The sequence below is a fragment of the Ruditapes philippinarum genome, unplaced genomic scaffold, assembly GCF_026571515.1.
Source record: "Ruditapes philippinarum isolate M1 unplaced genomic scaffold, ASM2657151v2 ctg612_1_1_1_1, whole genome shotgun sequence".
Classification (NCBI taxonomy): domain Eukaryota; kingdom Metazoa; phylum Mollusca; class Bivalvia; order Venerida; family Veneridae; genus Ruditapes; species Ruditapes philippinarum.
The window spans coordinates 167760-295412 of record NW_026856417.1 but is presented as its reverse complement, the minus strand read 5'-3'; the positions used below and the strand labels follow the sequence as shown (position 1 = coordinate 295412).

The window sequence follows — 127653 nt, the reverse complement described above, 5'->3', positions numbered from 1 at the left end:
AATGTTATACTTGTATATACTAGTAGCATAATTTCAAATTAACGATGGTGCAATTTTAGTATTTTTTTAGGACCGGACTTCATGAAACTGTCTGTGAATACGAGTGTTGTCACATGATAAGGTTTTTGTATGTGCGTTTTTTTTTCGATATGCCATTGAAGAAAATGGCATACTTTTAATACACGTGAAATGTCCCCTTATTTCAACCGGCGAAACTAAGGGCAAGGGAATTACTTTCGAAACCTTGTATTTTTGTACTTAAATGGTCGCAGAGTTTATATCGAAGTTAAACTATTTTCACTGACCATTCTAAGTATGATCGACTAGAAATTTTGACAAGTAGATTTTAGATGTACAATTAAACAGCACAAATTGGCGTGTGAAAGAACAAGGCTCTCTTCTAAACAGACCACAGGTTGTTGTTGCTAGGCAACAGATTGTAGCGATGTTATACCTGTTCAGAATGTGTTTCTACGTGTTATATCCGTTCCATATTACCATGTGATCATTTGATGGTGTACATACACATATTCATAAATGCCATAGTGTCCCGAATGTCCGGGAATATCCCAGAAATAAGGTGTCTGTCCCGGAGGATCCATGCCCCACCTCGAAATGAAGCGTCCCGGGAATTAGCTTTAAAATTATGACATGTATGGCATACATGTTCATGAAGTACTAATTCTTTCCTATTACACAACCAGTACATAAATAAGACACTAGGAGTTTTATTCAGGATTTTTGCCCAAGTAGCTTACATTATTTGAAATTTCATAGTGTAGATCTGCAAACCAGTCATTGCTTTTCTATAGAAAAGCAGCTTACATCAAGAAAATGAAAATAATAGTTTTGTAAACCAGTCTTGGTAAGCAGCTTACATCATAAAAAAATGAAAATAATGATTCTGTAAACCAGTCCTGAAAAGCTGCTTACTACTTTGAAATTTAAGTTGAATTTTTTTTAACCAGTCCGACTAAATTTCTCACAAAATAGAAGTGTGAACCAGTCCATTGTAGCAGCTTATATCATAGAAATTAATTTTAACACTACAAACTAAGACAATGTAGTATCAATGCAGCAATGTTGCCAGTAAAAAAACAAAAACAAAAAAGTTTTCTTTTGATACAACACATATATGTCTTCTGTTAACACCCTGTTTATCACAGTTTTGTCACATATATATACACATATATAAAATAAAATATAAAAGTAGACAGCTCTGAACACGACACAGCTTTATTTTGGGCTTCTTATTTAGATAAACTTGTCTATTTTAATAGAACATTCTAAAAAAGGAAAGCGAAATGAAGACGAAAGTAACAGCATGTCAGAATTGCATATAAAGTGTAAAAATAGAACTTTGTTGTGAAGTCTTCCCGTTTTAAAGACGTCTGAATAGATTTTCAGTTTTATTGAGAAGTCATTCCCTGTAATTGAGGATAGCCAGCAGTTGACAGATTGGTCTAGCAGTCTTGTTCTTTGTTTACAGAATGTTTATTGAAATCTGACGACTCATATTTTATGAGCAAGGTGGGAATGCTTAAATTCACAGACTGGTTCAGGAGTTGTAGAAATTTTTTTTTATTAGACTGGTTTTCAAATTGTAGAAAATTTTATTCTTAGTAGAATGTAGACTGTGACATGAGACTTTTTTTACTACTTTTTACGATATTTCTTTGCTCTGGATGTTTTAATGTTAGAGTAGATATTACTTTAGTCACAACCTTAGAATTTTAATGATCAACTTGCACCACAGTGAAGATGAATTTTAGCAATATAGACATAATTGTTACAGGTTTTATGAACTTACTGGTATAAAAGATTATACTAAAGTTTTCTATTTTAGTCACAAAACGTCAGTAGATCTGTTTAAATGGCGATTTACAAGTTTAGACTTGATTTACAACACATGCACTTTGTATATTTGTTCGTATTTCATTTGATTATGATCGGAAAATATTGTTGATATGAATTTATGAATAGGTGACATAACTGGCCAGTAGTTTAGGAAAAAAAAGAGGGTATCTTTTGATAAATTAAAGTCCCTCTTTTTGTTATTCTCACAGTGGTTTATTCTCACATAATCAGATTTGAACTCTCTCCTGTTGTCTCGGCATGTGGCGACTGTATTTCCTGTTATTACAGGAATAGTCTCCGTGCCGAGGCAATGATTTTTGTAAATAAAGGAATCTACTGGAAAATAGTTTTTGTGTGGAGTAAAGTGTTTGATTGTACATAATCATGCTATATATACAAATTCCGTTTGCTTTTGATTGTATCACGTACATAATAGTATTTAAACAGCATTTCGTCTTTCATGTTTGTTGACCTGTTATTTAACTGTTGTTTTTATCTCTCTCTGCATTTTGTTTGACTGGAGGTGACCGTTTGATTTCTGTGCGAGATTGTGCTTTGCTGTAGTAGTAAGGTAGATAAATTATGTATCGTATTTGGCCTATATGATAGTTTTAAATCAGATGACTCTTCTAAATGACAAAAGTGCTGATAACTCTTATGGGTTGATATAAAAATGAGTTCAATTTAGAGTTACTACTTTTGGCATGTGCAAAGTTCTTAAGTAAAGAAACTAGATTATGTGAACTGTTAAAAAAAAATTGTGGTCCTTTGTTTACCCCTGTGGAGAATATTTAAAGTTATTTTTGATATATAAAATAGGTAAATAGGCATAAAAATCTTATTTCTAGAATTTTTTGTGCAAATTTGAGCTGAATTTGTTCAAGGCATTAATATATTTTTGCAATGATTATTACTTCTAGAGAATAGGCTGAATTTTTTTCTTATTCGAGACCGAAAGTAGTACTTGATTAGAATATTGTAGGTCCAAGAGGTACGGGAATGTTTACTTCATACATTATTAGGGTTATTGGTTGCATTTGAGTCATTGCTGTTTCAAGGTATACTTTGCGAAATATTCCAAAGGTCATTTTATCATAGGGCTGTTGAACTGGTTTTTGTAAAGGAATGAAGTTTTTTTTTTGCTTTGTTTATAGGGATTTTAAATAATCTGTCTCTCTTTGTATTAACATTATTAACTAAATCAACTCCATGTATATTCTCAGTTGTTACTCATCTGCCATTGAATATTTACACGCCGACGACGGCCGACGTGATTTCGGAAGTCGACGGTTTTAGTGTCATTTATGATTGTATATATAAACACTACACCCACTATCGGCAGCATATTCAAGTGCATAGGTTATAAATTCCATGTGTGTTCATTTTTAATGCCGTAATATATATTTAGTCGGGCCCCTTAGTGGCCTTCCCCCCTTTATCTCAGTATTGTACAGCCCCGTTATTTCATATATATTCATACGAAAAAGGTAACATTTTTTGTCACGTATTTAACATAGTCATTATATAGCTTTTTTTTTCGTTATTCGTGAACTTATTAATATTGCCACAGTATCTCTTTGTGTCATTTTTGAATCATAGATGTTAATATTTAATCAACTAACCTTACTTTTAATGCATTAATTATATACATATAATCATATATATTTACATATACATTACTTAGAATACATAGTGTTTATGATATAATCATCAAAGTTTGTTTTTTCCCCTCTTTTCTCTTTGTGTCCATTTTCATTATTTAGGTTCATTATTTTTCTTTCTCCCACTTATTCATTATTATTCGTGTATAGAGTAGCTATTTTTAGTCACATTGATCTAATCAGTGATTGGTTTGTGCGTGTAAGTGCAGATTTTGGTGCTAACCTTCATGTTTCACGATGCTTAGATGTCATTATTTCCCTCTATCTAGAATGTAGTGTGTGAATGTTGGTGAAAACTAGTAATTTAACGGTACCTCAATATTGTGTATGTAAATTAACTATCGGTACCTCAGAACGAAGCCAGTTCGTAAGTTTAATTATTGGTACCTCAGAGTTGAATGAGTTTGTAGTGTAAATTTAAAGGAACCTTAGAATTGAGTGCATTCGTAATGTAAATTTAACGGAACCTCAGAAAATTGAGTCAATTAGTAATGTAAACTAATGGTACCTGAAAATTGAGCAAGTTTGTAACGTAAGCAATTCTTTATTCGTAAATTTTCAATAATTGTCATCGAAACTGACTGTGAAAAGTTACTAGATCTGTTTTTGTGAACCCTTCAAGGTGGCCTTTTTAGCGAATGAAAATAGAAAATGTGTCAATCGATAGGACTATCTCCGACATAAGTGAAATTGCACATACATAGGTTTCGATGTGTAAAAGTTGTATTTCCATGCTTTTAGAATTCACTTATGAACATGAAAACTTAAAACGTTGAAGTTATATAAAATTTAAAATGTTACAGAGTTGAAGGTCACATGATTATTCCATATAGGTGTTTATATGAAACACTAGGTAGCAGACATGGAAATGAAAATAAGGATGAAAAGTGAAATATTAAATCTCCGTGAAAATTTCATTTTTGTACTGAAGACACTCCTGTTGCTATGGTGAGATCTATTAACGAGTTTAAGGAGAAAAACAAATTTGTCTGTTGCTATAAATGTCATTAGAAAATTGAAGCAGTTGCCAATTAGTTTGTGACAAGTGTTTTTGGAACATTGCCAATTAAATGATGCAGACGTCACTATGAGTACTTGTGGTTTTAAGGTGAAGGTTGCAAGGTGAATGCCTACTTATTAAATGTAAAAATTAAGTTTGTTTTCTTGCGAATGATCATTCCAATTTAGGAAAGAATGTATTTATCTCGTCATTAATAAAAAGATTTTACACAGTAATTTTAATATTAATCCCATTTTGCCTTGTTATTTTAATATTGAAAATTTGAAAAGCATAAACAATAAGGAAAAAGTAAGAAAATTTTTACATGCAAGTTTTCAACACTATGTAGCTCTGATCAAAATTAAAATGAAATTTGAATGAGATTTGAACTCTGGAACCGGAATCGATCAGCACAGCACAGTCCAGGCACATTTGCACATTAGTGCTGTGTGCAGTCTAACCAGGCTCTATACTGTTGACTGACTTAGTTGAATGTTTTATTCTGAAAATTCTAAGATATTGGTTAGTTCTAAAAATAGAAACTGGACCAGTCCATGTAACCAATGCAGAGGTCAAAGGTTAAATGAATTTTGAAAACCATTTAAATTAATGGGCTATTGTAAAAGTTCAATCTTAGTAAAGTCATATCCTAACTGTAGCTAGGTAGCGAAGACCTTAGGAGATAAAAGGTCCTCTGATTTTAATGAGATTGGTAAAAAGTTAAAACAATCATGTTTCATAGATTGAAAAAAATCTTCATATTTTTACAAGTTAATTATGAAACTATTGAAATGATTATGTGTTAATAATAACTTAATTAGGTTTTTGAAAAAGTCAAATTACAAAAAAAGCCATAGAACATTACAAATTGATTTAATTTTAAAAAGGAGAGGCCAAGTTTTCTTTTGATGAATGTTTCTGGGATGTTAGTGCAAGGTTTTGGTGTTTTAATCTGTGTAGAAGTTGGTATATTAAGTCCCTGATAAATATATAATTATATATATATATATAAATGTAGTTTTGATGCATGTGATAGATTTAACTTTCCCTTCCAGGTCGTGTGTAGCCAAAAAAACAAACAAAAACATAGTAATCACATAATCGATACCAAAGTCACATGATCAGAAAAGTACATGTCAGTAAGAAAGTCATGTGATCAGTAAAAAAAGTCATGTGATCAGTTAAAAAAGGTCATCTGATCATAAAAAAAATCGTGATTAGCAAAAATAGTCATTGCGATCAGTATAAAATATGATCTAAAAAAGTCATGTGATCACTTCAAAGTCATGTGATCAGTAAAAAAGGTCATGTGATCATTTGAAAACAATCATGTGGTCATTTAAAAATATGTTAAATTCTAGGAAAAAAGGTTTGTTTATTCGACATTACTTCAGACATGAAACAAATGGAGTTTGTGATGGTATGATGAAGAATTGTTATTGAAATTAATGCCAAGAATAATGGTTTTATAGATTGCAAATAAATGATGTTTCGGAAATTGTGAAGAAAGAAGTAATGTGTTTAGGAAATTGCAAAGAAATGGGAACTAAATAGACTTGTAAAATTGCAAAGAAAAAGTTAATTTTTTCAAAACTACAAAGAAATAAGAAGGTAACAAAATGTTGCAAAATAAAAAAAATGTAGTTAATTATTCAAATTTTTATGAAGTCAAATGAATTTCAAAAATAATCTAAATTTCAATAGCATTTTTGCCAAATAACTGCTGTTAGGTAACTTTAAAATTAGAAGACTTACTAAGATTTCTGAAAATTGTCGTTTTTTTGTTTTTTTTGGTTACATATTGACCATGGAAGGTGATTGTTGCATAATGAAATGCTGTTTATATCGTTGTATTTTCTAGTAGCTTGAGATTAAATCCGGTTTTCCCACTTTTCGTTTTGCATTTAGTTTCAAACATTAACGTGTACATGTGAATGGTAAAGTGGTATTGTAACATTTATAGCGTTGAAATCGTTCATCTTTTCCCATGAAATTGTACAATTTTCAATTCCATCACAGTTGTTATTATTGTTCACAAATTCATCAATAGAGATTTTCGACTCATTCACAAAATGCTCTATTTATTCGTATTTTTAGCACAAATTCTAAAATATAAATAATCACTTATATTACCATAGTTATCCTAATATCAGATGCTATTCAATCGTATTTGGAAATATAGTTAGTTTTTATTCACTTCTTTTTTTCTGACGGTATATATATATTTATTTTAGACTTTCTTTTTCTTGTTCCCAGGTGTTTTTTTTTTCCTTGTGTTTATTACTCAGTGTAATTCTATAATTATGATATATAGTTATTCGTTAGTTATATTGTTCCTATTCTAGAATTTGTAGCTATTTTTAGACGTGAAATGGAGTGCCGATATTTCATGTATGGTGATGTAATTTTGTTTGTATATTTTTGTATTTTCTAGTATTTTAAGCAGATCGATTTGTGAGATTATTTCCCTTATTAGTATATCGTCTACTTGTGACCCCATCTATAAGTGAGCAAAGGGACATTACTCTTCTTAGCAAGAATTTAATCCAGCACAAGGAAGGTAACTTGAAATGAAATTTTAGATATTGCAAAGGGAGGTAAATATACAATGCAAAATGTATAAACTGTGCATATCACTTCAGTGGCTTGGATATACGTTTAATAAAGATTAATTAGAGTAGATTTAAAGTCTGCAAGTCTATAAAAGTATTTATGGTTGTACTGGAAAATGACTTAACTTTTTTTCATGTTCTATGAGCAAATTGTTTCTAAATGTCAGAATTTGTTGATGGACTTAGACATTATTCCAGGCATAGGAAGTTCTTTTTTTATCCAGTATATCCAAGAATTCTCCCATTCATAAGAGTCCAAAAATGATATAAGTATAATAGTACATAGCATCTGATTGGTTTAATTGTTTTGGGCATTATTTTGATTTTAACCAATGGCTATGCTTGTTCCTTTTTGTGTAGGAAGATGGGGAGATAATGTTATAAGACGTCTGATTAGCTGATTATTTGTATTTGACCAATGGAAGCATTTGTTACACAAGGTAATGAGAATAAAGCTAGAATTGACCATGTTCACTCATAGATGGGGGGTGAGGAAGTAGGTTTAGAGTTTTAATTTCTTTTTATGGTGTGTGGGCTTTATAGTGCCATTTTTGCCAACATAGTGTGTATTGGATATTATGTTATTATATTTTTCCTTGTTCATATCCCTGGGTATTTATCATGAATTTTATTGTGTTAATATTGTACTTTGCTGGTAACCATCACAGAACTGTTTTTATCATACCATATATTTGTTATATAGAACGTGCCTATAATCATTGAAATTTCATCATTTCACCATACCCCACCCATCATTTTGTATATGTATTTCATTGTTGAAAGAAAAGAGCATTTTTTCACGTATTGTCATATATTTTCACATATTATATCAGCCATTTTTCGACACTTAATCCTTAAGTCATCCACTCTCGGTTTTCATTTTCTCTATACGAGAATTGGAACTTTTACTGCAGCTAAGAAAAAAAAAATAGGTGAAAAAAAAAATTGTGTGAAAATTTTGCTTTGTTAGCCGATATTTCTATAAATCCTTCCCATCCAGTTGTTATGAAAACTAATCATTAGCTGGCAAATAAAATATAGCATTTCCTTTCTGCTTAGATTATAAAAGAAAAAAAAGGTCTCTCCAAATTTTGCATTTTCCAATTTTCCTGGACATTTATAAAAGAAGATTTTTTTTAATGTTCTGCATTGTATCAACAGATCTAGCAAAATTTTATCTATAGCTTCTGATCTTTAAGTATATTTTGCACGCCTGATTTTAATTAAAATTTACTCTCTTATTATTATTATGTTGTTTTTTTTCGGTAATGTATACAATTAAAAAAAAAATTTCTGCACAAAATGTTCAGTACTCTGTCTCTTTACATATCACAGCATTCAATTTTGTTCTTCGGGTGTCTTTTGGTTTTGTTTTTTTTAATCACAGAGAAATAGACCATTTTAATCTTGCTTAAAAATTCTATATTTTTCATTAGACTTGTACCAATGTTGTCAGGTGCTACTGTTAAAAGTCTCTCCCCCACCCACATATTTCATCAAGAAATAAAAAATCAGGTAGAAAAAAGCACCCTTTTTTTTCACACATACATTTCACACTTTTTGCATTGCGAAAGTTCTCAGCATTTTAAATGGATATTGATTCTGCAAACAAAATATGGTGATTTGACTCGGAAAATATTTGTCAGTGGTTTAATTTTCTTGTCTTCCTTCCTTAACGCCTGGCATTGATATGAAAATGGTGTTGAAAAAAAATAATCTTTAGTCCTTTTTATTTTTCCGTGCTGGTTTATATAAATCATGTGGAACAATGGAAGAGTTAATTTGAACATAACTATGACATTATTTTCTTCCATACTGCATTCTTTTCGGATGATTATTCTTTACTAAATTTCCTACAAGATTTCTAAATTCCCATCTAGAGGGCCTAGATTTAAACGAGTTGCCAATGTGTCCCATTAATTCAACAACAATTTCACTTGGGCATTGTTTGGTTATTGCTACATTAGGGTAAAATCATTGAAGATATGTTAAAAATATATTTTTTCCTGCAACTGAACTTTGAAAATTTTTTGGTTACAGAAACACGATTGTTGCTGAATACATTAATACCTAGTAATTTTAATGTTTATTAAATTATTTTATTATACAGTTTAAAGTTTAATAAACTTTAATGAAAATGTAATTTGTAAAAGAGCAATATTTTGAGAAAAGTAGACTATTTGTCAAATGTATATTATATAAATTGATGAAAATATTTGTTATTGAAAATTATGTGTAAATTGAAAGTACTTACGGCTTATCACCATAAATAGGGCTAAAATGAATCTTCTGATATCATTATTTGGGCATTATACTTATGCATTCATTTTCTCCTTTGTTTGGATAACAGATTTTTAAACTGTGTGTTTTATTCTTAGACCTTTCTTCTTTTTCACTGTATAACTGAAAAACTGCCATGTAAATTTTTAGCCATGTATTTTGATTAACGTAAAAATGTGTGATTCTTGTTGTCCAAAATTTAAAGTTCCATGGTTTATAATATAGTTATGATTCTACAAGGCGCACAAGTAATTTATTCTCTCAAGTGAAGCTTTTAACTTCAATGAAACTTGATACGAACCCACTGTCTGATATATCAGACATTGGAATTTACTGTTTTTGTAGATTTTAATAACTTTCCTTTAAAATGAAAATACAACTTTCATTCCATACCCAGGTATAAATTATTTCTTTTTCCCCCCCATGTTGATTATGATGATCTCATATAGATGTGATTAAAATAAATAGAATATTACAGTAGTTGAAATCTTAAATGTTAGAAATTTTCTGATTTATAAATATAATGGTTTTCTTGGAAAATATTGTGTTTTCCGAAAAATGGACATGTATGTAAACAATTATTTCCGCTATTGCTCTGATATTGTTTAGAATAAGAAGACTGTTGTTATAAATTTTTTCAATTTTCCATCGTGTATATTTCTTACACTAACCAAAACTGGTATTTTTAACTCAAACGACACACGTGTAAATATTTTGCATAATGTTACATCGTGGTGGACTTGTGTATAGTTCTTGTGTTTATCTCATTTACATTTTACTGACCGCATGCAGTTTATATTATTATTATTCTGTCATTTTTGTGTATGATTTTTAGTTTTTAAAATAGCGTATACGAGTTATAACAATTTCTCACGAATAAAAAAAAAGTTTTAATCGCTTAATTACTTTTTGTCCACATTTTATTCATTATACTAGTATTCAAGTGTTTATTTTTTTGCTCTTGTGAATACGAAAAACTTGTTTTTAGCGATAAAAATATTACTAGAAAATAACCCTTTATTGCGCCGTTTGTATATTTTGCCAGGCACTTATTTGAAAATATTGATGCAATAATGCTTTATCTATCGTCCACATTTGGAAACATTGTTAATCATGCATGATAGGTAGAGGGTTGTGGCGTCAAGATAAACACCCCACACAAAAAGCTTTGTTCCCACATATTTTTTATCAAGTATTTATCAAAAAAACAAATATGGAGCATCATTTTTTTTAATCAGTTTTCCATTTTGTAATTGTTGTGTTTTTAAAAGAAGGGCAGTGTAGTGTTCTTTTATGTTACATCAGTGATAAAAGTTGTCCAATTTGATATTTGAAGCGTGTGTCTCTGTAGAAATTCTCAAGATTTTTAATTAAAAAATTACTGATAGAAATCCTTGTGGTATTTTGATTTAGAGATAGATTTCCATGAAAAACATAAAATAAATAAACCCCCCTTCACCCTCAAATAAAAAAAAAAAAAACCCACTAAATTTGCATAATATCTTGAGAATTGTTAAAACATAGAATAACTGAAAATAAATCTGTATCAAAAAACTGAAAGAATGAAATTTATATATGAAAAAATTAACCCATAAACTTTGAACCTAAAGTAATTAATTAGCCACCTTTGCCGCCATTATAGAGCCAGTCCAGCCTGGTCATTTATGCAGTATGATGTGGCTCTATACAAGTGGCTGAATAAATTTGTTATCCCTAAAATTGATAATGGATAGTTCCCAAGAAAAAAAGAGTTGGACAAGTCTTTTGGATAAGGGTTAATATCTGCAAAAAAAATAAGAGTAAGAAATGTTGATGACGTGATTTCTATACGAGGTACATGCTTGAAATATCAAGAAGGTAATTTATGTGTAATTTGGACTGTTAGTTTCTATTTCAACACTTTACGCTCAAGCTTACAGTGTGCTGCACATATTGACAATCCGTACTCTTCGTAAACGAATAAATTATACTGACCTATATCATGTTTATAAATATCTATTTTTAGAACATGCAAGATCACGTTGACACACAAGTGTAATGAAATTCATCAGAAATTTAACATGTTTGAAATATTGTCATTGGTACATTTTGATTTTTATTTTTCAATTCTTAATAGGAAAAAAGTAATGAAATTTTTTTAGGTTAAATTATCAAGTTAAATGAAAACAAATCATGATTCACATGAAATCAAATACATGTAGATAAATAAAAAAAAATCATGAAAAAATAAATAAAAAAAGATCATGAAAAAATAAATAAAAAAAGATCATGAAAAAAAACTGTCAGTTAGCATTACTTTTCCCGAAAAAAATTGTTGAAGAAATTTTTTGGTTTCATGTTTTACTTAGTATCTTGCAATGTTTGACGACAGCTTATTGTCTCCCCATTTTATTGCCATAATTTTCTAAGGATTGATTTCTTGAATATGTTACATGTTTGCTAAGAAAGTATTGTTATAAATGCCAAGATCAAAGTAGTGTCCCAAGATATGAAAATCTCGTATTGGAAACCCGTCTCTAATCTGAACTGCCATTGGTCGATTTCAAATTTGAAACCAGCCAATGAAATGTAAGCTTTGGCCAGTGGTTGAAAATGGAGTTTTCATAACTGTGATCCAGTATTTTTTCTTTGTAAGGCAAATTTAGATATGTATTGTTAATGTGTGCAATACCCATTTGTTTGTAAAGACATCTCATTTCTCCAGTTAACCATGTGAAAAAATATAGCCAGTCATCAAGTCAATCCTTTTAAAATTTTGTAAAGGTTTTAATTGGTCTGATTTTTCACAGATTTTTAATCTAGGTTGAAATTTAAAAAAATTAGAGACAGATTGAGGATGTATAGATTTTAGTAAGTGTATAAAAAATAAAATATCTTGATAATTTTAGTTAATGGTCATGCTGGAGGAATGATTTGTCTCCCTTTATATAAGACATGGGCAACAACTCTTGCCCCCAAAAGAGCTGAGTGTTGAAACAAGGGATGTAACTGTAGTTTATATTTTAATTGCCTGGGATCAATAGACAATAAAATGGATTATATTCAGTCTAAATTGTGTTTGTTTCTTGTATTTACTCCAATAAATAACACTTGGTTTAAAATTATTTGAACCACTGTTTGAGTTTGCTCCCCTGGAACTTATACCAGAATTTATTGTGCGATACCACGAAACATGGTTGTGACTGCAGTATGTGACACTGCTGTTGTTCTCCAAGGAAATATCATCTTTGCCGATTAGATGAAAATGACCGGTCTTTTATTGTTTATCCTTGCTTTACGATGAGTTTGTTTATAATAGCTAAGTTGGCACCTTGCTGAGCTGACCGTGTAAAATGGTGCAGGAAAACATTGCGATGGACGACATGTTTTCAGTTTTGCTCTGTTGTTCTCAGTGTCTGAAAGTGAATGGATGCACGGACTCACTTCAGTTCAAGGTGGCCTACGTAATACAAACAAACATGTTCATTGACAGAAGGTAAATTAGGTCTGCCTCCACCAGTAAAACTTACAAGTTGCTGTATTGTCATTGTAATGTTGCAACTTAAAGTATATGTACGAAGATATCAAATATAATCTAGAAATCAGACTTGTTCATAATCAGGTAACAAGGTACCCAAGGATAAGGTTATTCTGTTACAGAAAATGTGACCTTTAGCTTGAATGTCAAGGCTATCTTTCAATATGTCCAAATATTACATCTCTTCCAGATGTATTTCTGAAATCCTTTGTGCATTATTCCAGGCACTTTTGTAGGACCTCAGACTTTATGCTTTTTCCCATGGAAGAATCCAATGTCCCTGGTGGTATTTGAGCCCACTGGGTTGAGGGCCAATGAAGTCAGTGACCTTAACCACTCACTCACAGATCCAATATGTAAAATAAACGTGTTATCCAGATGTATATTTGTTTTGGGGCACTAACACAATTTTGGTCATGGCAAACCCATTTAGTCGCCTCTAACAATCATGCAGGGATAAATGGTGGCTGTCATTCCTTAAAGGCCACACTTCAGCCACTAGAGGAGGATGTATGTTAAGTCCATATTTAAGGGCTGTAGCTTAAATGGAAAAGGTTAAAGTTACAAAAACAACATGGAGTGAAAGTGTAGTCTTCAAAAAGTACATAATTATACAAGAAATATGCTCAAGACTCTAAATTTATTACACAGACATAATGTACAATTAAATAAAGAATGAAATACTTGAATATAATCACAAGTTTAGAAAACACAAAACAATGACTATAATTCAATCAAATTATACAATTACACCACTTTTTTTTTAATTGGTTAAAATATGGCTTCAAAACATATTACATAATTAACAAAATGTCCAAATTCATTTGAAAACCAATGATAAAAGAAAACAGTTTTTCTACTGACACTCTTCATAATTTATTTTCTCAATATAAACAAACAAATGCCATCATTTTTTATAGATAGATGAATATTAATGAATAATTCAATCAATATTCATTCACCATTCATGTTAATAAAAAAAATCTATGAATATTGAAGAATAATTTCATAAATATTCATGACTTATTCTATCTCAATATTCATAAATCCATTAATATTCATAAATAATTATCAATATCATAAGCAATATCATAGCCATTTCTATCATTATTCATGAATCTTGAAGAAAAAATCTGAATATTGAGAACAAATATTCATAAATATTCATGACTTATCCTATAAATATTCATAATTCCTCAACATTCATGAATAACTATCAACATAGTATGAAATTTTCTATCAATATTCATGAATCTTGCACATGCACTACAACAAAACTGAGATTATGAAATTAATGGTACATGTACATAAAGTAACAAAATGAGATTCTACGCCATTTAAATTTTGACAAGGGTTTTCTTGTTCTTTTTGACTGGTTTTATTTGGCCCATATAATTTATTCTCAACTGGTTTTGACTGGTTAAAGCATAATAAAATCTGAAAAATTGCTACAGAAACAATGAACTTCAAAAGAATAAACAACAAGCAAAAATTTAACCAGAATCAAGTTGTATTTATCCAAACAAAGCCAACAGACAAAACACATAAAATACTAATAATGCTCTGAAACCTCGGCAAATGTGGGTTTTTCCACCCATCTAATCCCTCGGAACAAACTTTTACAGTTAACAATTCATCCAATATACAGATAATTAGTAGACTTTAACCATCTAATTGTAAATGGTAATGCATTGTGAAGTTACAACAGTGACAATTTGTTTGTCCCCTAAGATAATATGAGAAAAACCAACATTGACCGTGACCCAGATAACATCTTTTCATTTTTGGGTAAAGATAAACTGCAAAAATTTCATATCTGTGAAGAAGCTGATACCTTAGAGTAAAAGCCAATCAGAAACTAGTATTCTTAATAACTAGCCAATCAGAAGTGTTCCTAATTGCGGACCAATCAGTAACTGGCATTACAAAAAACTTGCCAATCAGATGCTAGATTATCATTGATTGTAGCCAATCACAAGTTCTGGTTTATAAACTGTTTCCATCCAAACAAATGTCTGAAACTAAACTAATTTAAACAAGATCAAGACAAATCATTATTCATTAAATAATCATGCAACAAATATGAAAATATACAATAAATACTTCCCACACTGCATTTATGCAATGAAAATTTTAATAAAGTAAAAGAAATCAAATTTAAAACCTTACCAGAGGCAAATATCATGAAATTATAGTTTTTTTAATAAAAAATCTTATCTCAAAATCACATTTATTTAAAAGAATATACTTATAATCATATCCAAAAAATAGTTTAAAGTGCTGAAATTTAAATTCTGCAGTTTTTACAAAGTCCTGGATTTTGAATTTTTGACAAGAATGAAATTTCAATAATGTCTATGAAAATAGTTTTGGAAACAAAAACTCCCACTATGCATGCTCATAATTTACAAGCAGGGTGGCGTACCCACGCGACTTTAGCCTGTAGTGCACTGCAGAAAATAACCCTCTTTCAAGCAGGTTTTTTGTAAATATTTCTTTAACAGCAAAGTGATTTTCTTTAATACATAAATTGCAAAAACTTTTCTTTCTTTGGTTGTTACCAACTTTGTTTCAGGTATTTATGATTTTCCATAATTTTTTTCGAAGAGAATCAGTCCACATGGCAATTTTATGGATTATCAGTTGGGAAAAGACAGTGAAAAATCAGCAAGACTTCATGTAAAGCCAGTAACAAATGTAGGGCTTTGTGTGTTTTTTACTGTCTTACTTGAAGAAAATCACAAAATCTTAACAAGAAACGAGGCCTTTTTTGAAACTTTTTGTCATGCACTTTGTCCAATAGTCATGTGGGTTCGCTACACTGACAATGTCCATGTATATTTAACTATCATTAAAAAAAAACATACAAAATTACATACACGTACTTAACAAATCAGACATGCCCACCCTATTTAACACTTATGAATGATGATTAATTGTACAAAAAAAAGTCATGTAATGCCCTTTTCAAGCTCAGTGTGTATTGTTATGCACCTTTTCAAGCAGTTTGAATTGTTCTGCCCCTTTTCAAGGATAGTTTGTATTGTTGTGCACCTTTTCAAGCAGTTTGAATTGTTCTGCCCCTTTTCAAGCATTGTTTGTATTGTTCTGCCCCTTTTCAAGTGCAGTTTGTATTGTTCTGCCCCTTTTCAAGCACAGGTTGAATTGTCCTACTCCTTTCAAGCACAGTTTGAATTGTTCTGCCCCTTTTCAAGTGTAGTTTGTATTGTTCTGCTCCTTTTTTAAAACACAGCCTGTATTGTTCATAAATTGTTCATCTTCCATCAAATCTTTGTGTTCTCTAACACAAGTTGCTCCGCTCTGGCCCACATTTTCCTCCTTCAATTCTAATGACAGATCCTGTATGGAATAAGCATAAGTAAAACATCATAAACTGGAAGAAGCATTAATAAAACATTTCAAATGGAGTAAGCATAAGTAAAATATCTTTAAGTATGGTAGTATAATCACATGTATGGAGCATAGCTAAAGTAAAGTAAACATGCCTTTATGGACTATTATAGACTATCCTGTCCACAAAGTATTTATAGAATGACAATTATATGTATGGAGTAAGCATAAGTAAAACATTGTCAAACAGAATGGAAAATGCGTATATAAATGTAATATTCTACATGGAGTAAGCATTACCAAAACACCAGTTTTAAAAAAACTCCCGAGGGAGCAAATTGTTAACATACATGTAAGTTTGTTTTTAAAATAATGTTGAGATGAAACAAGTTAAGCAATATGTAAGACTTTACATTAAGACACAAAAGCATGAGAAAAATCAGAAAAAAAACTGTTTGTATGAAATCGTAGAACAAGTTCTGGTTAAATCAGAGTTTTCTATAAATGCTGCAGGTATAAATGTGGGACTGGGTAAAAGATGATGATAACATTGACAACCTAGCTTCTTGTTTAAGCAGGCTTTGTGATTATAGAGGTCTTTATGCTGGACTACCAACTTCTTGCCTGAAGTATCTGCTTCAACAAACTCATGCATTTTGTATTTCCAGTTTTTTTTTGCTTTTTTTTTTAATTTTTTTTTTTTTGTTTTTTTTTTTTATCATTTTTTTTTTGTTATTCCTTTTACTTTGCTTCATCAAACTCATGCATTTTGAATTTCTATTTTTTTGTTTTTTTGTTTTTTGTTTTTTTTTCTTTTCTTTTTTTTTATTTAACATCGAAGAAAAGGTAAGCATTTTTTAGCATTTAAGAGCAACACATGAAAAGCAGCAGTTTATATGAGAAGGTTGTTCCAAGAAATTGGCAAGGATATAAAGGTTATTAAAATTTACTGAGAATTCAGCACACACAGCTCAAATATTAACTGTGATTCTGTGATTCATCTGTTGTTTTTTATTTAACAAAATTGTTCAAGTTGATACTTACTGTAAATATTGAGTATTGTTACAACTGGTTCTCTTCTGTCTCAGTCAATGAGAGGCTTGCATTCTGACTGGTGTCCATCATTTCTACATCAGTCCCAGTCACATAGGAGCTTGTCTGTAAATTTGACTGGTTTACAGAACTGAGATAATCACTCAAATTAGTTGTGCTGTCCAGTCCACTAAAATCATTACACAGTCCATTATCTTCACTAACCAGTCCGGAAGTAGTTATTCCAACATTGCCTGTAGAGTAACCACCACTGACATCCACATTTTGACTTTGTAAAGTACTTGATGCCTGCATTAAATTGATAGATTGTATTTCTTGTGGTAAATTGTTTGAAGGGTTCACAGGTTTAAGATTCATGACAACAGCATTTTGTGAACCAGTCGGGATACATTGTGGGCGATTACTGATCAAAGAGTTCAACTGTTGAAGTAAAGCATTCTGGGTGCTGGGATTAATGGTAAGTCCTGTACTGCCTTGTTTTAAAGCCTGTAACAGAGCACTTGGAACCTGCACTGGTGGTTGTGTTAATGTGCCCTGTAATGTAGGAACATTTGGTAAATTCCCAGTTCCTTGTTCTAACATAGTTTGTAACTGCACTGGTTGAACAGGGTTACCTTGCGAGACTTGAACAGTGGTTGGTATCAAATTTGACTGAACACTTTCTTGCATCATGTTTGTAGAAAAAATTACATTTCCTTGCGATATAACCATAGGTGTCGATATAACAACAGGTGTTGTGTTTACCACATTCTGTGTAAAGTTCCCGGAAGGTGGTATAACGGAAACCGAAGTCAATATGTTCCCACCATCTACGGATACCATCTGTTGGTATCCGGTAGGAACCACATTAGTATTACTGACATTACTTGAACTAAGAGCAATGTTCAATGCTTGTGGATGATCATTAGGACTTAAACCACTGATCAAAGATGAGTTCATTGTATTTTCTGAAGTCGTTTCCGGATATAAAGCGGGATCACCCTGCGTTGTAGATACCGTAGTTGCTGGTGCTAAATATTCATCCTGCAATTCAAAAATGTCTTTTTCAATTTTTTCGAGGTCAAAATCATTTTTAGAACCATCACCACAACATGAAGAGTTAGAGGAATAAATGGGTGTAAAAAGTTCAGTCGAGAAAAAATCCTCATAATTTACAGAAGCTACTACTTCTTTATCATTTAAAAGCATACTAGGTATATTTGAAAGCTGGGCTTGTGAAATTTGTGGTTTATCATTAGATCCTAAAGTAAAGGAACCAACCCAACTAAGAGTTCTCTTTTTAAACATGTTATCTTTGTTAGTATCAACATTTTTACAAAGTTTTTTCATATGACTATCTGATCCGATGCCTGCCGATGAATCTACAGTTTTTCTCACATTGCTCCCCACTATTTTACAAATTTTCACAGGAGACCTGGATAGCCGATATATTTTTCTTTTAATTTTCAAAAGATTCAAGTCACTTTCACACTTCTCAGCATATTCATTCATATTCTTAAATATTTCATCACCTTTACCAACGGTATCAGAATTTGGATAAATTTCTCTTGGCTTTTCACAATTGTCTTGCTCAGGCTTGAAATTTGTATCTAAAATTCTACTGAAAACCCTTGAAGGACAATTTTTTTCAGGCACAGGTCTGGGGATGACAATAACTTTCTTGTCTCCTTTTAATAACTGTTGTTTTCTTTGTGCTTTTGAGTTACCATTCTCTTTAACATCAGTTTTCTTTCCTTTCCTTCCACTAGAATATTTACGTTTTGTTCCAACTTCTGCTCCTTCATGTTCTTTAACAACAGGGCCTGGTGGAGAAAGGTCCATTGGCACCAAAGTCAGCTTCTCAAATTCTTTAGCAGGGAGGTCTGTACTTCCAGTGTTAGACTGCACTCTTTTAACAACAAATTCTAAAGGTTTTTCTACAGGAGCATCTTCAATATTAGCAACATCTGAACTAAGAATATTTCCTTCTCTTACATTTATATTCCCATTTCCAACATTAGCTCCATTAAATCTGACCATTTCCTCTTCTCTTCCATTATTAAATTCAACTTCAGAATGAATAACTTTATCTAATTTTGCATTCATCTTTTCAGCAACTTTTAAAGGTCTTTCACATACATTGACAATATTATCTGTATTTCCCTTTCCCATTTCTTCCACTCTAGTTAAGTTCCTACTATCATCAGCATTAACAATATTATCCACATTTGAATTAACATTGGCTTCATCTCCAATCAGATTTTCATCAGCATTTGTTTCAGTCATATTGTCTGAATCTTCACCTAACACTTCTTTTACATTTCCATTCACTTCATTTCTATTTCCATTATCTGATATTTTAGAACATGTATTCTGATCATTATTCAAATTATCAAGTTGTTCCTTTACTTTCAGAACTGTTTCAAGGTGTTCTTCATCCTTCTCAATATGATAATCTTCTTCAATTTCATTCTCTACATTATCAATTTTACCCATAATACCTGCTTCTAAACTTTTCATTTCTTCAGGGTAGTTTTGAAGGACATTTTCTGACTGAACTGTGACTTGTGACATTTTACTACAATTAGGTGTATCTAAACTACAGTTAGGCAACTTGAAACCACAGTTAGGCACATCTAGACAAGAACTACATCTAAATGCACATGCAGGGTTAGAATCAGATGAAGATCTAGTATCTACAGATGAGCATAAACAAGTGTAAAGTAAAGAAGGTCCACAGATTACACCACTAGCAGGAACATGGACGGGTAATGTAGACGTGTAAGAGGAAATCTCACTGTGAATACACTGCAAAGATATAGTACACTCAAAGCAGGAGAAGACTGACAGATATAAAATATATTTAAATCTCTACTAGCAAATAACCTACAATGGCTTGATGTACTTTAAGACAATCAGCAAAAACTACAGAAATATGTGCACTGAAAGCTGCAATGAAACACTGGCAGCCCCACCTATTTTTTCATGAAGAATGATTTCTCAACAGATTTTTAAACGAGAGCTGTCCATAAGAGAGCGTGCTTGACTATTGTCAGTGCTTGACAGTAAGGAAAGGAGCATAACTCTGTCAAAAGGTAAATTGAGTTATGGAATCTATACCCATCTATTTAACAATTAAAGAAGACAAGTGTTTCAATCTATATTCTTCAGTAGTTTTGGTGATACCAACTTTCAGACAAAAACTTAACCAAAGTTTAAGATCTTACTTGAAAATAGGCATGAAAATGTTTTCTTTCAAATCTTACAATGAAAAGCATCTGTTTCAAAGCCATGAATAAGTGCAAAAATAAAAATATTAAACCAAAATCAAACAAACATCTAGGTTTTTGATACTACAGCAATTTCTGTGTTAAGATTGGGAAATTAAAATTACAGCAACATTTCAATTGTGCAGACAACAACAATAAGCAAAGTTTCCGGTTACATGTTGTAACTAACTATACTCGCATTTGTGAAAAGCAAACATGAAAATTTCGTCAATGAAAATTGTGGGAAAGATTTCTGTTAATGACCCTTCTCAACAATCTTTGAATTTTATTAATAAATATGAATAAATAAAATATTTATGACCATAATACCACATCTATACTGGTTGAAGAGACAACTCCGACACTAAATCACATATTGTTTGCAATATCTTAATTATCTTTGTGTATATTTGAAATATTGACCCACTTAAACAAAGTAATGTTCAAAGAAATAACAATATGCTACAAAATTAGTTTATCAAAATGGAAACTGAATGAGGTATATAAAGCATGGTCTGTATTTCAAAAGAATGTTTTTAGACAGTTTTTAAAAGCAAAAAAATTAGTTAACTTGACACAAATTAAAAAAGTTAACTAACTTTAAAAGGACCATCGCAGCTGTCCTGCTCCTACATTACTTAGTCACCTGTTTTTGGAAAGCTAAAGTTTAAACAGAAATACTTATCAAGTGTGGCGTTATCTATACGTCGGAGTTATCTCTCCAAAAAGTATAGCACTATTCATACATGTGAGCACATAATAAAATATCTAATTAGAATCTACCATGGTTTATCTATGGTGAGCACTTACCCTATTATCAGGATTACTATCACCAGATATTGGCACCTCACTGCTCTTCAACCCACTAACCTGAAATAGTATTTCTCAAATTCTTATCTTTGAATCAAATACTTAATAAACAAGCAATTATCATAGTATTGCAAGCAATCCCTAAGTCCCCTACCGGTTAGAACCCCATCAACATTCTGAAGGGCCATTGGCCATTCACTAATGTTTCAATTTTTCTATATTTTAAGTAAATTTGTTGGAAAAGTTCTTTAAAAGTGATCACAGGAAACAGTTTTTATGAACAGACAGACAGACGGACTGAAGGACACTCTAAAGTTAATATTTGAAACATCCCTGTTACCAAAATATAACATTTTTAAAAGCAAAATTCTTAAAGAGGAGATAACTCTTGAATTAAAGATGCAATTTCATAAAAAAATTTCAGCTCTTTTTGACTAATCACAAATAATGTTATATTTGCCATGTTTTAAGCCTATTTGTTGCCAACGCAACCAATATTTTTTCAAAATAGGGAGAACAGATAAGACATGCATAATCTCAAGACTGCCCATATGTCAAGTTTCATAAAAGTATTTCCAGTACTTTTTGAGTTATCACTGGATTCAGTGTATGTGTAAAATTTGCCATATTTTCAGTCTATGTGTTGCCATAGCAACCAGAATTTTCAACATATTCAACATAGGAAAAAAAGAAAAAGACGTGCATAATCTCCAGACTGCCATCTACCCATATTACAAGTTTCATAAAAATATTTCTATTACTTTTTGCGTTAACACAGGATCCAGTTTATATGTAAAATTTGCCATATTTTCAGTCTATTTGTTGCCATAGCAACCAGAATTTTCAACATAGGAAGAAAAGAAAAAGACGTGCATAATCTCCAGACTGCCATCTACCCATATTTCAAGTTTCATAAAAATATTTCTATTACTTTTTGCGTTATCACTGGATCCAGTTTACGTGTAAAATTTGCCATATTTTAAGCCTATTTGTTGCCATAGCAACCAGAATTTCAACATAGGAAGAAAAGAAAAAGACGTGCATAATCTCCATACTGCCATCTATTCATATATCAAGTTTCATAAAAATATTTTCAGTACTTTTCAAGTTATCGCGGGATCCAGTTTTGTGGACGGACGGACTGACAGACAGACAGACGGACAGACAGACGGACGGAGGGTAAACCTAAAGTCCCCTCCGGTAAACCGGTAGGGGACTAAAAATGTTGATTATTTGCCTCTATCATATGACCTCTGTTGATATGATGTAGTTTCATTGTATGCATTATTTTAGTCAGATGAAAATTCTTTCTGATTATAAAATAGTATATATTACTTAAATCATTTAAATATGACCTATACAGCTATAATAACATATCTATACAGCTATAATAACAGACCTATACAGTTTATATCACAGACCTATGCTGCTATAATAACAAACTTATGCTGCTATAACAACAGATCTATACTGTTATAATAACAGACCTATGCTGCTTCATTACAGCCCAGAGCTGCTATAATAACAGATCTATACAGCTATAACAGACCTGTGCTGCTATAACAAACTTATGCTGCTTTAATAACAGTCCTATACTGCTATAACAAACTTATGCTGCTTTAATAACAGTCCTATACTGCTATAACAAACTTATACTGCTTTAACAGATCTATGCTGCTATAATAACAGTCCAGAGCTGCTAAAATAATAGATCAACACTGCTATAACAGCAGACATATGCTGCTATAAGACAGACCAGTAGACCTTTACCATTTTTTACAATAAAAGCATAATATATGACATTATATAAACAAGACATGTATATGACATTTTAATAACTGAAAAATACTTGAAAAGTAACCTACCTCAGTCTGAGGTTTCACAGTATGAAGTTTACACTTTAATGCTTCTAACACTGAGGTGGCCTTTAAAGGAGATCCAAAATTCAATGTGCTTGATGCTGGTAAAGATATTCCATCAGCCCGTAATTTTAACTTCACTTCTAATGGGACATTATCTCCGGTCAAGTCTTGTTTTTCCGCTTGACTAGATAAACTCTGATCATTTTCTAGTGGATTAGGTATCACTGCACTTGCGTTCACTTTATTAGCTTCAAATGAATCAAACAGGTTTTTTCTTTCACTTTTTTCTGGTGAAATTTCTGATTTTTTCACATTCAAAGAAACAGGCGATTGACCTTGAAGTGCTTCAACCAATGAAGGATTTGGAATAGTCTTAGAAATATCACCTGGTACAGTTTTTAGTGGTGTACTTTTTGCAAGCAATGCTTCTATAGGACAAACGTCAGAGCTACTTTGAGAAACTTGTTTAAACATGGCTGTCCGAAGCAAATCTGATACAGAACTGCTTGAAGTTAAATTTGACACAGTCTGTGGAATATGATTCCCACTTCGTGGTACTTGATCAACAATTTGCTGAGTTTGATTTATAACATGTGGTATTCTATTAGAAGTTTGTGGTGATTGATTAACTGATTGAGGAACTGTATTCACAACCAGCTGTGCTTGATTAATAATTTGCTGAGTTTGATTAGTAACTTGTGGTGCTTGACTTTTTATCATTTGCTGCACTTGATTCACAATTATTTGATTTGGATTAATTGTCTGAGGGACTTGATTTAAAGCTTGTGGTGCTTGATTAACAATGGTGCTCTGAATCGAAACTGCAGGAACTTGTATCTGCGGACTTATACTCAAAGCTGACCAAGATTGCTGTGCACAAATGTTTGTTTTCATTTTCTGCGCATTTGCCAATGCAGTCACTAACCCACCTGTGCTGGTTTTACTTATCAAATTATAAATCTGCCGCGTCACCTCAGACATGCCATGTGCAGGGGATGCCTTCTGGTTTTGAGAGTTCTGCAAGTCATCATTTACTGTATTCAGATTAGAAACTGTTGTTTGAACATTTGGTATAGACTGAACAATTAGTGTTCCCTGACCACTCCCGCCCTGCACGGAGGAAGTGGGTATAGACGATACCACATTTGCACCACTCTGTGTCACAGTTTGATTCTGATTTAACTGTCGAGTATTTTCAGGCAAGGAACCAGAAGCAGACGGTACATTTTGACTACCTGCTTTTGATTTGGCTTCATTTAATACACTGTAGTACGTATCCAAAATATCACTGGCTATATTAACGTTACTAATCACATTTTGTGAGACAGATCCGAGTTGTTTGTCTATATTAACAATGGGATCTTTCAATCTCTCCTCGATTGCACTAGAGCCACTGGCACCCAAATTCACCTCCAATTTAGGCATCTGAGCAGCTTTTTGTTGCTCTAATAATTTCTTCTTTTGCTCATGCTGAAGAAGAATCCTTTGAGCAATGTCAAGCTTTTTCTTCATTTCTGGTGTTAAGTTAGTTTTATTAGCCATTTGGTTTACTAAACCCTGTAATGCTGGATGTTTGGGATTGATGGCGGTCTGTTTCAAAATTCCTTGCAAATCCAACGGCTGCTGCATTTTAAGCTGGGTACCAGACGGTGAACTATTACCTTGCACTGGTACCTGGTCTTCATTCTGAGCTGAAGCAGTACTGGAACCAGTGATAGCATTATCCTGGATAGCAGCTGTACCAGATGGACTTTGGCTAGTCGTCTGCTGCAAATTAGATCTAGCGGGAATTTGTCTTATTGTCTGCGACTGACCTCCATCTGAAGAGGATGATACTGGTCCAGACGCAGAAGGCGGAGGCTGAATCACGATTTTTGTATTTTCAGTTACTTTAATTCCAGAGTTTTTCCCACTGATTATCAAATACCCGTCCGAGGACACTCTTACATTTTCTGCTGTCTGCTTCACAGATTGTTGTCCTTGAGCATTGGCTGCAACAATTTTGATCACTTTTGGCTGATTTGATCCAGGAGTGGTTTGGTCAATTATACTCAACCCTGTCTCTTTTTTACTCAAGTCTGCATGTAAAACTGTCTGACTGGGATTGTTGGGAGTCCCAGCTGGTTTAAAATTACCGTATCGATGAGAAACCGGTGTTAGGTTTGGTAACTGTGTATTTACTTTACGTTTAATTTCTCGTGTGGCAGCCATTCTGAGAACGCCCGAGGGATTCATTTCACTTTTTGGAATAATCATAACACCACCCTGTGGGTTTTGCACACGTATACGCTCCGGTCCACGAGTGATTATACCGTGATTATGGAGCGCACTAGCAGCTAACTTTCTCTCTCGTTGACGTTTCAACTCAATCATCTTATCGAGAAGCAACTTGTCGTGTGACTGAGTTCTGAACGGGGATGCTGTGGAATCTTTTGGTTTCTTTCTTTGAGGAATGTGGTCCTCCTCATCACTGCTTGACTAAAATTCAAGATAATTCTAATGATATCAGTATCATTTAAAAAAAACAAACATGTTCTCTATTGGAAAAATGTTTCAATATTTTGAGTTTTAAATGCAATATCTATAACTTATAGTAAGTCACTTCTTTACTCACCACGAGAAAATAAAAGTAAACCATGAACATCCAAAAAGGATATTCTTCTTTACATATTATCAATCATAATTTCATTATCCTTGGATCAATTCTTACCTCAGTATCATCATCATTTAAAGCTTTATGTACTGTCTGTAAAGCTCTAGAACTGGCTGCTCTTTGAGGCCGGTACCTCTTTTCTCCAGTACGAGGCCCACCACGCCCTCCTGGAACCATGAACGGTTTATCCTCGTAATACTTGTCTGTAGGCTCCTCGGAAACAAATCTCTTCATGTATTTCTTCAACATATTTTCCATTGATCGTGCACAATCGGAAAATTCTTAGAGAACAAAAAAATATCTCTTAATATCAAGAATATGAAATTTATGACATGTGAAAAGAAGAAAATGTTCCTCAAAAAGAGAGCTTTTATGATCATAATTTTTTTGGCTAGTTTAAAGCAAGACTGACACTGTTCAGTGACCAGAGACCTTAAGTGCATTTTTTCAGGCACAATAAATGTTGTTGTTTTTTGGGTGGGAAGGAATATTTTGTCACAGTGACACTGTTAAGACTACAATTGCCACCTTCCAGCTTTTCCTGGCAGAGTGAGACTTCAAATGCACCTCAAAGCAATTTTTCAGGCACTAAGAGGCACAAAAGCAGTAGCATTTATCTACCATAAGTTTTTAAAAACACATTCCTCACATAAACGAATTCAAAGCCCTGCTATAGATCTCATATATATAGAATGCTCAAGCCAAAGAAAATTCAGGGAGCCTTCTTTTATCTATCATTCCTCAAAATTCATACTATCTAAACTGCTTAACAACAACCAATTTCAATTTTCATATCAAAATTATAAATGTATTTCCAAATTATTCCCCTTCCCATGATTTACATGTATGCAAACATGTTTCTTTTATACACTATAGAGCCTTAAAAATCAATTATCCATATGTTCAAAGTTGTCCCACAGCCTGTGCGGACAAGTTAAATTTTCCAAAAAATTTACTTTATAAATATCATTCAGACAAATACATTAATGCTTCACATAAAATGGACAAACAAGTCAAAATTAGATTCATCCAGCCCTGCACCATTACAGAGATTAAGTATAAAATGCACACAAAAAGATCTGCCTTATTTAAATATTACTAATGACTAACCACTGTCTTGGCCATTGAATCGTTTACAGTTATTGAACATCAGTCTAAAATCAGACAGGAAATGTTGTGTAGACCTGTAATCTCTTTTCTCCACTTTCTCCTCTATTTTAGACAAATCCATCGGCCTCTGAAATGAAAAAATTATTTTTTTGCTGGTTTCTTGTAACTGTTCAGCCACAGAAAATGTTTGTCTTGTTAAACACAGCTTTCTGGAAGGGAGATGTTATTCAGAGTAAAAGTTGTATATTTGTTTGTTTGGGTTTTATGTCACATTGACACAGTATATGCCATATGGCAATGTTCCAGCTTTAATGGTGGAGAAAGACCTTTGGTGCCCTTCATTTCAGGCACAAATAGGCACCTAAGTAGAACCACCTGCATTCCGTAAGCTACCTGGAAAAAGTTTAAGAACATTAGAACAAGAGGGCCATAATGGCCCTGAGGTCGCTCACCTGTATATAGGCCCCCCCCCCCCCAACCCCAACCCCACCCAACGTTGCAGAGCCAATTTACCCTAAGGGCTTTTATTTGCACGAACTTGGTAGACACCCATAAGAAGATGTTTCATGCTAAACATTTAAGCTCTAGCTCATTGGGCTTTTTAAAAGAAGATTTTTTTTAAAGTTTTTACTATACACATATAGTTAAAAACAATGACACCCCTGGGGCCGGGCCAGTTTTGACCCCAGGGCTTTTATTTGAACAAACTTTGTAGACACTTACTAGAAGATGTTTCATGCTTAATATCTAAACTCTAGCTATTTAGGTTTTTTCAAAGAAGATTTAAAGTTTTTGCTAAACACATATAAAGAAAATCAATGACCCCCGGGGCGGGGCCAATTTTGACCCCTGGGCTTGTATTTGAACAAACTTGGTAGACACCTATTAGAACATGTTTGATGCTCAATATCTTAGCCATAGCTCTTTGAGTTCTTTAAAAGAAAGATTTTTTAAGTTTTTACTATATGCATATAGGGAAAATCAATGACCCCCCCTGGGCGGGGCCAATTTTCACCCTAGGGCTTTTATTTGAACAAACTTGGTAGACACCCATTAGAACATGTTTCATGCTAAATATCTTAGCTCTAGCTCTTTGGGTTCTTTAAAAGAAGATTTTTTAAGTTTTTACTATATGAATATAGGGAAAATCAATGACCCCCCGGGGCGGGGCCAATTTTCACCCTAGGGCATTTATTTGAACAAACTTGGTAGACACTCACTAGAACATGTTTCATGCTAAATATCTTAGCTCTAGCTCTTTGGGTTCTTTAAAAGAAGATTTTTTAAGTTTTTACTATATGCATATAGGGAAAATCAATGACCCCCCCGGGCAGGGCCAATTTTGACCCCAGGGCTTTTATTTGAACAAACTTGGTAGACACTCACTAGAAGATCTTTCATGCCAAATATCTAAGCTCTAGCTCTTTGAGTTCTTTAAAAGAAGATTTTTAAGTTTTTACTATATGCATATAGGGAAAATCAATGACCCCCGGGGCGGGGCCAATTTTCACCCCAGGGCTTTTATTTGAACAAACTTGGTAGACACTCATTAGAAGATGTTTCATGCCAAATATCTTAGCTCTAGCTCTTTGGGTTCTTTAAAAGAAGATTTTTTAAGTTTTTACTATATGCATATAGGGAAAATCAATAACCCCCTGGGGCGGGGCCAATTTTGACCCCAGGGCTTTTATTTGAACAAACTTGGTAGACACTCACTAGAAGATGTTTCATGCCAAATATCTAAGCTCTAGCTCTTTGAGTTCTTTAAAAGAAGATTTTTTAAGTTTTTACTATATGCATATAGGGAAAATCAATGACCCCCGGGGCGGGGCCAATTTTCACCCCAGGGCTTTTATTTGAACAAACTTGGTAGACACTCATTAGAAGATGTTTCATGCTAAATATCTTAGCTCTAGCTCTTTGGGTTCTTTAAAAGAAGATTTTTTAAGTTTTTACTATATGCATATAGGGAAAATCAATGACCCCCTGGGGCGGGGCCAATTTTGACCCCAGGGCTTTTATTTGAACAAACTTGGTAGACACTCATTAGGAGATGTTTCATGCCAAATATCTAAGCTCTAGCTCTTATGGTTTTTTAAAAGAAGATATTTAAAGTTTTTTCTTTCGGTTGCCATGGCAACCAGAGTTTTGCATGGAATTAAATTCTTTGAACAATTTTTAAAGGTGACCACCAAAGGAACATTCCTGTGAAGTTTGGATGAAATTGGCTTAGTGGTTTATGAGGAGATGTCATTTAAAGTAAAAGTTTACGGACGGACGGACGGACTGACGCCGGACGAAAAGCGATCACAAAAGCTCACCCTGTCACTTTGTGACAGGTGAGCTAAAAACACAATACACTGTGTTCGGGTGAGTTAAAATTGAGTCAGGATAAAGTCCAAATTGTTTAATTTTAATAATCAATGACTGCAATATGGGAAAAAAATATACACAGAATTTCATCAATTCCTTTTAAATGGAGCCCACTGTTATAGAACAGTGCACATTGTCTATATTGACCAATATAAGAATATATAGAGAGTGGTTTAACATAAACAGGTGGTCTCTCAAAAGAAGGTAATTTTACACTTCAATTAATCAAAATACACTCTATGGTATATCCATAGAAACAGACTTCAAATGTGATTTTTTTTTAAACAAAAACAAATCATTTCAAGGGAGCTCACTCTTCAGGCCATAGTTTTTTTAGTAATTATTTTCAAGGGAGCTAATTAATCTTAAGACCATTATATAATTATTATTATACCTAAGCTTTCAAAAGACTATGATTTAGAGTTCTGTTAAGTTTTCATGTGCCACTTTTCGTTTAAAGTTTCCAATCAAGGCCACAAGTACATAGTACCTACACACATGACCTTCCTTTAAACAGGTCTCATCTGGACAAACTACTATGATAGTTTTTATAGACACAAAGAGCTGGCTCTAAAAATTAGGAAGAAACGGGTAATAATTAAATCACAGTGATTGAATTTCAAACTTCTACTGACCTTGATGATTTCACTGTAGCCAGGAGCTTGTTCATCCGTGACTGGCTGTAAAAACGGCCAACAATCTTTGTGGTATTTCATAGCATTTATTACTGGAAAAAAATTTGAAGCAAGTTTTAGCTCTAAATATCTGCAATATTTTAATAGCAACATATGCAAACTGTTTCTATTTCAGCAACAACAAAAGATATATATCAGAAGTTTGTTTTTATCTTCTTGCGAGACATAAAATAACATTTATTTGAAGAATAAAACGTCTTGAATACTTTACAAGAGTTACCTACCTTTCATCAAAGCTTCATAATCCTCTTCCTCTTTCAGGTCACACCTGCAAAGGTCATTAGCATAATGAATATTCACAAGCTAATTATATATCAATGCATTATGCATAAGCTAATAATAAATCAATTAAGCTAAAAAATTGACCTTAACTTCATTTTTATTTAACTGTCAAATATAGTATAAATTGGTCACTACAGTGTGCAATATATTGGACACTTAATGGTAACGCTGGCAAGAAGTTATTGCATGTAAATAATTGGTTTATATAGCCTAAACATAAAACATACCTGCTATCATCGGAGTCGTCGCCGTCATCCTTGTATTTCTGAGATCCAGTGTATATCATATCAGCCGGAATCTCCTTGCCTTCAGCCAGTAATCTTGCTCTTTCCCCTCTCATAGACAACCTCTTTGCTCGCTCTAACAAATATATTATATAATTAGATATACTAACTTTACACACCTTATCATGCTTAATATCCTTAATGGACATGTCCATCAAAACAATTTGTGTTTAGCCAACATATTAGAATTTGTGTCGACAGAATAGTGAACAGTGCAGACCCGAATGATTCGACGGCATTGATGTGTGCCCTAGATTGCTCACCTCACCCATCACACTCCTCTGAGCAATTACTTAGCAAAAAATTTCATCCGAGATGACCCATGTTTGAACTCATCCAAGCAATTACCTAGACAAGCATCTTGATCAAGTTTGATGGTAAATGAGTCAAAAATGTGACCAAAATGTTCACAAGGTTTTCCCATATATGGGCGGTCTGACATAGTTTTTGACCCAAGGTATTCCAACCTGACCTAGAAATCATCAAACAAACTTTCAGACCAATTTCCAGGATATTTGAATCAAAACAGTAGCCACTAGTGTAAACTAGATTTTTCTATTTTTGGCTCCTGTGACCTAGTTTTTCAAGATGATGTTCGAAGTCATCCAAGCAATAACCTAGACAAGCATCCTGACCAAGTTTGATGATGATTGAGACAAAAATGTGACCACTAGAGTGTTAAAGAACAAATGTGAACGGACGACAGACAATGGACATCCAATGATCCTAAAAGCTCACCCTGAGCTAGCTTAGGTGAGCTTAAAAGTTAAAACCTCCAGGCCTGATTTATAAGTGGTAAAAAAAAACGCCTACACTCACCTTCCCTTGCCTTTCTCCTATCTTCCCTCTGTCTATTCTCATCCTCCAGTCTAAGTTGTTCATCCTTCAGTTTTCTCTCTTCCTCAGCTTTAATTCTCGCCTTCTCCTCCTCGGCTAACGCCTCCGCTAAAATCTTTTCCTAAAAAGTTATAAAATATAGAATATAAAATATCTTCAAATACTACTTCTGTAGCCTTAACATGGTTTAACATATCAATATTTTTTATTCTAGACCATGCAGTAAAGGGTTAAGTCCTATTAGATAATTAAAGGAGCCGCTATTCATACAAATTCTATATTCTTATCTATTTTAGTGCATCTTTTCTTATTATAATAATCATAAATTTAAAGCCATTGTATATAACCTATTAGATAATAGAATTCTACATTACCACAGGATTATCTACCTACTGTAAGTAAATGATGCATCCTAAAACATTCTATAAACCCAATTACCACAGGTTTATCTTTATTCTCTAATATACAAGATCCCACACAGGGCTCTACAAATCCTATAGTCCGACGTCCGGGACAACTCTAAAACCACTTGGGACAACTGACAATAAGCAGAAAGTTAGTCCCGGACAAGTCAAATTTTGACAGATGCTAATCTTGGACAACTGTAAAATTATGTTTATTAATACGACCCTTCACAGCATGGTGCGCCGGTAATCTTCGCCTGAGGCAATCAATCTCAGCAGTTGCTACGCTGATTAATTTTACATTGCCACAGGCAATAAAAATAGATAAGACACTAAATGTTTGATAAAAATCTTAAAGACAAAGTCCAACATTATTATAGACATGTCAAAAACATTATTAAGTCACAGACTTGGTCTTTGAAGTTGATATATTGACACAAGCAGACAGTAATTTGTGCTTTGAATTGAAAATTTCGAATTTTTTGTTTTAGGCTTTTTGATAAATTCCTAAGTGGAAAACAATATTAAAATATCCAAAAAGCATCTATTTTGAATGCATTCGAACATACAATAGTCAAAATAGTATAATTTATGATGAAAACAGAAAAATTTTCATTTGTCACATATTTTCGCGATGCCGATTTTTTTTATAAATCGTGAGACAGTTTTAATAAGTTTAAAGCTCTGCAGCAAGTAGAAATATTAAAAATCTTTTGTTACTTATGAATCAAAAGGACTTTTGACAATGTTAAGATAAATAATGATGAGATTTGTAAGTATTTGAATAGTCTAATTCACTATCATATTTTATATTTCCCTACCGGGTAATATTAATGACTGTCTTTTTCTTATTTACCATGTCCAATGTGAAATTTGGAAACTGAGAGAGGCTATGGCTAACTACATTCATGTTGGAATAATTTTACTTAAATTTTCAAGATCAAGGATAAAAATTCAGGAAAAAAAATAAAACTGAAACAAAACATATATAGGCCTACACAGGCTATTGAACTTGAACAGTGCTGAAAGGTACCTGGGAAGAGTGCTGAACAATCAAAACTATTTCAGTTGAAACAAAATGTTCTATTTTATACTAAATGAAATACAAATTGTAACTTAAAAATATTAAAAAATTAATTGTTTTTACTTCTTCTTTGGATATAGTATACATACTACGCATACTGAACATTTACCGAGACTTGGACACTTGTGGTCAATTTTGGGACAACTCTATTTTGCTAGGTCAGTTGTCCTGGACAACTCTACTCCAAAAAAATTTGTAGAGCCCTGCCACAATTTTATTATATAAATTTCAATTTGTTCCATTCTAAAACATAATAAAACATTTATCAACATTCTACCTTTGATCAATTCTAAAAATCTACAACCTTCAATTACCACTAATTCATCTTAATTCTACATTAAAGCCATTCTAGAAAATTCTACAAATCTCCCATTAACACAGATTTATTTATATTCTACATTTGATCTATTCTAGAATATTCAACTTATCTCGCATCACCACAGATTTATCTATATTCTACATTTGATCCATTCTAGAACATTCTACAAACCTCCCATTACAACAGATTTATCTAAATTCTACTTTAGACCCATTCAAGAACTTCTACAAACCTCACATTAACAAAGATTTTTCCATATTCTACATTTGATCCAATCTAGAACATTCTACAAACCACCCATTAACACAGATTTATCATATTCTACATTAGACCCATTCTAGAACATTTTATAATATTACACGTTTGCAACGTCGCTTTTCATTGGATAATCGTAACGTTTATATAGTCTTAATACAAACACGGCTGCTGCCAATTTATGAAGAAATCTCATTTTTCTCACTAAAAATGATGCTTGCTGTATTATAAATTCTTTAAGGTTACTGGTATATAGATGGTTGTTTGCAATATAACCCTCGCCTAGCGGCTCGGGTTATATTGCCAAACAACCGTTTATATAGGGCCATATAACCTGTCAAAAATCTTTATAACTAATACTATAAACCTCCCATTAACACAGATTTATCTACATTCTACATTTAATCCATTCTAGGACATTCAATGAACCAACCATTGCCATAGATTGTTCTATATTCTAGATTTAATCCATTCTAGAATATTCTACATTACCTGTTCAATCTTCTCCCTCATCTTTACAGTTATTCTGTTCGACCTACGTAACTCCTGCTCTTGTAGAAGTTTCTTCTGTCTCTCCTTTTCCTGTAAAAGAATAATAGTAATAATAATTTAAATCTTGACTTGAAAATTGATAACACAGAAGCCTTAAAGGTGGCTAAACAAATCAAAATTGAAAATGATGCTGGTTGGTTTTGATTGGCAAGCTAACACTTACAAACCCTAAGACGGGGGCATCCGTGGACAAGTGGTTAAGGTTGTTGCTTCAAACCACTTGCCCCTCACCGCAATGGGTTCAAATCTTGAAAGGGACCTTTTCAAGCCACAAACCCTAAGCACTGGGTTATGCTGGACCCATGGTGTTTACATATATATAGGTTTAAAGCAGTAATAATTGAAGAATGGCAGTATAGACCCTGGCCAACAAGCATGTCCAAATATCAAAAAAAAAATAAGTACAAGTGAAGTCCCCCTTCCCTAACAATACACATGATCACCTAAATACTGTGCAGGTTTTAATCAAATAAAAGAGCTATACATAAAATACTTCAATTTCAGTAATGACAATAATTATTAATTTTCTTTTTTACATATTATATGATGAGCATCATAATTATAATTAGAAGTTCATGCAGGGATCTCGCAGACCACACATCATTGTTTGTCATATTTTCTATTATAATGATATGATATTATCATATAGATAATATCTATAGATAATATCATCACTTTCACAATCTACAATCAATACATCATTACCCAAGTCTCTTAATTAATATCATTAGTTCTAGCACATATATTGAAATATTTGTTTAAAACGAGCCGATAAATACATCTCACTTGCCATAATGTATACGCAATAATATAATATATACCCTATAATATAAGAACATAAGAATAAAAGACCTCACAGAGTTGAGAAATAATTAGCGGGGTATTTTAACACTGTAGAAATTTGTTTTTGCTATTCTTATCACCTTGGGTGGCTGAACTCTCGTTAATAACGTTTCTTGGGTACTCTTCAATCAGTAAACAAGGAGATACAAAAGGACTTGTTAAATGTCTCATTTGGTAACTTTTAATACAAAGATATTAACTAGTATAATTATTTAGTCTCTTATGATCGGCCACGCGGGTAATCAGCGAGGCCGATCAAACACTTTTGGTACAATAGAAGCTCTTCTATTCTCCCTCTAAAATAGGGTGTTTTTTTTAAATATGGTCACAAAATTGAAGGCAAGGTTTAAGTACAAAACATTCTTCAATGGTCACTTTACCATCAGCATGATCAAATTACTTCTTTGATTAAAGACGCAAGTCCAAGATTTTTAAGATTACCTCAATTTGAAACTATCGTATGCCGCAATTTGTTTAACGTATGTTTTCAAACAGTGAAACTTTGATAATAACAGCATATCCTACAGATGTCCTAAACGTAATTGACTTTTCCAAAGAGCATCTTAGTACAGATCACTAAGTTGTTGTTGTTGTTGTTGTTTTTTTCTTTAGATTATGCAAAAAAAAATATTTCTACATTTTTTCTCTTTCAGTATTAAACAGCAGATCCCATCTGCGTACATATTTCCATACCTCAATCTATCCTATTATTTATCAATCAACCATTCTGAAAGCCACTATAATTTATCATTCTTTGTACCTACCCTACGTATAATCACAAAGTGATCTGACCTTTACAAACGGCAAGCCTATCATCAAATTTATTTCAGATACCCCTAAAAACCTATTATCGCCAATTCTGAAAATTTCCCAAAGTACGAACTCTTCATAAACATTTTTCTTGCCGAACTAAGTGTCTTTATAACAATAATAATGACAAAACCGTTGACGTTAAAAGGAGTTTCGATTTTTTTCAAAGTTTAGAGAGAGAAAAAGTTCGGACAGATCTATGGGAGAAAACAATAGTTTCAACTACAGCTTCATACATAATGAAGACGTGAGGAGAGTGGATTGTATTTTATGGTCCAATAATTATTATTATTTACATAAACATCACTGTCAGAATGACGTTTTATCACCAGACTAATTTTTTTTATGGCCGCTGAAAAACACAGACGCTTTAAAATAAATGACGAAAATACATACACATTAGGTAAATTAAGAAGAGTAACGTTTTCAATAAGGCCTAAAAAGAGGGAACACTCTCTTTGTATTGTAGCAAGTACTTTATAACTGACTCTGCCGTTAATATCTCATATCTAGATCGGCAGATGTCATTTAAAAAAACAAAACAAAAAAAACACCATCTCATCACTCACAATAACTCAATAATTACATAAGCACTGAATATAGCCTTCAATAAAACGGCTATTTTTAGAAACATTGAAAATTCCGTAAAAGATTGTTGATTACCTGGCCACCTGTTAGCATTAGCAAGAAAGTACGCATCAGAACTATCGATAACTTATGGATTATTGCTTATTATTGTGCAGATCCTGTAAGTCTGTCTGCATTCTTGCGGAATGCCGAAGCGCATTCTCAGACGTTGTTGTTTTTTCTAATAACTAAATGTTGAAATTGCTAGAGTAATGTGCCAACTATTGAAGACACAGACAACAAAAACTCTCCGAACAAAAACCTTCCAACTTGGAAACTAAATAAGCTATACGTATTCCTTGACATTGAAATAAGTCCTTAGAAAATATGTGTACAAAAGACTTAAGATATAAATTGCAAATTTTTACAGCACTTCAGGAAGTTTTACAATGACATAAATATTGTTAGGCACTAATAGGCTAATATATTAAACACAAAGTTTAAGTTGTCCTTAGAGAGATGGACAGACAGACAGACAGATGATCCATCCATGGCAGAACAGGATAAAAACATTAAACACCCAAATTTTTCTACCCAAACAGCATAACATGGTCATTTTTTACATGGATAAATTTTAAAAAGTATCTTTCGCCCCTTACTTGCCCTCCTCCCCCATGGCCCAGCCTTCAATTAAAATAATGTCACAGTCACTAAATATTACAACAGAACGATTACAAGCTATAAATAATCTAACAGAGATATATTTAAAACAGGAGCGTAGTTGAAAATAGTTCCAATATCAATACATTACGATGAATGCAGAGAACTATATTGCAACAGATGTATTTCAAGATAGGAAAAATTACCACCCACACAACCTGCTGGTTTTCTTTATATAAGCTATAGAAAATCCATTATTTGTTTTTCCATTTAAAAAAAGTTTGAATATAATTTATAATGTTTTTCCTCCTTGCTTAAGAAGAGAAAACTGTACTGTCTCAAAATACTTCATGAATATCTTTTGTTTTTTACTCATTGAATATTTATTTTAATTTCCTTTACTATTCACAGTATGAAATACCATGTCTTCTTTTCTCTATATCCACAATGTCTGCATATAGATATCCTACTAATTATATTTGTTCAGTTGTGATTAAAGTGTTTTTAAGTTCAAACAGTATTTATGCTCGGCTGTGAAGAATGCTTGTAGCTAAATTGATCCACAAGCAAGTCTCCCTTCCAGAAACTAACTTACTCAGGTGTCTATATATATATACTGTAAAACACCTGTAGGGTTCAAACACAGGTGCCTTACTCCTCTCCTAAAGTGACAATTTGTTTATTTGATTGGGTTTTACATCAAACCGACACGGTATAGATCATAGTGCGATGTAACAGCTTTACCGATGGAGGACAACCTCAGGTGCCCTTCCGTGACAGTTTAACTTGGTCATACTAGCAGGCTATAAACAAACTTGAATGACCATTATTTCTCTAACAGTAATGGCCTACTTTCTCCCTTCCGTGCATCTAAAGTGACTTGGTCATACTAGCAGGCTATAAACAAACTTGAATGACCATTATTTCTCTAACAGTAATGGCCTACTTTCTCCCTTCCGTGCATCTAAAGGTACAGTTTAAACCATAACTTGATCATACTAGCAGGCTATAAGCAAACTTGAATGACCATGATTTCTTTAACAGTAATGACCTACTTTCTCCACAAATAAGAGATAACTTCTCAACATGCAGTCCTATTGAATCAGTAGTGTTAAAACTCTTTTACATTCTTAATCTAAGTCTGTTTTTATTTAATTTTGGTGAAACTAACTTTTTGTGCTCAAGTTTGTATTGCTTAATACTACAGAACTTTATTTTTTGTTTATTTGACTTAAAGTCTACCTAACATGGTAAAGGTCATATGGCAAATTTCTAGCTTTACTGATGGAGAAACATGTTAGGTGGCCCTTCCTGCATTATTTTTAGCACAGTAAACACTAAAGGTTGAACCACCGACCTTCCACAACCTAGCTGGAAAGCTTCCTCACATGAAAACATTCAAAGTCTCTGACAGGATTCAAACCCACAGCCATGTGGAGCAAGAGGATTAGAAGTTTGCAACCTTAACCACTCTGGCCGCTACTATCAGATGAACTTCAGTCAAACAACAAGTTTGGCCAGACTTAAAAGCTTTCAGCATTTCAAAATTACAAAACTTGGAATTCAGGAATTGGAACTGGCTTCATCTTTATATTTTATCTAGCAGTATCATGCATTATGCATATAAAGGTCTAATCATCACCTTAGTGCAGTAACATGTTAACTCCTATTGAATTATATAAGATGTTGACCTGTTACTGCACTAAGGTGACATAATATTCCTTTTCTTTTCATAAAGCAGACGCAAGAGTTTCTAAAATTTCAATTATTTTATTTTTATTCCTTGTCATAAAAATCCTTGTCATAAAAATTTCTTAATATAAACCTAGCTGCCTTTACAGACACACTCGTTATTTCCTAGTCACCTTGAATTACTGCTCCGACACTAAAAAATTTTCTTGCATAAAAAATCAAGGACATAAACTGCTGCATTCTTGTGATTTTATTACCGAGTATCACACAATGCAAAAATCTGTGGCATCCACATCGGATGTTGACTTCTTACTACATTACAAGTGTTATACATGTCTGACATTGCTAGAACAGTGAAGTTTGAAGGTAAAGGGCCCCTGAGTTGTTGAGATATTGATCAGAAAGCATTTTTACCTATAAGGTCAATGTGATCTTGACTTCTGACCGCTTGACCCCAAAAATCCATTGAGGTCATCTTCTGACCAAAAGCAATGCCTCTGTAAATTGTGAAGGTCATGGGTCCATGGGTTGTCCAATTATTGATCGGAAACTGTTTTAACATACAAAGTCAATGAGACCTTGACCTTTGACCCCCAAAACCAAAAGGGGTCATCTACTTGCCAAGATCAATGTTCCTAGGCTTTAGCATTCTTTAGTTCTTGATTGGAAACTGTTTTAACCTACAAGGTCAATGTGGCCTTGACATCGACTCATTGACCCCTAAATCAATGGGGGTCATCTACTGGTCATGTACATCATCAAACCAAGTTTTCAGTTCCTAGGCCTAAGCGTTCTTAAGTTATAGATCGGAAACCATTTTTACCAACAAGGTCAATGTGGCCTTGACCTTTGACCCCAAAATCGATAGGGGTCATCTACTGGTCATTAACAATCAACATACTAAGTTTGAGGTTCCTACTGATCGATGGACAGAAAAATGCAACGCAATATACCCCCACTTCTTTGAAGGAGGGGGGGGGGGGGATAATTACAAACTGAAAAGTTTATTGGCAATAAGTGACCTTGAACCAAGAAAGTAGGTAAAGATTTCAGTGAATTGGCAATGCATTGGCAAACCTTTTACTAATGAAACAAAATTAGAACCATAAAGTCAACAAAATACCTCGAGACAACTAATTCTAAAGTGAATCGTTAGACCAATAATACATAAAAAAAAATTTGTAGACATAAAAATTATTTGGCAAATAACTGCTTTATAAACAGGAATAAATGTTCTAGCTGGTAGACATTAACTCGGCTATTTTCTGCCTTAAAACAATACTCAAAATCTGATATCCACCACTTGGCATTTCCGTTAATTCCCTTCCATCGTTTTTAACAACATCTCGTCAGGCAATCAGAGGTATGCTTGGAACGCCAGGAATTTTGATGATATTCTAATTTGTGAAAAAAATCAATCCCCAATACTTGAGGAACAAATTATCCTGCCAGATTTCTTACTGCCAGAATAATTGTCATTTCAGCCAATAAAATGAGATAACATTTTGAAATGCAGCTTCTAGAAAGAGTTATGGACCATCTTCCAGCATTCCAGACCAAATAACCACTTTCTATATTCTTTCATCTTGACATTAAACGAAGAAAGCCGTAAAAAAAATCTCCGTGGCAACAAGAGAGCCGGAATGAGCCAAACTCACTTACCTCTTTATGTCTAACAGCTAACATATTTTATAGGAAATCTCATGATTCATGTTAGAATTATTTTGCTACCGTTTTAAAAACAGAAGTGGGGCAGTTAGTCAGAACTTGTGGAGAAGTACAAAACTAGGTTACTATATTAACATTCCAGGATAACTAACAAATGATTACCAATTTCTCCACAAGTGACATACTAATCCCACATGATTTCTGAATGGTCAATGAGACACAAAATAAATTAGAGGGTAGACCGCAAGATTATCACAAGTCCTTTTTTATTTCATTTAAGTTACTGCAGTTTTGCGGTCAACTCTCAAAATGACCATTAGACTCTATGTCTCAGAGATCAATAATCATTGAGAAATTTCGCCTTGCTAAAGGATCAAACCTGCGATCACTGGATCACATATTTAATGCACGCCCTATTGAGCAATTAGAGCAACAACTGTATACATTATATTTCTTAACAATTATTTCTCAAGGTCCATAAAGAAACGCATGGACCAGAAGGTTTGCTACTTTATCTATAAAGTACATTTAACAGTGCACTACCCCAAGACCTATATGTATTTAACCTCCTAACTAAACTGCAATTTTTTTTCTGTCATGAAAATAAAGGTACAATAATGTAAAAGCTAATTTAGAGTGACTTTTTTTATCTAGATATACAATTTGTTTCAAATAAAAGTAATTCAATTACATCATTTTCTCAGTCAGCTGCCAATATTTACACTTTTAACAGGACAAAAAATACAGATTATACGCATAGGAAAAAACATACAGAGAAAATTCCAAAATAAAAGTATATTTTTTGCCAAGAATCAGTACTACTTAAGCCATGTCTGTGAATTAATAAGTCAGCTTGAATTTCTACTCAGACATTTCAATTTCTCTCACTATGTGAGCATAATGCACTGTAAGTTACGAGAGAAAAAAACAAGACCTGTCGGTAGGACAGCAACGCTCGACTATTCTTAGTGCTTGATAGTAAAAAAAATGCTTGATACAGTTACCTCCTCCTGTTTACAGGTTGGGGTCATGATGGTTGACAAGTGTGCAAAGTTTCAAAGCCATATGTCAATGGACTTTGAAAATATTTGAACTATCACAAAAACTTTAACATAAATTCTAAGTCGAAAAAGGGGCATAATTCTGTCAAAATGCTTGATAGAGTTACCTCCTCCTGTTTACAGGTTGGGGTCATGATGTTGAACAAGTGTGCAATGTTTCAAAGCCATATGTCAATGGACTTTGAAAATATTTGAACTATTACAAAAACTTTAACATAAATTTTAAGTCGAAAAAGGGGCATAATTCTGTCAAAATGCTTGATAGAGTTACCTCCTCTTGTCTACAGGTTGGGGTCATGATGGTGAACAAGTGTGCAAAGTTTCAAAGCCATATGTCAATGGACTTTGAAAATATTTGAACTATTACAAAAACTTTAACGTAATTTCTAAGTCGAAAAAGGGGCATAATTCTGTCAAAATGCTTGATAGAGTTACCTCCTCCTGTCTACAGGTTGGGGTCATGATGGTGAACAAGTGTGCAAAGTTTCAAAGCCATATGTCTATGGACTTTGAAAATATTTGAACTATTACAAAAACTTTAACATAAGTGGTTACGCCAACGCTCGGGTGACTGCAATAGCTCTACTTATTCTTATCGAATAGTCGAGCTAAAAATTTACAAAAAGAATATGTAAAAGTTTGGATTTGATTTCTTATAAGGTGGCTGGTTTCTTTTTATTCTTTTTTCCTCTTTGTTTTACATTACAGAGAGCTAAAAATACGGCCCTTGTAGGGGAGGGGACCGAGGGGTTGCCTTTAAGGATTAAGGGCCAACATTTTACCCTGTTTGATCGTTAGAGGCAACTAAATGTGTTTCAAATTACTGGAGTCTATGCATGTCTTAGCTCCAGCAGATGAGAAGCTTTTGAGCTTAAGTGTACCACATGAAGTTAGCCAAAATCATCTTTCCTTTTTCAGCACTATATGACTTTTACTGTGATGGTATGCCGTAAAACCAAACAAACAAAAGGAGTTAAAAATATGCAGCAAGAGTTGCGCAATTTAAGAAACAAAGATTAAACCTTAGCCTGCTTATTGTAGCTCCTACTGTTTGTGTTTTCATTGTGACCAGTTCAGACCAAGATCACCTGGCATGCAGTCTGATCAAGATGTGCAATGTTCACTATTTAGACAGTTCATATCTAAAAGTGATCAATGATAAAGTCTTTATTGAAAGATGGACAAGTTCATTTAAGATAAGTAAAGAATGATTTATAGTTGTATAATATTGGTTTGCCTATAATTTACATTAAAAAATAAGAATTTTTTTTCTTAAGAACAATGGTCTTGTTTTATTCATTAAATTTTTATCTAAGTATCGAAAGCTTGACAGTTTTATATAATTATACCTTTTACCCCCCCCCCCTTTTTTATTATCACTTTTTTATTATCAAGTACTTAACTACTACTGATTGACCTTCATTTCACTTTTATTATCTTACTATGTCATCAAATCAAAGGAAAACCAGACTGGTATCCCTGATGAAGTAATATATATAAAAAAAATTAGCAATCAGCTGTCTCAGCCACTGTAACCAGTCAGCTCTATTTAAAGCATGGCAACTTCACAACAATGAGAATTTCGTCTTGTTTAAATTTAGCGCTGAGCCAATCATGTCCCATCATTATTGGTAGATAAACACACTGGTGGTTTAATGAATGGAAAACAGATCACTGTGGACTCAATGTAAATTGTAGTCGAACAACAGCAGACGACAAAATTTGATTTTTAGCAGACGACAAATTTGATTTTAGCAGACGCAAATTTTCATTTTATTTTTTCATTTCTAAATAGTAGACAATAGTGTGAAACTTCTATATATCAAAAGATCTACATCATTAGAGTAAGAATATTTAATGAAACAAGTGATAAAACATATAAATGTGAAATCTTTTTATCAGGTGCCATTATAACTGGTCATCAATAATGGATTATTTACCGGTATCAAAAATAATAGTCGAATTTTGGAAAATTAAAACGAATAATTGAGAATATATTGAACGATTATTCGCTAATTATGAATCTTGCAACACCATACAGGATTATTAAAACATTTACCATCTATTATATTCTAATTTGGATAAATTTACTCGATGGCAAACCTCTTTCCGCTGGCACAGAAGATCTAAAAAATCGGACAGACTGTGTGCCGGAATTTGAAACAAATCTACAGCAGTGCATTGACAGACTTTATTTTTACAAATGGAAGACGGATGCAATGAAATTTCAAACCAGTCGTAACCTTTTCAAAGAAATTTTGAAAAGATTTTTCTGCAGGTGAGATAATTATAACTTCATTTCTTTTTCTGACTTTTTTTTTGGTAAAATTATGTTTGCAAGGACATTGTTATATATCTTATAATTTACAGCTCTAAACCGCCTGGTACAGATTCTACTCATGCAACCAATGTAGACCAACTTCTTATTTTATTTTTAAATCAAATCAATTAATTTCAAATAACATAAATTTGTGACTGGTATTTCAAGAGTTCACTCTGAAACTATTTTGGTGCTAATTTTGATAAGGAAGTTAAGGTCTTCCTTGGAATTCTATTTTGTTAATTGTCCTCAGACCACAGATTCATTTTTTGTGTCAAATACAGGAAACACTAGCCACTTTAACCTATCAACTACGACCCCCCCACCCCGACCACTCTGCTATCCCCTCCCCCAGACAAGGGTGGAGGATATCAAAAATGATGTTACCATTTGTCTTTGCAGAGCAGATCAGGGGTTTGAAAATTCAATGGTCAAAGGGGGGAGGTGGGGGGTAGCGAAGCTGTTGTGAATTATCCTCTCAAAGTCTGTGCTACTCTCTTTTAATTCATAAAAGATAAAAAAATTATGTCATTAAACATAATCAATAATCCATTCTAACTTCTCATTTTTTTCATTCTTTTTATTTTTCATTTTCATTCATAATTTTTTCATTCATTACATTACAAGCAGATGTTACATTACAACAGACTGCCTGCATGATTCAGTCACATGATAAAACTTGCAGCACACTTTCAATAATACCTTACATGTAGATCTAAATTTTCATTTTTAAATCCATTTTTCCGAAAAAAAAATTTTCTTTATTTTTTTTAAAAATTTTTTATTTTGAAAGCGCAGGAAAAGATCAAAGATTGTTCCATATGTAAAGGTCAAATATGTAGGTCAAACCATTCATCTTGACATGAAAGAATGTAAAACAGCCTGTCAGCAAGACTTGAACCCACTGTAGTTATGGGCAAGCTTTTGGAAGTCAACAACTTTTATTACTTGACCATAGTCAGCCCAATAACTAAACTGAACTTTAACCTAAGTACCAAACTGAAAAATAACTTTAAACTATACAACACATTAGTAAATAAATCTACATAAATGCAGACTTCTAACACAATCGCAAAGGTGGACAGACAAACAGACAAATGGGCTAGACTGATTAACAGCACATTATGCTTCAGAAACAAAAGTTTTTTTCATTCTTCACAAAGGGCAAAGATTTTAAAACATTCAAATAATTTTTAACATTTCAGCTGCATATAACCTGGAATGTGAAATTATTTGTTATAAAAGAAGCAAAATGTAAACAAAGCAGTTAATTTTGACTTCTGTACCAAATTTAACTTATAAAATTTTACTAAATGCAAAATTAGCAACAGAGGCAAGATGTTTCAGGTAATTGGTCAGTAAGTATCATTCTGGAAACTATTTCAGGGCACTGTAATTAAAAGTTGTTGAAAGATGAAAATAAAAGTATTTCTTAGACATAATGGGCCTTTATGACAGATAAAAGAAATATAACATACAGACAAAAAGAGAGGGGCTCTACACCAAAAAAAATTTCCTCTCAGTAAAATTTTAAAGTATTACTAGTGAAAATTTGAGAGTAGTGATTCTGATTAATTAAAAGCATGTTTGTTTGTCATTGTATGGAATAAAAGTAGCTGGTATAGCGAGAAAATTATGCCCGCCATCATGGCTTATAGAGAGAAACGCACAGACCTAGGCTTCCAGGCCATTCTACTCAGGGGGCGTAAAAGTCAATCGTCCACTTTGGCCAGATTGTCCTTCAGCCTATACCGACAATAGAATTTACCAATATACTTCATAAATATCATATGAAGAAGTAACCAAATGCTTTATACAGAAGAAAATGGACAAGTCAATCAAAATCAGATTTTGCCGTCCCTGTTACGTAAAATTATCTCTGTGCTAAGACATAATTTATATCATGTATAATTTAAACAAATATCACAATATTGTGTGCATTACCACTTTAATCATACCAGAGTTTCTTTCTCTCAATACCACACAGTATGAGACCTTTCTGATTCTCATAAAATGCGCATTATTTTAATGACAGTAAAATCTGGCCAGCAAATCAATTTTCAACATGACCTTTTATTACTAACTGGTCTCACTCCATATGACCCCTAAATTCTTTGTTTCGATGCATCCATAAATAGAAATTTAATGCAGTTAAATATTTCCAGGGGAGATAATTAGACATTCATCAATTTAATTAATAATCACCATTTCTAAACCTAATTGCTTCAAAGGAACTATGTCATTATAAATCAGTATAAAGAGTAACGCATTTATAATAACAAAATATTACTACAGCTTTGTAATGTATAATTAATTATACCTTTGATTTAGTAAGTTTTGAACATTTAATTGATTTGTACGTTCTCATACATTTCTTTAAGAATTTTTTTTTCATCTGCAAAGTTAATAAACTCAAGTCGCAAGCAAATGGCATGTTCATTTTTTATGTACAGAATTTTTTTTATTATCAGCTACTATACTATAGTATAAAAAATTCCCCCATACAGATAAACGCAGATGATGAATAAAGAATCAATAACGTATTAGTCGCAAAATTAGTAGCTGACTTCACAGCACATCATCATAATGAAACCATAAGCCATAAAATCGGCTAATTTGTTTTTGGAACAGATTTTTATACTAAATCGAAAACTACGAATAGAAACAAAGGCAATTATACTTGACTACCATATCTAGTACAACTAATACATAAAATAAAAATAAAACTCAAAATCAGATTTGGGGCTTCAAAATACACTGGAAGGGAACCAATATTCCAAAAAAATTTTTTTCCATCAAAAATTCCAAAATTATTTTCTTTTTAGTTGGAAAATTCCTTAAAAAAGGGTTAAAATTTTATTTTTAAATTTACCTTAAATTTAAATTTGTTTGTTTAACTTTATTCTTTTTAAAAAAGTTTTTTTTAAATTTATTAAACCAAAAAATCATTTTAGCGCTTTCAATTTTAGCTTATTTCCACTTTACTTCTTTTGAGTTTTTGTATTGTTAAGTGATTAGTATTTTGTATGGAAGTCAAAATACCACTTTGTTTACATTTTGCTACCTTTATAACTAGTTATTTCACATTCAGTGCTGTATTTTCTTCAGGTGATAAGCATCTTACATAATCTAAATCAATTATTACAACAGTATGAAACATATATTACCCTTTTCTACAGAATTGAAATTTTTTTTCTTCTTTTTCTGAGGCACAAGGTGAGCTAATACAACTTTTGTGTCAAAGATGCCGTCAAAGAAAAAAATTTTAATGGACTAACTCAGGTAAAAGTGACGCAGTCTCAGAATCGTACTGCCTGACACCCTATACATCAAAATCCCCCCCCTCACCCCTCCCCAGTATCAAGTAACTGACACGAGTCAATTAAGCAAATGACAATAATGATATTCCAAAAGTCTTTTTCTGTGACTTCTGATAAATATCAGTTTAATAACAGAAGCCTTCCCCCACAGTAACGGTCAACCACCCTAAATCACACTTAAAATCATATCATATTTCGCAGTAACTTCCAATTTTCCTAATAGCTCCCCTCTTCTAAGGTCAGTCATTGGACATACAATGGATGGGCAATAAAAACATTCTTATCACTGAAGTCAATCCATTAGCTAATTTGCCGTTTTCTCATATTGTTTCGGTGACCAATTTTAATGGCGATTTGCTGTATCAATTACCGGACAAGTGGACACGGAATAAATGGACCCTGGACAACTATCTGGAGTATAAATCTTGCATGATTATTTCTCATAAATCGTGAATACAGTTCTATTAATGAGAGTAAAGAAGATATCAGTTTCTCATATCCATTTTTCGAATCTTACAGAAAGCAATATCCACCTATAGTCATCAAATTGAAAGTATTTTATACAATAATTAATGGCTGCGGAATGGGGGGAAATAAAACCCATAACTCATCATCGATATAATTACCCAGTAAAGTAAGTCATAAATCACGACAAACTGTTTTCATTATATCTTTTTACCAGTCCAGTTATATTTTCATACAGTCCAGTTCTCTTTTGAGTATAACTTAATTGAATTTCCGATCCAGTGACAAAAAGTTCAAATGCTCTTTTTAATTAAAGTAATTGGGTGATCAAAAACCCAATGAAAAGTCAAAACAGGTGAATGACTAATTTTTCTCTCATATAATGCAAAAGCATTTTTATAACATATTAAAAAGTATGAAAATATACATTCATCACAAAATGTTATAAAGAAGGAAATTGATCATAAAAATAAAACCAATCTTCTTTGTAAATAAACTATATTAATTCTTTTCTCAAAAAGTTGTTAATTTTTTTTTTTTGATGATGTTTTTTTTTCCCTGTTTACACTGGCAAAATGATTGATATTACCCAACTGGTAAAAACTAGGATCATTTTTTCATGACATACTAACTTGAAGAAATTGTGTATCAAATGTGGCCTTTGATCATTAGGTGTTAAACCACAAAAATAACAGTCTCTATTTAATAAACAGTATATTAAGCATCTTCTCAGTTTAAAAAGATCATTGAGTAAAATAAACCCTTGTGAATTGTATGCCCCCTAACAAATAAAACAACTTACTAAATGACAAACAAACAAGAATATTAGCCTATCACAGGTGGATGCATCAAAAAGTGAAAACATAGCCAATGAAGAAAATCTATTTTTAACTTCCATGACCTTGACCTAATTGAATTGAGACACCACTCTGAATAGTTACAAGGTCCATGGAATATGCCAAAACACCAAATATCTAAGATATCTGTGACACCAGTCAATAGCTGCTAAGGGATGGAGCGAAGAATGAAGTTGCTATGAGATGGAGCAAGAAATGAAGTTGCTATGGGAGGGTGCTAATGGAGAGAGCAAAATGAAGTTGCTATGTGGAGGGAGAAAAAATGAAGTTGCTATTGGAGGGTGCTAATGGAGGGAGCAAAATGAAAAGCTATGGGATGGAGCAAAAGATGAAGTTGCTTTGGGAGGGAGCAAAATTGAAGTTGCTATGGGTGGGTGCAAAAGATAAAGTTGCTGTGGGAGGGAGAAAAAAATGAAGTTGCTCTGGGAGGGAGCATGAAATGAAGTTGCTGTGGGAGGGAGCAAAAATGAAGTTGCTATGGGTGGGAGCAAAAGATGAAGTTGCTGTGGGAGGGAGCAAAATGAAGTTGCTATGGGAGGGAGCAAAAGATGAAGTTGCTGTGGGAAGGAACAAAATGAAGTTGCTATGGGAGGGAGGGAACAAGAATGCTATATGGATATGGGACACAGAATAAGAAAGTTGTTACTAGTAAATGAAGAGAGGTATGGTACGTAAGAAACATAGTAAGGGAGGCAGGGGGAAAAGGAGACAAAATAGAACTAGAAATATGTCCATAGGACACGGTTGCCCCCACACGCCACTGTTCTGTCAATCTTATGAGTCTCGGTCAAATATTTTTTGGACTACATGTGCCACAAGTTGAAAACTAAAAATCAACAAAGGGCCATAATTCTGTTAAATTTCTTTTAAAAATTCCTTCCTTTACTACCATCTACAAATTTAGGTTGTTAATCCCTGGAAGTTTAAGCAAAATCTGCCATCCGGTTTAAGAGGAGTTGCGTTAACAAAATTTCTACAAAGTATATAGTGAAAAAATCAACAAAGGGCCATAATTCTGTTAAATTTGGTCGCAGCAACAATTCCTTCCTTAACTACCATCTACACATTAGGGTTGTTCATCCCTGTAAGTTTAAGCAAAATCTGCCATCCGGTTTAAGAGGAGTTGCGTTCACAAAATTTCTACATAGTATATAGTGAAAAAATCAACAAAGGGCCATTATTCTGTTAAATTTGGTCGCAGCAAAAATTCCTTCCTTTATTGCCATCTACACATTAAGGTTGTTCATCCCTGGAAGTTTTAGCAAAATCTGCCATCCGGTTTAAGAGGAGTTGCGTTCACAAAATTTCTACATAGTATATAGTGAAAAAATCAACAAAGGGCCATAATTCTGTTAAATTTGGTCGCAGCAAAAATTCCTTCCTTCACTACCATCTTCACATTAAGGTTGTTCATCCCTGAAAGTTTAAGCAAAATCTGCCATCCGGTACAAGAGGAGTTGCGTTCACAAGATTTCGGGACGTACGGACGGACTGACAGACAGACAAGTGCAACGCTATATGCTCCCAGTTTGTGGGGGCATAAAAATAGGTGCTTCACAGAAAATAAAACATATCTATTACAACAAAAGAGACCTTAGATCTATTTGTTTGTTTAATTGGGCTTTACGTCACACCCACACACTGTATAGGTCATATGGAGACGTTCCAGCTTTACGGGTGGAGGAATACCTCAGATGCCCTTCCGTGCAATATTTCAGGCATGAACGGACACCTGAGTAGAACCACCGACTTCCATAAGCTAGCTGGATAGCTTCCTGACATGAAAGAATCCAAAGTCCCTGTCGGGATTCAAGAGACCTAAAAATCCGTAGCCACATATCATATGGCACATGCTTCTGTAATGTACAACTGAATCTAGAAAAATGAAAAAATCGACCTACCATATTGCAAGAAACAATGGGTGGCTTTATCTACTTAATATATCAATGTCAGCATAATGTCACCATTTACATAATGTAATGAAGTAATAGGGAGGGAGTGGGTGTTAATGAAATACCATTTCAAATTGCAGCTGCTATAGGTATTTGTTTTTATGTCAATTTGACATACAACAGCCTTTTATGTCTAGTCTTTCTTGGAAAATAAAACATTCAATTTAATTGATTTCTAGGAAATGCCTTCCTTTAATGATCAGAGTTTTAAAACAAAATGTTCAAATAAATATAAGGTTTATCTCTCTGATCAAGTAATAAGCTGTGATGACTATTTCTGGCATATGTATTATCTATATGATTTATTTCTAGAGTGAATATAATAACAAAAGACTTGGCTAGAAAGTTTTGTTGTAAATAAGCACAAAGAGTCTGCACAAATTGAAATTTGAAAATCAACTAACTGCCAAATATATGCAAAATGAAATTTCTCAAATTTCTTTGAAAGACCAACACAAAAAAATCTTGAAAAGGAACATGGTATTCATCATTTTTGGAATATAGCCACTACTAAATGCTCAATTGTTTGTATGTTTATCTTGTTTTTTAATCAGTCCACCGAACTACCTATCCTGGAGAACTAACCAGTAATTACTAATTTCTCCGAAAGTGACCGACCGTAAATGCATTATGAATAATAAAGTACCATCAAAATTAATGCTAGACAAACTTACTATATTAGTGTAAAATAATTCTTTTCTATTTTTTTTTTAAACTTTTTGAATTAAGATTATAAGCCATCTATTGGCTTGTTAACTTTAAAGATAATTATGAAACATATATTTATCTTAGGGATTTTAATTTCTTGAATAATTTGTTACACAGATTTATAATTTTCTATTTCCAGACAATATACAAACAGTTTACAGTGCATACATGAAATCTTAAATAGCTGTAACCAGAACGATACAACTCAAATTGTACGTAAATACCTCTGTCAACCGTGGGCACGCCAGTACAATACACTCTGTGATATTAACCAACACAACTCGACATTCTTAGTTCGGAACATTTCTTCGGAGACCCTGATCGGTTCAAGTATTCAACAACCAAGGACAAATGTAACGAACTTTGCTTCAACGGAAAGTAGACAACTACATGAAAGTTCTAAATCAAACATTGTAACCTTGACGATCAATTCATTACCAAACTCCACCAGTGATACAAAAAGTGAAACACAATCGCATAAAACAATAGATTCCAATATTAATGACAATCAGTCAAATTCAAGAAAACTTGGCAATCGACAAAAAGCCGAACATACTGAAAATGTCGAAAAGACATTACCCAAGAACACGCTCTTTTTCTCTGAAACTGTGAAGATGGAAATTGGATTTCAAAACAAGAAAGTCAATTCAAAGGAATATAAGGTTTCGTTAAGAAAATTTGAAAAAATGAAAACAAAAATTTTGACACAAAAATCAGCAGCTGAAGATGTTAAAAGTTATAAAGAAAATTTAGACAGCAAGTTTGAAGTACATTTTGAAATTCACTAGTTAAATTTTCAAATAATCATTTTTGGTAACAGATGCCTGTGTGCCCATTAAAGCAATGCAACATGTTGCATGGCATATACACAATGCAAGTCATAATATCTACCAATCTCTATATATTAACAGCTTTTTGATTGGCCAATTCAAAGCTGCAGAATAGAGAGAATGACAAATCAAATCATATTTTCAAATTTTTACTTTTAATAGGAAAGGGTGTGGGTTTGTTTAATTGGTCATTTCTATAGTCATGAAATTATGATTTTTTGCAATCATTCAGTTTTGGGTATATTTAGACTCATGTTTGGGAAAAAACTCGCATTACGGAAAAACAAGCTTTTTCTGCCATGAAGACCAGGGCTCAGTATACCAAACCCATCTTAAGCATTTTAATGCACCCCATCATCTTTAAGAGCCTATATTTAGACACAAGTTTTAAATAGACAGGTCCGAGTCATAAAACAAAAATTTGACTTTAAAATTGACTATTTCAACAATACATGTTAGGCAGACATAACCTTATTAAAGTTAACTTCTGGTCAATTTCAAATTAAAAATGAACCAACCCGGCATCTTGGTTCAGATTAGATCAATCAAGACTCATGTAAAAAATCAGAATCTGAAAAATGGATGATTTTGACTTAGAACTGCCAATTGCTACTCTTCTCTTAGCCAGTATATATTTTGAAAATACAGAATTGCAATTATTTAATTCAACAATTTGTGGATTGTCATTTTGTTAATATCATAATATAAAGATGTATTAACATACACACATATTACAAATTTAGTGTTTTTGTTATAAAAAAGCTATTAAAGGGAGATAAATTTCTATGAGCTAACCAACCAGATATTGACAAATGGCAAAAAGTGTCAATTTTTTTAACTTTAAGGCACATTATACCTGAGATATTCATTTTTTTTAATTGTTTAGAAATGTTGATAATGTGTTTTATATAGTTTTAATAATGTACTAAGAGCATGTTAAATAATTTACAACTGAAGAAAATTGTGCTGAACAAGATGACAATCTGTTGTAAAGCCAAAAGGTAGCAAAATTTAAACAAAATAGTATTTTGACTTCCATACAAAATACTAATACCCTATAATTATACCAATTGCCAAAAAGAGCAGAGAAAGGAAACAAATGATAGTTTGTATATCTATGGCAAATGAGTATTTCTTTTGATACCTTAATAAGACTCAAAAATTAAAAGTTTTTGTGAAACAAGAGGGCCATGATGGCCCTGGGGTCGCTCACCTGAACATAGGCCCCCAGGGCCGGGCCAGTTTAAACCAAAGGGCATTTATTTCAACAAACTTGGAAGACACCCATATGAAGATATTTCATGATGTTAAGTTTTTACTATACACAAATAATGTATAACAATGACTTTTGCCCCCCCCCCCTCTCCCTGGCAGGGCTAATTTTGACCCAAGGGCTTTTATTTGAACAAACTTGGTAAACATCCATTAGAACATGTTTCATGCTAAATATCTTAACTCTAGCTCTTTTGGTTCTTTAATAGAAGATTTTTAACTTTTTACTCTATGTATATAGGGAAAATCAATAACCCCTGGGACAGGGCCAATTTTGACCCCAGGGCTTTTATTTGAACAAATTTGGTAGACACCCATTAGAACATGTTTCATGCTAAATATCTTAGGTCTAGCTCTTTGGGTTCTTTAAGAGAAGATTTTTTTAAGTTTTTACTATATGCATATAGGGAAAATCAATAACCCCTGGGACAGGGCCAAATTTGACCCCAGGGCTTTTATTTGAACAAACTTGGTAGACATCCATTAGAACATGTTTTACGCCAAATATCTAAGCTCTAGCTCTTTGGGTTTTTTAGAAGAAGATTTTTTTAAGTTTTTACTATATGCATATAGGGAAAATCAATGGGGACGGGGCAATTTTGACCCAAGGGCTTTTATTTGAACAATCTTGGTAGACACTTATTAGAAGATGTTTTATGCTTAATATCTTAGGTCTAGCTCTTTGGGTTCTTAAAAAGAAGATTTTTTAAAGTTTTTACTATATGCATATAGGAAAAATCAATGACCCCCTGGGGCGGGGCCCAATTTTGACCCCAGGGCTTTTATTTGAAAATCTTGGTAGACACTTATTAGAAGATGTTTCATGCTTAATATCTTAGGTCTAGCTCTTTTGGTTCTTTAAAAGACGATTTTTTTTAAGTTTTTTACTATATGCATATAGGGAAAATCAATTACCCCCTGGGGCGGGGCCAATTTTGACCCCAGGGCTTTTATTTGAACAAACTTGGTAGACATCCATTAGAACATGTTTAATGCCAAATATCTAAGCTCTAGCTCTTTGGGTTTTTTAGAAGATGATTTTTTAAGTTTTTACTATATGCATATAGGGAAAATCAATGACCCCCTGGGGCAGGGCCAATTTTGACCCCAGGGCTTTTATTTGAACAATCTTGGTAGACACCCATTAGAAGATGTTTCATGCTTAATATCTAAGCTCTAGCTCTTTGGGTTCTTTAAAAGAAGATTTTTTTAAGTTTTTACTATATGCATATAGGGAAAATCAATGACCCCCTGGGGCGGGGCCAATTTTGACCCTAGGGCTTTTATTTGAACAATCTTGGTAGACACTTATTAGAAGATGTTTCATGCTTAATATCTTAGGTCTAGCTCTTTTGGTTCTTTAAAATAAGATTTTTTTAAGTTTTTACTATATGCATATAGGGAAAATCAATGACCCCTGGGGCGGGGTCAATTTTGACCCCAGGGCTTTTATTTGAACAAACTTGGTAGACATCCATTAGAACATGTTTAATGCCAAATATCTAAGCTCTAGCTCTTTGGGTTTTTTAGAAGATGATTTTTTTTAAGTTTTTACTATATGCATATAAGGAAAATCAATGACCCCCTGGGGCGGGGCCAATTTTGACCCCAGGGCTTTTATTTGAACAATCTTGGTAGACACTCATTAGAAGATGTTTCATGCTTAATATCTTAGGTCTAGCTCTTTGGGTTCTTTAAAAGAAGATTTTTAAAGTTTTTACTATATACATGGGACGTGGCCAATTTTGCCTCAGCAATCTTGGTAGACACTCACTAGAAGATGTTTCATACCAAATATCTAAGCTCTAGCTCTTTGGGTTTCTAGAAGAAGATGTTTAAAGTTTTTTCTTTTGGTTGACAACCAAAATTCTGCATGGAATGGAATTCTTTGAACAACTTTGTTAAGGCTTCACACAAGGAACATCCCTGTGAAGTTTCATTATGATCTGCCTTATGGTTTCAGAGGAGATGTCGTTTGAAAAGTGTGAACGGACAACGGACGACGTACGACGGACGACGGACACCGGACGACGGACGAAGAGTGATCCTAATAGCTCACCCTGAGCATATGCTCAGGTGAGCTAATAAAAATGATAGCATATCTGAGGCATAATGAGCCTTTAACATGTAATCTACAAGTTACTTTAATCTTGTACCAGAAACGGTTGTACTTCTACTTATTTGTATTTGTATAGATTTGCATTTTGACATGTGAAAATACCTCATTCTAATCATGCATTCCAATTTATGCTCCAATTAAATGTTTAAATTATGACTTTCTTTGTTGTTTCTTTCACATTATACCATCTATAATTCTATATTAAAATGTCATTTTAGTGACTGAAACATTTCTAAATATACTTAAGAGGTATTCAACTCTGCAATGTCACAAATGGACTCCACTGGGGTTGTTTTTTTTTGTCATGACGGGATTGGAAATATTTTCCAAGTCAGACATTATCTACTATTTGATGAAGATCTGGACCAATAAGGTGCAAAAAATTTCTGGATCATTTCCCCTCTGTCCATTTTTCTGCAATAATCATTTTTAATGTGCAAAATGACCTTACAAGTGTTGCAACACTTTCACTCAAAGCAGTTAAGAATCACCAAAAATAAAATAAATTTTAATTTTTCATCTACTACATACTACATTGCTATATTATCCTTTGCAAGTTTTTCCATCTACCTGAAAATTTCAAATTTTATGTCTTTAGGCTCTTTGACCTTTGACCTCAGGTAGATATCCTATAATAGCTCAAAACACAAAGATCTTTATCCCTTGAAACTTGCAGTAAGGGCAAGTATATGTTATTTATTACTCAAGGCCTCCATAGTTACTTCCCTTTTTTCCCCCATATCATTAACACCTCAACAATTACTTCCCCTTACGGAAGGAATTTCATGGCCAGAATATCTTATTGAATAAAAAATATTTTAATTATTGCAACAACCTTGTATAACTATAGACACTGGATGGTGAAAACACAGCAACTTTTTGAAAACTGAACTTTTCAAGTTTCATCGCAAATAGCTTCCCCTACAAGAAATAATATCAAAGTACCTCATGTTGATTGTTGAATTTAATAATCATAAATACAATTCTTTGAAAGAATGTGAAAGAAAAAAAAACCTTTCAGAACATCTTTGGGCAGATCTTGTCCATTTAATCTCTCTTTATACATTTTACTGTAAGAAATTTACAATAGGGAGCAGCTGTCTTGCAGCGAAAATGTCTCCATCTAATCCAAAGATAGACAGTTCAAGCTTAAATAAACTAGATATGTATCCAAATATATATAGCAAATCAATACCCCCCCCCCCCCCTGCAAATAGCATGGGCATAATAGTATTATACAATTAAATCAGATGTAAACCTCTTATTTTTCATTAACAAGTCAATGAACAGAATCATACCCTGCACCGGCTGAAATATCAAAGCTGCCATTGAAACTGACCAATAGTACCCTTTAGTTTATAATATACAAATTTATTTCAGTTTGTGTTTCAAGCTATAAGCTTATTGAAACACTCTTGAAATTGTTCCTGAAATCAACCAGTGCTAAGCAATGAATGTAATTTCTTGCTCAAGGAAATAATGGCTTGTCCGTGATGACAGGGTTTGAACCCACGCGGTCAGCAATCCTTAGATAACAAGTCTGACGCGTTAATCACTTAGTCACACCGCCACTAACAGCTACTACCCTAAAAGGGTAGAATAAAAAGTTAAGCTTTTTACTTACCCTAGCTTCAATAATCTCTGGTAGAACAGGCAGGAAGTCATCTCTGATAACCTTTGACAACGACTTCTCACATCTGACAGGACTCTCTTTAAACCACTGTGCCAAGTTCATCCAATCCTCCAAAGTCTGGCACACCAGGTGCCAGCGTGTACTTGACTTGGACGGAGTGGGTTCTACTGCAGGTTTAGATAAAGTAAACACATCAGGTTTAACTTCATCTTTCACATTGGCTTCTTCGTCATCCTTTTCTTCAGTCTTTACGTCTTCAGTATTTCTCTTTCTTAAACTTCTCTTAACACCACTGACATTAGAGTCATTAGAATTTCCCTCCGTTTCAATGTCATATTTGGCTTCTACTTCCTTCTTCACATTACAACTGTCCTCATCCTGTTCATCCAATTTTTTGTCACTTAAACCTTCTTCAATTTCCATTTTTTCTTCAGTATCAGCTTCCACTTTTTCAATATCATCAGTTTTAACAGTAGCTTTGTCACTTAAACCTTCTTCCGTTTCCATTTTTTCTTTAGTATCAGCTTCCACTTTTTCAATATCTTCAGTTTTAACAGTAGATTCATCTTCCACAGGATCAGCTTCAGTCTTTATTTTGCCATCAGCAATGTTGTCAGGGTCTCCTTTAGAAATTTCAACCTGTTTATCTTTGACATCCTCTTTACTTTCATCAATCTTGTTATCTTTTACATCAATATCATTTTCCTTCATTTCCACGGCCTCACTTTTAATCCCTTCACCAATGACTGGCTTTGAATCTGTATCATCTTCGACCTAAAGAAAACATAATTGGAATTATTTTGCAAAGCCACAAATTTTAATGTTTTTCTTTATGCCATCTTATCAGTGTTATTGACAACATTCCTAAGAATTCTTAAGAATTTTATCTACCTTGCATGATTCAATACCAAAAGCAATGAGAGGTAAGTTAGTTTTGAAAAATGATCTTGCACAAAACTTTAATCTGAAATTTATTAAGTAAAAGAAGGGCAATAATTCAGTCAAAATCACAGGAAAAGCTAACAGTCTAAGAAAGTAAACTCCATTTATGATCTAAAACACATGTGTGAAGGTTAAATCAAGTGGTTGTTTAAGTATGAAGTTGTTCAAGAACTTGCAATTTTAAACATTCTTTTTTAATTCAGAAAGGGTATTATTTAGTCAAATCAATGCCTGAGTCCTGGGTCTCAGATAATGCCCTCCAATAATAATCTTGAAGACAATGATCATGCATGCAAATCTTAAAAACAGGAATTTATTAAGTTCTCAATGAGCCATAATTCAGTCAAAATCCATGCTCGAGATATTAATCTCCAATTATGACCTATAAATACATGTGTAGATTCGACCAAATATCTTAAGTAATTGATGAAATTTAAAGTTGTTTTAGAAGCTGCATGCAAAACTTTAATCAAAAGATTACATCACTGAATATCACTGATTACAAGGTAAAATAATAAAAGTCAAGATTTTTCTACAAATTATTCTAAATGAAACAATAAAAACAATACCTTCAACTTATTTTCTTCTTCATTACCCTCTCCACTCCCAACATCTTCACAAGTGTTCTTTTCATCTTTGACACCTTCAACATCATCACATACTTCATCATCAATTTCTTTTGCATCCTCTTTACCTTTATCTTCTTCACATACATTTTCTTCCCCTTCTTTTCCCTCTACTTCTCTTTCCTTCTCATACTCCTCACCTTTTGCCTCCCTCTTGCCTCCATTTTCTTTACATTCATCTACTTCCATTTCGATGCTGTCTTTTTCTTTTTCAGTCTCATTTTCAGCAACATCATCATTCTCCTTTTCAACTTCACCATCACCATCTTCATCATCATCATTTCGACTAAGATCCCTTTTCAAGTTTAAAGTAGCAGTTGGTCTTCGCGAGGTTCGCTTTGCAGGACCCGCAGATTTCTTCGATGTACTAGATTTTGCAGATACCTTTGAAGTTTCAGATCTGAGAGAGCCTGCAGATTCATGACCACTGTCAACATCATAATCATGATCTTCTTCCGTATCACTGAAAATAAGGATAGTTTCAAACTTGTTATCAAGAATAAACAGGAATTGTAAATCATAACAATAGGTTTGTACATTTTTTATCAAAAGCCTGTTAACAATGAACTTGTCTTGAATTATTTTGTAAATGTATAAAGAAAGATACCAAACATTAAAGCAAGCAGGATATATTTGGGAGCAGAATCTCTATTTATATCAAGGAAACAGAAACTTTTAAAGACGAATGCAAAGTAAAATAGTTAATATTGAAGAGATCAACAATAAAAAAAGTCTGCTGTTAAAACTATAAATCTATCAAGGGAGACAACTTTGCCACATATCTATTACAATTCTAATTCAAAAATTTTGATTTTCTTCAGTGCAAAAGTTTTTGTTTTTTTTTCCTTTTACATTCAAGTATTATATCTAAACATTAGTTTATTTAAAAAAAACATTAGTTAAGGAGCATGAAATACAATTATAATGCAAAACGTCTTGTATTTGAATTTCCTACAAGCATCTACATGTAAGTATGATAGTTTAGGCTCATGTGGGCATCTTAGCCAACAAATCAAACCCGCATAAGCTTGCTGTATGGTTATTCTATTGTGTTTTTTTTTTATTTTTCCTATTCAGTTTGACTGAATGTCGATGATCAATTGTCACAGAGAAATTTCGCTTTGCCCAATGATCGTACGAGTGGCCCCTGCATTACTTATCTTATGCCTGAAACGACAGCGTCCCTTCTATCTCACATATAAATTCAACATAAAGTATACCTATTATATGGCGAGGGTAAAGGTTCTGGTTGTTTCCTTTTCCTAGCACTTCGTCTGACACCTGTATCAACCGGTGGTTCCGGTGCTTTTTGTTTTTTTGCAGATTTCCTCCCACTAGATCTTGTTCCCTACAAATAACAATATAATCATTATTTTCAATGACTCCAATATATACGCTCTTCTGTTTAGATAAAAGCAGTCAAAACTCCAAAAATATTGCAAGAAAAAAATGCACCTTGTCATGATAAGCAAGTATTCCAAGTTTCACGTTGATAACTTGTAAAAATATTTGAATACTGTTCTACATTAAAGTTATTGTACAACTACAATGACGCAGCAATCCTAATAGTTTGACTTTTTTCTTCTTCAAAACAGATGAGCTAAAAATGACATGCTTTGGTTTTTTCTAATTCAAACATACTTAACCTGGCACAACACATAGATGCTGTCAGATCATGGTCTGCACTGTTCACTATTTTCCCTAAAATTATCAATGGTTTTATTTAGATTGTTTGTTTGATTGGGTTTTACGTCACACCGACACAGTATATAGGTCTCATGGCCACGTTCTAGCTTTACTGGTGGAGGAAGATCTCGGGTGCCCTTCCGTGCATTATTTCAGGCACGAATTGTAACCCTGAGTAGAAGCACCGACGTTCCGTAAGCTAGCTGGATAGCTTCCTCACATGAAAGAATCCAAAGTCCCTGTCGGGATTTGAACCCACAGCGGTGAGGGGCAAGTGGTTTGAAGTCCATTAAGTAAAGACATTTAGCATGGTAAAAATTAAAACACATTGTCTACCTTAACTGGGGTTTCCTTTTTTGGTGTTTTCTGATTGGTTGCTCCCCTCTTGGCTGGTGTTTTTGCAGGGGTTTTTCTAGATTTTCCTCTTCCGGTTTTCTTTTCTACGACTTCTTCTACCTCGGTGTCTTCTTGTGAAGAGTCATCTATTTCTTCCTCCTCCTCTTCTTCATCGTCTTCTTCTGAAGAGCTGCTAGATTCAGAGGATTCACTGAGGAAAAATAAAATTTGTTTGTTTCATTGGGTTTTACGTCACACCGACACAGTATAGGTAATATATCCACATTCCAGCTTTACTGGTGGAGGAAGACCTCAGATGCCTTTCAGTGCATTATTTCAGGCACGAACGGGCACCCGAGTAGAACCACTGACTTTCCGTAAATTAGCTGGATCCTTTAAATTAGATGGATCCTTCCTCACATGAAAGAATCCAAAGTCCCTGTCATGATTCGAACCCACTGCGGTGAGGGGCAAGTGGTTTGAAGTCAACGACCATAAACACTCGGCCACGGATGCCCCAAAAAATTTCATATTGTTTGAATTTATTTTATTTGATAAAGAACTAAAAATGTGTCCATAGGACACAGGTGCCCCCACTGCAACACTGTTCTGTCAATCTTATGACTCTAGGTCAAATATTTTTTGAAAACTAAAAATCTTTTACTAAGTAAAGGGCAAGAACTTTACAAATACTGAATAAATCTACAAGCAAACCACAAGGTGCATAAGTACACATGCTGACCAACATTCTTGTAAACTTTCAGGCCTACAAGTTAAATACTTTTTGAGCTATGCATGAACAAGTTGAAAATTGCAAATTTATACTACTGTAAGTCAAGGGCAATAACTCGATACAAAACTGAAAAAATCCAAATGCAAAGTCCCAGGTTCATAGCTTCACAGTGATGTGAATCATTATTCCTGTAATTTAGTGATGTTGATCATTATTTCTGTAAAGTTGGTTGATTCTAACTCAAGCACTCAAGGAACAAATAACAACATAATGAAACGGTTTTTACTAAGTCAAGGGAAATAACTCTACAAATACTGGATAAATCCACAAGCGAAACCCCAGGTGCAAAACTAAATATGCTGGGCAACCTTCCCATAAGGTTTAATGACTCTATGTCAAATCCTTTTTGAGTTACATGCGACACAAGTTGAAAATTGCAAACATTTTCTAAGTCAAGGGCAATAACTCTAATAATTCTAAATAAATCCACACGAAAATACCCAGGTGCACAACTACACATACTATCAACATTCCTGTAAAGTTTCATGACTCTAGGTCAAATACTTTTTGAGTTACATGCAACACAAGTTGAAAATTGCAAAATTTTACTACGTCAAGGGCAATAACTCTAAAAATACTAAGAATATCCAGACAAAAATACCCAGGTGCACAACAACACATGCTGATCAACATTCCTGTAAAGTTTCATGACTCTGGCTCAAATAATTTTTGACCTACATGCGACACAAGTTGAAAATTGCAAAATTTTACAAAGTCAAGGGCAATAACTCTAAAAATACTAAAAATATCCAGACGAAAATACCCAGGTGCACAACTACACATGCTGATCAACATTCCTGTAAAGTTTCATGACTCTAGGTCAAATACTTTTTGAGCTATGTGCGACACAAAAGAGATCGGACGGACGGACCGACGGACAAGGGTAAATCTAAATGCCGCCACTAAAGTGGGGACACAAAAATGGTCACTTCAGATGTTGTCTCCCCCCCCTTCCCCCAACATGTATGACTGGAAATTTTTAAAAATTGTCTTTTAAAATTTTTTATAAGTTATTTTTGGTTTGGCTGTGAGTCAAACTGAAAATATAAAGGTCATAAAGGTCCAGTTACACTGGTGGAAGATCTCAGGTTTCCCTTCAAGCATTATATCGGACACAAGAGGGCACCTGTGTAAAGCCACCGATGTTCTGTAAGCTAGCTGGATAGATCTTTGTTTGAATATGAAATCCATTAATAAAACTGATCTTTGGGGGACAATCTTTCAGTATTTCAATTTGATAATGAAAATCAGGACATGCTGCTAATAAGCACATCTACTCTTGGTATAAAATTTCAGTAATATTCAGTCAGAAGTTGCCGAGATATAGTTTGGACAAAAACTATACTTGAATGACAGAGAGACAGACAGACACACCTTGCAATCACTATACGCATCCCTTAAGGTGTAGAAAAACCAAACCTTTGACTAACATTTTTCCTTATGCCACTCATCAAATTCCATTCACTTTAAATAAGGGCTTCCGTAAATGGAAGTTTGGGAGTCATTCACCCCTTGATTTTGGCTTGTGACTTCCAAAACAAATACTTTTCTTCTTTACCCTATATAATTTGACTTCCAATATCAGAGATTTTGCAGTCTCTGTCTTCCAAATTTTTAAACTGAATGGAAGCCCTGTTTAATTCAAAATATCAATTTTACCTTTCAGGTACTGCTAATTTTCGTGTTCGTAGCCTTCCACTTCTTCTTGTCTTACTATCCTCAGCCTTCTTAGCTTCTTCAGCTTTTTTCTCCCTTTCCGCCTTCCTTAAAGCTTTCAATTTTATCCGCTCTTCTTTTCTCTGTCTCTTCTCTTCTTGCTTCTTTCTTTTAGATTCGATTCTTTTTTCCCTGTCCTTAGCTCTGCAATTGAAATAAGATCCAAGTAACAAAATTTGTATTTATTTTAAATCTTCTTTGTTCGAGTTATGATTAAGGCTGTCACAATTACACATTAAAACGTATTTTTACATCTCTTTGAAATTTTAGGGGTCCAGTGGATGCACAGCCTAGAAAAGTAGGGGTCCAGGCCTGAATTTTAGGGGTCCAAAATTATATTCACTATAAAAGACTATGAAGACCACTCTATTTTGCTTAAAATCATTTATTTACCCTGTGAGAAATATGCATGTATATTGTACTATTTTCATAAGAAGTATATGATTTCAATATTTTTTATCACTAGGTTTTTTTACAGCCCTTTACAAGAATATCATGTGCTATTTCCAAGGCTTATAAGTCTTTGAGTGGCTGGAATGTCAAGTTTTAGTAGCATATTTTGTTATTGATAAGGTGATTACACCAACAGACTGAAAATTTGTACTGATTTATTTGTAAATATTTTAGCTGAACTAGTAAACACACAATAGATATCTTTACAGACCAGTCAGCTAAATATGTTGCGTTTTTTAAAATATCATATAACAAAAGGCCGACGAAACCGCTTTTGCACCTCCTCATAAGTTACGTCCGCCGAAACCATTATATTTATAACACCAACGATAAAAACATACCCAGTGACTTAATTTCTTTAACACTATGAAAATAGGTTTGCAAAAAGCACTGCTTTTTTTATTATTGCCGTTCATATACAAATTACATTCACCGAACTGGTAGATCGAAATTGGATACGCTAACCAATAGTAATTGCTTGTTATAAATAGTCTGTCTAAATATAGCAACAGAAAAACCAAAAACAGCTACCTAAAATAGATCTTGACGGTAAACTTCATCAGTTACTGTAGCTTGCACAATAAACGTCATCAGTTTCTGCAACGGGCACTTGCAAATAGCATGCACAGTAGATTTCAATTACGTTAACTTCCGAAATAAACAAATGCAAGCATTTTCTGCACGATGTATTAGATTTAAATGGAATTTTGTGAGCTTCGAGAAGAAAGAGATAAAATCATGTCGGTCAGAAACAATAATATCTATTGTCTAGGATTATTTTTGTGTGTACACTTGGACGCAAGTGGATAACTTATATGCGTACATGTCCAAATTTATGCGTATTGGGACGCAGAATTCTGCGTCCCGTAAAACCCTGTTTGTTTCCATTTTCATTCATAAATGTTTATATTTTTTATTGTTTAAACAATATGACAATATCAAAATATCCCACCTGTAATCACAGGGGTTTTTTTTACTAACAAATTGACACCGATAGTCGGCGTCTTCCCCTCGGTAAATAGCCAAGTTTTTTCCCCCAAAAAATTCTATTTTCCTTTAAACTGGATCAGATTTAATAATAACATGGTTTAAAATATTATTTTTCTTCATTTTATGCAGGATAAACCACCAATTGTTGTTCAAAATAACCAAAAACATTGCAGGAAACTGCAAGTACTGTCTCAACATGGAGGCAGCCATTTTTTTTCTTGGCTATATCCCGTACTGAACGGTACTATTTCTGGAAATCAGTTGCTATCAAAATATTGTCATTTTCTTGGTTATTTTTAGTAAAGTAATATATTTTGTACTTCTTATTATGAAAATGACTTATATGGAGCTAAAGTGTGTCACAGATACACTATTATACATATACTGTATTAACTTTCATACAAAAATAGAAGTATAAAAACCATTCACCACCATACATATTAAGAAAATATGTTATACTGCAAAGAATATTTTGCATGATGATAAAGTTTTTAAGGGGAAAAAGATATAGTTGTAACTCTCTACTATGTAGTTAAGTATATAGTATAAATAACGTCATAATAAAGTTTCCCCAAATTGACTTTTTTCGTATATTTTTTCCCCTCCCTACCAGCGTCCAGCGTCTTCCCCTTTTCCTAAAAAAAACCCCTGAATCATAAATAAGGGCGTTTACAACTCTCCAAGTAGCATCACCATGCAAAAATCACTTGTGACTAATTTTTTTTGGTAAAGTTGATTTTCCTTTGAGCAAATGGAGAGAGGCAGAGCGACTATTTTGCCCGACGGTGACAAACATTTTTGACAAATTGGAAACCATGACTAAAATAAAAGTACTTTAAACACTGACTTCCATTTTACATTAAATTACATTAAATTTTACAAAAAGTTAATACACTGGCAATACCTTTTCTCTTCTTTAGTAAGTTCTTTCTTTGGTAATGGATCTTCCATGTAGAGTCTGTTTCCATAGAAATACCAGTACAATGCACCATTTTTGTCTTTTCCGAGGGGCTCAACTCGCATACTGTCTCCCTCAAAACCCTTCAAACATGACCAAAAAAGAACTTATCTATGACAAAACAGAAGCACAATTGTTACACAGTTACAAAAAATATCTGTTTAACCTTTAATTCCCTCTAGACATTTAATTATCTATTTTCTAAATGTGCTTAAATCATTTTTTCTCCCAATCTACGAGTACATTTATCTGGAAATATTATTTTTAGTCCCATCATGTCAAAAAACCTCAGTGGAGTCCCTTTTACATGTAGAGGAAGACATCGGGTGCCCCTCCCTGTAATATTTTGTGCATGAGCATACACTTAAGTAAAACCACTTTATATGTGCATCCTTACACGAAACAGTACAACTTTCTGGCAGGATTCAAAACCAGTGGTTAGAGGCAAGTAATTTGCAATATATATTTAATTGGGAAAAAGTATGAAGCTTGTCAGAATGAATTATATTTCACCATCTCAGTTGTAAATTGAACAGCAGAAAAAAATTTGATTTTCTCTCAGACTTGTTAACTTTCCTCATTGACAGAAAACATTGCTACAAAAGTTACAAGCCAAACTTGCAAGTAAATCTCAATCCCCTTTTTTATGAAAGCAGAGTAAACACCAGACGCAATACTAGCATGAGTGACGTTAAACCAAGATCTTCAAAACAAATACACTCATAGCCTTTAAAGTCTTCAAACACATATTCTTAAAACAAAATTACCTTAAGCAGTTCAATAACATCTTCAGTATCTAGCCTGTATTCACATATAGCATGTATAAATTCAACTTTTTCTCTCATAGAAAGAGCTTTAAACTCGGTCTTCTCTTTGATAGGATCTTGCGAGGTATCCCATTTGTACTTTATAATATCCTTCACATATAGGTCATAATTTGCAATGCTGAAAAAATATAACTTTTACAATAAGAAATATTAATGACATATATCTAGGCAAAAATAATGAGATCAAAATAAAGCCAACTAAAAACCTTACTTTCATTTTTATACAAGAATCTTACTGGAATCTTACTGGAAACAAACATACAAGAAAATGTCTGTCTTATTGCACTGAAATATTGAGTAATTACAAATTTAGGCGTGTGTCACAGTATTGAGCTATTAATTCATTTTGGGAGAAAATGTGTAAGCAGCGGGATAGCTCAGACGGTAAAGCTGGGGTACAGTGTATATTCCTGGTTCAAATCCTCATCAGGCTGCTCATTTTCCTCAACCTAAGACATACGGTAAAATATTGCTATTCAAAATACATACAAAATATCAAAATACATACGTAATATCTTTTCTGCCATAGCATCCATTCAGAAGGCGACACAGAAGATCTAAAAGAAAGGCACTGCCTTCCTCGGTCTCTGATTGAAGAAACCCTTCTTCTAAATCCTGTTAATCATACAGATATGAAGTCAGTAATGTTACAGCAATGTTTTATGGTTCAAATATTTGTTAACGATAAACATGTTGTGGTTGTTGGAAAAATTATTTTTGTCTGCTCAAGTGAAGGTCTATAATGCAAGTGTAAGCAGATTATTAAATCTCTACAGTACAGAAACTTAGATAACACAACACATTAATTCTAAATATTGCCATTTCATTTCTCTTTTCAATTTCCATACACTTAACATATTGGAATGATCTGACATCATTGACTTACTGTAATAGAAATCACGAGTAAAGTTGTACCAACAGGGATTATCCTACATGTTTTATTAGAAATATTCTAAAAAGTTTAAAAATTACCCACAAACTAATGCACATTTTAATACCTTTGGAAACATTTCAAATATCAGCTTTCATTTCAGTAATAGTTTCTCATTAAGTGAATAGCAATGGTTAATAAATGAGAATCATTCAATTATTAAATGCTAATATCAATATAATTTTATGTGAAATTAAGTTAAAAATAAGCCTTAGTTGACTTCATTTTCAACGATGGGTGTGTACCATGTAGCCCTGTATGTATGTGTACGAGTACAGTTCAACATAAACCGACAAAAAATTTTGGCGACGCAAATTTATAGGTTATTTAAATGACTTGGGGGTTGTCAAACTGGCATATACTATATAATAGTTACAAACTTCAATGAGTGAATGTACATGTGGAAGGGCAGATAACCATGTAAAAACTCTTGATTATCTCCCTTTTGTAAACAAATGAATGAAACTGAAAATAGAAAAGAAAAACATGTTCAGTACATTGACAATACCTGATGACAAAAGAATAAGGGAGCATCATAGCTTATAAAGACATGGGATTAAAAAATGGACCAAACCTTGCTTTATACACAGAATAAAACATAATTACCTCTATATCGAAGTCTGTCAAATCAAAGGCACTTCTGAACAAGGAGCAAAAATGAGCTATACTTGGAACTTCCCACCACGAACGAAGATCTGGAACGATATATACATGAAAAACTTATAGCACAAACAATATGTTTATTTGGAAAATGAGACAAATGCCCACAAATATTGCAATAATCATTATTCTATTAAATATCATCAAAAATATCAGAAAGCCTACCGTCCATCTTCCATGCGCATTCAACACAAACGCATGCGCACACAACACGGTCTCTACTTCCGTTCAGGTGTTTCCCTAATTTTCCAAAGTTAATGAAAAATTACGCAGTATATAGTCCTGATTGTATTTGATTTAAAATCAACCAATCATTTTTTGTTGATTAAATCAATAGATTTGGAAAATGCATTTCAAAGAAAAATGAACGTTTTTAGTCGGTATCCGCAAGTTGCATTGTGGGACAGTTTCAAAATGGCTTCCTGTAGAAAGCAGTTCATTCCCAGGTTGTTAAGAAATTTAATTTATTGACTTAATATAATTATAGCAGTACAGTTGGATATGCAAGCGTAACTAGCCTATATATTCATTTTCAATTCTTTAACTTTTGGTATTTTGCTATGTGTTTTGTACTCGTTTATTGACATAATTTAAATGTAAACAAAAATTATTTTCTAAAAATAAACACAGAATTTCTATTTTGAGTGAAGGTAAGATGGTGCTGATCATCCCCTTGATAATAATGGCAAGCCTACTAACGCACAAAGCTGTTTATAATAATTCACATGCTTGAAAGAAGTTTATATGCTTTTGAAGTAAGTGTCTTGTATCTGTTACAAAGATTGTTACAATCAAATCTAATAAATGTCTTTGCTTTCAGATATAATTTCTATGGTGTCTTCAAAGCACCATCGTATCCAAATTGCTTATAAACTCATACCAGGTACCACACATTTGGTGTGGAGAATAATTTTACAGTTAAATAAATGGTCATAGATTATGAAAATAAGAAATGTCATAAGTCAAAGTCATGTGATACCTGCAATTTTTTTGGAATCAGGGTCAGCTCGGGCCTAAAACGTACTCGGCAAAGGTCAACTCTGCCAACTTTTCAATTTTTTATATTAATATATTGGTTTGTTTTATCACTCAATATTGTCGGAATAATTAATATATATGGACTTTTTCACAAACGTGGAAAGATGTTTTCTTAAATTATTATCATCTGCTATTATTACCAATCAATTACCACATGTATGTTCAGGGAAGGGTACCGATTAATCAGTAGGGATGTGCGGTATTACCGGTATACCGCGGTTTCGTTCAGACGCGGTACGTACCGGTACGACTCCTAGGAATACCGGTTTTTTAATATAATATAATTTTACATAATATTTTTGTAAGATTCGGACGTTATTTACCCTGTAATCTGTGTTTCAACTTTCAACCTAAATTAAAGTGGAATTCCAAGTCTATTTTTAGAGCAGCAGTAAATGCACAGTATAATACTCTAACGAATAATTAGTCGCGGAAAGGTCGGATCGTTTCCCGGTTGTTTTTCATATTTATTATGTAGTGTAAATACATTTCATCCGCCGACATTTTTATAATTTCTATATATCATTCTTCATTTAAATGCATTAAAAGGGGACACCCATGTTAGTGCTCAGTCTAAGGCTAGTAAACATGTTGACGTATTGACGAGTGGCGACAATAACAAAACGTAAAGCATTTAGACATAGCCCAACTTGTAAACAGCTCATACCGTCATGGACGAATTCACCACGGTCAAAAATCCAAAGGGGAAATCGGATATTTGGAGGCATTTTGGGCTCCAAAAGTCTAAAATAACACAGAAATTAATTGATAATACAGCCGTATGTATGAAGTGTGATATGGTCATAAAATGTTCAGGAGGTGGGACGTCCAATTTATCAGCTCACATTCGCCGACATCATCCGTCATTATTGTCGTCTGCTAAATCATTAAAATCAAGTTCAAAAACTACCACCGCTGATGTTCATGTGGACCAGAAACAAAGTCAGGTAGACAGATGTTAGTTGAAAGAAATAAAGATATTAATCTGTTTTTCTAAAATGTATTGTGTTTTATCAAAATGTTTAAACATTCTTATGGCAGTTGGTCTTAGTTTGCATAAGTTAAACATTAAAAAGTGTCTTCATAATACCGTGGTACATACCGCGGTACACAGGTGAAATACCGCGATATACCGCGGTACAAAAAAATTGGTGGTACCCATCCCTATTAATCAGGTGATAATTATGTTTGACGCAATCATTCAAATTTGATGAATGACCTCCTGCAACTAATTAGAAGCTTATGATAATAAATAAACACGTTTTTTATTTCATATTTTATTGAAGATTACTTAACTAACAAAAAGCATCAAAGGAAACGTGTTTATATTATATCATTTTTTAACGAATCTGCAAGAAAAAACATAACAAATTTCTTCTACAGTAAATATAGTTTAATTCTGCAGAAGTACAGTGTACAATTATATAATAATAAACCAGATATATCTCCTATTTTATCATTGATAGCATTTTTTTGGCCTTGACAACATGCAAGTAATCAAAAAAGTTAATATGTTAAATGTTGTTGTTTTTATTGAGGGTCGAGTTGACTCTTTCCAAATTTTTGGCAGTTACGATTGCAAGCGAGATTTCAAATTAAGCTGGTATGTTTTTTTTATGCTGTTTTGGAGCCAAAATAGGGCCTCATTAACATTGACAAAGCCAAAAAAGTACCGTACTTTCAATTGGCCTTATAGAATGGCCCTTTTTAAAACTTTGAAAATTCTACATTATCCAGGCTCTAGTTTCACTATCAAGCACTGAGAATAGTTGATTATGCATTCCTACGACAGCTCTTGTTACAATACTTTGAATTTCTATATATGATCAAACTTTACATGGTAGGGACTTTATTTCTAATGTGTTACAAAATATTCTGAAGTTTTTAGTGTGTGAAATTGTATTTAATTGAAGAAACATAGTAAACATTAGTGCCCTATCATAATTTCTGTAATTGAAGAGGTATAAAAATGGTGATGTTTCAAGTTGATTTGTCTATGAGTAGGGTTTTTTTTAGGAAAAGAGGAAGAGGAGAGGGGAAAAAAATATACGAAAAAAGTCAATTTGAGGAAAATTATGATGTTATTTATACTATATACTAAACTACATAGTGGAGAGTCACAACTATATCTTTTTCCCCTTAAAAATTTTATCATCATGCAAAATATTTGTTGTACATGGTGGTGAATGGTTTTTATACTTTCATTTTTGTATGAAATTTAATACAGTATAGGTTTAATAGTGTATCTGTGACACACTTTAGCTCCATACAAGTCATTTTCATTATAAGAAATACAAAATATATTTGTTTACTAAAAATAACCAAGAAAATGACAATATTTTGATAGCAACTGATTTCCAGAAATAGTACCATTCAGTATGGGATATAGCCAATAAAGAAAAATGGCATCCTCCCTGTTGAGACAGTACTTGCAGTTTCCTGCAATGTTTTTGGTTATTTTGGACTACAATTGGTGGGTAACTTATCCTGGATAAAATGGAGAAAATTAATATTTTAAACCATATATAAATATTAATTTTGATCCAGTTTAAAGGAAAAATAGATTATTTTTTTTTGGAAAAAACTTGGCTATTTACCGAGGGGAAGACCCTGACTATCGGTGTCAATTTGTTAGTAAAAAAAAACCCTGATGAGGGTGTTGATTTTTTTTCCCAAATTATACTGACTGCTAATTTAATTGACAAATATTATTTTCATAAACTTAAAGTGCATAAAAGAGACATCTCATTATGACCTAGTTTTATTAGCTTGATTGTTCAAAGAGCTATTGTACTCACCCAGACATTGCTGTCACACTTTGGTTAAGTTTTTGTGTGTAAGTTGGTATCTCCAAAACTACTTAAGGGGATTTAAACTTCTCACACTTATATATGAGCGGATAATAGGAGGCACTTTATATGAGAGGATAGTAGGAGATCACTGTGCAAGGCCCACTACTCTGGAAAGATTATAATGTACATGTAACTTGGCTCATATATTGGCCATTGTGAAATGAAGTGTTAAGTGCAAACTTATGGTCCATGTGGTCAAGGTCACATGGAGAGGTCAAAGGTCAGTTGTTAAAAGTATGAAATATTTTGTCATCATGAATGAGGAGAGGAGGAAGGGAGGATATCAATGTAAATGTTCAACATCATGAGACTGAGCATTTATGACACAGGCATATTTTGTAATAGTGACACTCTTGATTTTATTTATCAAATTTGCTATAACTTGTTATTGATAGATTTGGTTTATACTTGGGGGTAAAAGAAAAATTCAGTACCAAACCTTCATATTGACTTTTTTCATTGAGTAATTCAAATAATTATGAGTTGATGACTTTGGCCATTGAAAGATCTACACTGCACAAAAAGCTGATATCCATGTGGTTTTTTTTTGCATTTGGTAATAAGAACATGTCAAGTTTTGCCTCTGCTTGCAGTGACTGTTGTTTAAGGAACTAATAAAAGCTACCTTGGTTTCAGTCCTAGTTTTGATTTTAGAACATAAATATAGTATATTATACAACTACATTGAATAGGAAGTATTTTGAGAAAAAAAAACATATTATGTTAATTTGTTATATATTTGTGATATTTCCATTAATTAGTCTAGGCCATGGATCAATTCATACACATGCTGGCAGACAAAAGGAATTCATTTGCAAAGAAATTCTTTTACCAGAAATAACAAAATCAATAGTAAAGAATACTTCAGGTGTCACGTTTGAAATTTCATTACAAGTGTTCACAGACATCCAGGCAGTGTCTATTTTTTTTTATTTTTTTTTGCTATTTGTTACTGGTAAACTTTTTTGTTTGTGAATGATATTTTTAATTTAAAGACTGTTTAAATGTGTGACAGTGTTATGGCAAAATTTTAACCGTTTACCTACTGGAGCTTAAAGTTATCAGTATAGCGCCAGATCTGCCTTCACATCTGTGCAGTTTGACCAGTCTCTATACCATTGACTGACTATATTTTTAATGTGATACATGTATCCCCAAAATCGTTAATGGACAGTACCAAAAATGGAAATTGGGCAAGCCCATTTAAGAAATTCAGGATTCCAAAGTAATGGGTTGATATTATCCTTAACTTATTATCCTTAACTTTTACTTTATAAAATAGCATTTTTTGTTTATAACACTTACTTTTTTTGTTAACCCTTACTTTCAGATTTATTTTGCTTTTTTAGTGAGACTTATATGGTTTATATTGTTTTCAGTGAGAATTGTATTGCTTTTTAGTGGGATATAAACAGTTTATATTTTTTTCATTTTTTTCAGAATTCAGTATTTCAAAAGATTTACTCTTATAATGGTGATTGACCAATATCATAAATTGATATTAAAAAAATGTTTAGGTACTACTGCTACATGTATGTATCTTATTATGAGCGCCTACTGTTTTTAGAATCTGGTCATTACAGATACATTCTGAAAGCTATTTATAGATATTTGCATGGGTCACAAGGATAATTGTTTATTTTTGCATATTAAAAATATGAAATTAAACACAATTACATGTAAGGCAAAATTTAAAGTTATTTTGCATTTACCTCAGTACACATTATTTACTCATAATGTCACTTTCAGTGTGGTTGTAGTTATAATATAATTATATGAGCTGCATCCTGACATAACCAACATAATGGGTTTGCGACCAGCATGGATCCAGACTAGCCTGCGCATCCGAGCAGTCTGATCAGGATCCATGCTGTTCGCTATCAGTTTCTCTACTTGAAATAGGGTTTGTAAGCGAACAGCATGGATCCTGACGTGCAGGCTGGTCTGGATCCATGCTGGTCGCAAACCCATTATGTTGGTTTTGTCATGACGCGGCTCAATTATATTGCTTTCATTTAGATTTTGATATTTTCAGTTTTATTATCTTTTTAATGATTTATTTATTATTGTTTTCAGTGAGATCATTTAGACGAGAATGGATCCAGAGTTGTACAGAAACACCCTGGCAAGCAGGTATGCAAACCAGGACATCACATCTCTATTGTCAGAGCAGGCCTCTCTTACACCAGGTACGGATAGTTTTATACTTTTGTACTACTTGTTGAAATGAGGGCTTCTGTGGCCAAGTGATTGAAATGGGGGCTTCTTTGGCCAAGTGGTTAAGGTTTTTGACTTCAAACCACTTGCCCCTCACTGCTGTGGGTTCAAATCCCTACAGGGACTTTGGAATCTTTCATGTGAGGAAGCTATCCGATTAGCTTAAGGAACGTCAATAGTTCTACTCAGGTGCCTGTTTGTGCCTAAAATAATGCACAGAAGGGCACCTGAGGTCTTCCCTCACTAGTTAAGCTGGAATGTCGCATTATGACCTATAACTTGTTGGGATTGATAGTTAAAGCCCCATTGTGCCTCAGAAGTGATATCATTTTTATTTTTAAAAAACTGTTTATTTTTGGTGTCTTGTTACAGTTTTTAAGAAATACTCATATTTGAAAGGTCAAGTATAGAAAATCCTGTACATTAGCCAACATTTTTGTTTCTAAATTATTGTAATTTCCTTGTGCACTAAATAATGTTAAGGTAATGTGGTACACTTGTTAAACACATGGAAGAGAAAGTCATATGCACATATGCATGGTTCTGTGACCTTTTCTCAAAGGTCAAGGTTGATGGTTTATTTTCACCTCCGTATGATATTTATATGAATTTTTTTCAGGGCATTGCTTACCTTAAATAAAATGGTAGTTTAATGAATAAAAGTGTATATGATTTTTTTTTATTCTTGCAGGGATTGGCTTGGCAACAACTTTTCCAGGAGCAGGGCAGATATCTGCAAGGTCATTTGGACCATTGCCAGGTTACACAGGTCATGCCTTACACACAGATTCTCATCTGCAGAATATTGCCGCTCAAGGTGCCTATAAGACATTGCCAGGCCAACCAACATATACAGACCCATATGCAGCGCTCAGATTGACGTCACAGCCATGCAGCATTCCATCATCAAAACCAATGTTCAGTCAAGAGGCTGTTAGTCAAATGGGTATATTGGATGCAGGTCAAAAATGGGGCCTCTCAAACTTTGTTTCTCAGAATCCAAACATGTTAGCCCACGCGGCTGATCTATCCAGTGCAGAGTTTCAGTCGTCATTAGCATTGTCAAGCCAGGCATTGCTAAATCCACCCCCAGCGCACAGCTCAAAGACGAGTCAGATCAGTCAAAGGTTGCCTTATTCTGGGGCCGAATTAGTTACCAGGACGACAAAGTCACCAACCTGTCAGTCGGTTTATGATCATCGCACCCAGCCCACAACACCAGTCTCGTCCCAGGCGCCAATGTTTTCTTACAGTCAGTCGCAGCCTTTTCATTCTAAGCAAGATGTACTGATGGACACAATGAACTACGAGGCAGTAAGCCCAGCAACTACACCTGGTCCTGATCCATCAAACAATCATCAGCAGCAAAATGAGTCGTATCTGTCCCTCCAGGACCTTGCCTCAATCAGCTCAACCCAGCAGAAGTTAGATGTACACAATCCACAACAGATCATACAGAAGCAGCCAACTCCCATTGTACCAGACAGGCAGAACAAAATGCAACATTTAAAACACCAGAAATCATTGAGCCAGCAGGAATTATATAATGGTTCGTCTCATATGCGTCAGAGCCCACAGCAATCAAACATTGGTAGTCCACAGGTTCAGATGGGCAGTCCGCAGGCTCCGATGCCAAGTTCAACAATTGTGCATGCTCCCCCACCGGTCCAAGCGCCAGCTGATTCGACTACAAAACCAAAGAAATCTCGATCTCGTAAGAAAAAGGATACTACAGGTGATATGAAAAATGAAAATATGGGTCAGAATTACACTGCTCAAACAGTTTTGAATACACCTGATATGTCTCAGAGACTCGGTAACAACGAGTATATGCCGAATCATAGCGGCTATATGCCGAATCGAGGTCAGCAGGTGTTTAGTACAGCTAGTGATTCTATTCATAATTCATCAATGTTAACATCGCCCATTAGTCAGCCGTTAGTTCGAGGTCAAACAAATCAACAGGCTTTATATGCAAAAAATGTGCCTTCACCTAATATGGGTATTTCCCAGACGCACAATCAGGTGAGACCTGCTCCGCAGCAGTCTCCAATGATAAACCAATTTCAGCCGTCACCAAGTAACGCACAGTCAGGTATGACTTTTTCAGTTTCAGATGCCCTTGAAATGAGCAGAGAGGCTGTTTTTGCTAACCAGGGATTAATGGACGGGTACAGTGGCATGCCTGACCATCAACAACAGCAGCAGTACACGATGCAAGAATCGTTCTCAAGTCAGTTAGGCATGGAGGCCATGAGGAGGCCGGACATGTATAATAATGGTGCTGAGGAAGGCGTATTTGTTAGTCAGTACGGCGGTCAGTTTGTCAGTCCAAATAGTGTGCTTAACATGGATGTGGCTCAGGTTAATTTAAACCAGCCAACTACTATCGATGAAGCAGCATTTTCTAGTTTAATGGGTGATCCATATGGGCGCGATATATCTCCGGATAAAAGGCCTTCTAGTGATAAAAACTCACCATATTATTCGCTCACTGTTAAAGTGGAAGCTTCTCAGGATGATGATCTATCTCACTTGGCTAAGCCAGTAATAGAGAAAACAGACTCTAAAACAACAAACCCTTTAACGAGCCCCTTCCAGTCATATCAGGTGTCTCAACCCTCGCAACAGGTTCTCCCGCCTCCAGTAGCGCCAAAACCAGTTGTGAAAAATGCAAGTGGCGGGACCTCGTTCATGGACTCGTTCTTAAGTTTTATACAGGGAAAAAAGCCCGAAACATTATCAAGCATGAGTAGTGCCATAATCCATAATAAACCTCAATTGCCAAAGTATATTCCTGAGCCACCTCGGCCCAAAAGAATTGAACCCCCTCAAGAAAAAAGTTCCGGTGCTGACCGGATTAATTCAATGAAGCAATGTGATAAAACACAGAAATCAGGTGCAGTTTCGTTTTCTGACAGTGACAATGACACTGATGAAGCTGACACCAATGCTGTAAAAAATGCTATCTCTACTTTAAATAATGAGAACGATAATGTGCAGATAAGAACTAATAAATTGGGTGGATTGACAATGAAAATTAATTTAAATAAAGTGAAAAGGGCCGAGGAAAATGCACGGAAAGCTGCTAAACAGAAAAAACCTAGGTCTCGTAAGAAAAGTAGCATGGAAAAGAAATTTGGCCTCAAGGAAGAGTGTAAAACTGCATATTCTTCTGGTGAAGAACCAGAAGATCTTCCTGCTCGGCAATTGGCGTCGCGGAAAGCCAAAGAAAATATAGGTTAGTTAAAACATTATTATTAAGTGTATGATTGTATATGTAAATCATCACTGTGTAATCAATGACTGTCCTGTTTAATTTGAGGGGGCAGGCTAAACCAACAGCCCTGCTGTAGGGTTAACATTTTAGCGACATGGTTGAATGTCAGCCTTGTAATCGAAAGGTCTGGGTCAAATACTGGTCAGTGCCCGGAGTTTTTCAGTTTACAAAACAATCTTGTAAATATTCATTTTATTCATTTATGGCACAAATTAGATTTTCAGATTTATAGAAAAAAATAAAAATAATTTAAAAGTCTTTGTGCTTAATTTCTAAAATTAAGTCTTATGTGTTTGTACTGACTTATAGGGCTGTCATTGATTAAAAATAAAACAACAAACCCTTTATATATTAAAGCTGAATATCAACAATATATCAATTTACATGTATATCAAATTGAAGGCTAGTACAGTAGAAGTCATTTCAATACATTTGAGACTTCACAGTTCAGACTAATGTTCTTTAATTTTTTTAAAAGTAATTTTGGATTAAGACAACCCACAAATCTAGCTTCCCATGAGTTTTTCAAAGTACCTTCACTAACTCGCTGCTATTATTTAAACATTATAGCCCTAATTGTTCTGGAATTTTTTATCATTATATACATTATCAGGTGATAATTTTGAAATTTGTCACTTGTGAATGGAAGTGGTCTTTAAGACATAAAATAGAACATAATAACCTATATCCTGTAAATCTAGTATAAAGTTTTACAAGTTCAAGAAATAATAACTAATTTTCTGATACATCTTATAGTTACTTGGTCCAATACATTCTAAACCCAGACCAAGTGGTTAAGGTTGTTGACTTCAAACCACTTGCCTCTCACCGATGAGGTTCAAGCCATGCAAGTGTCTTAGGATTCTTTCATGAGAGAAGGCTATCCAGCTAGCTTACACAATGCCGATGGTTCTACTTCGATGCTAATATGTTTCTGAAATAATGCACATAAAGTCCTAAAGTACCTAAAGTCTTACTTCACCAGTAAAGCTGGAAAGTGGCCATATGGCTTTATACTGTGTTTGTGCGACATACAACCCAATAAAAAACAACTTCTAAACCCTACAGATTATTGAGGCCTTTACTAAAGAATTGCAGTGTGCTCAAGCAGATCTTTGAAGTAAAGGGAGGTAACTCATACAACATCATAAATTGTTAATATTTTTGAGTTTTTTCCCTTGTCTGCAGCCATTTTGAATTTCATTGTATATTCTATTTTTAGCCATATAATCAATGTAGCATAATGCAATGTGGTGGTGTACAAGGTTAAATTTCACATAAAAGTGTTTGAAATTGAAGTATTACTGTGTATTTATTTATATAAAGAAACAGTTGTGTTGAATATACATTTTTCCACGGCTTAAACAGTTTTCTGTTCATGCACTAGGGATATTTTAAACAGAATTGACTGAAAGTTTGTGTGTAAGGGAGCATTAATTATGTGGCATGCATAATAATATTGCATAGCTGGGAAAAACTCTGTAGTTAAAGCGATATGGGCGATGAAGAAATTGGTACTACTTTGCGTCCGAGAAGGGCAAAGGAAAAAGTAGATTTTGCTGGTAAAATGTTCGAATAGTTTCTTGAGTTGAGCTTGAGTTGTTGAGAGTTGCTATATGCTGTTTATATGTTATTTTCATTTTTGAAATATTTGCATTACCAGCTGGCCTATATGGTTGCAAAATTTTGCTCCATATGTTGCTTTTGTTTGAAAATGCATGGAAAATTAACAACTTATAAGGTTTTTATTTGTTACAACATTATTGAATATTTATATTACTTAAGACATACTTTTTTAATACTTTTTTTATTGCACCGAGTAAATTTTTGTTTGTTTTTTGATTATAGTTAGTGTGGAAAGTAAATATTTGATTTAATTGATGCTTAAGTGTTATTATATTACATGTATATTTTGATATTATTAGATATAAATCATATCATGCAAAAAGTGCCTATTCAGCAATATTTTAATCTCATAACGGCTGTTCTAATGTTTATGCTGAATTCAGACACTTTCCACTGTCCCTAATACACCTGGTGTGAGTCAGTTGTCGCCATGATACCCTTATATCTGGATAATAGGGAAGGACTTAAGAATATCAAAAGCTAAGGTAATGGCCTCAGTCTGAGAGTAAGATTCTAGCAAAATGTTGATCCCTGCCTGCACTGTAAGTTGGCTGTAATCCCTTTACTTTCTTTTCAACAAAATATAGAACCATTTGGTTGATGCTGCAGTGTGGGGTAAAATGCTACTTTAATTCCCCCCCTTGCGCTTTCCTGGGAGCTGGTGGGGGGTACCTTGTACCTTATTAAGTATTTACATGATAATGATACAAGGGAAGTTATAGCCATAATTATCTCCCCTGATATTTCTTGTTTTCTTATTTTGTAACATTGTAGAAGGTGGTATCATTAGTGAGTTTAAGTTTCAAAAGATATATAAAAGTATTTATAGAATTATTTTAAAGAGAATCTGCACTTGTGTTTTAACTTAGATTACCCCTGATTTCAAAATCAGTATAATATTTTTATTTCATACAAAATTACATCAAAATAACGTAACACAGGCAGACAAATTATCATGCCTGTAGCCAATTTAACAATAATTATAGCAAATGACAAAATGGCTAATGGGGGACTGTATATAATTCGTATTATAAAAAAAAATGAATTAAAAGGACATAAAGAAATGGTATTACAATGCAATGCCTTTTTTCTGGCCACTTTTGGTTGAAAATAGACTTACTATGGAATTAAGAATATTTTGGGTTTTTCCCAGCTAATCCAGGGGTACAAACAAACTTATACAGTTATAGCTTCAAAAATAAGCACAGCAGGTTGACATAATCTATTGTGACCAATAGTGCACTGCAAAGCTAAAACGGTAAAGGTTTGGTTGTACCGGGAAAACCCACATTTGCCGAGTTCCGGATAAAGCCTATTGGAATTACGTTAAATTATTTAAAACCCATCTTTAGTGGGGGGAATTTCTGTATTATGAATAAAACTACACGAATACAACTTTGTGCATTGGCTCTCAGGGCAAGGTGCATTTACAGGAAAATATGCCGAAGACGAGGATTCCGACTCGGACACACTGAAACCTATCCGAAAACTTGGCGAAGAAAGTGATGACGAGAAGTACGACTCGGATAAAGATCCGGCGTGGACACCCTTCAATGTTGATAAAAATGTACCGACGGTGACTCCTGCTGACTTAGAAGGGAAGAGAAAACGGGTCAAGGCTAGAACGAAAAGGTAAATAGATTTGATAATTGTAATATTATTGTATAAATAATAGTAGATTTGATGTATTTCTTATGACAAATATCATGTACAGCTCCTGAAGAGATTCGGGGTGGGGAGTAAGGGTTCATAACACCTTTTGGGTTTTCGCTAGTATATGAAACCTTTCTGAGACTTAAACATTTTTTTTAATTGAAAATCATGCAAATTGAAAAGCAAATGAAATCAACAAACATTTTTCTAGTAAGTATTTTTCTTAAGATGCTTAAAAGATCATGTCTTATTGGGAAATCTGTTTCCACAATGACTCGGTGCTAGCTGATTTTTATGTGACTTTAACCATGACTTTACCCCATTTACCTTGATTACATTTTCCATTTAGAAGCTAAATTTGTTTAGTAAGAGGTTGATTCTTTATTTTATGGTCCTGAAATAATGATTTGAGATGGAGTTTTGAGGTGTTACTGCTGTTGAGTAGTTATTTAATATTATAGAGTTGTTGATGATTAATAAATAATTTCCTGACCTGGAAAATGGATATTTAAAATTTTTTCTAAAGTTTACAAACATTTGAATTTTCCTTTCTCTCTACATGTATTTGAATAAAGTGAAAGGAAATCCTATTTGAGATAAATAAACAGAACAAAAAAATGTTCACCAACTGTTATATGAATGTAACATGTTGTGAAATGTCTCAGCTGACACTTTATTATTGATTTTAGAACATTATTTCAAGCAATTGACAATTGATCTCGGGCATAAAGTGTAATGATCATGTGTCTCTCACCACTCAGAAATCATGTTGAATTAGTAGTTGTTAACTTGCTGTGAAATTGTTACTGGTAATTACTGGTTAGTTATCCAGGAAAGCCAAAAAGGTGTATATATCGCTGAGATATGACTGAAACTGTGTTAAAATCTGCGTAAAAACAGCATCCTCGGTAACTCAGGCTATTTATCGTATACCAGTATTTAATGTGGTATATGTGAAATGTGTACCATGGGCTCTGATTAGGGCTGTAACAATACAGTAAAAAGCATATTGCAATATATTGCAATACGTATTGTAATTAATCTTTGGTACTAGGAAATAATTCAGAAAAAAATAGAGACTAATATACTTTACAAATATTATATATCTCTATATTTTTTGCAAAACAAGCATTTGTTTACCCACACACTGTATAATTCTTTTTATCTTAACACCCATTTTATTACACTCCTACTTTCAGTTTGTTACATCCGTTCCTACATTGGGCATTTTCGTAACATTAATTTATCAAGAAAATCATGGAAGACCGAGAAAGTTATAGAACATTGTTATCACTGAATAAAACCGGTACAACTGAATGTGAATTGCGGTACAAAATTTATTTCCCCTGCACCGCAATGTATGGGTGTACCGGTAAACCGTTACAGCCCAAGCTCTGATGATGAACAACAGACAAACACACAATCAATTTGAATCAATTTGAATCAAATGAACCATGAAAGCAGCAAACTGTGCCATATGACAATGTTTTAAGGTTTATGTTGCTTAGGTCAATCTTATATTGGTTTTGAGTTAATACGCATACATGTTTCATACATAATTGATGAAGCTAAAAACATGTTCGGCCATTTGCCCCTTTCTGACAAAGAGGTTATCCAGTTAGCATATGGAACGTCTGTGGTAATCAGTTGCCCACTCTTACCTGAAATATTGCAGCGGAGGTCTTTATCTGCCAGTAAAGTTGGCAAGTTGCCAAAAGATCACTACAGTGTCGGTGTGACCCAACAAAACAAATTAAAAAGAAAATATAGAAAAAGTCCAAATAGAATATCTTGAAAACAATATTATATAATAATATGAAGTACATGTAAGTTCTTTTCAGAACAAACGAAAATGGATGGTTCAAGAATGTTCGAAATGATCAAAATTGATTAATAACTACTGTCAACCAGCAATGTTACAATATTGTATGAAGTCTGTTGTAACATCTTATATTTGAATTGATTTCAGTAAACAACCAAAGATACGGAAAATGAGTGCTGAAGATTCATCATCACAACCGGCTAAAGTTGGTGAACCGCAGGTTGTTGAGCTGGACAGTGATAGTGATGAGGATCAACCTGGGCCCACGCAACAGGTGCCGGGAGATTTACAGGTATGGTTAAACATGTATTTTATATAGATTCACCATAGAATATTGTCTAAGTTGTCGTAACTTTGTTATCAGTCATCCTTCCGCAGTTACCAATTGTCCTTAGCTACCAGTCTGCCTAAATCAGTTACTAGTCAGGAACTGGTTGGAGCTCAGCTCAGAATGATAGATTTTGCTCTATAGTTGTTAAAGTGTTTGGCTTGTATTAATAGTATTGTATGTATGTGATAATGCAGTCTTTATTTTCGAGTGTGCCTATACCATAGGTTTTTCTGTAATCTAATGCTCTCAAATGTTTGCATGGAATTTCTTGTCCTTTCATTTTCATAGGTTTGAATCCAGTGTAAGATATGGTCATAGGTGACATAGCAGAATATTTTATGGAATGGTGGGTGATTACATTATTATATTGTAGGTGGGTGATTTTGTGATAGAGAAGAATGATGAAAAGAACACAGAGTGTTATTCTATCTGGAAGATAGAGCCTGGACGTATGCTTCACAAGTTTGAATTGTTCACAGAAAATTCAAAGATTCTACATAGGTCTATACCAACAGTAAGTATTTATTCAGTACAATTCATTTATCTCCCTGACCTCCCTTTATTATCTGGAATCTATCAAATGAACTTGCCCTGCTTTTAATATTGGAACTGTCCATTGTGACTAAAAGGTATTTTTTGTAAGTAAATTTATTATACCCAAACACTGGGTGAAAACTTGTAAATCTAGGTAGTGTGCCTTTTTGCAAAAGCAAATAAAGTTCACTCTGACAGTTTTCATGAATGTTAAGAAAATACTTTACATCAGAGTCAAGAATTATTGAGCCAGAATTGTTAATCAATAAATTTCATAAGAATTGATGAGAACTATTTTTTAGCAGTTTTCAAGGCTAAAATGCTGAAGGTCATACCCTGTAGTATGACCTCCCTGATGATGTCATAAGGCATGTTCTCTGCGTGATTTCAGATATTAAAAAAACCCACACTTCATGGGTGTACTAAAATCTAAAATTAACCACATCTGTCAAATTGGAATGGTTGCAGTAAACATTGTAGTGTGTGACTGTATACTATAGAAAAGTTGTTGTCCAAAAGTTAGAATGTTAGTATTGTAAATTTAACATTCTATGTTAATTTTTTTTCTCCAGTTTTCCAGCTGGCTACCAAATATGCGGAACACATTTAAAAGAATACGGGTACGGCAAGTGTTCAAACAAGGCGACAAGGAACATGTGGAAGTTCTGGAAGAGTACAAACCAAAACCTGCGTTAGATAGCAAGTATGTATCTCCAGTAGTTTATTCTGTTGTGATAATATTGAGCCACACCATGACAAAACCAACATAGTGTGTTTGTGACCAGCATGGATCCAGACCAACCTGCGCATCCGTGCAGTCTGATGAGGATTCATGCTGTGCGGATGCTTAGGCTGGTCTGGATCCATGCTGGTCACAAACACACTTTGTTGGTTTTGATATGGCACGCCTCAATTTTATTGATTAAAAGTGTAACAAGCCGATTTATTTTATACTAATTTTCTTTTAGTTTGATTTTGTTGGAAGCTATAAGCTTATTGAAATACTCAAAGTCCGAGGGTGGAACCAACCAGTACTTAGCAATGAGTGTAAAGTTTCTTGCTCACTGAATAACGGCTTGCCCCTGATATGGTTTGTACCCACAAGCCAGTTTAAAAAAGCAAAACTGGAAACTGATAAGTCTGTGTGTGCGGACGGGTGCGAGTGCATCCATAGTCGAGTGGTTCATGTTGCTAACTTTGCCCTGGACTGCTGTGGAATTTTATCACAGGAGAGACTTTTCTTCATGTGAGGAAGTTGTTAATGGTATTTAATTTATATTACAGGTTGGAGCAGAAGTATGAGGAACATCCATTGGTGGACGCATTTAATGTTTATCTACAAATATTTCTTAGTCAAGCTTTGGAGCCGGGATTTCTTAGTGCAATCAGGGAGGCAGATGGTATGTTCATTTATTTCTTACAATTGGAAAAACCAAATTATGCTTATAAACAAGTTTTGTTTGTAGGTAATGGATTTTTTCTGTGGGAAAGTTTTCCAGTAGAGAGTTTGAAATTCAGGTTCTGAACAAGTTTTCCTAAGTTTAAAGGTGCTGATACTTTTATTGAAATAATTTTCCTAGCATCAGTACAGAATTCAGCAACCCGTAAGTTTTCCTAAGTTTAAAGGTAATGGTGCTATCTTAAGAAAAGTGTTTCCTGCAATGATACAGAATTAAGCTAGCTAACCTGCAAGTTTTCCTCTGTTCAAGGATACTGGTTCTTTTCCATGGAAAAGTTCTCCATACACCGGTACAGAAGTCAGTTTATTCACAAGTTTTCCTTAGTTTAAAATACTGGTGCTATTCCGGGGTAAAATAGTCTTAAAACTGGTATAGTAATAAACAATACTAGATAGTTTAAAGCACAGCTGTCTACAAGATTATGGCTGAAAACCTGTAACAATGCAAGAAACTATAGAGAGAGTTGTTTCAGGTGATAAGATCTCTGCCTCTCAACCCAGGGACTTGGGTTTGAGCGCTTTAGGGGGTAAAAACATGTTTCCTTATAAGACACCAGTACTAGATAGCTCAAGAAATTGGACTTTCGAATGGTTAAAATACTATAAACTTCAATTGAGTTAATATGTTTCAAATAAACCAAAACTTTTTGTAAAAAATCTACCAGATTTGACTTTTTATCTATAGAGAAACATTACTGTTATTTTGATATATCAAAATTGGATGATATACCGTATTAAAATTTTGTTCTTCTTTTCTTGCAGAACGTTTCTATCTAGATGCTTTGGAAAGAATTGACAAGGCAGTTGGTCTCAGGTTAACAGAAATAGATAGAACTGTCCGATGGAAAGACAAGTTTAAGGTACCATCTTGTATAACTTGCATGTTTTTCAGGAAGTGTTTTCATTAGTTTAACCCTTACCTTGCTTAATATCTAAAATGAACTTGTCCATCTTTCAATCTGGACAAGCTCATTCATTCATCATTTTAGGTAAAATTTCAGAATGTTTACTTACCAAGCTAACTCGAGCCGTACCAATATCAGATGGCACTGACATTCAGGCTGATTATGGTCTGCACTTGTTGCATGATTAGATTCTGTAGCTGCCGGCAGGCTTGTTGTTATGGTGTTTCTTTCTGTGAGTAATGTCAGTAGATAAAGGGGGAAAATGCATTCAGAAATTGAATTTAAAATTTACTTTTTTCATGTGAAAAATGCTGTAATGTTACATTATAAATCTTATGTTGTTGAATTATAGATCTATTAATTCATTATTATATTACTAACAGTAGAAGGAGTCGTGATCCCTTGTTTATCAAATGTATATATTAATATAAATGGCCCCTATGACCATTTCATTGGCAGGACAGCATTTCATTGGCAGGACAGCTCTAACTGGCTGTTCAGTTTTCATAAAACCTAACCCCAAAAAAAATATAATTCATGTATTTGCTGATACTACCAAAAAATGTTTTAAAATTGGCGTAAAAGCCAGAAAATTAGATAAATACATGTAAATTGTTTTTGTTTGCAGGAATCTGTAAAGCTTAGGCCTCACATTAGAGAAATTGACAGACCGAATTTAAAACAGTCTTGTCAGGTGAGTATATTTCAAATACTTTAAATACCATATACCCCTGTTTAAATGCCCCATTTGTGATGTATTTTGCAAAATATTATGTCCAAGGTTTGTTTTTTTGCCTGCATTTTTTATGGCATCATTTTGCCATCCTTATGAATGGGTCATATGGCTTACTTTAATGAGTCATATGGCTTAATGAATAAAGTTGCCAATATAACACTTATTTTAAAAGATGAGTTCCGAATGAAATTGTTTTTTATCATTGTCTTTTTTTTCTGGGCCGTGATTGATATGTGAGGAATAGAATATAAAGACTGGCTGTTGTCATGGGCCAAAATATTTGGCTCTCTGGTTACTGTTTACTGCTTTACCCTCCAGCCAGATATTCAGACCTGTACAAGCAACAGGCGACATAAAATATTTATAATCTAATACAGAAAAAGAAGAAAAGTCAATTGTGGAACTCAGGAGAGCAACTTTTATTATAGAGAATTATTTTTAATTTTCCTCGTATATTTGTACAGGCTTGTGAGTTTGCCAGTCAGCCAGCCATTAAGTCGGTTCATCTGTTTGGAAATCCGTATGATAGATTTAGTCTGCAAGAATTGCCGCCGGATGGACCGCATACACCAATGGTAAGTTGTTATTTTACATTCTAATATGCCTCGCAATATTTCCCTACCAAACAGATAGGGCAGTCAGGTGCATTATTGAACAAAGTATGCACAACATAAAAAAAGGAATGTTTACATGCCGTCTGAAATCAATAAACCAAATGACGTCGGGGAAAATTACTTCTACACTCAAAGTAGTTCAACAAATTTTTTCAATTATCTATTTATTAGCATGTTAGAATGGAAATAAATATTTTTTATTTTTTGTGCATTATAGTATGATAATGCATGGTTTTTCGTTCAAATGCTTTGTAATTAATCACTGAGGCCTATTGGCCTCCATGATGATATTCCTACACATCTAAACTCGACCATACATTATTCTATAACAATGCACTCAGAATTGATATCTATTTCCTAAATTTTTGCTTGTGACTCTGAATGGTTCAGATCTCCACTTATCATTGAAATGATTTTTTGTGATGATAAAAAGTCATCACCTTGTATATAGAAAGTTTTAGGCAGTACCTAGTCATGTCATTTTTCAGGAATAATGCCTTTTAGCGGACCCCTTGGTTTTCCCATTCTTATACTGCTTGAAAGCTACCATTTTTACACAAACAAAGTTGTTAAAACATGTGATACAGCAAAAGTATTATTGGTAATTTTAATTCTGCTCCTTCACATGGTATTTAAGTCGAATGTTATATGGCCTATTGCAAATTGCTGTATGCTTATATAACCTGGACCACAAGACAAATAGCTGGTTATTACATAGAACCAGTCAATAATCTTAACAAGATTTTGATTCTTCGCAATTTTTTTTCTTATTTGAAATATAGAATAATTTATAAAGTTTTATAAGTCATGTCATGTGTACAGGTTATATAAACATCACTATCCAATGAATAATCAGCCATCACATCTTTACAACAACATTATCAAGTTTTTTCCAAAGTAAAGACTTCATAATTTATTTAACATCTGTAGAGTAAACACCTCTCAGCAACAACCAAATCTTTGTCTTCCAAAGGGTGGTTACTCCGCAGAGGTTGGACTGTATACATGTATATTAATATTTTATGATAATTTCTTTCAGGAATTCATGATAGGGAAGACTGCAGCTAAATTTGTGAAACCATATCATAACCTGTACCACTTTAAATATAATCTGTTCAAACGATGCCTAGCAAAGGTAGGTAATTTAAGCTGTTCTTAGTTTTCTAAGAAGTCTGAGTAGTTCTTTCCCCTTACCCAAAAGCCTTTGATTTCTAAGAAGTCTGGAGTTCTTTCCCGTTATACAAAATCCTGTTAATGTCTACATATGTATGGTCAACGTTACAAGACTGACTAAACAGTGGAATGTGGTGGCCTCAGAGTCCTAATTTTTGTGCTATAATTTTACTTCTTTTCACATATTAAGGAAGTTGGCAATTCACCTAAATCATCTGTTTACTTTTCTTATTTTCATATTTTGTGAATTTATATACATTTGTACATGCATGGAAAAGTGATCCCCCAAAAATGGCTGCCATTTTTGCTAAGGAGTGAGACTAAAAAAAGGTTTGGAGCACCACACTAAATACCGTATTCCGGTATATACTGGACACGGTGCTTGAATGATAAATTGCTAAAATCTTGCCTTTTTACCCAACAGAATGAACTTTAAAAGGTCTATTTCATCTTTTCACACCGATTTATGTACGATAATGAATGAAAAATTAAAAACTCGGCAAAAAAAAACGATATTTGTCTATTTTCTGATAATGATTTCTGCAAGCGTCTAAAGGTTCTGCTCCAATCCTGTATTGAGTTAAATCCTTTGCTAAGAGAGTTTTTTTTTTATAATAAATCAAGAACTACGGGGATAGGCCAGTCTGCTCATGACTGTAATTTGATCAACCATATTAATGCTAGTCGTGCAACTTTAGCAATTTGATGTTGAAATCCACGTAAATTTACAATGGTAATTACAAAGCTTAAAGCTGGTCTAGTCCACAACACCCAATTCAATGGGTTTACATTTATAGAACGCTGTACAAAATGATCAAAATGGGATTTGAACATTTTCAGGTGAACATTTTACAAGACAGCAAGGCCGGGGATAACGCAGCTATTTTGGACCAGTGCTTACAAAACAGAACATGGGTATTACAAGTAAGGAAATAGAATAATTATTTGTCTTGATTTTATTTGTTATATGTTAACATAAAACAGTTAAGACTGTCCTGTAGTCCGGTGGTTGAGGTCAAATTTTTCGAACCATTTGCCAAATACCGCTGTCAGTTTGAATTTGGTTTCGAATTTTGGTTTCATTTATGTGAGGAAGCTATACAACGAGTTAAGGAGGGAAGCCAAATTTCAGTGTTTCACCACTTCACAAATCGCCACCTTAGTGCAGTAACGTGTTAACTCCATATATAATTTAACAGGAGTTAACCTGCTAAGGTGATTAAAGGCAAAATTGCTTTTTTGTGCGAGTTTCCATGGTCGGCCATGATTCATTACAAAATAATAATTACAGTGCCCATAATTTTCTAAAACTTCTATTTGAGTTAATTTATACCCTCCACTGGTCGAGTCCTTGAGAAGATTATTAGTCATGTTATATTTTGGAGGAAAGATGCCCCAATTCTTGAAGCTTCTCTTGGTTCTTTAACATGCTAAGTGTTTTAAGCACTCATACACATAAAGTCTCGTAGTAACTTTAGTTGGCCAGCCTTGGAATTGAACCCACAATGTCGAGATTACAAGTCTCGCGCTCTAATTGGCTGGTAAACCGGATATTTCACTAGACTATAGGACATAAACAGGAATTATGTTGATTCATAGAACAAGGATGAATTTTGGATATCCTACAATACATGTTGCTGATTTGTTGTTTTTTTTCTCCAGATATTTGAAGATTTAAAAAAGATGCTTGAGAAAGGATGAGCCGTGACACACCTTATAAATGGGGAAAATCAAAATGCTCAAAAAACTGTGACGTAAAATCTGCAAACAGTTCACAATCGACTGACCTAGTTCCCATAACCTTCACCATCCGAGTCGCAAAATATTTGGGGCGTTTAAATTGTGCGGGAATTTATTAAATGTGTCGTAGATTTTTTATTGTTGCTCGGAAGTAATCTGTATTAGTGTATGTTTGTATACACCCCACCCCCCACCCACCCTTTCCCTCATCTTTCTGTTTTGCCATATTTTTTGTTGAAAAGAGATCTGTTAATTATATATTTAACTATATATATATATATTTATATAGACAGCATTTAGTTACCTAGTAAGTAGAGAGAGTGATGGATCAGTTATTTAACAATGCTTTTTGTTTATTATTATCATAGCTTTAACTTTTAGAGGTGATTTCTTTTAGATTCCTGGGAAAATAATTACAATAGTAGTGCTTACTTCTAGTTTAAGAAAGGTTGGTTGTTTTACACAGGTGCCAGTTTGCTCTTGAAATAATGCCCCAAGCATTAACACATATGGGAGGAGACTCTGACCAAAGATAAAAATATAATGGCATTTATCTACCCCCATCCCTAACTCACATACTCAAACCCCCATGTTTGATATTTAGAATACTCTCTCGCAAATGTTAATCAGTATGAAATTTGTTGACTTTTATGCTGTCCTTTTCTAATGAAACTTATTTTTCTAATTCAACCATTCAATAGTTTAGTAAGATATATAATACAGTTATTGCCCAATTACTGTAGGGACAGAAAATTCATGTACAGACATAAAATCATGTATGGACATAAAATCATGTACAGATAGAAAATCATGTACAGATAGAAAATCATGTACTGACAGAAAATCATGTACAGGCAGAAAATATGTACAGACAGAAAATCATGTACTGACAGAAATCATGTACAGACAGAAAATCATGTACAGATAGAAAATCATGTACAGGCAGAAAATCATGTACAGACAGAAAATCATGGAAAAATGTGTTTATAGAGAAATAATCTCTAAAAAAAATTGTGAAATTTTTGCAGATCATCTTACCCATATTAAATGTCTTACATAAGTGTTTTCCTGGTCAAAACCAAAGTTTCAAATCCTGTCAATTAGGGCGTTTCTGGCTTAATGGTTTTGGTAACTGACAAAGTAGAACTTGCCCCTCATTGCTGTTGGGTTTTGAATCTGGCCAGAAGAATAAAATTCTTTACAAATCATATGAGGAAGCTATCCTGGTAGTGGTTAGTGGTTCTACTCGGGGTTTACTATCTGGTGCCTTGAATAATGCACGGAAAACACTGTCGGTCTTCGCACTTTAGTAAATCTGGAAAATATCATGACATTAAGACCTTTAACACTGTCGAAATGTGACCTTTTACACTGTCAGAGTGATGTAAAATCCCAACCATTTATTCTTTATTTCAGAAGTTTAAAAAAAAAAGCATTTATTACTATAGGTGAAAGAAGAGTTATTTTTGTATCCTTAGTTCATATATTAGTTTGCATTTAATTTGTGCCTTGCTTCATATACCATGAATTCAGTTGATTTCGTGGGCATGAATTTTCGTGGTTTTGTCTACAAAGACATGTTCGTGGCTTCTTAAATTCGTGGATTGTCAATTTTTTCAAACATATGCAAATAATGTGATGTTTATTCATCGGACGAAATGAAATTTATTGGATCTAAAATTAGTGAATTGACCTACGCACAAAAACCACTAAAATTAGTGCCTGACAAATAATAATGATTAAGCAGTACATTTCATAATATACAGACTACTGGGTTAACTTGACTTCTGCTATGTGATGTCAGCTTTGAAAGAAGTTAAGCAAAACGTACATGACACTATGTCTTTTTTTTCTGCCTCTTACAAATCAATATATTGTAAAACAAAGCATGTCTGACTAGATGAGAGGGGAGAGTGTAATGTCTGCAAACTTGTTAATACACAAGTGTGTGAGTTCTCGAGGCAGCGCATGTTCGTCTGTGATGATATTTGTAACCATAAACCAGTTGGAACCGGAAGTGATTCGCCTTTGCCGACGGTATAGAGCCAGGCCAGCTAACAAATCTGTGCAATCCAACTGGGCTTTCTACAGCTTTCTGATCAACTTCAAGTTTTCATCTTGATATACCCAAAATCGATAATGGACAGTTCCGAATTTGCTAGCTGGACAAGTCCATTTAAAAGTTGGGGGGTCAAGAGCTGACAGTATATCTGTTGTGCTGGATAGTCCTCTACTGCTGTTGATGAAATTATTCTTGTGAAGAAGTTGTTGATGACTTGCTGATTTTGGGTAATGGACTTGCCCGGATTTAAATTTGGAACAGTCCATTTGAAAATTCAGGGATTTCAGTATCAAAATTCCAATTTTTTTTAGCTTCCTTCAGTACAGGGTCTGGTCAGACTACACGGATGTGCAAGCTGGTCTGGCTCTATTGGTGGCAAAGGGCTTATCACTTCAGTCCCAGAGGGTGAAGGGTTTTAAGGAAAAAGATTCACTTGTATGCAACCATCTTTTTAGCTCACCTGAGCATGCTCAGGGTGAGCTTTTAGGATCGATGATTGTCCGTCGTCCGTCCGTCAGTTCACATTTTGTTGTTAACACTCTAGCGGTCGCATTTTTGCCTCAATCATCATCAAACTTGGTCAGGATGCTTATCTAGTTGATAGCTCGGAAGAGTTTAACATGGGTCATCTCGGATGAAAAACTAGGTCACAAGAGCTAAAAATAGAAAAACCTTGTTAACACTTTAGATGTCACATTTTTGCCTCAATCATCATCAAACTTGGTCAGGATTTTTGTCTAGGTGATAGCTCGGATGAGTTTGAACATGGGTCATCTCGGATGTAAAAGTAGGTCACAAGAGCTAAAAATAGAAAAACCTTGTTAACACTCTAGAGTTCACATTTTTGCCTCAATCATCATCAAACTTGGTCAGGATGCTTGTCTTGATGATATCCTGGATGAGTTCGAACATGGGTCATCTCGGATGAAAAAATAGGTCACCGGAGCTAAAAATAGAAAAACCTTGTTAACACTCTAGCCGTCACATTTTTGTCTCAATCATCATCAAACTTTATTAGGAAGCTTGTCTAACTGATAGCTCAGATGAGTTCTAATATAGGTCATTTCAGATGAAAAACTAGGTCACTGGAGCTAAAAATAGAAAAACCTTGTTAACACTCTAGTGGTCACATTTTTGCATCAATTATCATCAAACTTTGTCAGGAAGCTTGTCTAAGTGATAGCTCGGATGAGTTCGAACATGGGTGATCTCGTATGAAAAAGTAGGTCACTGGAGCTAAAAGTAGAAAAACCTTGTTAACACTCTAGCGGTCACATTTTTGCCTCAATCATCATCAAACTTGGTCAGGATGCTTATCTAGGTGATAGCTTGGATGAGTTCGAACATAGGTAATCCTGGATGAAAAACTAGGTCACCTGAGCTAAAAATAGAAAAACTTTGTTAACACTCTAGAGGTCACAATTTTGCCTCAATCATCATCAAACTTGGTCAGGATGTTTTTCTAGGTGATAGCTTAGATGAGTTCGAACATTGGTCATCTCGGATAAAAAACTAAGTCACAGGAGCTAAAAATAGAAAAATCTCGTGAACACTCTAGTGGCTACTGTTTTGATCCAAATATCCTGTTAATTGGTCTGAAAGTTTGTTTAGATGATTTCTAAGTCAAGTTCGAACATGGGTCATCTTGGATGAAAAACTAGGTTACACTGCCCAAATATGGAAAAACATTGTTAACATTCTAGTGGTCACATTTTCTACTCTAGTTATCATCAAACTTGGTCAGGATGCTTGTCTAGGTAATTGCTCGGATGAGTTCGAAATGGCATGTGAAACTAGGTCACCGGAGCTAAAAATAGAAAAATCTTGTTAACACTCTAGTTGCTACTGTTTTGATCCAAGTATCCTGGTAATTGGTCTGAAAGTTTGTTTTGATGATTTCTAGGTCAAGTTTGAATATGGGTCACCTGGGTAAAAAACTAGGTGACACTGCTCAAATATGGATAATCCTTGTTTACACTGTAGTGGTCACATTTTTGACTCACCTGTCATGAGACTTGGTCAGAATGCTTGTCTAGGTAATTGTTTGGATGAGTTTGATGGGTCAGGTGAGCGATCTAGGGCCATCATGGCCCTCTTGTTTAATCTTTTTGTAATACTCTTAATTTTGTGCCGAAACATATTGTTAATTTTGTGCCGAAACATACTGATAAATTAGTGCCGAAACCACATGAAACAAGCAACATAAAACAGTACATTTTTTACAAGAAAGTACTGGAATTATCATTAAACAATTGTGTGAACACAATTTAGTACTGGATATGGGAACTAAAACTGAAATCATTGTATATTAAGTAGCCCGTATTCATTATGTTCAAATATATACCAATTTTTAGGTAAATTACTAAAGGTTGTCATCAGAGGTTTGATATCAAAATTCTAGTACTGTATGCAAATGAAGCAATTGTGCTAAGCACTTAATAGTACATGTTAAGAAAGCATTGGAGTACTATAAGTAAGGCTTAGGAAGCTGTAAAGAAAGATAATTGTGTAACTATTATCAAAGCACACCAGCATTTTTTTAACACATTTCTTACTGTTTTAACATGAAATTTGTTGTTTAATTTTACACTTGTTTTAAGATTTTGTTGGTGCTTATTTATATTGTTTTGTGGTCACAGTTTAAGAAGAAAAAAAAATGAATTTATAGTTTTGTCTAAATTGTATCTCTGTGTATTTCAAAAAAGTTTGAAAAGATTTGAAAGAACCAATCAGATGCAGTAAAGTGCAACTAACCAATCATATGCTGTTTTACTAACAGAGACATCCAATCACATTTTGTCTAGTTTAAAGAATCAGTCAGATGCTATTTTATTGTCAGAGTTAGCCAATCAGATTATGTTTTGCTTAGAAGATCAGCCAATCAGAAAGCTTCTTAGTAAATGTAAAAGAAAAAAGCCAATCCGCTGTTGTTTTGGTAATATAAACAGCCAATCAGATCCTTTTTCATGAACTCAATAAAAAGAAGTTTGGATCTTGTCCTATTTATGTTTGTGTTTTTCTCATGTGTGTAGTTTTTTTGTTGCTTTGTAAAGTCCACTGTTAAATGTAGCAATTTCTTTTATGTAAAAAAGATACTTCTTATTATCATTGTTATAGTAATTTTATCTTTGTTACTTATTGCTGCCTATAGATTGTTACATTTTTTTTGACAATTGTTTAGTAGTTATTTACAAGAGACAATTTTAAGTAGGGTGTCACGATCAGGAAAAAAGATAACCTTTCAAAGGGCAACTTAAAAACCGTGTTAAATGTTTACGGACCGTTTTAATAAAGTTCTATGACTTTGAATGAGTCAAGTGAATTTCTTTGAAAAATATGAATAAATAACCATATACATTGTATTACAATCGGTGTTTTTTGTATTCTCAGTGCAAAACTGTTCTAACTACAAACAATAAACAGGTAGATACATCAGTCTGGTATCATGTTAATGTTTGTGTTTTTCTTACTCTTGTTTTTTATGTAATAATTATTTATTGTTTTCTGGCCTTACACATTATTTGGTAAAATAAAAATTGTGTTGTATGTATTTTCCAAATTTTTGTTACCATTCAATTTATCCTGTTACCTTTTTTACCTTTTTTGTTCACGTTTCGTTTCGTTGTCCATGTTACCAGTAATGTACTTTAATCTTTGACCTTCTGGAAACAAATGTGTATTGCCTTTGCTACAATTATTAAGTCAGCGTGCCCACATGTTCATTCTGATGAGGCTCTATACTGAGCTCAATTTTTATATTTTGTTATTGAAATCCCTTTAAGTTTGAATGGACTGCACCAAATTTAAAACCAGGCAAGTCCATTACAATAATTTAGTAGGCTAAGGGCATGTATAAACTCGCCTTAACTTATAAGACGGGGGTCTGAATTTTACATTTTTCAGTCATGTCCTGTGTATAAATCTATATTACTGGTATGTACTTTTTATAGCGTTAAAAAAATAATTAAATTACTGTAAATAGAAATAAGAAGAGAATTTGTCACTCACTTCTTAATTAGGGATAAAGCAAAGGAAAAAAGTACTATATTTTTGTTCTCAGTTTGTTTAAATTGACTTTATTCCCTTATTTGTATAAATCGGTAGTAAATTGCAAAATATTTGGCTTTTCAATGCAGCAAAACATACTAACTAGATCTTATTCTAGTCCTATATTATTTTTTTTTTCGGTATTTTAGAATAATAGATTAAATCATTTGTGAGTTTTTAAGATTTATTAGTGCTGATCAAGGTGCTAGGTGTGGCAAGTTGTACCTGTCATTTATAAATAGACCAAGTCTCTAATTTATCTTCTCTTATAAACATACTTGAGTCTGCAGTTTTCAATCTTGTAGATTTAATTCAATTGAGTCTGCAGATAGTTGAGTTATTAATAGAGTTGAAGTACAATTAACCGAGTCTGCAGTTTTCAATCTTGTAGAATTTGATCCAATTGAGTCTGCAGATAGTTGAGTTATTAATAGAGTTGAAGTACATTTAACAGTCTTGTAGATTTGATCCAATTGAGTCAGCAGATAGTTATCTTATTAATAATTAATGGAGATCAATTAAACGGAGTCTGCAGTGTTCAGTATGATAAAAAGATAGATCAAACTGAGTCTGCTGATCATTATCAGTCAATAGCATCTGATACATGTAAAATTCGAATTTCAAACCTTTCCACAGTATTTAGCTTCCTTTTTCAACGCCATTGTCAATCAGCTGTTCAATATTTTGTAACGAGTCTTCTGATTGGCCAATAGCAACGAAAACCGCAACATTTCACACAAGGATGCATAAATGGCGTAGAAAGCGATTGAAAGCCGTGTAAATGTTTTGAAACTCGAATCTCGTGTGTATCAGGTGCTACTGACGGCTTGTGAGTGGTCCAACTTAATGTATTTTAGTAATATAATTTAGTAAAATTCAAGTGATTTTTGAACCCGTACTCAGCTGACAAACATGTATTAGTCTATTTTTACGTACCGAATCGTTGTGCCGCAATTCTGTCTACCAAGGATTTTTTTAGCAACGAATTCGGCTCGTTTCCCTTATAGATAATTTCTATGAACGGGAAGGGCTAGAGACTTGGGGATCGTCTCATTTGGAAGCTTAATACAAACGTGAAATAGATCGTGATAAAAGTCTTTTTTAATTGTCTGGCCAATTGTTTTCACAACGGCTTGGGGAAATGAATCCCTTGCTCGTAGGCTCGAATCTGGAGTTTCCGGCCTTCTCTTAACTTATAGTATATTTTAAAGGGGGTCATTTTTTACAATTTTTTTTTGGTTTTTGACACTTTTAAGATGAAAACAGGTTTTATTATCAATCTGGTCATATATTTTCATCCCAGGTCCGATACTCATGCCTGTGGAAAATATGTGGTGCTAAAGGGTACATGTATTTTTCTGGGTATTTTTACTGGGATATTCTAAGTACTATTTCCTTAAAAATCATTTTATTTTATTGCTTTAGATTATTGTATACATAGGAATAAAATAGGCCTAAAAGTCATTCCTTTGGATATCGTTTCCCAAAAATATTTTCAAAAAATTAAATTTCTGCAGACAAATATGTATTTTGAGAACCTTATGTCAGTGTGTATTGGTCTGCATTTAAGTATTGGTCCTTTTGAATGATAAAAAAGTTATCAAAAAAGTGTCAATATTTTTGCTTTGAAACATTTCCACACCAAATTTTTAATGTTACAAGGACCGTAACTCCTGCTGTTGCTTTTATTATTGACAAAGTTGTGTTCCTATTAGCGCACATTTATTGGTCTTTAAATGTTTATGTGCTCTTTTATGGACCAGTCTTCAAGTTCTCTGTTAAGTATTTCACTAGCAATGTGGTGGTAAATCGGAGGTCGTTATAAAGGACCTTTTTTCTGTGTCTTGTTAAACAGTTCATTGTTCAGCGGTCTGTTTTTTGTTAACATAGGAAGTATACATGTACTTGATAAATCATTAATCATTACACAGTATGTATTTAAACAGTGTGTTAAATGAATATTTGTTTACTGGTACTTGGTAAACTGGTACTTTGTAAAGTATCATGAATTTGAATTATTTAGATATCTTATAATTATTATTTTGTAAAATATTTTTTATGTCATTTACTCATTCTTAAAAATTGTATAAATCATTTTCTTTGAAAAGGTGTACATTTCCCTCTGTGATTCTATCAGAAGTCAATTAAAAAAAGTATGATGAAATTTATATCAAGATTTGTTGTTATTTCAAAAGAGCAGTATAGATTGTGCATTAGTATTGACCCTTGTTTAATTCCACCTTAGATTTGAAAATAAAATTGGTGTGCTTTTGATATTGTCTGAATGCAGAAAGACAAACTAGTGTTGAAAAACCTTTAAGAAAATGCTGAAATGTTACATAATTTTGACCTAAAAAAACAACAAAACCAGAACAAAAAACCCTCACTTTTTATGCCCCCACAAAGTGGGAGGCATATAGCATTGCACTTGTCCATACGTCCGTCCGTATGTCCTGAAATCTTGTGAACGCAAGTCCTCTTGAACCGGATGGCAGATTTTGCTTAAACTTCCAGGGATGAACAACTTTAATGTGTAGATGTTAGTAAAGGAAGGAATTTTTGCTGTGACCAAATTTAACAGAATATTGTCCTTTGTTGATTTTTTCACTATATTCCATATAAATAATTGAACATATAAATTTTACATTTGCAATTTAAGTTAATATGTACATAATGTAACCTGTAGATCATTTTAGGTATATGTACAGAAATGAAACAGTGGAATGAAAAAGTTCCACATAAAAATCTTACATACAGATATGCATGCTCTTGTTTACGAGCACATCTGCACAGTGGGGGCATTCGTGTCCTTTGGACACAGTTCTAGTTTATAATTCCTTGAAATTTACATTTTTATACCCCCGCACAACAAAGTTGTAAGGGGGGTATACTGGAATCAGCTTGTACGGCTGTCCGTCCGTCCATCGGTTTTTTCTTGTCCGCCCAATAACTTAAGATTCCTTTGACCCTTAGTCTTCATATTTGGCATGGAGGATAGTCATGATTAGTAGATGACCCCTATTGATTTTGAGGTCACTAGGTCAAAGGTCAAGGTCACAGGGGCCTTGACTTCAAAAAGCTTGTCCGCCCAATAACTTAAGATTCCTTTGACCCTTATTCTTCATATTTGCATGGAGGTTAGTCATGATAGTAGATGACACCTATTGATTTTGAGGTCACTAGGTCAAGGTCACAGGGGCCTTGACTTCAAAAAGCTTGTCCGCCCAATAACTTAAGATTCCTTTGACCCTTAGTTTTCCTATTTGGCATGGAGGTTGGTCATGATTAGTAGATGACCCCTATTGATTTTGAGGTCACTAGGTCAAAAGTCAAGGTCACAGGGGCCTTGACTTCAAAAAGCTGCTTGTTCCGCCCAATAAACTTTAAGATTCCTTTGACCCTTAGTCTTCATATTTGGCATGGAGTTAGTCCATGATAAGTAGATGACACCTATTGATTTTGAGGTCACTAGGTAAAAGGTCAAGGTCACAGGGGCCTTGACTTCAAAAAGCTTGTCCGCCCAATAACTTAAGATTCCTTTGACCCTTAGTCTTCATATTTGGCATGGAGGTTAGTCATGATAAGTAGATGACCACCTATTGATTTTGAGGTCACTAGGTAAAAGGTCAAGGTACAGGGGCCTTGACTTCAAAAGCTTGTCGCCCGCCCAATAACTTAAGATTCCTTTGACCCTTAGTCTCATACTTTGGCATGGAGGTTAGTTCATGATTAGTTAGATGACCTCTATTGATTTTGAGGTCACTAGGTCAAAGGTCAAGGTCACAGGGGCCTTGACTTCAAAAAGCTTGTCTGCCCAATAACTTAAGATTCCTTTGACCCTTAGTCTTCATATTTTGGCATGGATGTTAGTCAGATTAGTAGATGACCCCTATTGAATTTTGAGGTCACCAGGTTCATAGGTCAAGGTTCAACAGGGCCTTGACTTCAAAAAGCTTGTCCGCCCAATAACTTAAGATTCCTTTCACCTACAGTCGTCATATTTGGCATGGAGGTTAGTCATGATTAGTAGATGACCCCTATTGATTTTGAGGTCACCAGGTCAAAGGTCAAGGTCACAGGGACTTTGACTTCAAAAAGTTTGTCTGTCCAATAACTTTAGATTTCCTTTGACCCACAGTCTTCATATTTGACAGGATGTTGATCATGATTAGTAGATGACCCCTTTTTGATTTTGAGGTCACTGGATCAAAGGTCAAGGTCAATAGGACTTTGACTTCAAAAAAAGTTTGTTCACCCATTAACTTAAGATTCCTTTGACCTCCTCTTGACCCACAGTCTTTCATATTTGGTATGGATGTTGATCATGACTATAAGGTGTCCCCTATTGATTTTTGAGGTCACTGGGTCAAAGGTCACAGGGGACTTGACAAAAAAAGCTTTTTCTTCTCAATTGCCTAAAAGAATGTCCTGTCTGCAATGTATTTGATTTTGACATTTTCACATTTGAAGCATGTAAGAATACATAACTTAGCAATGCACCTGGCTTAGTAACCTCAGATTTGGCAGGGAGAGGTTGTCCTTGAGCTCTAAATGGCCACTGTTGATTCTGACAAAGTGGTATGCAGGGGTATTCACGCCATGATAGTGGCAGTTCTAGTTACCATTTATTTCTTTAAAAAAGAATAAGAAAACAAGTGTTCATTTAATATTGAAACAAAAAACAAACTTTCTAGTCTTTTAAATATTTTATTAAAAAAAACTAATTCTGTTTATTATCTTTTTCACATGTAAAGTAAAAAAAAAAGAAATGCCAAAGAAATGCCACGTGCATCAAGAAAGCAATTAAAGTTAGTGTTCTTAAGTTTCGAAATGTACATTTATGCTAAGTGCCTCGTTTTCATCGATTTCTGACAGAAGAATTATGATTGGAGTTGAATTATAATTAACTTATGATAATGTAATAATATACTAGCATTCAACTCTAAAAAATAACCTCTGATACCGTTTTTTCTGTATTATGGAAGTAATCTTCAGTTTAAAACTTAATGGTGACCGAACTGCCAATGGCGTTTTTCTTAGTTATCTAGTCAAAGATTTCAACTGAGCGCTGATTAAACTAAATAACAACGTTTCGGTTTTTTTTTCAGGGACATAAGCCATATTTCGGTAAAATGAAGTGGCACACGTATAAAATCAAATGAGCCAAGTCATGACAAAACCAACATATTGGGTTTGCGACCAGCGTGGATCCAGACCAGCCTGCGTATCCGCGCAGTCTGATCAGGATCCATGCTGTTCGCTTCAAAATAACAAGTAGAAAAACTGATAGCGAACAGCATTGATCCTGATCATACTGCGCGGATGCGCAGGCTGGTCTGGATCCATGCTGTTCGCAAACCCATTATGTTTGTTTTGTCATGGCACGGCTCAAATATGTTTTGGATACAAATAGAGATTTATATCCACTGAAATGAATTTCCGTTATACAAATCGGTGCCTTTGTTTTTATATTGCAAAGCAATGGCTTTAACTATAGCGACTTGTATACATATAGCTTTGTGTTTTAACCTAATTTATCGTGCATATCAAAGTAAACAGGATTTCGGTTGAAATAACATGTAATAACTAATAAAGACTTAAATAAATTGCACTAGTATCCTTAACTGCGATTTATAAGCAATGCATAACAGTCTTTAAGCTCTGGACTTAATATATACATGTCAAATAATCTCCTACACAACTGTGCCATTTCAAGTGCCGTTTGCTGGCTGTAAAGAAAACAAAACATATGTAAACATATATAAAACATAATGCATTGTGAACAGAACCCACATATTCAGTAAATATAATGAAAGAGAGAGAACAAATGAGTTTGAATGAGCCACGATTTTGCCATATAGACAGGACTGATTTTGAGAATTTGGCTCCCTATAAGATGCTAGAGGCATTTTGTAGTACAAGTGGTATCTTGGTGTATTTTACCTATTTAAGGTATGCTGAATCCGATAAAGGTGGATACCAAATGTTGACCATTGAAATAGCCATTTAAAATGACCACTGAAATGGCCGCCAAATTTCTTTATTATAAATGGATGATATATCAAAGAAAGGAAAAGCCTGAAATTTGTCACAAAGCATGTTTAGGTAAAAACAAATTAGACACCTAAACAGAATTAAAAGCACAAAACAATCCAATATGGCTGAAAAATCCAAGATGGCAGACATTTTTCTATAGGCTATTATAGAAGTAATATTATAGATAGTACTGAAAATTTTAAGGCATTTAAACATATTTAGGGTTTACGCAGCGAACACTACACTCTTTCCTGCCCTAAATGCTAGATTTTAGATTTTATCTGGCACTATATGCAAGCATATAGAGTGGCTACTCGGATGCCTTCAGCGTTAAGATGTGTCAGGGGGTTAAAACGTGTGCATGCGAAATATACATTAATTAAGGCATTTTTCTCTGAGTACTCTTGGGTTTTGGTGTTCCTTTTACTGTTATCGGTCGTCGTCTTCGTTCTTCTGTTATCGGTTCTCGTCGCATTTCTCTGCTGTCAGATATTCTGTTATTGGTCGTGACTTTCGTTCTTCTGTTATTGGTCCTCGTCGCAGTTCTCTTGTTGTCAGTTCGTGATTTTCCTTCTTCTGTAATCGGTCTCATGTTATCGGTTCTCGTCTCTGTTTCTCTGCTATCGGTCGTCGTCTTCGTTCTTCTGTTTTCGGTTCTCGTCTTCGTTCTTATGTTATCCGTTCTGTAATCAGTTTTCTCCGTTTTGTTGTTGTCAATTTTTCTGTCTCTGTTATCGATCCCCGTCTCCATTTTTGTTGTCAGTTGTTATCGGTCCCTGTCCTGTTTTGTTCTGTTATCGGTGGTCCCTGTCCTATTCTTCTGTTAGCGGTCCTTGTCTCTGTTCGCTTGTTGTCAGTTCTTCTGTTATCGGTCCTTGTCTTTGTTCGATTGTTGTCAGTTCTTGTCCCCGTTTTTCCTTCTGTTATCGGTCGTCGTCTTCGGTCTTGTACTTTCGGTACTTGTTTCCTGTTCCGTTAAGGTCTTCTCTTGTTTCTATCGTTGCCGTCATTCTGTGTCTATGTCCTGGTTTTGTCAATCTCGTAGTCATTTATTCGTTCAGTGGAGTAGCGGGGGATCGAACTCACGACCCCTTGATTTGTAGGCAGACAGTGTTACCACTGCACCATAGCGCCCGCTCTGAATAATAACCATTTTTGAAAATCCTTTATACATTAAATACTATTTCAATGATTAACAAAAGGTGTATTACAATTATATTTTAACACCTCTACTATGTAGCCTACCCACGTGACTTTTATATGGTCAAAGAAAATATTACTCGATTTACAACAAATAATATTTTTATAGATAACTTTGCTGTTACTTTAAGATATCCTATTTTATTTATTTTATTTTTTTTTTTGGGGGGGGGGGGTAGGAGGGGGTGCAGTATATATTTTAAAACACTTTTTGTCTCGGTTTGTGTTGTGTTTATGGCATTGAAATGACATTTTTTGACATTTCAAAATAATTTTTAAATATTCATTTTAAAACATAAATACCATAATAAGTGCAAAATATATGAAAACACAATGAACAACTTAAAAAAATATCATAGCTACAAATAATGTTGAAAATTACGGAACACCTGAAGTGATATTTTCCACACTTTCTCCCGGAATTGAATTCGTTTTAACGAGATAATAATTCCCAATTAGAAATATTATTTCGTTTTAACGAAATATAAAATCTTAATTATGAAATATTGATTCGTTATTACGAAATATTATTTCGTAAATACGAAATATTAATTCGTTATTACGAAATATTATTTCGTAATTATGGAATATTAATTTGTTATTACGAAATATTTATTCTTTGGTAATATTTATAAACTAAGCTTATTGTTAAATATAAGTCAAGTAATTAAACATAAAAAGTGATTTTTTCAATCTTATTATTATACCTTAACGCGCTAGTAAAACAGTACTGTATATACTGTTTATTGAGCCATTAGGCTTATAATCGCTATATTTGGTGGCCAATGTCATTAAAATCTGATGATATTAAATAATCATTTGATTTTTACAAAAATAATTAATTGCATCATATTGTATCATAGTTTTAATGACCCATTTTATTATTTTTAAGCGGCCATTTTGAATTGACCTTTTGAAGGTCAAGGTCAATTTTATTATCTTGGTATCCACCCTCATCGTCTTCAGCATACCCATATTAGGTTAAAACACTCAAGATATTACTTATACTATAAAATGCCTCTAGCATTTATATTTTCTTAAAATCAGTCCTGTCTAATAGATGCTTTCAGGTGTGCTTGAATCCTATTTCGTGAACTGGCCATTCTTAAGAAGTTATTAAGTTCAGAAATATAATATGGCGCTTTAAAATAGTAGTTTTAACAAAATTCTTCAAATTTTATTTCTTTGTTAAATTATAAGATTAAACCCTTAACCCATATCCGCACAGGCTGCCCTGAATATACTGCTTATGGCAAGGGTGGTAACGTTCCGTTCTAGCAGTGTAACGGCTCACTGTATTGAATTGCCTACGCAATCAGTAAATAGTGTGCGACCAGCTTGCAAACCAATGCAGTCCGACAGTTAAATGGTCTATTTTTTAAATTTAATTGATTTTGCTACTTTGATATTGAAATCCCTCAAAATTCTAACGGACAGCTAAAAATGACAGAGTAACCAAATTTAGTTTTAAAAATTGAATTGTACGTTCTTACCTCAACTATTTATCGCATTCTGGCAATATAGGAAAAGACAGCATACTACCAAACTGATCATGCTGAATAAAGTACATCTCGCTCCTGTTGGTAAACAAATAAAAAGAAAACGTATGCTGACATAGTAAAATTATGAAATGATTAAGATGTCACCATGACCTTGACATTTTCATAATGCCATCATGATTTTGACATTGACAATAATGTCACCGTAATTGGTTGTTTAAAAATTCAACATTGACATTGATAATAATTCCACCATTATTGTATTTCTAATAATTCAACCTTGACATTGTCATTGCTAAAAATGTCATCATATTTTTTTAATTCAACATTGACATAAATAACAATGTCAGAATGATAACTTCATTTCAATAATGTCACCATGAAAATACATGGCTTATCAGACAATATTCGAAGTAGGTACGCGCCCTTCGCAGCTCACTGAAGAAAGTGAGCGATAGTGCATGGAACATTAGACCGATGCGAAGGAGAGTAGAAGTATGGCATCATTAAAATAGAATAAATGTCAAAATGTAATAGACTAGAAATGTGTCCATAGGACACGGATGCCCCCACACGTCACTGTTCTGTCAATCTTATGACTCTAGGTCAAATATTTTTTGGACTACATATGTGCCACAAGTTGAAAACTAAAAATCAACAAAGGGCCATAATTCTGTTAAATTTGGTCGCAGCAAAAATTCCTTCCTTTACTACCATCTACACATTAAGGTTGTTAATCCCTGGAAGTTTAAGCAAAATCTGCCATCCGGTTTAAGAGGAGTTGCGTTCACAAAATTTCTACATAGTATATAATGAAAAAATCAACAAAGGGCCATAATTCTGTTAAATTTGGTTGCAGCAAAAATTCCTTCCTTTACTGCCATCTACACATTAAGGTTGTTCATCCCTGGAAGTTGAAGCAAAATCTGCCATCCGGTTTAAGAGGAGTTGCATTCACAAAATTTCTACATAGTATATAGTGAAAAAAATTAATAAAGGGCCATAATTCTGTTAAATTTGGTCGCAGCGAAAATTCCTTCCTTTACTACCATCTACACCTTAAGGTTGTTCATCCCTGTAAGTTTAAGCAAAATCTGCCATCCGGTTTAAGAGGAGTTGCGTTCACAAAATTTCTACATAGTATATAGTGAAAAAATCAACAAAGGGCCATAATTCTGTTAAATTTGGTTGCAGCAAAAATTCCTTCCTTTACTACCATCTACACATTAAGGTTGTTCATCCCTGTAAGTTTAAGCAAAATCTGCCATCCGGTTTAAGAGGAGTTGCGTTCACAAAATTTCTACATAGTATCTAGTGAAAAAATCAACAAAGGGCCATAATTCTGTTAAATTTGGTCGCAGCGTTTAAGAGGAGTTGCGTTCACAAGATTTCGGGACGGACTGACGGACGGACTGACGGACGGACTGACTGACGGACGGACGGACAAGTGCAACGCTATATGCACCCACATTGTGGGGGCATAAAAACAAAGTAACACCCTTTCACAATACTTGAAGCATGACGTCATGAAACGAAACGATGTCAAAATGGAAAGTAATGGAATACCTTAAGAAAATACTTGAACAAAATAATGGAAATCATTGCAATACTAAAACACAATAGTTGAAACATGTCGTCACATAATAAAACAATGTCAAAAACGGAAACCAATGGAATACCGTTAGAGTACTAAAATACAATATTTGAAGCATGACGTCAAATAATGAAACAATGTCAAAATTGAAACCAATGGGCATGGCGTCAAATAATGAAACAATGTCAAAATTGAAACCAATGGAATACCCGGATGAAAACGAATTATAATGACATAATATGAGACTTTGTCAAAATGGAAAGCTCGTACGTAATACTTGAATCATGACGTCATATAATGGAACGATATTATATAAAAGTTAAAAGAGATTGTCTTACAACTTACCGCTTGTACACTTCCCCTCAACACACTGATTTCCATTTGTTCCCGTGCAATCTGTGTTTGCCGTGCAAACTTGTAAAATAAAATAAAATAAAAATATATAGGTAAAATTAAAAAAAGCTGCGTTCCCTATTACATGTCAAACTGCCAGTTTTTTTTAATGACACTATAAATTCATAGTTTGACCACCTATATAGTGTGTAGAATTTTAAACATAGCATATCTACTTTGTGTGAAGTCAAAACATGTTCGTTTTATATTTACAAAGAGACTGTGTAGCAATTATCAATATTTTCTAATATCAAATTTGAGTATAGTAGCCTATATCTTTAATGAGGTTGTAAGGATTTACAAACTAGTCAAAGAAACATTAACTCTCCCCCCTCCCCCAATCACAAACCCATGAATGATACGGAACATGGGGGAGCGGGCATTCGTGTTGACCTTTTTTACATTCAATCAGCGCATTTCATATCTTTTTATCTGAAAGACCCTGCTTCCATTTATCCCCGCAATGCCGAGTTAAGAATGCAGTGGGGTTTTTGCACCAAAAATAGCCAGTGATAATACCCTTACTCATTTTCTGCCGAATTAGCGTGGATTTTATAATTAAATAGACCTCCTCCTCGTCTCCCACACTCCTCGTCTGACACACCCAACAGAGCTGAGATTTTCAAAGGCCTTTGCTTTTCCAAAAGTCAAAGTCCCGCACTTCTCCAAGCAAAGTCTCGCCCTTTCTCAGGCAAAGTCCTGTCTTTCTCCAAGCAAAGTCCCGCCATTCTCCAAGCAAAGTCCCGCCCTTCTCAAAGCAAATTCCTGTCTTTCTCCAAGCAAAGTCCCGCCCTTCTCCAAGCAAAGTCCCACCTTTCTCCAAGCAAAGTCCCACCTTTCTCCAAGCAAAGTCCCGCCCTTCTCCAGAGATACTTTAAGTAGGGACCAGATTATAAATGTCTGATTCATTAACTTAATTTAGTTGAAATATAATTAGGGTCAAAATATAATTATTATAATATAGTTACCATTCAGTTTACACCGGCCTTCTATACATTCTGCATTAGCCACGCCCCCACAGTCTGACGTACTCGTGCATACGTCATTTAACGCTGAAATAAAGAAAAAATTAATGTTATCCTGGTATTTCGACAAATTTACTTGTAAAAAATCAGCCCTTCAGATAACATTTATTTGTCTTGAATAGTTTCATAAAAACTATTTTTATAGATCAAATTTATTTTTGAAAAAAGTGAGTCATCTAAGCAAACGTGACATTTTGTGATCTTCCTGCGTGTGGCGGGAAACCGTTGCAAAAATCGGTCAGTTTATCATAACTTTTTTAATTGTTTATTTTTTTCTAATAGAAAAAAAAACAACAACACAATTCTCAATTATTTTCGTGAAAACCTCCCTAATTTAAGCAAACGAATCGTTAACTGGTGGTTTATTTACGCACATACTTTTAGGCGAGCAGTATTTATTGGAAGCGTCGGCAATCTTCATATTCGACGGACATACACATTGGCCATCGTCGTCAGCATTAGCGTCACATATTGACCATTTGAAAAACACATCGCAGGAGTTTCTATCACTGCAAGCTTTTGGCAGACCTATAAAAGATTTGTTAAGAATAATGCTTTGTTATGAATTACAGCATAATCAAGTTGGGTTGAGGATGGAACTTCTGACCGGCAACCCGACTGAGTACATGCCTGAAAAACCAATTAGCTTCTTTTTGGGAAAAGTATCTGTGCAATTTTTTAAAATGATGAAATTTGAATGTTTTTCCAACTAACATGCCTGATTATTTTATAATTTGAATGATAAGTTAGTATAATTTATATGGTGTGTAGTCGGTTGGAGTGGTAATAGAAACTCGACGAACACCCCAAGTAGAGAAAAACGGTTGATCTACGGAAACTACATTCACTAGTTCGAGGTCCTCACTGCATTGCATTGCATATTTGTCCATATTCACATTCAGACATTCCTTAGCGATGACTTTGAGGTCTGTCTTTGGTTCTTCTCTCAAACGACCACTTGGGTTAATGCTGTTAATCTCCGCTGATTATTTGTATAGGATACGTACATAGTAAGGTTGTCAGTTAGTTGCTAAATATTCTTGGTTGGGTTTTAAGTATCACCGAAAATGTTACGGTTATTTAGCAATTTACCAGCTTTGTGAGTGGGGGAATGCCCCGGTTGCCCCTTAATGCACCATAACAAACAAGAGAGGGCACAGAGGTAAAATCAACAATCTCTCCAAGGGCGAGACACCAACCCACACCAGTGTTAGGCAAGTAGTTAAGTGGTTCGAAGAAAGCGACTTTAATTGCTCAGCCACATTATGATTATTACTCAAACACTTAATAAATTGGCGATGAACACATAATTATAATATTAAATATTATACCCTAGAGATCTAACCTTTTGGCGAGCAGTATGTGTGCGTCGGACCAGCGACCTCCATATCAGATGGACAAACACATTGTCCGTCGGCGTCGGCAGTAGTGTCACATACCGACGAAGTAAATTGTGTATCACACGTGGAGGAATCAGAACAGCTTGTTGGTAAACCTGGGATAATAAAAATTATCTTTTCATATGTTTTATTTATTCATAACTGATGTACAATGTTCCAACAGTTTGATTTTGATTTAACGTTGCAACAGCTCAACGTTTAACGTTGCAACAGCTCAACGTTAACATGCGCTAGACAGCGAATAACAACTTATAAACGTTTATAAACAAAGAGTCCAGCTTTAACGTCAGTAAACGTTGGTTAAAATAAAGTATGGAGCCAGATTAAGGACGAGTGCATTTCTGTTATTTTAAAATAAGAGTGTATTCAGGGCAAAAACACACGTGGGAGGCAGGTTTACACCAAGATTCTTACCTCTTACATCCCCATCTGGCGTACATTGGTTCGTGCCTGCGTAATCGATTTCTATATATTGTTTGACCCAATAAGTTGTCTTCTGCTGAACAATCGTACAGCTAAAAATATGAAGAAAAACAAATAAAATAAAATAAAAAATAAATAATGTGAAAACCGTACGTCACATTGTCATATTTGTGGAACTACAGGCATTGCAATGCCAATGGATACAAGACAAAAATGATGCAATTCTAGATTTAGTCAAAAGAAAAACGTAAAGATATTTGACTTCTGTATACAGTCTTTTTCTCCCATACGATGTTTTGTCGGAAGTGCATGTATGCGTTGACTTATCGCGGTCATTTCAGCTGTTCAGGACTTTGGAATAAGTTACAAATTTCCACTCCAAGGAAATCCGAGCAATCTGCCTAGCTCTTGTGTTAAATTCTATTTTTAGAAATGTCAATCGCTTACACAATATAGACCATATCCGTCTTTGAACTGTCCGGTGTCCATGTAAAAGTGACGGAAGTTTTCTTCATCGCGTCTTTATGGGTTAACGAGGCTTTCTGGAATAGAAACTGCAAAGTATTAATTACGTATTAACGAAAACAACAGCAACAAGAAAAAAACAACAAAGTAATCGAAAGAAAGTAAGAAGAAAAAGAAAAGAAAAAAAACCTGAACAAAAAAAGTGCATTTTCTTTTGTAATTGTCTTTCGCACGGAAGTGTTCAAATATTATGAAAAATAAAACAAGAGGGCCATGATGGCCCTGAAGTCGCTAACCTGTATATAGGCCCCCGTAGCGTGGCCCGTTTAAACCCCATGGCTTTTATTTGAACAAACTTGGTAGACACCCATTAGAAGATGTTTCATGCTAAACATCTAAGGTCTAGCTGGTCAAGTTTTTTCTTTACACATATAGTTTAAAACAATGACACACCTGGGGCAGGCCTAGTTTGGACCCAAGGGCTTTTATTTGAACAATCTTTGTAGACACTTACTTGAAAATGTTTCATGCCTAATATCTGAACTCTAGCTATTCGGATCTTTCGAAGAAGATTTTTAAGTTTTTGCTATACACATACAAGGAAAATCAATGACCCCCGGGGTGGGGCCAATTTTGACCCCAGGGTTTTTATTTGAACAAACTTGGTAGATACTTACTAGAATATGTTTCATGCTTAATATCTAAACTCTAGCTATTTGGGTTTTTTCAAAGAAGATTTTTAAGTTTTTGCTATACACATATAAGGAAAATCAATGTCCCCTGGGGCGGGGCCAATTTTGACCCCAGGGCTTTTATTTGAACAGACTTAGTAGACACTCACTAGAAGATGCTTCGTGCTTAATATCTAAACTCTAGCTATTTGAGTTTTTTCAAAGAAGATTTTTTAAGTTTTTGTTATACACATATAAGGAAAATGAATGACCCCCGGGGCGGGGCCAATTTTGACCCCAAGGCTTTTATTTGAACAAACTTGGTAGACACTCACTAGAAGATGTTTCATGCTTAGTATCTAAACTCTAGCTATTTGGTTTTTTTCAAAGAAGATTTTTTAAGTTTTTACTATACACATATAAGAAAAATCAATGGCGGGGCCCAATTTTGACCCCAGGGCTCTTATTTGAACAAACTTGGTAGACATCCATTAGAACATGTTTCATGCTTAATATCTTAGCTCTAGCTCTTTGGGTTCTTTAAAAGAAGATTTTTTAAGGTTTTTACTATATGCATATAGGGAAAATCAATGACCCCCGGGGCGGGGCCAATTTTGACCCCAGGGCTTTTATTTGAACAAACTTGTTAGACACCCATTAGAAGATGTTTCATGCTAAATTTCTTAGCTCTAGCTCTTTGGGTTCTTTAAAAGAAGATTTTTTAAGTTTTTACTATATGCATATAGGGAAAATCAATGACCCCCTGGGGCGGGGCCAATTTTGACCCCAGGGCTTTTATTTGAACAAACTTGGTAGATACTCACTAGAAGATGTTTCATGCCAAATATCTAAGCTCTAGCTCTTTGGGTTTTTTAGAAGAAGATATTTAAAGTTTTTTCTTTTGGTTGCCATGGCAACCAGAGTTCTGCATGGAATGGAATTCTTTGAACAACTTTGTTAAGGCTTCACACAAGGAACATCCCTGTGAAGTTTCATTATGATCTGCCTTATGGTTTCAGAGGAGATGTCGTTTTAAAAGTGTGAACGGACAACGGACGACGTACGACGGACGACGGACGACAGACGAAGAGTGATCCTAATAGCTCACCCTGAGCATATGCGCAGGTGAGCTAAAATGGAAATTTGGCGCATGTCGGAATTAACCAAAAAAAAAGCAATAATTGGATAATTACAAGTTTTAAGACACCGTTGATGGTGTTATGACCTTAAGTGACTTTTTGTCCTTGGTGGCAATCCTTGACATGTATTAAGAAAAAAATATTACAACAGCGTACATGACAAGCATAATGCAAAGCCTAAACTTTTCTTTCACTCAACCTTTATAGCTTACTTATTGTATATATCCTAAATAATGTATGCACAAGATTTCTCTCCAATTTCGTGAATATATCGTTTATTCTAAAGAACAACAATAATACCACTACCACAACCACCACCACCACCACTACCAGTAAGAACCACCACTAACACCACTTACATCACCACTAATCACCACCACCGGCACCACAAAAAATAAATAAAATCATCACTAATACTAACACAACCATCACCACCACCTATACCACTATCACCACATCCAATAGCACCACAACTACCACAACCACTTACACTACCACAATCATCATCACCAACCCCGCTACAACCGCCATCACCACCACTTCCGACACCATACACCGCGACCACCACTACTACGACAACCACCACTAACACCACTACCACCGCTAACACCACTACCAACTACCATCATCACTACCACCGTCACCCCACCACTACTACTACAAATGCCACCACCACACCACCACTACCACGTCTACCACCACCCCACCACCACTACCTAATACCTACCCCTGCACAATTGTTAGTTGTCCTCCCATCGTCGGTTTCTGATGACGTTAGTGCCCCAGTTGTATCAAAGCCGTTGACTGAAGACCTGGCTTGACAAATAAACCCTTTAAATGGGACTGTGCCGGTCAGTGTCACTAATTAGAATAAAAATTTAAGTAAATTGTCTGCCCTTCGCAGTTTATTTCAAAATGCATACATTTTTTTTCTAATATACATGCCCAAAATGAGTTAAATGTTAAAACATCATTTTTTGTCCATTAGGAAGGCGGTTTTTCAGATGAATCGCATCATCTTATTTAATCTAGTCGTAGTAAATCAACTGGAAAATGTAAAAATTATAATTTCAAACACTATGGGTAAACATGCACTGAAGTAAGATTGGTTGATAGCGGAGCCAATTTTACTTTGGAAAATTAACGACACATACCTATGTGTAAAATTTGTTAAGCAAATAGTTTTTATCCGTGAAAAAAAAACGCCAAAAAACCCAACAAAACAAACAAACAAAAAACAACACACAAAAAACAACAGCAGCAAAAAAAAACACACACACACACACACACAAAACAACAACAAAAATTCGACATAAGTTATAAAGTCGTATCCATTTTCCTAACTTAGCAAATGATATAATTATCCCTCAACCTTTTTTATATGTACTTTTTACTTCATTAAATTAAAGTAAAACTATTATCTATATTTGTTTTATTGATGTACACTGACCATTAGATCAAAGGACACTCACCGTTCACATCGTTTTTGGGACAATATTTAAAAGCGGTTGGTCTAATGAGATACTGAGAGTCTACAGTCTGTGGCAGAGACCCATGATCTGGCGACATACCCTCGCATGCTTGTGTCGGGGCTCCGTACGGATATGCGACTATCCGGTGTAGTTGTAACAAAGTTAGGAGACCAAAGGACGACCACATTCTACTTGCCATGTTTACACTGCAAATGAAATATACTTTGCACTGCAAATGAAATATACTTTACACTGCAAATGAAATATACTTTTCATTGCAAATACAATATACTTTTCACTGCAAATACGATATACTTTACACTGCAAATGAAATATACCAATCGGAGTTCACGTACGTGTATATATTGCCTTGGGTTTTTTGTCTTGTTTTTTTTAATTATTTCGTTTATTTGTATCTTAAAGGAACTCCACTGAGGTCCAATAGCCTAAAATAATAAATTTTGAAATTCTTTCTTAAATCAATTCGTACACTTAACATTAGAAACCAACCAACAGATGATATATAAATATACACGGTATTAAATTGATAATCCATTTTTTATGCAATTTTATGGCCGATGCGAGTGAAAAGCGATGGAACGATTTTTATTTTGTGGGCCAATTTGCATAATAAAATTGATTATTTCTGGAAAACGGAGTGAGCGAATGGTCTGAAATTTTTTACACGAATTATTGGTCAAGGCATACATCTATCTTGAAAAAATGTTTTCGGACCCTTCACGTAATAAAAAAAAAACGCTTCAAAGACACAATATGCATCAGAAATGAATACATTTTTTTGCCTTCTACTGAAACAACAAATATGGGTTCTACAATGTTGCAAGCATAATTATACAATCAACGGTTAAAAAAGCGCTGAATTATGTGTGATGTAAACAAAGTGGTACTTTGACTTTGATACAAAACACTAAATCACTATAATTCTAGAAATTGACAAAATGCAAAAGTTCAGCTATATACTAGTACCCAATGAATAACAATGAACAATACATTTTTTTTTTGAGAAATAAAAACTATTGCAATATATGCTTAAAGATCCTGTATGTTTTGTGATTGATATTGTTACTGTATGTATCATACACTTGGAAAATCTTATATATGTATATAATTATGCAAATAAAACAATTTTCAAACATCCGAGAATATGTAAAATGTGTGCTGCAAATATTTGTGCACATTATATTTAATCAATAAGTTACATGCATTTATTTCTTATTGGAAAATTTGACTTGGAATTTATAGAAAATAAATTTCTAATTACCTCCCTTTATTTACGCAAAATGTTAAATTGGGTAATATCTTTATAAATAATGCTTATTTGAACTTACAAGATTGACAAGTCTTAATTTGAGCATCATATTTATGAAATAAAACCATGAAAAAAATGTGTTACAGGATCTTTAATGAGACTTAAAAAAGACCGTCAACTTTGATGTCAAAGACACTTATAAATTAATTTTGGTAAAAGTATGTCCAAAACTTGGTACGAAAACTTAAAGCGGAAGTTTGTTTATATTCCTCTTGAATCAATTTCCTGGACTGACAGGTTATTGTTTCATAATTACATAAAATTCATTAAGTGAAAATATGGCCATAGCCCCACTAGGTCTCGAACTCATATTCAAAAGGTTGGGAACCATTCATCTTTTCATCTAGTCTACTTCTATCAATAAGGAGAATACATGTTTGACTTCAAAACCATAATTATAATATCTTATTTTTAAATATATAGTAAATTAGTTAATATCCGTTTTCTGTCGGACATTGACGGAAATAGCCGAAAGCATGCGTGACCTTTGCGAAACATGCACGACTTAATATTGCTTCCGGTTCATGAATAAGTTTGAATGATTGACTAAAATTTAATAGATATATATACTAAATGCGTAAATAATGAATAGAATAACTAGTATTGTATATTATTGATTAAACAGTTTAGATTAATCATTCAACCATTTTGCAAAATATAATTATATTTTTTTTTCAAAACATAACAAACTAATTGCAATATTAATTTCTAAGATTTGCATTCAAATCGAACCTAATTCTTTTAAAAACAATGTACTCACGTCACGGAACCCTTTCACAAAGTATCTCCACAAAAAAGATCGAACAAAATTGTTTATATGTCTGATTCATCGCCATCCAAAAATAGACTACATGTATTAGCTTTATACATTAAGGACTTGGTACACCAATATTATTATGGCGTTTTTTGTAAATTCTTTTTATGTTTAAGGACATTCTTCATCGAACATTTATTATTTAATTCATTGCACACTGTCGTTTTCGCTATGACAATAATACATACATACATGTTTAAAGTATTTTTATTTAAATAGTTGCACTAAACTAGTACTATATAATGATTTTCGTTTTATGCTATCTCAAGAGCATGCTAGCAAACGGACACACACGTTTTAAGATAAAGACATCTTTATTTGATCGTAGTTTGGCAAACTGCTATGGTATTTATGTTTAAATACTTACTATAAACATGTATAACGATATCCCACAAACATACATAAAGTTATTTTTAGTCTAAATGACAAAAATCATTAATCAACTGTAGAACGACAACTGGCTTTGTATTAACCATCTTTACATGTATATATACATGTATTTCACAAACATATCATAACGTTTGACTATCAGACGAATGTGTGAGCAAATAGATACCAAAAGACATGTATACAAAGGGCAAAGAAAACAATGTAAAGTGTAGCATGTCAACTTAGTTTAACTATTTATAAATCTTTTACATGCTTTTTAGTGTTGAAAACATGAAGGAGACTTGAAACGAAATATAACATTGATATATAATTTTAATGTACTAAAAGGCGAATGTTACAGTTACATAAAGGCAGAATAAATCAAAGCACAGAAGGCGCTGAATTTGTTTGGGTCTCAGAATGTAAGAAAGGTGCAGGTTGTGAGATTATATGTTTAGTGCCACCAATGCTTTCCAGCGTTTTAATTGTAGTAAATTGGCTATAAGACTAATTGCAACACTGATATTCAATCCAATGTTTATTTGACTTTAACAATTTAAAAAAATGAGTTACCTTTACTGGGATTTGAACTCCAGACCTCTCGCTTCCTAAGCGAGCCCGAAAACCCTTCAGCCACGGTTAAATTTATATGTGAACGGCCTGAAGAAAACCATATTATTCTAAATTAGGGCTTGTAACGACTTTTAACTGTTGTTTAACACTGATGTAAATAATCCTGAAGCTTACTATAAGCATGTATATTTATAAAGAATCAAAGGGCTTCAAGTTCTTTGGTATTTTCTGATCTTTGGCTTGCAATCTAAATAGTACTGTATATCTGTATGCATTTTCCTGTATAAGTTTATTTTTATGTATTATAATTCATTTTGTAAGGCACATACGGATTTCTGCATAACTAGAGTTACATCAAAAAATCATTTATGTACTTTTTTTACGACAGCCACACTTTATCCTTGTAAATCATGGCTACTTCCTTAACAAAAACAATTAAAAAAAGAATTTAACAAAAAAAAAATTTCCTCGACTGGGATTCGAACTCGAGACCTCTCACTCACTAAGCGAGCGCTTTACCACTGTGCCACGGAGAAGTTATACACAGAAGGTCTGAATAATATCAAGTCATTCTAAATTTAGAACTTCCATTGCATTCAGGTTTGTAATCCTTATTAATTTCGAGGTATTTTGTTCAGGGTAAACCTGTTGTTTAAAATTGAAGTAAATATTTTAGCGAAAAATCCTCTCGCCCAAACAGTCCGACATGTAGAATCTATATATTCCACTACTCGGTTTGTGTAGTATTCGGTAATCTACATGGCTAAAAATAGTATTTTCATTGATAAAATCATATTCATCCGCGTAATTTGTGATTGTGCATTTATTGACAATTCTATAAGCCAACGCTATTGTTTAACTTTAAATGCGTTGTAATTTGTTGGATACTTGTAACAAGATAAAATATTTCTTTCTTTTAAATCGCTAGTTTTTAGCTGTTTTGAGAACTACTTGTTGTTAGGTTTGTCATAAACTTCTGTGTCACAGATTGAATGTCCGCTTTGTATTTAGTTATTTTCGATCAGAAAATACCAGAAAACAATATTAGAAATCTTCGACCATTCGGGAATTACTTTGCTTGAAAATTGATGCGCCTGTCTTTGCCTGTCTTTACGCAGTGATCTCCCCTGAATTTTTCGGCTTTAGTGTACATACAAAAGGGAAGTAACCGCTTCAAAAAAGTGGACTACTTTCGGCATTTGCAATTAAGAACATTAGACTCTGAAATTTCGCTACCATTATTTGTTTGGTCTGACGACCCAAACAAATAAAAACTGTGTAAAAGAAATTATTGAAACTTTACATGATCTTAGTATATATGGCAACAGAAACATTTAAAGCAAATGGCGTTTTCGTTGAGATCGTCCATCGAATTAATAAAATAGGCTTTAAAGCAACCAATGAATATGCGATTCAATTTTAAAATTAAAAAAAATACATCCTTGTACTACTTAATCCTTAAGGATAAAATATGATATTACCTTGTTTATGTGAACGTGACTAAAACAGACATTTTTGGTAACGTCACGGTTACTGCGTTTCGTCTATTCGAAACCGGATACCATAAAAACATATCGATGCGTTTTTTCCCAGCCTATCGTGTAACACACTTTACCGACACTGAACTATTCATATCGTTATTTGAATATATGCATAGCAATCGCAAAAAAAACACAAAGATTTAAGTAAATGTTTCTAATATCGAGAATGGGATATAACGTACTTCATCAAATTATTATGTATATTTACCACTACAGTACAACCTCTGCACAGCGGCCAACTATAAAGCAATCACCTCTTTACAACAACAGTTATATTTTTCCAATCAAAGTAAGACTTAACAATAAGTTTGACTTATGTAGACCAACACCTCTCAGTGTCTTCCGAAGATGCTGCTTGACACAGGTTGTTCTGTACTCCATGATGACAAACCTTTTCCCTATCTAAATCAGAAAAAATAATGAGATTAAATCAGTGTTTGTTGTCATTTTGGTATACGAAAAAACAGAGATATTGCTGAAAAAAATACAGTATACTAATATGAAAAATACGGCTTTTTTATTTTTCAATATTTTTTGACGATTATGTTATTTTTCTTATATCAATTAGTCACTAAAGGTAGCCTGCATTTATTTCTTATAAATTTCCCTTTAGCTACCTCTTTCTGTTTTTTTTTGCGAGCACCTTACACGGCAGCGACATGTTGCAATGCTGGGAATTTTGTATAAAAAGTCAACTAAGTCACAGGTAACCGTGTTCTATGTTATTTACCAATATTGATAATAATTTTGCAAAAAAAGAACACTCAAAAATTACCCAGCAACGGTTAAAAAGCTTTACCACGACTGAGCATATTTTAGATAATTCTTGTTTATCGTGCGTCGACCTTTTTTGTCTTTCAGACTCTTTTGGTTCATTACCAAAGTTACAATAATAATATGTTATGCTTTAGATTACCTTTCTTCTTTTACAATCTTTATAAACATAATATTAAATCAGTTTAACTTTACTTATTCTCTGTAAGTTTTCTGATGTAAGTAAAAGAAAGAGCATCGCAACACGAGGCTATCTGATTTGTACGAGGGGGCGTAGCCCCCGAGTAGTAATCAGATTGCCAAGTGTTTTGATGTTCTTTCTCTTTTGTATCATAGTCAAAGATAAAAACACGTTCCCTGTTGTCACAATATGAAACCCCGGAGAATGAACGAGCATTTAAATATGATATTTCTGTCGCTTTCACTTTCTCTGCTGTCACTATAAGTAAACCCCAGCAAAAATGAGCCAATCAACGGGCATGCTCTGGAGTGCGGGTAACTAATACCTGCACTCCAGTTAACGCACGGTGCATGTATATGTATACAATTTAACTCGGACACATTTTCAACAGAAAGGTCCCCAAACTATGATACAATCATTATTTGTATCATAGTTTGGGGACCTTTCTGTTGAAAATGTGTCAGAGTTAAATCGTATACATATACATGCACAGTGCGTTAACTGGAGTGCAGGAATTAGTTACCCGCACTCCAGAGCATGCCCATGCATTGATTGGCTCATTTTTGCTGGAGTTTACTTATTGTGACTGCAGAGAAAGGGACAGCAATAGAACTATCATATTCAAATGCTCGCCCATTGGTTACATTTTTCTGGAGTTTCATATTGTGACAACAGGGAACGTGTTTTTATGTTTGACTATGATACAAAAGAGAAAGAACATCAAAACACTCGGCAAACTGATTAATACTTGGGGGCTACGCTCCCTCGTACAAATCAGATAGCCTCGTGTTTCGATGCTCTTTCTATTACATATTCTTACACTGATATGTTTGTAAATTTGTAAAAGGTTGAATATATTCTTTAAACCTAACCTCACCTTACCACTATTATCTCGGGTTACTTTATGTTAAGTTGCTCTTGCCCGCTAAACAGCAGTGACCTACTTCCGTCTTTGACTCTGTGGAAATTGCAAAAAACTACAGCACTCAAAGGCCTTTGCTAACTCAGCTATTTCCATTGTAAAATAAACTTTCAAATTCTTCATCGAACTGGCGATAGGGTTCAGGTATTGATCTGTAGCGCACCGGATGTTCAAAAAATTAGTGGACACTTATGAGGTTGTGTTCTTATCTTCGTTATTCTTAAGCAAATGGAATACCCTAATGCGTTAGTAACGTGAATCAGATTTGCAAGTTATATGATATACATTTGTAGGTTTTTGGTTTATGGCTTTTTATAATCCTAAAATGTCTTTAAAATAAAACCTAACGCATGACCAGCTCGTAAAATCGGTAACTTTCTGCACTTTTTGTGTCTTATAAATATTATAAGTTTCTACATGACAATGAACAAAAAAATCATGTTAGCGAAACGCTGAATGAATGCAAAGTACAAACGGAAATTGACGAAGTATTCCGAATTAAGTCAAAAGTCTCTTACCGGTAAGTCCGAACAGGATTTTGCTCAGCAAGGAAGGTGTCACATGCCTATGGTGGCTAATTTGGTACACTGCGCGTTGCGTTGTCGTTAGCGACAACAGCACCTATATCGTTATCGCCTTTTCGTCTTGTTGCTAGCGACAACACGACAAAGCACCAAGCGCACTGTCGTCCTGTCGCTAGCGCCAAACGGCGCGTTGTGGTGCGGCGCGCTGTCGCGATGTCGCCCTGTCGCTTTGCTTGTAAGCCAATCCTTCGATTTAAACCAAGCGACAATGTGACATCGCGACAATACGCCGCGCGACAACGCGCCGTTTGGCGTGCATCGTTAGCGACAGGACAACAAGAAGAAAGTCTGACAACGCGCCGTTTGACGCTTTGTCGTGTTGTCGCCTGCGCCAACAGGACGCACAAAAGCGTTCCAAATCAGCCACCATACATGTCACATATTGTGGTTGAAAACAATACGACTGTCGGAGTTTGTGTCTTTATCTCTTGCCATGCATGTACTCGATTTTGTTCTGAATATTGACTGACGTAATTGTATACCATTACAATTTAACCCTACCCATCATACCTGCAACATCCGCATATATCCAGTCATTTTCCCACAGGTTTGTTAAGTGATTATCACGTTTTTACATCGCGCAACACTTAGTATAGATTGGAAAAAAAGAACACTCGTGTGAGTACAATTTTATCATTTCATTTATATTTGTGTGTATTAATTTATTAGAAAAAATAAAAAATTTGCATCAATGTTCGAGTGAATAAATAACAGGTGATTTTTTAGATTAATGAAATTAAAGCACTAAATTTTAAGATAATACTATGATGGCCATGTCAGAATATACTTTTAGTCAGTGAAATTCTTTTATTTTCCAACTGTTTTCTATTTTTTTTATAATTATATATTTTTTAATTTAATAATATTTTATTGCAACTATATAATACATGTAAAATATGAATAAGACTTAAAACAAATGTATATTTAAGTATAGTGCAAATGGGTTGGGCTACAAGTTATTTCAACATTACAACAGTTTAAACTATTATAATATATATTTTCCGGATATTAATGTTTGCGTGTCCTTGTCCCTTTATTTCCCGTATAGGCTATTTTCGATGTATTTTCTGGTATTTTCTATTATTTTTCTTATTAAATTGTAGCAGTAATTTGCATGCCCTCGCCTCTTTTTCCCCGCTCTTTTGCCATCTTGCATTTTTAGTTCGGCGACCTACTGGGTGCCTTGCTTGTTGATCTTTTTTTTTTTGCGTGCTAAATTTCTGGATTTTTCACCTGTTTCTGAAATAAATAAATAAATAAATAAATAATAAATAAATAAATAAATAAATAAATAAATAAATAAATAAATAAATAAATAAATAAATAAAGAAAAAAAGAAACAAACAAACAAACAAACAAACAAACAAATAAATAAATAAATAAATAAATAAATTAATTAATTAATTAATAAATAAAAAATTAAATAAAGTGAAGTTTTATCAAGAAGTTTTTGAAACGTTCCTATAGATTGCATAGTACTGGAAACGTGAAAGTCTCATTCTTACATAAGTGACCTACTATAGTTATATAATTCATGACTTTTATAATTTATATGCACTGGTGAATTTAAAGTGGCTTACTAACCGTGATCCGGATGGATAAACTACAAAAAAAAATGCAATATAATCCATAGTTATGCTCAGGTGATTTCAAAATGACTTACAGAGTTGCATATTTTTATCAGTCAGTCAAGCTCATCCAATAGATATGTAATACAAAGAGCACATCGAAACACCAGGCTATCTGATTTGTAGGAGGGGGCGTAGCCCCCGAGTTTTAATAAGATTGCCGAGTGTTTTGATGTTCTTTCTCTTTTGTTTCATAGTCAAACATAAAATCACACTCCCTGTTGTCACAATATGAAACCCCAGAAAAAAAGGAACCAATGAACGAGCATTTGAAAATGACATTTCTGTCGCTTTCCCTTTCTCTTCCGTCACAATAAGTAAACTCCAGCAAATATTAGCCAATCAATGGGCATGCTCTGGAGTGCGGGTAACTAATAGTCCTGCTTTCAAGGTAACGTACTGTGCTTTTATATGTATACGATTTAACTCTGACACGTTTTCAACAGAAAGGTCCCCAAACTATGATACTTTTTCCATGATGCATATGATCGTCTCATTGGCCCCCCGTGCATCAAAATAGTATCATCACAAAAATCGACTCGTATACATACTAACTATAATTCAATGAATTACTGAATTCAAAATTTATTGGTCATCTTTTGGTTGATAACAACATTTAACGACATGAATGGTGACATGTCCAGGGTCGTACTCTCAGTGCGGATGGACCCTCATTATGCCTAGAATACCTACCTACATGTACCTACAAGTGGCTTACTCCCGTGATCCGATCCGAATGGGTAAACTACGGACACCAACAAAAATATAATTCATATTACTTTTTTTGATAATATCATTTATTAGCATAATACAAAAAAAGCATACTATTTTGCTCATTCTTCTCACGTGTTTATTGTTTACTGATTACAAGGAAGTCAAAGGCCGGAAAAGCGAACAGGGATTTGGCTTGCGCGGCTATAGACTACACGTGTTTATTAAAAAAAATCAAATAAAAAACTATCAAAAACATATAGATTTCTAAACCTTTCAGAGAATATCTAGTTGGGCGCCGCCATTTTCAATGTAATTCAATGTAAATAGACTGGGTATTCTGATAACTGAACGACTTTTCGCAACTTTTCGGCTTAATGATAATATTCGAAGTGTTCCGAGTGAAAGCGGAAGCGGTTCATGGAATAATGAATGAAACTTATAAAACGGTAAACAGTATAACAAATATTAGCATTTCCAAAAATGCTTGGAATCGCCGTTCAGCCATGAATATAGAAATGATGTTTCATTGCTTGCCTAATTCCTTTATTGTGTGTGGTCAACAAATAAAGCAAACAAAAAATATTTGATTTACTCTACCATTCCGTTCTAGTCGTACTAAGCTAGATTCTGAGATATTTTTGTTGTGGGTACAAAATCTTGGGAAGATTGCCCATAAGAAAAATATCAAAATAACTAAACGGGTTTTACATTTAGTTTGACTACAATACTTAATTAGTGCATCAATCGGCAAAAATAATAAGCTACTTGCGTAATTAACAACAGTTACTTGCTATATATTAAAATTGATGTTTGTAAATGTTCTGATTCATGTTGTTGTGTTTATGAGCTTAAAGACTGAATTCGTACATTGATAATGGTATTTTCTGTTGAACGAATAAGTAACCAGACAAACATGGCGGTTGGGCGAGTCTATTACCAGCCCTTGTTGAAGTTTTTTGACGTCCATTTTGATATCATGTGATATTAAATTATTCGCTTTGATTGGCTTAAGGCAGGCGGTGTACAGGTAGAACTGTTCAAATTTTGTTAATTGTATATATCGCCGTCCAAGAACGGCGGTAATAAAAATGAACGATTACTTTGACCGACTTTGACCGACTTCCCGTTCACAGGCTTTGCCTAATTTCATTTCATATATATTTATCATCTTCGGATCTGCTTATCTAATATTAAAGGTAGTTTTCTTTCCACTTGACTTTACTAATACATGTATTCAAGTGTGAATGGACATAAACAGGTTCTTTCTTAAATTAGAACAACCGTCGTTTGAAGTTAAAGGTGCACCGGATCGCAGTTTGCAGTTGTCGGTGCTTTCGATTGAATAAGACATTCGTAGTTTCAAGTTGACAATTTGATATTTTAATATTTCACTTTCATATGGCTCAATATTTTCTACACTGCAGTATATTCTTTATATACTTGTGTGTGTACTTAATGAAAATTTCTTAAAACATCCTGATCGGAGTTGTCATTTCCTAATCTGTATCCGCGTGATTGATGTCATATAGATCGTATTTAATCGTATTTACTCGGTTATTTCCGTTGCAGAACATTCATCTAATGCCGTGTTCCGGTTGAACGTGTTAACCCTCGGATACTTATAGGATAGGAAAAGATGCAGATCATTGTTGTACACCAAAGCATAAATGTAATAAGATAGGTCGTTAAATTTCAAACATCGTCAATTTTTAATGTCACGTGATCAGGAACGTGAATACGTACGAGAAACAAAATCAGAAACATGTATATTTTTTTACATAAATATTTTAGGAGAAATAAAGTGTTTGTTTTTTGCTTTGACAGTTACCTGTATGAAAGCGGGTATTTCTTTGTCGTTCTTTTTTTAAAAGTGTAACACAGTGTTTATTGTCGCTATTCAGTTAACTTGCTGAAACCGGATCTTTCTTTTTTGCGTTGAAATTATTATCTAAATCAACTTTGTAATGAATACCTCACGAATTTTGTCAACTGCAAAGAAAAAAGAACACTCCTGTAAAATATATCTGTTAAAGTGGATGAACGACTGGTTGCGTGTTTTAAGCAAAACTTTTGAATTAGTCACCAAGTGTTAGTATTTGTACATTGTACATAAAATATTATATAGAAAAAAAAACTTGCTCAAAAGGCCACCTCTCTATAAAGCATACTAATAGAAAATATGCCATTAATTTAGATCCTTTTTGTTAAAGTAAACTGCAAAGTTACCATCATCAGATACCAGCTTTCACGAAAGGCCACTCTTTCTAATTCATATAAAATAGGGTACAGAAATGATCATTCAAAGAAAGTTTGACTGCGAACCATTTTTTTGACTTAATATTACTCTAAAAGCCCTTTGTACTTTACTTTTTTCATGTTATATTCACATTAAAGATATCGCGTTTAATAGTAAATAAAATGAACATGTAACAAATCAAAATTTTTTAAGCATCTGAATAAGCTTGTTCAAACCGTTTACTAAGAAAACAAATTAAGATTAGGATCAAATAATCTTTGTATTATTTTCATTGCTTTGAGAAACTGAAATTGATTGAATTGGATTACAATTTAAAGGTACTCCACTGAGGTCAATTAGTCTAAAATAATAAAATTTGACGTTCTTTCATAAATCAACTAGTGTACTTAAAATAGAAAACTATGCAATAGATAATACATAAATATGCTCAGTGTTAAATTGATAATCCAATTTTTATGCGATTTTAAGGCTGATTTGAGGCATTGTACACTCATTCTCACATAAGCCCGACATTTAAAAAATTCTATAATTGGAAAATAAACTTTCTTGTATATTAACAACGCTTTCCAGTTTGGGTTCAATTTGCGCAGCAAAAAGGATCATTCAAGGAAGTGGATTTAGCGAATGATCTGAAATTTTGTACTCAAGTTATTTGCCAAGACCTCAACTTGAAAACAAAATTTTTCGGTCCCTTCGTTTAAAAAATCGCCAGAGCCCTTTATTGTTACATAAACCAAATGTTAAAAATTCCTTTACAAGCAAAGATAGAATCCTATTTATGGATAAAAATGAGGAATAAAATTACAAATACAAGAATAATTGAATAAAAAAATGGATCAAGATCAATGTTTTGAATTACTATTAAATGCCAATATTTTGTAAAGTAATAATAAAATTATTCTAAAATTTCATAAACATGATATTTTAAGTCCACTTTTATCAAGTAAAAATTGAAAATCATATTCTTTTGGGATAAACAACGGAGAATTTTATAGTTTTTAATTTTGGTAGTTTTTTTAAATTTTGATCATGATCCTAAAACAGCACGTCTCAAGATGCATGCAAATTTTCATGAAAATTAAGAAAAACATGTTTAAAAGTAAGATATTGCAAAGCGAACAAAGAAACATTTTTTTACATTGAAAACAGTACTTGTAGCCAAAATAAATTACCAAAATGAGGTCAGATATGCAAAATAGCCAGTATTGCGTTAGTAACGCAGTAGAAATATTGTAAAAAGATACTGGTCATATATCGCTAACAACATGGAAATTATTAATTTTACCTTGAATCTTTTTGTTTTTCTCAAAATCTTATGCAGCTTAAATGAACACGGCACCAGGCATTCAAATTCATTCTCGGATGTTTTTATGCCGAGTTTCCATGAACATCCATTTAAAAACAGTTAACCATATTTGTTTTTCTTCCTCAATTATGCAGTTGACAACATGGCTATAGCAATATCTATGCTGGGAATTTGGCTTCTGGCTGCGGTACAACTCGGTTTCTTAGAGGCCTACCCCAATGGAGCTCCTAGCGGAGCATGCGATGCTATGATTCCAGTTGGTCACTCACCTTCAGTTGCTCAAACCAACGACTCCATATATGATATCAAATTGTCGTCTGCGACATACTGTCCGAACAAAGAAGTGACTGGTAAGCTTGTATTTGGGAGATGGATATCAATTTTGAGTGCGTTATTGTAGAATAATGCATGGTTCGAATTCAAATACGTAGGAGTATACATGTAATCACAAAGGCCGACGATAAACCGTGCAGTACTATGCTATAGTGCATGAAAAATTAACACACATGCATATACAGTAAAGAGAATGGATAAAAAATGTTCTATTTTTTGGTTATTTCGTGTTTTTTTACTTTATTCTTTTTTTTGTCATCTCAAGTAGTAACATTTTCTTCTTCTGGTATGGTGTGGTTTTTATTATACATATATAATTTAAGTTTACATTTTTATAAGTAAATAAAAGGACCAACGTTCATGAACAAAAATGTTGAAACATAAATCGGAAAAAAGAAACAAAAGTAAAAGAAGTAACAAATGGGAAAAAAATGGGCAGATGGATTTCATAAAAGTTTTCAAAAATCGAAATTATTCGCCAGTGAAATAAAACTTGATTATTTACAATTTTAACAGAGCAATTTGCTATTTATAGTAACAATAATGGGAAAGTCTAATGGAGAGATGTTTAGGGGATTCCTTTGTCAGGCAAGGACTGCAGTAGATACATACGAAACATCCGGTAACTTGACGTCAGGAAATTCCAATGTGGGAACGAAGAATGAATGTTCTGGGGTATGTATACGTGTAAACTATGGTTATTTTTTCTGTCATAAAAAGAGTTTAAAAGTGTAAAAATTCGGTTTTATACGTCTTAAAATATGACTTAATCTAAACTGGTACAAAAATATATTTTGTCCAAGATTTAAATAAATGATTATTGATATACATGTATCTAAAAATCTAGCTTCGATTTTCCTTTCACAATAAATATAATTATAATTATTTATAAAGAATAATTTCAAAATATATACAACATGTATATCAATATTCCTGTATTCATGCAAATCAGTATGCAATTTCTAGCATGTAAAATAACAATTTCAGAAAGCCTCTCTAACACATACTGACAGGAACGACAAAACGTCAGCAGTACTGAAATGGACACCAAATGAAGGCTTCACGAGCCCAGCATTCATTGTGTACGTCTTATAATGCTATTTTAATCTCTCCAAGACTCTGCGCCC

The 127653-nt window shown here is 33.8% G+C and overlaps 5 protein-coding genes across 5 annotated transcripts in view; 3 read left to right on the top strand and 2 right to left on the bottom strand.

Moving 5' to 3' along the window:
• Positions 1-17340: 17340 nt before the first annotated feature.
• Positions 17341-68097, bottom strand: LOC132746457 (uncharacterized). The gene is made up of 20 exons (XM_060735610.1): positions 67960-68097; positions 67741-67829; positions 66712-66818; positions 66144-66321; positions 65323-65459; positions 62919-63119; positions 60467-60677; positions 59665-59792; positions 58388-58907; positions 56868-57650; positions 34040-34129; positions 31468-31606; positions 30592-30724; positions 30307-30350; positions 30023-30114; positions 27015-27141; positions 25962-26185; positions 23255-25729; positions 21390-21449; positions 17341-20118 (listed from the first exon to the last, which is right to left on the bottom strand). The coding sequence occupies exons 1-20, from the start codon at positions 67964-67966 to the stop codon at positions 17341-17343; spliced, it is 8523 nt and encodes a 2840-aa protein (XP_060591593.1). The 5' UTR covers positions 67967-68097.
• Positions 42937-51988, top strand: LOC132746460 (uncharacterized). Its single transcript, XM_060735614.1, has 2 exons — positions 42937-43678; positions 51162-51988. The coding sequence occupies exons 1-2, from the start codon at positions 43419-43421 to the stop codon at positions 51808-51810; spliced, it is 909 nt and encodes a 302-aa protein (XP_060591597.1). The 5' UTR covers positions 42937-43418; the 3' UTR covers positions 51811-51988.
• A 10-nt stretch (positions 68098-68107) lies between the features above and the next one.
• Positions 68108-95395, top strand: LOC132746461 (uncharacterized). The gene is made up of 14 exons (XM_060735615.1): positions 68108-68240; positions 73761-73873; positions 74593-77142; positions 80223-80439; positions 82430-82574; positions 82987-83127; positions 83720-83850; positions 84432-84547; positions 85369-85466; positions 86140-86205; positions 86712-86822; positions 87901-87996; positions 88875-88958; positions 89697-95395. The coding sequence occupies exons 2-14, from the start codon at positions 73780-73782 to the stop codon at positions 89733-89735; spliced, it is 3888 nt and encodes a 1295-aa protein (XP_060591598.1). The 5' UTR covers positions 68108-68240; positions 73761-73779; the 3' UTR covers positions 89736-95395.
• A 5217-nt stretch (positions 95396-100612) lies between these two features.
• Positions 100613-112584, bottom strand: LOC132746459 (prestalk protein-like). The gene is made up of 9 exons (XM_060735613.1): positions 112456-112584; positions 109901-109995; positions 109445-109545; positions 108976-109125; positions 108009-108158; positions 107574-107657; positions 106558-106626; positions 104613-104696; positions 100613-101612 (listed from the first exon to the last, which is right to left on the bottom strand). The coding sequence occupies exons 2-8, from the start codon at positions 109966-109968 to the stop codon at positions 104614-104616; spliced, it is 705 nt and encodes a 234-aa protein (XP_060591596.1). The 5' UTR covers positions 109969-109995; positions 112456-112584; the 3' UTR covers positions 100613-101612; position 104613.
• Positions 112585-120730: 8146 nt separating this feature from the next.
• Positions 120731-127653, top strand: part of LOC132746471 (putative defense protein 3) — a 13724-nt gene continuing 6801 nt past the window's right edge. Inside the window, exons 1-4 of the mRNA XM_060735647.1 lie at positions 120731-120906; positions 126328-126543; positions 127062-127201; positions 127514-127608. Of these exons, the coding sequence (XP_060591630.1) occupies positions 126336-126543; positions 127062-127201; positions 127514-127608 (443 nt within the window). The 5' untranslated portion in view covers positions 120731-120906; positions 126328-126335. The remainder of the gene's footprint in view (positions 120907-126327; positions 126544-127061; positions 127202-127513; positions 127609-127653) is intronic.

What these genes read in the sequence shown, in the direction of transcription:
- LOC132746460 (XM_060735614.1), top strand. Translation starts at nt 43,419, where the DNA reads ATGAATCTTGCAACACCATACAGGATTATTAAAACATTTACCATCTAT. An exon ending in TTGAAAAGATTTTTCTGCAG is followed by an intron (nt 43,679 to 51,161) that starts GTGAGATAATTA and finishes TTCTATTTCCAG; the next exon opens with ACAATATACAAACAGTTTAC.
- LOC132746459 (XM_060735613.1), bottom strand. Translation starts at nt 109,968, where the DNA reads ATGAAGAAAACTTCCGTCACTTTTACATGGACACCGGACAGTTCAAAG. An exon ending in ACGGATATGGTCTATATTGT is followed by an intron (nt 109,546 to 109,900) that starts GTAAGCGATTGA and finishes TCATATTTTTAG; the next exon opens with CTGTACGATTGTTCAGCAGA. An exon ending in GCCAGATGGGGATGTAAGAG is followed by an intron (nt 109,126 to 109,444) that starts GTAAGAATCTTG and finishes TTATTATCCCAG; the next exon opens with GTTTACCAACAAGCTGTTCT.
- LOC132746461 (XM_060735615.1), top strand. Translation starts at nt 73,780, where the DNA reads ATGGATCCAGAGTTGTACAGAAACACCCTGGCAAGCAGGTATGCAAAC. An exon ending in TGCAATCAGGGAGGCAGATG is followed by an intron (nt 84,548 to 85,368) that starts GTATGTTCATTT and finishes CTTTTCTTGCAG; the next exon opens with AACGTTTCTATCTAGATGCT. An exon ending in ACAGAACATGGGTATTACAA is followed by an intron (nt 88,959 to 89,696) that starts GTAAGGAAATAG and finishes TTTTTTCTCCAG; the next exon opens with ATATTTGAAGATTTAAAAAA.
- LOC132746457 (XM_060735610.1), bottom strand. An exon ending in TGAGGGAGAAGATTGAACAG is followed by an intron (nt 31,607 to 34,039) that starts GTAATGTAGAAT and finishes ATAACTTTTTAG; the next exon opens with GAAAAGATTTTAGCGGAGGC. An exon ending in TAGGAGAAAGGCAAGGGAAG is followed by an intron (nt 30,725 to 31,467) that starts GTGAGTGTAGGC and finishes TATATTTGTTAG; the next exon opens with AGCGAGCAAAGAGGTTGTCT.